This window comes from Chenopodium album, chromosome 20 (genome assembly GCF_948465745.1).
Source record: "Chenopodium album chromosome 20, dcCheAlbu1.1, whole genome shotgun sequence".
Lineage (NCBI taxonomy): Eukaryota > Viridiplantae > Streptophyta > Magnoliopsida > Caryophyllales > Amaranthaceae > Chenopodium > Chenopodium album.
The window spans coordinates 40651040-40772816 of NC_137853.1; the positions used below are offsets into that span (position 1 = coordinate 40651040).

A 121777-nucleotide genomic window follows, 5' to 3' on the forward strand; every position below is an offset into this window, starting at 1 on the left:
GTGCTTAATCCAATACATGGGTGGTCTAAAGGTAGCAAGCAGTTGAAGGAGGTTTCTTTTATTCTTACTGATTTAGCCATTGTTTCCTGACAGTCTCAGAATGTCAGATATGAGTTAGATGGAAGATTTTTTTGTTAAAAGACAGTGCATTCAAACTTAGAAAGGAAATTGAAGAAGTTGACACATAATTAATGGATTCTGTCATAATATATTGGAAAATCTCTATACAAATCGCTGAATCAGGCTAAGAGATCATACACTTACACTACACATTTACAAAATGCAACATGGCTGAAGCCTCAATCGATTCATCCAATTGCTTTTCTATTGGATTAACTTACAAAAACCTAATAAAGCTCATTTACTTTTTCATGCTGTCAGATCATGGAAGCCTTCTAATCTCATTTTGCTTCGAACAGCTTGGTACGTATTGATTCATGACATGAAGATTTGTTGAGGCTGCAAAGACCACAGAAAATGAACATCAGTAAACACTAGTAAGGACAGTTATTATAAGGTGTGTATTCATTTTGTAATGCCAACCAGCATCATAGAAAAGGCCTTGAAGGAAATATACCGTAGGAGAGTATCCCCACTGAGGCTCAGCTGCTCAGATATGTATTCTGGTGCAACTTCTTGTAGCAACTTAAGTTGTTCTTCAACCTCGGCTGTTTGAAAGTAAAACATTTACAGTGAGAACAGCAGCAATAAATGAGTGACCAGTTATAAATTGACCAAAGTAGAAGCAAATCCTTACTTCTATCAACTACGTCCAAATGGCCAGCAATTAATTTGTAAATAAGCTCCTCCTTTGTGACAACAGATCGGTTGATAGACTTGAATAAGAGGAGAATCATGTCAAAGAGCTTAGGTACACCCGCCATCAACTGTTGCCGCCTCTTTGCTTGTAAGAGGACTGGGTTGTTCTCTTCTAAGATTTTCTGTTCTTTCTCTAACAACTGCAAATTGGAGTTCTTCTCAGTTAAAACCTCCTTCAGATATGCAACACAAACAAATTTCACAAAGCTAAAGCTCCACTTACCGACTGTAAAAGGCCTTCTGGAAGTATTTCCAGGACATCATCCTTGGAAAGATTGGAGCCTTGTGCAGGAGCAATACTCTCATCAATATCAACACTGCTCTCATCAAAGTTCAAGGACCTACGCTTAGCTGATTTGTTGGGCAAATCACTAGTCTCATGATCTGGGGTCATGAGAGTACGTTTTGGAGGGCGTATTGAAGGTGTGGCTGCCATCAGCCTTGCAGGAGTTGAAGCAAGCTCAGCAGGTGTTGAAGCAAACTTCATAGGTATTGAAGCATGTTTGGCAGGTGTTGAAGCAGCATCAAAAGGTGCTGCATCAGCTTTAACTAAAGTGTTGGAATCCCCATCATTAACCTCAGCAGATGAGGCTTCCTTGATTTCGGTTTCAGACAAGCTGGATGATGGCTTATCTGCCATGGATTCCAGAACAGGAGTGCCTAGAGGCCTAGATGAAAACCGCCTCTTAAATGAGGGACCGGTAAGTGATGCAGCCAATGGCGCAGGAGCTTTAATCATGTTTTGCTCAGGTTCCTGCTTTGGCTGATGGAATAGATGTGGTAATTCTCCCTCAGGAACATCATCCTCATCCTGATAGCAAACAAACGCAATTCAAAAGTCAGTAAGTACATCAATTCATGATCCAGCAGAACAGCAGTCTCCAATTAAAAAAAGCAAATTATACCTCATGATGGGCTTTGTAGTAGTCAAACATTCGTGATCGAAAGATATCTTTCAATTGCGAAAATCCACTACCACCTTTTGCTTTCTTGTCAGTTTCCAAAGCAACCACCTCTAGAGACAAAAGAAGATCCTCCATCATACATTTTGTTTCATCATCTTGAACACGGATTTTCTTCGCCACAATAACCTCTGGCATTATGTGCTTCAATTGGGCCAAATGATGTAGTGTGAACCTCCTATGACAAATAAGAAAGGTCCAATGCAATTTCAGATACATGAATTGAAGTACATCAAATTGGCCATGTTAAAAAAATAAAAAGAAAGCTCGTGCCAAATACTTCTAAAGCAATTACCTGTCTGTCAATGACTCGATACTCTTAGCAAGCTTAGTAAGGGTTGGTTGCTGTCTTCTCAACCGGAGTAGCCGAATTGAACCAACCATTGAATTGAAAAACTCGCAGAGCATCTCATACCTGTCATTAAATCAGTATAGGATTAGTACAGCACTAAGTAATCAACACAAACAATCTTCATTATCTTGTACTAACACTCATTAGCATTATAACTTAATTAAGATACTATCACAGTATCACCTCAATCAACCCCAATTTACTATAAAAATGCTGACAATGCAGATTAGCATAGACTTTTACAAATTCCAAATACCAATTCCAAAATATCAGAAGAATGAACTACAATTCACTAATTCAGCTTTCAATTTGCCGCGAAATCAGCCGATTTCAGATTCATACATATTAGGCATACAAGATGTCAAGCCACAATGAATACCTAATTAACATCAAGCTAAACCTCATAGATTACTTTCAATTACTCCAGCATTATACAAACACCTCAAAAATGCAATTTACTTTAAAAGTTCAAACCCTAATTTTTTTTTCCCAGATTTATAGCAGCATTCACGAATACACGAAACTTCAATCAACCTCAACGATTCACATAAATTAAAGTCAACTACACCAACATTTCCACGATTCAGGGTAATAAACAACCAGAAATCAAAGAAAATCACACCACATTAACACAATTAATGCACAATTTTATAAACCCTAGTTTCCGCAAATTCGAAATGCCAGATTCAAAGGATCTCAAATCAACATCAAAAACATCTAGAAAATCAAAACATTCCACAAAAAACACACATCAAATTCCACCAAAAACAAAAAACAAACAAAAATCAAAATAAAAAAAACTCAAATCAATCAAAAAAATAGCTCAAAAAATTAATCAATTTAAATTTCCATACTTTTGTGGCAAAGATGCAGGAGATTTCTGGGATCCCTTAGATTTCTGACCAACCCCACTTCCGACCACCTTCTCCGGCACCACCTTACCAAGATCCGACCCAACATTGTTAGATTTCTGCAGCTGTAGAGCGGTTCTTCGAACCTCGGAAACCGATAGCGCGAACTTCTGATTACGGATCCGAGTAACCGGCTTGGGGTTAGCTCGTTCCGGGGTAGCGATAGCGGGACCGGAAGCTTCCGGGGTAACGATACTCTTCTTGTTTGGAGTAGCAAGCAATGGCTTTTTTGCCTTGAAGGGGATCATCAATGGCTGCTCAGAGGACTCCATTGATGAAGTGAGAAGCAAGAAATTGGAGAAATTTGAGAGATTTGAGGAGAGAGAAAGAGGATGAATGAGAATGAGTGGGAAAAAATGGAGGGAGATTTGGGGGTATAAGAGGGAGAAGAGAGGAGTAGGGTTTTATGGCGGGAAGATGTTTTACCGCCAATGTAAGCTTATTTTCGCGGGGAGTTTTGTGGGCTTTTTTTATGGGCTTTTGTTGTGTGCCCTAGCCCATGTAGTTGTGGGTGGAAATTTGTATAAGACATGAAATTTTAAGAGTTGATGTTTTTGGGCTTTGGATAGTTTGATTGTGTGATGAACTTATGGATGGATAGCCAAAATGTAATGTTGTAAAGTTGGTTGTATTTGATTTTGTTTGTTGATTGAAACTTGGAAGAAAGGAGTCCAAAATTCCATATAATAAAAGCCAATATTTTAGGGTCTGTTCTAATATAATTATTTCAGTTCAGTTCAGCTCTACTAAGTTCAGTGCAGTTCAGCTGATTTCAGTCAATGAGAACAGGCCGTTATTTACAAATATAATGAAAAATGTTCTTATACAAGTGTAAATTCGTGATTTGTATGATAATGTGACCCGGTTTGAATTTAGCCTGATTGAGAGATTAAGGTGCAATTGTCAATTTGCCAAAATAAATTTTGCAGTGTATAAAGTAAATTGATGCGGTATGGTATATGATTCAACCATATATGTTTTTTTTTTTAAAAAAAAAAAAAAATTAGTTATATAATACTAGCTCCAGAGTGGGATGATATGCTCTAAACTCAAATGTTGCACTCAAAGGAGCTTCAAGGCTTGCAGGTGGCGGAGTTATAACCCCAGACCACTTAGGTAGGTTAATGTTACATTTTTTGGATAAGTTTGATAGGTATAAAGCATTTAAAGCCATATTCATGGCTATGATATGAGGCCTATAATTGGCCTAAGATATTTGCATTAGTACATGTATGGTCCAATTGGAAAATCTAGCATCTATGCAAGCTTTTACGAGTGGATGTGTATAGAAGTGATGAATGTGCTTACTTTACTCATTATTGTCATGGATTGATCGGCAACGAGGTTTGAAAGGTCAAAACTAGCCTATGTTTTCTAACAAGAGAGTTGAATGATAGATGACTTGCAAATACAAGTGTAACACAACTGTTTAGGGTAAAAATACCCCAGGTACGTGGCCCAATCTCATAGTGACACGTGGCCCAATAAGAAGGCGACACGTGGCCCTATGAGAGTGTGACACGTGTCCACCTGACAGGGTGACACATGTCAGCTATCTTTAAATACGCAATACATCAGAAAGAGAAAAAGGCCCTGATTACATTAGGCCCAAATCCCGAGAAACCCTTGAAAGCCGTAAAACGGCGCTCCCTATGACACGTGGCGACCCCTGATTGCGCAGCCAATCACGTCACGACATTCTAGGGTACAAACCCTAGAGGGGCACATGTTTTCACCCCTATAAATACCCCAATCATTTATGATGGGAGGGGGGATGGTGACATAACATTAAAAAAGAGCATTAAAGAGCTCCAACTTCTCTCTACTTTCTCTCTCTAGCTTTTCCGATTATCGATCTCTAACTTGATCGTCGGAGGCGAATATTCCGATAAAACGAAATATTCGTTGTTTTGCAGGTGTTCGAGTCTCGTTGCCAGCAGAGCGTGACCAGTATCCGAGGAGATCACAAAAAACCCTGAAACATTTGGCGCCGTCTGTGGGGATACTCGTCCGTTATGGCAATAGATGGTCAGACACCTAATTCTGGTCCTCGTCCAGGCGAGGACGGATATGTAGAAGACATACGTACTACCATACATTCAAGCAATCCTTTGACTGCCTCATTTGAAGAGGCCGAACAACCTCCTGTTACCCCAGCTACCCTAATGGCCGAGCTAACTAAGCTCCGCAAAGAGTTGGCCGCTAACCAGCCAAAGGGGGGAAGAGGTACTTCCAAGAAAACACACAACAAGACCAATGCAACTGATGCTGGTAATACCCCATTTCGTCGTCCGCATGGAAGGTCTCCCCGAGTCCCAGGGACCAACCTCTCTAGCCTATTGGCGAAAACACAGTCGGCTGGGGGGAGGGGCAGACAGCCGAAAAGAGTTGAGACTGAGCCGTCACAGCGTTTCAAAGACGCAAGGGATTACATTCGGCACAGGCAAAGGGAGAGGGCCGCATATTCTGACACGGCCTCTACCCCAACCATGCCGGATGAAGACTCCAACCAATCTATCTCTCAATACACCAACACGACCGTCTCCAGCAGAAGTCAAGCCGCTCATACCATTACTCCCAGACCAATTCAGCCATCACAATATCAGCCCCCCCAAGTACTCAATGGGTTGATACAGCCAATTCCCCAAGTCTTTGGGCAATATGTGCCGTATGGCCAGGGGTTCGGGCAGGCTCCCTACCTGGCTGGAACGTCCGCGCAGCCTCAGCCCATCGATTGGCAGATGCGTTTGATGAATTTGGGAGATAAGCCGCCTCCGTTTTCGCAAGACATACTAACGTCCCCTCAACCAGCAAAAGTGAAGAGTGTATTAGTTGGTGCCTATGATGGTACGGGCAACCCAGAGGAACATATTACCTCGTACAGGAATTTGATGTACTTGCAAAGTGTAGATGATGCTACATGGTGCAGATGCTTCCCGGCCACTCTTAAGGGGGTGGCCCAAGATTGGTTTAACAGCCTTCCGGCCGGATGCATAAATTGCTTTACTACCCTCAGTTTGTTGTTTGTGGGAAATTTCTCATACAACATCCCACCAAGAAAGACAAGTCTCAACTTGGCAACAATTGTCCAAGGAAAGAATGAAGGACTACGCTCGTACGTCCAAAGGTTTAACCAAGAAAAAGCCCAAATTCATAATCTTCCGGATGAAATGGCTTACTCAGAATTTCTCCGGGGATTAAGGCATAATGGTTTTAAGTTTGATTTGGTAAGGAAATAGATTCGGTCATACGCAGGTGTATTGCGGGAAGCCGAAGCCTATATTGAGGCCGCGGACTTTTGTTCGCTCACCAAATCAGAACAGCCGGCCAAGGGGGCTGAGAAGAAGCAATCTTCTCAGCAAGACTCGGCCGGCCGAAAGAGAGCAGGAAACAAAAGAAAAGAAATCTGGGTGGCTGATGACAAGCAACCCAAGTCAAAGAAAAGCAAGACGTACGAGCCTCAGTATGAGTTCAACAAGGATGGCTACTCCATTTTGATGGAGATAAAAGACAAGTTTGAGTTTGAGAAGCCTCAGCCTTTGAGAGGCTCGGCCCAGTACAGAAACAAGAACAAGTATTGTCATTACCACAAGGATGTAGGTCATGACACGAACGATTGTATCAATCTGAAGAGGCTATTGGATAAGTTGGCCGACAAGGGTCTGCTGAAACCCTATGTGACCAAGTCCAAATTCACCTTCAAACGGACAGACAACACGTCCGAGAAAAAGCAACAAAGCGATAAGAAAAATGACAAGGAAGATGATGGGAATAGCACTGATTCAGGTTTTGTGGCCGTCATATCAGGAGGCTTTGCTTCAGGCGGCCCTACCGTGAAAGGAATCAAGCAGGATGCTCGAAATTTGTCAAATGTGATGCAAACGGACGCCGTTAAGGCCGAGCCATTTCCTGAAGTGATCATAAGTGAGGCTGACCGTGGAGAGGTCAGGGCTTTGCACAATGATCCCATGGTCTTTGTCATGAAGATAGCAAATTTGAAGGTGGGACGAATATTGATTGATACGGGAAGTTCGGCCGATATCATCAGCCTGTCTGCCCTAAGGAATTTAAGCTTCCCAGAAGATGCTCTCCAGGATATCACTCACCCCTTGGTAGGATTTGGGGGGAATGTCATTCATCCGGTCGGACGGATTAATCTTCCAATTCGTTTCGGGCAGAAGGGAGAGGGGAGAGACATGGTCGTCCGCTTCCTTGTTGTTAAAGAGTTGACCGGCTACAACGTTATCCTTGGCCGCCCCACTCTGAATGCAGCCAAGGCGGTCATAGTGCCTCACTTAATGTTGTTGAAGTTTGAAAGGTCGGACGGAAAAATTGGAACAATTCAAGGAAGTCAGAGAATGGCTAAGGAATGTAATCAGCTGGCCGTGAAGCCAACAGCGCGCGGCCCAAAACTGTCCGAGCCAAAGGAAGAAGGAACCTCACTCCCAGCATACCAGGTCGACCAGAAGCGTAAGACGGTCAGGACAGAAGAAGCCTAGCAATTAATAACTGTCGGCCGGCCAGATGAGTTGAGGCCCCAGCCGGCCGGCAGCCACCAGGCTATAGTGCTTGACTCCAACCACCTAGAGCGGACAGTTAGTGTTGGCACTATAGATTTGGGATTGCTTGGGGATGAGTTAGTTCAGCTGTTAAGAGAATTTAAAGATGTGTTTGCATTTGAAGTTGGTGAAATGCCAGGGATAAGTCCTAACCTGGCCGTGCACAAGTTGGTCGTGAATCCTTTGATAAAACCTGTCTGCCAAAAGAAGAGGAATCACGGAGAAGAGAGGAATCAGGCGGCCGCAGCAGAGGTGAAAAAGCTGCTGGACACCGGTTTCATTCGGCAATGCTTCTACCCAGATTGGGTGGCCAATGTAGTTCTTGTGAAAAAGCCGAATGGGACTTGGAGAATGTGTGTGGACTACACGGACTTGAACAAGGCGTGTCCTAAGGATAGCTTCCCTTTGCCTAAGATTGACCGTTTGGTTGACTCTACGGCCGGACACGCCCTAATGTGTTTTATGGACGCATACTCCGAATTCCACCAAATTCCTTTGTGGGAAGAAGATCAAGAAAAGACAGCGTATGTGTCCGAGTAGGGGTTGTACTGTTACAAAGTCATGCCATTCGGCCTCAAGAACGCCTCTGCTACCTTTCAGAGGCTTGTTAACACAGTCTTTAGAGACCAAATCGGCCGGAACATGGAGGCGTACATTGATGACATGATTGTCAAGTCAAAAGAGCCGGCCGACCATCTCAAGGATCTACGAGAAACGTTCGCCAAACTCAGGCGGCATAAGATGATGTTGAATCCAAAGAAGTGTGTATTTGGTGTTGAGTCCGGCAAATTTCTCGGATTTTTGGTTGATCAACGTGGAATTGAGGCCAACCCTGAAAAAATTCAAGCCGTCCTTGACATGAAGTCCCCAAGAACAATTAAGGAGGTCCAAAGACTGACTGGCTGTTTAGCAGCCCTTGGAAGATTTTTGTCAAGGTCAGGGGATAAGTGCCGTTACTTTTTTCAAACCATTAAGAAGAAAGCCATGTTCGAGTGAACAGAGGAGGCCGAGGAAGCATTCGTACAGTTGAAAAGTCACTTGCATACATTGCCTCGCCTCGTCAGTCCGCTCAAGAATGAGAAGCTATATATCTATCTTGCCATCTCTGAACATTCTCTAAGTGCCGTCCTTCTTGCTGAGAGGGACGGCCATCAGGTCCCGGTGTATTTTATCAGCCATGTACTTCACAATGCTGAGCTTAAGTACCCCCCAATTGAAAAATTTGGCCTGGCCTTGTACATGGCATCAAAGAAGCTGCGGCCGTACTTTTTGGCACATTCAATTGTGGTCTATACAGACCAACCCTTGAAGAAGCCGTTCTCAACGTTAGAAGCAAGTGGCCGCATGCTCAAGTGGGCCTTGGAACTCAGGGGCTTTGACCTTGTATTTGAGCCAAGGAAGGCAATCAAGGGGCAAGCTTTTGCGGACTTTTTGGCTGAAATGACACGGCCTGATCTTCAGCCGGCCGGAGACCAAGTCTGGAAGTGTTTGTGGATGGTAGTGCAACAGCGACCGGGTGTGGTGCTGGTGTTATATGTGAATCTCCTGAAGGAGACAAGTATGAGTACGCATTGAGATTTCAGTTCCAAGCGTCAAACAATGAAGCTGAGTACGAAGCATTGTTGGCCGGCCTAAGGATGTGTAAAGCGGCCGGGGCAACCAAAGTTAAAGTATGCTCGGACTCCCGGCTAATAGTTCACCAAGTCAATGGTGGCTTCGAAGCCAGGGAGCCGGCCATGATGAAGTACATGCAGCTAGTAAAGGATGAGGCCGAAGGCCTAGAACATTTCTCTCTCAAACAAGTTCCTCGTTCAGAAAATCATCAAGCGGACGCGCTCTCCAAATTGGCTTCCTCGGCATCATGTGATACTCCAAGATCAGTGTTTTGGGAAGTAAAGGAGAAAAGGAGTATTGATGCCGAGCCCGTTCAGATGATAGATAGAAGTTCAACTTGGATGGACGGAATTATTTCCTACCTAAGGGATGGGATACTTCCGGACGATCCAAAAGAGAGTTGGCTAATGAAGAGGAGGGCGGCCTGGTTCGAGATGAAGGATGGGGAGCTATTCAAAAAAGCCTTTGTGAAGCCTTACCTTAAGTGTATAACCCCTGAAAGAGGGCATGATGTGTTGGAGGATGAGCCTTAGCTGAAAAAGCGACACATTTGGGTTATTACTGGCCGAGCTTGAATGCGGACGCCATGCAAATGGTGAAAAAATGTGACAAGTGCCAGAGGTTTTCAACCCTTATTCATCGTCCAGCAAATAGTCTATCAGCCATCAGTAGTTCGCTTCCTTTTGCTAAATGGGGCATGGACATTTTGGGGCCGTATACTCCTGCATTCGGCCAGAGACGATATGTACTAGTGGCAGTAGACTACTTTACTAAATGGGTTGAAGCTGAGGCCGTCCGGGGCATCAAATGGACGGATGTGTCAGCCTTCATTTGGAAGAGCATAATCACTCGGTATGGCGTACCTCAGTCAATGGTGTTCGACAATGGACCTCAGTTTGAGACGCGCCAACTCAAGGAATGGTTGGGGGACCAGGGCATAACTCATTGTTTTGCCTCAGTCGGCCGACCACAAGCCAATGGCCAAGTTGACGCCTATAACAAGCTGATTTCAAATGGGATCAAGCGCAAGCTTGAAAAGGCGGGCGGCCTATAGGCAGATGAGTTGGTTAATGTGCTATGGTCCATACGGACAACAGCTAAGAGTTCTACAGGGGAGACTCCATTCTTTTTGGTCTATGGAGCTGAGGCTGTACTCCCAATTGAAATGTACGAGCTCACTTTGCGGGTAATGCTCTATGATGAATCGGCCAATTGGGAGGCCATGAAGACCGCTCTAGACTTTCTTCCAGAAGCTAGGGGCAATGCGGCGCTTAGACATGAAATTTATCGCTTAAGGATGACAAGGGCATATAACCGCCGATTGTCTAAGCGGCCGCTCAAAATGGGGGATCTAGTGTTGAGAAAAATGGAAGCTGTTGGCCGTGCCAATGAGGACGGCAAGTTGACCCCTAACTGGGAGGGGCCGTACCGAATCAGGGAAGAAGTCCGAGACGGCACATATCGCCTTGAGGCAATTGATGGCCGTCAGATCTCACGGACATGGAACACTGACAATCTGAAGAAATATCATGTTTGAGTTTTTATTTCTCTAAGTACTTAGCCAAAAAGCTGTGTATACAGCTAGGTCTACTGACCGAGCCTTGCAATTAAAGCCATACGGCCACAACAATGTACTTTTGACAAAATTAATGAAAAGTCAGGCATTGTTGAACTATTTGCTGTTCTACTTATATTTATTTGCATATTATGATTTGTGATTAAAGGCCGAACGAAATGATTTACTAAGTTGCTTCTGATATAGCAACACGGCTTATCAATCTTTCTGAGTGGTCGAAGTAAAAAGGGAGCAAGATTGCTCCCAATATAGCAATTCGGCCACACACACACACACAAAAAAAAAAAAAAAAAAAAAAACTGATTTAATTCAGAGAACAATGCGTCCGCACCAATTCAAGGCGGACGGTTGAGGTAAGGTATTCTGAACTTGTTTAAAAAGCAAGTGTCCTTTACAAATAGGGCAAGGGTATACCTAGGCGTTTAGCCCAGCCGAGTCAGGAATCTCTAAGTTGAGATAATACTTGGGATTTCTAGGGTACGTCCGAGCGATAGATTCAACGGACTACTCGTACAAAGATAGCTGAACGACCAATTAAATTGATTCGGTGCTTCACCTAGTCCAAGGGCAATCATTACTATGATTTGATTAACTTGCTAGTCGTCATACCCTTTAAGGCATAAAAACTATCAAGTTAATCAAACATCTTAGAGTATGGACTAGGAGAACACCGAATAAAGGGGCATACCCCTAGGAGCGTACGAAAAAGCATAATATTGAGATGTACGAAGAACATTCAAAAAGCACAACATTGCAAAAAATTGCTAAGTATGAAACAGAATTAAAAGAACCGCTCAACGGGCGGATAAAATTTCCATTAAACTGATCGCACAAAAGGCGGCCAAAATGTTTACAAAACCGCTCAAATAGGCGGCCTCAAAATAAAAAAAAAAGTATAGAATAAGCTAAGTAAAGCTGAAAAAGAAGAAAAAGCTAGGTAGCTGAGTAGACGGTTGCTGGAGGACCTGAGCTCTACTTAGCCGTATCATCCTTGGCAGGCTCCTCCGCAACTTTGGCGTCTTCGGCCGGAGTGGCATCACCGTCCGCCCCCTCCTCCTCATCCTCTCCCTCCCCCTCGTCCTCTCCGGACTCGGGAGAAGTAACTACCAGCTCTGGAGGAGGCTGGCCGGCCTTCTTCGCCTCTTCCCTGAGGCAGACATAGTTCAGCCGCTTCTTAAAGCGTTCTTCATAGTATGCGGCCTCACCATCATCCACCATCAGCTCGAAGGCATCGAAGAAGTATGCCCTAAGCCTGTCTTTGGCATTCTATTCAATGCAGACGATTTCCTCCGCGCTGGGCGGCCGAGGAGCTTTTAGCTGCTCAGCATAGTCTGAAACGGACTTCCTTAAGGCCTCAACCTCGGCCTTCAGCGCGTCCGCCTCGTCCAAAGCAGACTTAAGGTTGGCTTGGGCCAACTTCAGCTCACTCTTCAAGGTCTCAGACGCCTCGAAGCCCAGCCTCCATTTCTCTTTCTCCAGGACGGCCTCGTCCCTCTCAACCCGCATGGCCTCCCTGGCCAAGGACTCCTCTTCGAGTGCCTTGCCCAGTTTGACCAGGTCTTCAGTTTGCCGCGCCGCCTTGTCGGCCAGCGCGGTTATTTGGGTCTCAAAATGCACCCTTTGGACGGCGGCTGTCCCCGTCACAGCATCCTCGGCCTTCCTGATTTCGAGCCGAGCCTTCTTCAGCCGGTCGTTCTCTTTATCCTTCCATTTAAGGAAGGCGTTCAGGCGGAGGAAGAGCTGCGGACAGAAGAAGGAAACTTAGTCAAATATAGAAAAATTTGCTAAGTGTTAGAAAGAAAAAGTATAAAGAAAAGGAGACGTACCTCAGCAGAACAGTTGAGCATAGGGCCGAGGAAGCCCTCATTGATTCCCCGCAGCTTATCATGCTGCGCTTGGGGAACCGCGCGAACCATGGCCTCGCGCATGGCCTTCCCGTCCGCGCTAGTCAGTGACTGGCCGGGCAGCCTCATTTGCAACTCCTCTGAGATGTCTGCGGACGACCGAATAAGAAGAGTTAGCTAAAATTTACAAGTAAATCAAATGGTACAAGAACAAGGAAGAAAGGCGAACCAGTGGAGAAGCTTGGAGGAGAGAGATTGATGGGAGGGGGCGGCAAAGAGGCGTCCCCCTCGTTGTCTAAACGGCCAGCAGTGTCACTGGCCGACTGACTGGCATTTAGCCAATCAGATTTTTTAACTAACTCGACAGGCGGAGTCGAGAAGGAGCCGGTCATTTTTTCTGGGGATGACTTACCCCCATCGTCTAGTGGGACGGACGAATCGTGGACCTGATCAGCAATAGGTTCCACAGGCTTGGAGACCCCGCTTTGTGTCAGCCGGGGCTGTTCTCCTTGAGACTGCGTTGTAGCAGTCTACGACTTTGCCTTGGCCGCGGTTGTAGGCGTTCTGGTTGCAACTGTCTTCCTCCTTTTAGATGCGTTCGCATCAGGAGTGGACGAAGCCGGCTGCTTCCTCCTTGCCCTCGGAGTAGAAGAAGACTATAAAAACACAAGCAAAGTTAGAAAAATTACACAAGGCAGAGAGCATGTCAGTGTCCGTGTGAAATGGGGAAGGAGCTCCCTTCCAACATGTATGAGCGGACGAAATGCGTCCGTGCAAACTGAAGGAATTATGTCTTCGATAAGTGCAATTACTAGATATATCAAGGATCACTATTATGGAGATAATAAGTTCATTCTATTGGGGCATCATCCTCTGTTGCTAGACTATGAGAGATGATCTTTGGGCTAGTCAAATGGTCCAAAGCCCTTTAGAATGGATCCTATATTGGTCACACACAAGGGTATTGGGTTAAGCAAGTAAGAGGCCCATTAATGGGCCTCATGAGCAATTAACTAATCATGAATTGGATTGGGCTAGCATAGTTAGATTGGAATTAGGTTTTGGGCTTTTGACATGGGCTCTTATTTAGAGATGAGATCTATAAATAAGATCCATGCCTAGGGGTTTGTAAGAAGTAGTCATAATTCACACACTGTGAATTTTGACATCAATGCAACCAATCCCAAAACCCTAATCCTCTCTCCAACTCACGGCCCTCATCCTCCCCTCACGTCCGTACGGCCGGCCACCCCTTGGTGGCGCGTGTGGTGGTTATCGTGGTGGTTCTTGGTTAGTATGTCTCTCCTCTCCGTTGAAGGTTGATTGAAGCGTTCAGTCACGACTAACTAGCATTAGTGGAGGTCTTAATCTGTGCCCGTGGACCAAGTAGAGGAATCACGCTTGGGGTTCTTTATCTCCCTTTTGTTCTTGCTCGATCGCACGTGGAATCACGCTTCAAAGGTACAATTATTTGTGCTTTATGTGTTATGCATTAGATCCTTGGATTAGGTACTGTATGAATATGATTCATGTTATTTCCGCTGCGTAGTACCTATAAAACCCTACAGTGGTATCAGTTAGGCTATTGCATTTACGCATATTGCCAATAATTCTTTGATAATCCACAATTTTAATTCAATTAGGAGTGAGAATAATTTAATTATGGGTCAATTATTGTATTAAATGTCATTTAACTCTTGGAATTGATTAAATGTGATTTAATAATGCTCAAAATAGCCATGAAGAGATCCGAATTTTGCCCTAGTTTATTCGAATTTTTTCGAACCCTAACCCTAATTTTTCGAAAAGTTCGAAACCCTAACCCTAAACTTATGAATTTTGTGTTTTGGTTTTGATTTAATTCGTTTACTATGTGATTAATGATTTTAATCTATTTGGATTCATGATAAATTATGAATTTTCATTGATCAATGATTTGATTTAAAAGTTAAATTAAATTGGGGATTATTTTCATGAAGAACCCTAGTTTTTAAAATTAGATTGTGAATTTAATTTTAATTGGATAAATTAGCATAAAAGTTATGTTTTAATTTATCATGGACCACATGAATTTTATTTAGCAAAAGTTGATAATTAAAATTGATACACAAAAAAAAAAAAGGAATTTTAGCAGCGGCAACCGCGGCTGGGTTGCGCAGCCACGGCGGCTGCCGCTGCAGGTGGTTCGGAGGGAGGGGTGGGGTGGGCAGCAGGTCGGGTCAGCAACAGCAGCACCGTGCAAGGGTTGCGCGGCACTGCTGCTGCTGTTGTGCACCGCTGTAGTGCAGCGTACACCTCACGGTGTACGGCCACCGTGGCCGGCTTTGGCTGGCCACACCATGGTGGCTGGTGCATATTTTCAAAAAAAAAAAAAAATGTGTTTTAAAAAAAATTATTTCAAGATAATTATGAATTATTTTGGGATAAAATCAGTTTTATTTTGGATAAGTTAAAATATTTTGAAAATATGATCTTTTATTTTAAAAGATAAAATTGGTTTTATTTGGATAAAATCTTTTATTTTAGGATAAAATCAAATATTCAAAAGTTGTTATATTTGATATTATCCATATTTAAGCTGTTAAATTGGTAATTATCCTAAATTAAAGTGGTTAATTATGGATAAGATTTGTTAGGATATTCTGAGCATATTCCAAAAGGATAATAATTGATTTAAATAATGTGATTATCCCATAATTATTTTTGGATATAATTGATTTAAAACATTGTGATTGGCTAGTAATTAGGATAGAATTTCCTAACTTTGTTAGGATAATCTTTGAGGATAAATATGATTTATCTTTTAAGATTAAAATAAGATTTGATTCTATCTCATGACTAATTTAGAATATATGATATTTTATTGATGATCATGAATAATATATGATATTATCTAATTACATAAATTAAAATATGAGATATTTAGGTGCCATGTTTCCTTAATTGTGAACATTCGATGTTGTAGTTTAGGAAAGCATGATGAGTGATTTATTATGTGGCAATTTTATAATATATGATGTTGTTTATTGCTATATAATGACTAGTATGGCCCAGTAGATTGCTAAATACGATCTGCGCATCGTGATGTATTTTTGTAATCTTAGTACGGTCTACGTACCGATAAAGTATTTTGTAATTTTATTTTATTTTATTTAAGTAGTAGATAGAATAGAGTAGAATTACAGGTTGCAGTTAATCCAAGAAGCCCATGAAGTGAAGGCCCAAAGGAGCAAGGTGGATGCGATCCGTGAAGATTCAAGTGGGAGCATTTACTTTATTAGTTTTCTTAGGATTAGGGGCCATGCTATGTCTTATTTATGCATTCAGTATTTTATGCATGTGTAGATTTTATTGATGTTTTGTGATAATGCGCTAGAGTTCACTATTTTATCACAACATAATAAATCTAGATCCCAGTAATATTGATGCAGCTTTTCCAATTAAAAACCCGACGAAAACCTTGATCGTTTGTGATGGGTCGGCCTCAGCAGAGCATCATAATATATCTTGGGGAAGTGGGGGTAGATCACGTTCTACACTTTTAATTGGTTATATTCAACAAGGTTACCTAAAGATCAGTTTAGAACCTTGAAGCTAAGGGTAATAATTAAACATGTGATGGTTAATTATTCAACCAAGAGTTACAAGAGTTGTAATCAGTAAAGAGTTTACTCACCTTGAAAATGTAATGGTTGATGGCAGGGCCTCAGTCCGGTTAATTATTGCACGAATAAAGGATCTTGGAATCACTTAATTCAAGTTGGGATCACTTAAATTGAATAGAGTGTTTTAAAGTTACCAATTTAATTCGCTTTTGGCACTTTAAATTTAATAAACATAATTGAATTTTGCGTTTACTTATAAGTAACATGTCGTTCTAATTTTATTATTATATATAATCTCCTCGATTGAAAATAAAGTTGAGAAACGTTCTCAAAAAAAGTTTAAAAGATAATCCATAAACCTATATTCTAATTTTTCTAAGATTGTTCTAAAAAGACAAGTTTTAGAAATCCATGTTACATGTCTAAGGTTGGTTTTATTCAAAATGTTTGAGTAAAATGCCAGCACATCTTCATTTTGAAAAGTATTTCAAGGGATATAATGAGATGAGAGGTACAAACCCTCCAAAAGACAAGTATAAAAGTCCAATAAAATCTCTTATCTTCAATATGATTGAATATAAGAAAGTGATTGGAAATCTCTATGATCAAAAGTTGATCAAATAACAGTATTCTTCATCTACTTTATATAGAGTTTAATACTTGATTAAACTCAAATATAAATAATGATACAATAGACTTAGCAGAATCATGAAAAGTGCTTAAACAAGTTAATTAAAGTATCATTTTGAACCTAAGAGAAATGTTCTAAGTGGCTCAAACGGGAAAGGTTTAGGAATATATGAGGATTGCATTAAGAAGTTATAGGCCAAGAAATGCAAACAAGTTGCTACTTCTCAAACCTAGAACTACTTACATGTTAAAAGTTGTTATGAACAGCAAATGTTTCAAATTAAATGGACCAATTCCAATTGATTAGAAACTACCTCATATAGTTGGAAGGTAAAATAATGGAAATGTTCCAATTTAAGAATTATATTATAGAAATTGATTTAGCATATTGCTACTTCTTGGACATATGATGTCTTGTTTAGATCACTCATTGCACAATGTGATTGAACTAAAGGAAGAAGTTATAGCTAAAGGAGGAATAAATCTACAAGTTTAGAAGCAAATGTTGCTACTTCACAAGTAGAATCTACAAGTCTGGAAGCAAAAGTTGCAACTTTACAAGTAGAACCAGTATTTCACCACTAATAATTGGCTAGAATTAAATAAATGTTATTCATTCTTGCCATTATCAAAACACCATTCAATGTTAGTAATGACTAAGCATCGAAGATTCAAAAACGTGGAATAAATGTTATTCTATGCTTCTTTGAGTCATAATGTGTTTTGAATTGCTAAATAGGTTTAAAGTTCTATATGATAGAAATAGTTAAACCATTTCTATATATATAAGTTGTCTCTAATATGTCAATTAATTCGAATGAAAATGAAAATTGCATGCGGAAGATCCAAAGGGATGGACTTTCAATATCATTGGATTATGAATCCATTGATATATGTAATTATCATTCTAATTTGAAATTATGACTAAGTCACCATTTAGAGAAATGATGATGCGAACTCAAGGTTGAATACATATCGATGCAAGAAAACCAAAGGTTCAAAGGCTAGAGACAGGCAATGAATCTTCATTTGTGATATGATCACTACTTGTGCTTAGTTGAAACATAAGGGCGAAAATTTTGAAATGTTCAAAATGTTCAGTATGAAGTTCAGTATCAACTTGACAAGATAATGATTACACTACAATATGATTGTAATTGTGAAAATTTAAGTCAAGACATGTACTTGGCAACACATTCGAGATATTGCGATATGATCGTAATAATGAGAATTTAAGCCAAGACATTGATAAACATCCAAGAGTTGTGAAAACGTTTTACAACAAATTCCAAAAGCAAACCTTGTGAAGTGTTTATGGAGGAAACTATCAATCTATATGAGATATATTTTGATAATGGATGTAAATTACCTATCTTCCAACCATTGTTCAAGGGATATACTTTTAAGATAAGCTACAAAACTAAACAAACTACATACGTCAAATTAAATGTAGCAAAGGCTTCATATGTGATATGGATAAGAAAAGTTCTTATTAAGTCTTTCTACAAAACAAGGAATAAAACATGTATTAAACCGTTTGATGCACGTTCAATTCCTATATAGAGCACGGGGTACTACTACACAAACCATACTTAGCACAAAATGTTTGTTGCTCAAGTAGGTGCCCTTATGGAAATTGTTCCAAAAGGTCAAGTGGGAGTAGTGTAAATCTCGAAAGAGTTCGAGAAAAGCAACAAAAAAACATGGTTTAAAACCATGGTTGGTTCACCCTATGCTAAATATGCCTCCTCAAAAGGCAAGTGGGAGTATAAGACTCTCGAAAAGTTCGAGAGCCTTGAAAGAGTTCAAGAAAAGTGATTTCGAAAATCTCGAAGAAATTTGAGAAGTTATCGAATAACAGCAACAATATGAGCATGATTCACCTCATGTTACAAATGACAACGCGTGGTCTCATTAAGTGTAATGGGATTAATAACCATGTGTCGAAGGTAGTACATTCCAAGTGCACATCCTCTATTGTCGTTTCTCATTGAAAACTAAACAAAGTTGTTGTATGAGTTTCAATTGTTGCATAAAAACCCACAATGATGACTAGCATATGTAAAACTTAGTCAAAGAAATATGATTTCATATTGACTAAGAGTTCTAAAATATTTATTTTGGAACATGATGATTATGCAAGTAATAAAGATGATTTGACAAGTTATGACTCCAAGTGGTTTAAAAACCATGAATCTGAAATGGATCCTAAGTCTGTAAGCAAGTGTATGACAATTGAGTAATTTGCCTAAATTGGGTGAAACCCAATATAAGCAAAGCAAACAAGAAAGAAAAATGTTTTCTAACTAAAGCAAAGACTTGTTAAAGGATTCAACTAATTCATAGTATGACTATGATTACGATGAAACCTTTACATGTTGCAAAGATCTATTAAAGATATTTAGTGATTTCTACCTTATAAGATTTGGTAGATGGATTTCAAAACACTTTCTTGAAATTGTTCATGAAATAAGATTTGTATATGATACAATCAAAAGTTTGGAGATCCAATAATCCTAGGGATGCATAGAAGATCCATAATAGATTGTAGTTAGCATCAGAGAGTTAATGTTCTTAATTTTGGGAGTTAATCAAATCGTTTGATGTTCTCGTAAAATGAAGAAAAGATCTTGTATGTACAAGGTGTTTAGTGGGAGCTATGAAGTCTTCTTGGTCTAGTACAGAATGCAATTATTGAAGGATCAAGTAATGGTTAATGCATTTTGTATGAAAATCTTGAAGAAGAAGATGAGTACATTTGGGATTCAAGATCTATATACATAGGTCTCGAAGGATGTTTGAGTTTTGGTTAAGAAGCTTATATTGATAAGATTCTTATAAGGTTCAACATTATATTGAAAAGAGTTTCAATCCCATGTGACATGGCACGTTGCTTAATGATTCAATACCTTGAGAAAGGTTGATGAAATTAAGACTTTGAGTGATGATCCTTATGCAATTCGCAAAGGATGCATCATGCACATGCCATGGACTATACTCGTCTATTTGATTCAGCTGTTTTAAAGAACAAGTGATGATAGATTTCAATCGAAATCCAATGTAACGTTGGAATACAAATTAGAAATTCCAAAGTTCCTTGCGAAAGGGCGAAGGAAAATTATTAGTGTATGGAGATGAAAATGATTATAAGATTTAGAAATTGCAAAATTCATGTTTATGAGAATGTCTCATGAACTCTACTTACTGAACCCCTTCCATGACCAAGGTATGAGAGTCATACTAAGGTTTTTGGATTGAAGCAAGTTATGTAATTTTAGTTATGTATGTTTTGAGAAAGCATATTACAAAAGTAAATACATTAGCTTGCAGAATTATGTTTATCAATTGAAACAAAGTTTCAATCTTATTTAATCGTGGTTTCAAGATTAAATAAAATGTCCAAAATAATTATGAATTGATGGGCTCACTAGGTTGATGACCTTTTGAATGAAACCCCACAGGTGAACTAAATTCATATATTATTTAAGTTCCTAGTTCGGAATCATTAAACTGTACATAAATGATTTCCAATAATGGACTAGCATGTTAAGATTGATTGGATAGCGCAGTTTCATGGGCTATAGGAGCGTAGTGATGCTCGGTCAATCACATGGATATGCATGAATGATGCATGATCGAACTATAGACCTACTTTGAAGTTCAAGTATAGAGCTTCCGGATATATTAGTGGATTCCTTTGACATGAGTGGAACATTGATCTCATTCAATGATTGTTTTAACTGTGGTACATTCAAACGTCTGGCCGTAACTGGAGATTATAAAGGATGTTTCCCGGTTACTTCATGAGTTAAGTGGGAGCTTTGGTTGCCATAAGATTGGATTGAGTCTACCTATTTAATTAGGAATGTGTCTTGGCCCCTTGAAGAGGGAGAATTCAGAAAATGCATGGCCGTGCTCAAATGGATTACATTGTAACCATTTGTTTTGTAATTCTAACTCAGATTTCAAGAAAGATTTGCAGATTAATATGATCACGACATGAGATGCAATCATATTATCAAATCGACACACATTGACTTAAGGAATTTGAATATTGCGCACTTGTCTCAGACAAGTGGGAGATTGAAGGAATTATGTCTTCGATAAGTGCAATTACTAGATATATCAAGGATCACTATTATGGAGATAATAAGTTCATTCTATTGGGGCGTCATCCTCTGTTGCTAGACTATGAGAGATGATCTTTGGGCTAGTCAAATGGTCCAAAGCCCTTTAGAATGGATCCTATATTGGTCACACACAAGGGTATTGGGTTAAGCAAGTAAGAGGCCCATTAATGGGCCTCATGAGCAATTAACTAATCATGAATTGGATTGGGCTAGCATAGTTAGATTGGAATTAGGTTTTGGGCTTTTGACATGGGCTCTTATTTAGAGATGAGATCTATAAATAAGATCCATGCCTAGGGGTTTGTAAGAAGTAGTCATAATTCACACACTGTGAATTTTGACATCAATGCAACCAATCCCAAAACCCTAATCCTCTCTCCAACTCACGACCCTCATCCTCCCCTCACGTCCGTACGGCCGACCACCCCTTGGTGGCGCGTGTGGTGGTTATCGTGGTGGTTCTTGGTTAGTATGTCTCTCCTCTCCGTTGAAGGTTGATTGAAGCGTTCAGTCACGACTAACTAGCATTAGTGGAGGTCTTAATCTGTGCCCGTGGACCAAGTAGAGGAATCACGCTTGGGGTTCTTTATCTCCCTTTTGTTCTTGCTCGATCGCACGTGGAATCACGCTTCAAAGGTACAATTATTTGTGCTTTATGTGTTATGCATTAGATCCTTGGATTAGGTACTGTATAAATGTGATTCATGTTATTTCCGCTGCGTAGTACCTATAAAACCCTACACAAACTCGGGAAGCAGGCTCCTCCCAATATAGCAGAACGGATAATGAGGAAAGAAAAACTCAAAAAATAAACTAAGTGTTTACCTCCTTGAGTTGCTCGTACATCTTGAAACGAGCCTTGTATCGAGCAAGGTCCACCTCGGACATCTCCACCTCTCCTTTCTGAGCTGGGTCAAGCATAGCGTACGCCTCCGCTGCAGAGAGAAAAAAGCAAAGTGTTAGGATATTTTTCTAAAAAACTCTACGTGCGTACAAAAAGTTTATATATCTAAGTGTCCACCTTGGGGCATGTTCTGGTACAGGCCGTACGCAGACATGAAGGTAGTGTCCCTAAGCCAATTGGCAAGAGGAACCCAATGGCGAGGGACACGTTCGGTTTTGTTACCCCGCTTGACTCGGTTGACCATGAAATATTCAAGTTGGTGCTCATGGCTTGGATGGATGGGCGGCTTGTCAGGTTTATGGTCCCCGCGTCCGAGCTGAATGGGATCCGGACGACACTTGTTCATGCGGAGGTTGAACTCCGCATCTTGGGTTTTGATGCGGTAGAATCGGTGCTTCCAGTCCCTCCATTTGCTGACACGGTCGACCACAACCATGTAATCCCTGGTCTCGCTCAAGACGAGCCAACCATCCGTATCCTTCTCCAGCCGAGTAAGTGAGTGCATCTCACAGAAGACCGCAAAGTCTGGCGTGAAACCCTTGCAGATGCACGTCACCAAATACCCAAAAATATTTAACCAACTGTTTGGCGTCAGTTGGAAAAGGCCAATGTCATATTCGTCCAGAACTGTCCGGACGAATGGATGAAGAGGGAAGCGAAGGCCTACATCCAAAGCGGCCCTGTAAACGCAAAACGCCCGTTTGCGCGGCTTCTCCTCATCCTAGGTAGCCACAGCAATGGCTTTCCTGGGGACTTGTATTTCGAATCCCCCCCCCCCCAAATGGAGGGACTCCTTGTACTCCTCAAAGTCCTTCTTCAAGAACTTCAGGGCCGTCTCTCCAACTGTACAGGCGTACGGGTCCTTGAAGTTGTCAATGTTGGCGACGTTTTCTTCGGCCGCCGCCTCACCTTCGGCCGTCTCACCCACGACCTCTTTCTCAACCTCTTCTTCTTCCACTTGGTGAGAAGGGGCACTCCCAAACTCTGAAGACAGCACTCTGTCCAAGTTTGCTGCCTCGGCCGAGCTTCGGCCTCTTGAGCTATGTACGCCCATGGAAGAAGGAACGCCCTCCTCAACTAATGGACGCTTGCCTTTGTCTTTGGCAGCGTCCGCCTGATTTCCCGAAGGAGGGGCGTTGCGAATAGGCAGGTCGGACGGTTCCCTAATTGAGATTCCCGTCATGGGTCTGTCCGCCCCGCCCAGTTGAAGTAGAGGAAGAGGGGACGGACGAACCAGCAGCGTCCGCCCCAAGATCGATAGGATGGTCTTTGCAGGCTACCAGTTCGGCCCCATCCATGACTGAACTGGCAAATTGAGGGAACCTAAGTTCCGGAGCAGGAGTGGACGAGGCGCCTTCAGCTTGTAGGCGTTCCTCGAAGGAAGAAGTGACCTCCACGGCCAAGTGATGAGAGCTAGTAGAGGCGGTCGTTGTTTGGGTGGTGGAGGTAGTCTCCACCTCCATGGTACTTGGGTTTTTAGGGTCATAAGGGACCCTAGGGTGAACCAGACTGCCGTCTGGATTCCTAGCCGCATGAAGATCGCGCGTACGCATTGTTCTTGCCATTTCCTGAGGGGACAGAGAAGAATAAGTGGGGGTGAGTATGTACGCACCAGACATAGACTCACTCCAAGGAGGAGACAACTCTTCTCCGTCCACTCTAGACTCCTCAGTCCTAGGCGAACGGCCGACCTCATGAGGAGAGTCGGACGAAGCCGAGTATGGATCCAGAATTGAAATAAAAGAAAAAATACAAGAAAAGAAAGAAGTGTAGACGGCCTACCTTTGTACGTTCTGAAAACTTCGAAAGTGTTCTTGGTGTTGTTGAAGATTGACCGGAAAACTCAAAAAATGCCCGGACAACTCAAACTCACGGCGGCGCTCTCGAAGATTAGAAGGAAAATCACTTTCTCTCACTAAACTGCTCTGACTTCTCTCTAGAATTCACAATTGGGTAAAGTGTGAAAATGAGAATTCACTTCCCATATTTATAGAATGAACTCATGGGGGAAAAATGGTAAAACCACCTTTCCCGCCTAAACATTCAAATGGTAATTTTTTGAGGAAATTACTCGAAGAGAGAGACAGAATGACGTTACGGTTCTGTTAACTTGTGAAAAAATCAGACGGACAATTGACGGCACGTCAAAGTGAGTTGAAGTGAGTTAAGTCACAAATTCAAGAGATTTACACCTTCAACACTTGGTCTCCAGAACTTAGAAATATCTAAGAGGAAAATGCGTCCGCCCAGTTCCCAGACGTTTAGTCCAAAGGGGAAAGTTCAGACGTACGCAGCATAATGAAATAACCATAGAGTACGCCTGAAATCAAGGAAGCCCAATCCATTTCAAAAATATGTGGACGCTCTGAGTAGTTAGGAGATAAGCTCCTCCTAGAGTATCAGAACGTCCAGACGAAAATATGAGGACGTCTAGTCCCACTGCTGAGGCCGCTCTGGGTCGCTAGGAGATAAGCTCCTCCCAGAGTACGAGAGCGTCCAGACTAAAAAGCAAGGATGTACATTTTAAATGCTGTGGGCGCCCTGGGTAGTTAGGAGATAAGCTCCTCCCAGAGTATGAAGACGTCCAGTCCAAAGTATGTGGACGTCCAAATGAACCAGGAGAGAAGCTCCTCCCAGAGTATGAGGACGTCCAGTCCAAAGTATGTGGACGTCCAAATGAACCAGGGGTTAAGCCTCTCTCAGAGTACGAGAATGTCCAGTACAAAGTATGGACGTCCAAATGAGCAAGAAGACAAGCTCACCCCAGACTACGAGGACGTCCAGAACAAAATATACGGACGTCCAGGTAGAAAAGAGAGCTTTGAGTCCAACGTATATGGACGTCCAGGGCAGATGGGAGGTAAACCCAACCCAGAGTACCAGGACGTCCAGAATGCAAGATCAGAGGAGGCGGCCAGTAAGTGTACGAGCCACCCCCTCTGAGGGGCAAATGTTTAGGGTAAAAATACCCCAGGTACGTGGCCCAATCTCATAGTGACACGTGGCCCAATAAGAAGGCGACACGTGACCCTATGAGAGTGTGACACGTGTCCACCTGACAGGGTGACACATGTCAGCTATCTTTAAATACACAATACATCAGAAAGAGAAAAAGGCCCTGATTACATTGGGCCCAAATCCCGAGAAACCCTTGAAAGCCGTAAAACGGCGCTCCCTATGACACGTGGCGACCCCTGATTGCGCAGCCAATCACGTCACGACATTCTAGGGTACAAACCCTAGAGGGGCACATGTTCTCACCCCTATAAATACCCCAATCATTTATGATGGGAGGGGGGATGGTGACATAACATTAAAAAAGAGCATTAAAGAGCTCCAACTTCTCTCTACTTTCTCTCTCTAGCTTTTCCGATTATCGATCTCTAACTTGATCGTCGGAGGCGAATATTCCGATAAAACGGAATATTCGTTGTTTTGCAGGTGTTCGAGTCTCGTTGCCAGCAGAGCGTGACCAGTATCCGAGGAGATCACAAAAAACCCTGAAACAACCATCATTTTGATTCAAGATACCTATCCTTAAACTGATACAATTAAGCTGCTACTCTAGCATGATCACTTTACAACAATGCTTTTAAACAAATTGCGCAATCATATTTACTAAAGGAAATCAATGAAAGTAGGTGCATTTTACAATCATATTTACCACTACTCGTCTTGATATTATTAAAGTTGATTACTGCTCCGTTGCTGTTATCTATGGTGGTGGTGGTGGTGGTTATTGATTAGAGAGAAAACGAGAGTGAATAAAGAGTGAGGGTTTTGTTGGGGGAGGGGGGTAATTGTTTTTTTTTTGATAAAAAGGGTAAGTTTGTAATTTTAATTTTTTATTATTATTATTATTTTTTTTTACGGACGTTTGTTAGATATTCGAGGGCGACGTTTAGCTTTCACATTCTCAACTATGAGTCAAAAAATTACAATTCTAACAAAATCTAACATCATCTAAAATTCCTAATCACCTTCAAAATAATATTCCAAACAAGACTTTTCTTAAAAAAAAAATAAAAAATATTCCAAATAAGACTTTAAATCCTAATCCGACTTAAACTCGAAATACTTTAAAATCTCAAACACATCCATGTTACAAAACTTGGTGGGGGTAAAAATAAAAAACTCCAATAACACAGTGAATGCGAAAAGCTCTGTAAAACCCCATCCAAGTCTTCCAAATCGGCAAAATACAACAACGTTTTCCTTTCTTCTGGGCAAAGAACTCTGTAACTAGTATATTTATGAAATTAAATAATTAAGGAGAAAGATAAGAAATTACTCAATTTTTTCTTCCAATTATTAAAATACTTTTTTCTGTTTTCTCAATTTCTTCTTCTCAAACCCCCGAAATTCCCTATTACTTCCACGCAATCCAAACTTCTTTCTCTCTCATCTCTTTCTCACCGTTTGCGGAAAATTCCCCTTTTTCGAGGTTTAATCGGGTGATTTTTGCTGCCCTTTTGGTGTTCGTGTATCAATTGATCATAATAATTTGTGGGTTTTCAGGTAATTTTGTTTTTTGGTTTTTTTTATTTTTTTTTTATGTTTAACAGGAAATTAAAGTTGGGTTTTGTTTAATTTTGAATTTTGGGGGTGGGATTTCCAGATTATGGTTAATTACTGAATTGAAGTATTGTTTGATTACCCTTTAATTGGTAAAGTATTCGTTGGGTGTTGAATTGACTGAATTTTTAGCTGTACTTGGAATTGTATGATAGTTAATGTTGTTAATTTAATCAAATTATTGCTAATTGAGATAAAGTTAAATTTTATTGCATTTTTGTAACCCTTAATTTTAATCATTTGGTTCATCTTCGTTAATTGGACGTGCTATGGAAGTTAAGCCAATTTGTACTAATTTGAATGTGTGTTAATATATGTTTTGCTATGAAAATACTGAATTATGATACCACATTTTGATTTATTTTGACTTATGAGATGGAGGATGAAAGTTCTTACAACTTTGATGACTTTGAACATATTGGATTTATATGGGTTATTCAGCAAATGCACAGATTATGTTCACCCTAGTGGTTTCATGAAGACTTCAAAACTACAAAATTTGAAAATTTCATGGATTCTTGATAATTGTGCTCATATTAGTTATATTTCGTTATGGGATGCTTCTAGGAGTTCTGGCACCGAACACTTATAATGTCACTACATTGCTTATCTGTCAATGCTGATAATTTAGATTTATAGCTCATATAGCTCATAACTTGTTAGGGAATCACGGTGGTTCTCTTTGCCTGAAATTTTCCAACTTTATGGTTCCAGACTTCCAGCCCTCTTATACACTATAGTTACTTGTTTTCGATTAATGGTGTAGTTAACTCAGTGGGGATACATAGTGCATCTAATTTTAGCTCTTGTGGGTTTTGTTGTTGTTTTTATTGAGTGTGTTATTGTTGTATCAATCTCAGGACCTTCATTTGATTGTTAACTCAGCAGGCATACATAGTGCATCAATCTCAGGACCATCAGCATCTAATTTTAGCTCTTGTGGGTTTGAGCGGGGAATGGACTTACCGTATACAACTACTGCTGTTGCTTGCAAATAATGTCCAATTGGCAAGGGGGTAGAAATGCTTTGAGCATATTTAAGTGGAAAAAATCTGGTGATCCTTCACTATCCATTGGCCTACTCAATGATATTCCTCCTGAGATTGAACTGTCCGAATATGGAAGGGTGCCGAGTCCTGGTAGTGAAAGCCCTTCTGGGCTACTTAACGGGGAGAGCCTGAAAGTGGAACCTATTGCTGATTTGGACCTGTTCTTTGAAAGGCTGTATAGCTACTATTGTGAAAAAGGGCTTTGGTGCATCATTGTGAAGTGGATAGTTGAACTCTTGAGTCTAGCTTTTACGATATGCTTTTCAGGATTTTTCTTACTTTTCGTTGACTGGAATGGTCTCCGCAATGCTAAATGTGGAATCGATGCTGTTGAATCTGGAACTAAGCCCTGTGACCTTGCAATAGAAGCTCTCCATGCGCATCCATTAACCCCACTTACACTTCCCAAGGCAATTATTCTTGGGTATCTGGGTATATTTTCCATATATTGGGTCTTCTGTTTTCTAAGGTTTTTTGCTCAGCTTAAGGAGACTCTTAGGATACGTCACTTTTATTACAACTGGTAAGCTTATATAAGCACAACTTTGTATTTGCTATATTCCCCATCCTCTCTTTGGTCTTTCTCGCCCTTTTTTTCTATTGTGGTAGGGGTATGATGGTGATATGGTGTTGCCTCTTGATTCGGGAATACACTAATTTAAGAATGACGTTCTTTGCAGTCTCCATGTTACAGATGATGAGTTGAAGACCATGCCATGGCCTTCTATTCTTGAGAAAGTGGTTCGTGTTCAGAATTCACAGAAGCTATGTGTTGTGAAGGATCTGTCAGCTCATGAAATTGTAATGCGATTGATGCGAAAGGAAAATTACTTGATTGGCATGATCAACAAAGGGATTCTTGCTTTCCCTATATCTAAGTGGATCCCTGGTGCTGGTCCAGTTGTCAAGTCTGGCCCTAATAGGGGCCGTCAACGCCTCATATTGACTAAGACACTTGAGTGGACCTTGAATTGGTCCATATTGCAGAGCATGTTTGACAGGTAATTATTGCCTGACTGTAGTACTTCCTTTGTCCTTTTTTACTTGCAACATTTCAATAGTGTAAATTATTCACATATACTCAACTTTAATTACGTTTCGTGATTTATACTATATTAAAAAAACAGTCATATGGGTTTTGTTAGATTCGTTTCAATATCTACTTTAATAATTTAATTTTTATAAACGCATAATTAAAGATAATTAAATGGTTGAAGATACATTGGCAAATGTGAAAACAAGATAGTAAAAGCCGATGAATTGTTTTTATTTTTATCTTCAAATATAGAACATTGAGTGGAATCCTTGGCTGTTATGTCCGTTCCTCTTCCACATCTTGTACACTTCATTTCATGAGAATTTCACGAGAATTTTCTTTTTTTCTTGCTGTAGAAGGTCACTATTCTTTCACAGGTCAATATTTTGCATGAAAGTCCTATCCAATCATGTTTCACTTCTTTGTTTTGGGATGTCTTTCTTTCATGTGCTAAAAGCTGTACAAAATGGCTAACTTTGTTATTAATCTTTAATGGAAACAAGTTTCCTTTAACTGTGGTTAGTTCAGACCTGAAAGGTATGGCTGCCTTCATTTGACCCTTGTATTATGTGCTAAGTGTTGCTAGTTAGTTTTGTTGTTATAGTTTTTCATCATCTCCTTATTCAAGTAAGGCAATAAGCTTTGATGTTTGTATTAATCAGTTTGTAATGGATTCACAATAAGCTGAGCTCTTGTTTTATATTGAATATTTTGACTATGTTGATTGTATCTTTGTTCGTTGGTATGATAAAGCAGTTTGTTTTTGTGAACTATATATCTGTAACGAGACCATGATTTAACTTCTCTGGCATTTCTCTTCATATGGATAGTATGTTTCCCTTCTATTAATGTTTCTGTACAATAGAAGCTTTGGAATTTGATGTTGTGTTCATTTTGTGTCTGATAATCTCTTTTATGCCTGCAGAAAATTCTGTATCAGGGAGGAGTTTGTCTCAAATCCTGGTGCTTTGAGGAAAAGACTTGTAGTAGTTGGACTGGCAATGCTTCTCCTTTCTCCATTTTTAGTAATATTCATGCTGGTTTATCTCTTCTTGAGGCACGCTGAACAATTCTATAACCACCCAACAACAGCATCATCTCGAAGATGGTCAAATTTGTCAAAGTGGATGTTTAGGGAATTTAATGAGGCAAGTATTTCTTCACTTTGTGTTTTATTTTGTTTTTCCTGTCGCATGGTGTCGCTGTATCATTTTGGTATCTAAGTTTGATCATGTTACTATTTTTGGACATACTCTCCCTGCCCTATGTTGATCGCTAATTTAGGAAAAGGTTGATTACAAGGGAACCTCTTTTCTTATATTTTTCCTACTTTCATACTGTATAGGTTAATGAAATATACTAATTTATTGACCTGCGATAATAGAAACTTGGCAAGTGTTTGGGGAGTTTTCAAATAGGTTAATGTGACAACTACTATACATAACTCCAAAAAAAAAAAAAGCAAAAAGCAAGGAGAGCATTTTGATTTTTGAAGCAATCCAGAAAAAAATTTAGAAATCCATGCAATTCATAGTTCCATATGTAATAGCTGATATTTACTACCTGTATTACATTGTACTTGTAAATTTATTACGTAGTATTTTCTTTATTTCCTTTCAGTTTTTCGTTAATTTGAATCTGTCCAGGAACATGTAAATGTTTGAACATACTCCATTGTACAGTAATTTGATATGTCAATCAAATTATGGTTGGATCTATACTCTATACTTATCTAAGATATATACTGGTTGGGATTATTAGCTATAATGTGGTTACAGATTGCTGATTGTGCAGCACATGGATTGTGCTATGCTCTACCCGATGCATGTCGCCTCAGCTCCTAGGCACACTTTATTATACACTTGCGGGGAGGAAAATCCCTTTACAAATTTTCACTTTCATTTCCTCTAGGAATTTGACATGAAAGTGAAATAAAAGTTAGTAAATCAAATTTCCTTTCTCTTCCCTTAATGTCTGTTTAAGAACCAAACATTGGATAATAAAATCACTTTTCTTTCCCTTCTCTTCCTTTTTTTTTTTTTTTTTTTTTTTTTCTCCTTTCCCTTCATTTCTCTTTGTTTGCTTTACTAATATTGAAATAGAAGAGAGGGGGGGGGGGGGGGGGGGGGTTGGGGGGGGGGGGTGTTCTAAGGCTAAGGGCGACCTTCATTTCTCTTTATTTGCTTTACTAATACTATGGGTCCCAAAACGTTTTGTGGTCGGCTAACATTAATCGTCATAAGAAACCATCTCATTTAGAAAAAGAGATGTGAAAAGATAATCAGTTGAAAGAGTTTGGAAAAAGGGTGTGTAAAGTGAGAAAAAGAAAGAGCATCCAAGTAAAAATTTAGAGAGTGAGCACCATGAATAAAATTCAAGAAAGTTATGAAGGAGTGGTAAAAACATGGGAGTAAAATAATAAAGGTTTCAGAAAACTCTAGCAAGGGAAATCAATAAAGCTCATGAAACACGGATTGGGTAATATAATAGAACTATAGAAGTAAATAATAAGATAAAATAAACAAAAGTATGTATACAATCATGATATATCGTTGACGTGAATTTCCCCCCTCCACACCGCCCTATCCAATACCATATTTTCTTCAATCCCCAAAGCACTTATATCACTCTCAATCATCCTCTTTCAAGTTTTCTTAGGTCTTCCCCTACCCCTTGTGATCCCAACACTTTGCAACCATTCGAGCCTCCTCACTAGAGCCTCACTTGGTCTCCTTTTTACATGGCCAAACCACCTTAAGCGATTTCCCCTCATCTTGTACTCAATCGATGAAACCCCTTCTTTCTTCCTAATTATCTCATTCCTGAACCGATCCTACATTTTAGTTGGCATGAAGTTGGGATCTATGACAAATAATGTGTCTGTACAACATTATTGAATGTTTTCACATTATAACACTTTTAGCTTTAGCTTCTAATTCATTTGCCATTGGGCTATATATAGCTACAATGTACATCCTATAATGTAAAACTCAAGAACAAAATTGCAGAAAATGCAGTACTGAATTCTGGTATAGCATAGTCATTGGGATGCAATTTTAGCTTTTGATCTGTTGACATAGATTTTGCCAACAGCAGTCTTCGGGCCTTTGGTGTCCTGAGCCTTATTTTTATCTCCATGTTCTCTCCGTAGTCCGTACCTACAGGGAAGATTTGATCTATGGTTTTGTGGCCCAAAATAGTGGTCCTGTTGAAGTTTTTTTTTTTTTTTTTTTTCCAGGAAGTGGCAGTCCAACTGTGTTGGCGGTTGGTTGGGCCATAATGGCAATATGTAATCTAGCTTGCAGAAATATTCGTGCAAGGATTGTTGCGTACTAGGGTGACGTAAATATATCCTAGTTGGCTTAATTCGAATGAGTTCGTGCCTCAAAATTTTTTTCAGTTTAGGTTGACATAATCATTAAGGTTAGAATATAGGCGGGGTATTGGAAGTGATATGTGCTTTCAAAAATGAGGGGAAAATGGTAATGTTAGTAGACTCAAAAAAGCTGAAGAGACTATGAGCCTGTGATAATGTACAAAAGTTTGATATATTCATGCCTGCTACTCTCAAGAGTTCAAGTGTCGTAGTGTCGTAGTGCCGCGTGAGGACGTAACATTCAGCATATTGCTTTTCAGTTGCGTCTAATATATGCCGTTTGTCATGGCTGGCTCATTGGTAGCAATAGGAGTATTGAGATTATACCTGTAGGAGCTCTTGTGAGTTTAGTTTGAAAATAGAAATAATGAACTTTTCTGTCTGTAGTGTCTGTATGCACTAGGCAGTGTTAATCTAACTAGAAGGATTAATGGTTAAGAGCTTATATCAACTTGCAGTTGCTACATGCAACTATGCTAGTGACATGGAGGCTGCTTGCTTGGTGGTTTTACGGTTGAGTGACTCAAGGACGGCAAATCATCCGCTTAAGAGTTTTTAAGCATTTCTGGTCATTTAGAAATCTGTGATTAAGTAGTGAAATCCCAAGGAACCGTACTTATGATAAACTTATCTGTGTGAAAAACGAACACCCTTTGTGTAGCAGTTGAATGATTGAGATTTGAGAACCTGTTCTTGAACTTATTGCTGTTCATCATGTATGAATTAGCCATTAACTATATCTTTCATTTTGTTTTAAGGAATGGGTTAGGCTGGGGTTGTTCTTATCGTGTTAACATATTCGGAGATTAAATCTAAATTATTTAGGTATAGAAAAGGTGAATTAGATAGTTGATTGACTCCAATGCCTTAGCTGCTTTGAGGTGATTTAGAAACTAATGAGTATAGTGAAATTTAAAATAATGTTTTATCGAACACCTGAAATGTTCTGCATAATGTTAAGATGATGTACCCATAAAATTTTCTGTACCCCTATTCCTTGATGTTGCCATTGACTTTTTATCCCCCCTGCATTGTAGGTGGAACACTTCTTTAGACACCGCATAAACAGCAGTGTCTTACATGCTTCAGATTACTTGAAACAATTTCCATCTCCCATAATTTCAGTTGTTGCTAAATTCATCTCATTCATATCTGGAGGCTTTGCCGCAGTGCTGATCATTATTGCTTTGCTGGATGAATCTTTGCTGGAGGGCCATGTAATTTCTTCTTCTTTTTTTGGACCTTTTGATTCACCACAGAAAATGGACCGTATGTATGTTGATACAGTGGCTAACAATCTATTATAATGCCTTTTTGTTGTAATTCTTGAAGATTTTTGGCCGTAATTTGTTTTGGTATGTTGCTGTATTTGGAGCAATTACGCATATCAGCCGGGATGCTGTGACAGATGAGCTTCTAGTTCTTGACCCCGAGGGCACGATGTCCTTGGTGGTTCAGCACACTCATCACATGCCAAAGAGATGGCGTGGTAAAGAAAATACAGAGGTGGTCAGGATGGAGTTTGAAACTTTATTTCAGGTAATATCATAAGCTGGAAACCTGATGCTGTTTAAGTTTAATCTTTGGCTGGCTAACTAATTAGCATGGGGTTACAAATGCTTATTAAATTATGTATTTTTGCAGTATACAGCAATGACATGGCTGGAGGAGATGGCCTCTATATTTCTAACTCCTTATTTGCTCATAAATGTTGTGCCAAAGGTTATTAATTTTTCATTTCAATTAAATCACTCGTTTCTTACTTAGTTTGAATGACTTTAAGCTTATGCTGTGTCTTTATTGCAGAAAGTGGATGACATTCTGCAGTTCATCTCTGAATTTACGGTATACATTGATGGAGTTGGTGATGTTTGCAGGTTTGTGTATCAACAACTTATGTTTTGTTTGACCTTTTGTGAAATGCTACCTCCTGTTTTACCCAGTGTATCTCATTCTTCTTGCAGCTTTAGTGCCTTTGATTTTCAAAAGCATGGCAATGGCAATTATGCTTCTCCATATAATTCAGTTCCTACCCAGAGGAGTTCCCAAGGAAAGATGGAAAAATCTTTTCTGAGGCATGAGTTTTCTCAACTTGCACTCATTTTCATGCTATTTTTGTTGTTGTTGTTGTTAACCTATTAAAGTTGTCTTTTCTGTCTACAGCTTTCAAACCAGCTATCCCTATTGGCAATCAGATGCTCAAGGGATGCAGTTTCTAACCACTCTCAGAGCATTCCGGAATGAAAAGTTGAGAAGGCCTAATCCTGGATATGGGCATTCACCACCCAGAAGATGGCAACAGAGTCCAAGTTTGATAGATAACTCCAGAAACAGCTACTTCAGAAGAGAATCGCCCTACAACAGTCCTGCACCGGGTTATCATTTGGGCTCTCTGTGGCTTATCGAAACTGACCCTAAAACTCACCCTTATCTTCTCGATTGGTTTTATGTGTCTGGGGCTCGTCATGTTATTGGTACTAATGACGTCGCATCAGTTTCTATGGACATTGATAATGATCAAAGCAAAGAATTCTGGAAGCCATCCTTAAACATTGAAGCCAATCATGGAGAAAGTTGGCCTAATTTCTTTGAGAATCGGTCAAAGAGCCATCTAGAAGCTTCTACGTCATCTCCAGTCTTTCCAGAGGAGGAAAGTGTTCTGCGGCATCACGACTCAAGCACCATGCTGCCATCTGCTAGGAGCCACTGGTGGGACCGTGGTGGGCCTAGCAGTGCAGAGCATGAACAAGCAAGCTTTCTTGAGCCTCCTGAGTTTCGGCACCATGGCGGGTCCCAACAAGGCAGCTTTCTTGAGCCTCCGCTGTTCAGATACAATGGCGGGCCCCAACAAGCCAGCTTTCTCGAGCCTCCCGAATTTAATCGTCACAATGCCAGTGATTACTATGGAAGTCATTCAGAGAGGAGCATAGATGAGCACGAACAACCATTGGATTGGGGCAACTACCACCAGTTGTCTCGAACAACTGATCCTGTTGAATTTGGTACTAGTGGTGGCGATTTTAAGCTCCATTTTGATGATGTCTATAAACCTTCAGAACCTCCTACCATAAATATAGAGTCTAGAGACTTAGCCCCTGATACATATCAAGTGAACTAATTCTTGATCCCCTACAAGGAATCGTTGTTTTTTTTATTTTTCATTTCTTGGGTCTTTTTGGTACATAATCTTAGGGCTATTTTCTCCTTTTTGTTTGGTACAAGGAGAACAGAAGATCGAAATTCTTTGTTGTACATAATTCATGTCTTAGAAAAAAAAAAATGGTTGCATTTAGAATTGACCTTGCCTCTCTTTCTAGAATTGTACAAAGAAAAACTTGCATTCTAGGTTGCTCAAAATCCTTATCTTGTTTGTAAGAATGCAATTGCTGGTAGCTAATTAATAAATTAAGAGGTATTTTGGTCATATTGGTTCAACTACATACCTTGTACATTCAGTCATTCATGATGTTATTCACTTGCTCTTTTATAGTAATTGAAAATTCACAAAGTCTTATATGTGGCTAGTCATACCGTGTGACAGGGGTTACTTCGTTATTGTAATAGTGACTACTTGGTCAGTGATATAAGGTTACTCGGTTAGTGTAATAGGGTTATTCGGTTAGTGTAATAGGGGTTACTATTACTACTTACTAGACACACACAAGGCGGGCTGATTCCTGACCAGTTGGATTGTTTTGGTAACCTGTTTTTCTAGGTTAGTTGCCACGTGTCGCTATTCAATAGGTTTATTTCATTTTTTGTAAAAAAAAAAAAAAAAAAAAAACACAACCCCAGCCCCGTCCCACATATGGCCTGAACGAGCAATTGACCACCCCTTGCGCCGCCCCGGAAATGAATTGATCAACTACAGTTGTTCGGTGCTCATTCTAGCGATTTCCGTCAGCAATGTCGGAAGTGATTATTATTTTGATGCTAGGGTTTTGATCGGAATCCCATTCATTGAGGTTATTTGCTGTAACTACACTTTGTTCTTTGCTTATGATTGATTTCTTTGATTTTTATCATGCTCGATCAATTTATGTCTGTGTTTCCAAATTGCCTTTCAAGTTAGCAATTAGGTTTATGATAATGCGAATTGTTTTGCGGATGATTGTACTGAGTTAGTCATTTCAATTTAGTTGCTGCCTCTGTTCAATTTAGGGTTTGTATTTTTTTTATTTTTTTTCAGTATTTTAAGCTGTCTTTTTTGGTGGTGAGTGTTTATTTGTGTGGTTGGGGTGAGTGGTGGTTTGTGTGAGGTGGGGGTAGGGAATCGGGGTGGAGCTGGGGGTGTGGGGATTCGGGCAGCAAGGGGTGGGGATGAAGTTTTTGAGGTTGGGTGGTTCAAGTGGCAGGGGGTGGAGGTGGTGCTATGGTGGTGGTCTGGTAGGCTGGTGGCCATGGTGAGAGGAGAGACTCTTAGAAAAAAAAAAAAAAAAAAAAAGACTGGTTTAACCGGTTATAGGTCAAATGGACAATTAAACGAAGATTAGGGTGAAAGGTTAGATTGTTTTGGAATATCACCAGGTGGGATAGTTAAGGGAAGATAGAGTTAGGCCCTGTGTAAAATTAATTTCAGTTCAGTAAAAATAAGTTCAGTTCAGTAAAATTCAGTTTTTTTAAAGAAGAATTATAATACAAAATCAGTACAGCAAAAATAGTTTTAGTTCAGTAAATATAATTTTGTTTTAGTAAAAATAATTTCATCTCAGAAAAATAAGGTGAAGAGAACAGTTCTGATTTATAGAACTGAAACAGGCCTTTAGAGTGAGATTATTAATTTTCATTTTTCCTATCGTTAATTGTTAATTGTAAACGTTGTATGACTTTAATTAATAAAATTTAGTGTTATTTAGGACTTCTTTAAAAATAAAAAAATCTGCACATGAAGAAATAAGAGTAGTCAAATATCTGGTCTTGAATTTCATAAATTTGGTCATTACTCATGAGTCCACTCCGGTCTTGGACTATACAGACTTACCCACCAGGAGGTTTACTAAAACAAACCTGACTGACATTACTTTCCAAAACAATAAACAAGTATTGGCATGCATTTGGCAATGCAAGCTCATTTCCCTCGTCATTTCTTTTTCATCCATTGAAGAAAATCTGAAAATGAGAAGAGCTTGCTTCACAATCCTGTCTCTCCCTAAGCTTAAACCCATCACACCAACAACAACAACACTCATTTCTCGAGCTTATGCTTTTCTATCTAATCCGTCTGGGATAGATTGCGTGAACCAAGCTGCTTATCTTGAAGAACAAGGTGAGGAAATTGAAAAGATCCAATCTTTTGCTATTCAAGGTTTAAATTATCTGCAAAAATGCCCCTATCCTTATAGTTCTAATTGTACTCATTCTTCTATTAAAGCTTTAAGAATATTGGGTTCTACTAATAATAGATTATACAAGTATTATGATGCTTTAACCTATCTTAATAGGGTTGATAACACTTTGAACAAGTACAAGAAATTCAGGGCTGAATCTTTAGTTTGTTATGACCGACCCTTAAGTGATGATATTATAGATGAGATCCTTTATGATGTTCAAGTTGAATTGGTTAAAGCTAAGATTGGTACTGATATGGGTAGTAAAAAGAATGTTTTTGAGGATTTGAAAAGGTTAGTGGAGTTGAAGGAGTATAGAGTGAGTGCTAGATTGGAAAGCGTTGGTAATACATATCATGCAATCGCGGTGTGTTATTATTGGATGTTTAGTAATGAGGAAGATTGTTTTACTAGACACTTTGGCTTGCAATATTGTGAGAAAGCATTAGAGATTTGGTTGTGCCTCAAACAATCCAACAAGGTTTCCAAAACGAGGCGCCTTCTATGGTTATTTCATTCATGGACTATGGAATTTATTAAGATATCAAAGCCCTTTGACGAGACCATTACTATACCGGTCAAGTTTGTTAAACCATTTGGTAAATATGAGGAGGAAGAAAAGCAATGTCAGTTAATCGAGGAACAAGAGGAGGGAGAAAAGCAGGATTGGACAATTGAGAAACTTGAGAAGGAAGTAAATTGGCGGTTTAAGGGAACAAACTGTAAACCTTTTACTTTTGATAAATATTATCTTGAGGAATTATGTGATAATGAAGAGAGGTGGGAAGGTCTTTTAATAGAAGAAATGGATGAACTTGTTATGTTTTATAGGGACTTGGCAGGAGTGTGTGTTGAGAATTCCAACTTAAAGGAAGCGTTGTCATATCGTTTGAAAGCATTGGAGACGTCCACCAAGGTCGATAAATTTAGGGATATCGAGGTAGAGGCTGCTCTTGATAAGCGGCTTCTTTCTGTTATGTATGCTGTAAGTGAGGAGGATGAGAAGGCACTTTCCTACAAGGAGTCCGCTTGGAAAGTTCTTAGGAGCATAGAAAATAGCTCTCATTTCGTTCATGCTGAATATAATGCTGTTAATATGCTGATCACTCTAGGGTGTGATAAGGATGCTTACAACATGGCAAGGGACATTTTTTACAGTCATCCGGCTGAACTGGCTCTTGCTTTTGAAAAGCTGGATAATGGCTCGGATAAAATGCTCTTTGGATTTGGTAGGTCTTCATTCGCTATTAACAAAATAAGAATGAAAGACGAACTTAAGGCAAGAGAAATAGAAGATGAAATTAAGGCAAGAGGAATAGATGATGTGATTATGGCCTTATGGGTGTCATATACATTATGCAGGCCAAAGCTGGCAGAGACGATTATCACGTAAAGATGTATCTAGATGAAGCTTCTTGTTTTCTCAAAAAATCTGAAAAGTTGAAGCCATTTAAAGTTTCTGCAGGATACACAGAGATATCTATGTTATATAAGAAAACAGATATGTTAAGAAGAGAAACTGCAATCTCCTTGTTGAAGAGAGCCCACGTTTTGCTTCAGAAAATGCCTGAAAAACAGCAGTATTCTGAAGGAATTGTCTCTGCTAGGATTGGCTGGTTACACTTATTGGCAGGTGAGGCTACACAGGCTATTCCATACTTGGACAATGCCTCTGTAAATCTGAAAGACATTGTTGGCCCCTATCATTACGAAGTTGGTTTTGTCTATAACAACTTGGGGGTGGCTTATTTGGAATTGGGAAAACCGCAATCAGCAGCACTGATGTTTTTTGTTGCAAAGGGTATCATGGATGTTTCACTTGGCCCTAATCATGCTGAATCACTCGAGCCAATTCAAAACCTATCAAAGGCATATGTTGCCATGGCCATGGGAAGGTACAATTATTTTTTGCAATATGATGAATATGGTCCAACTGAATACTGCTTGCCATTTTATGGTTTCTTGTCTCCTTACTTTGCCAACTTTATGTGCTTATTGTGGTCAAAATGTAATTTCAATTGCAATATCTACCGCTGCTTAATCTAAGACATTGACGTATGTTACTTATCCTGAGTCTTAGTTGCATATTAGGAACCAAAAATGACTTGCATATTTGATGAATCAATAATCACATCAGCAGTGAGCGTAGAATCAAGTGACCACATGTTCAGTCAATGTGCAATATTGCTCATCTTTTTACCTTTTTGGCCCAAATATGGTGTAGAAGTGTTCTGTTTTTCCCAATTTTCAGGATATTGATTCATGGCTAACCCTTTATGTTTTCCAATTTTTTTTTCCTGTTCTTCGAATTGTTATTGAGAGAGTTCTTTGTTTCATTTTCACCCCACCCCCAGTGTAAATCATTTTGTTTTGTAGAGCTTTTATAAAATCTCGCTAGTCATTGCTGAAAGATTGACAAGGATTAGAATACTCCGTATTAGATGATCCATGACTCGGTGAGATGCACAGGACTTATAGATGCTAGGAAATTTTGTATACTATAAACATTTACATAAAAAAAGATTTATGGCATGTGGTGTAGAATGTTTCTCAACCATGTCCAAAGAGAAAGTGAGCAGATGCAAGTGGTGTAGCATGTTCTGAATTTGCTGATTTTAAGTGTAGTAGTGGTGTTCTACTGTTCTGATTTGAATTCTGGAAAATTTTTTCCCCCCTTTTGAATTTCATAGACTGTTTTTTGAATTGCAGTTGTCTCCCTGCAACTGAACTCCGTTCAAAAGTAATGCAAAGCGCAAAAAATGAGCTTAGAGAAGCACACAGAATTCTGAAGCAGCTAAAGACTGAAGCAGGCTCCTCATCCACAGAACTTCCAGTAAAAGCCTTGCCCTTGCCTCACAATAGCAATCCTAGCGCCACCTTACAACTGAATCCCTGCTATAATTTTCCTATATGCCCTGCCCCTTCTCAGGTAGAAGTCAGAAAAATACGTGTTTCATTTCCTGGGAACTGGGTCGCCTGATTCTATTTTTTCTTATGTACGGTGTATAAGTGTGTGGAACACTTGACATCTATCTGTGGGCTGTGTATGTACTCACAAATGTAAGTATTGAGGGAAGGCCTGATTATGCGTTTGTGCTCACAGATGAGTTTCTGTCATTTTAACAAATTGGCAAACAAATTTACTTGAAACGTGTATGTGAAAACTCGTGTTTTAAATTAAGTAGTATTTTTCATCATTGTCTCTATACCTTTGAAATGTCTGAGGCGTGGATACATACATGCCCATGTATAAAAATTAATCCTAGACTCCTAGTGCTCATTGTCACACAAACAAATTTTGGCATTTAGTCTTTGATAAGACATTGCTCGGCAATGAGTTCCTAAAGGAGCAAAGTGGTCTGCAGCATCATGACTCCAGCACCATGCTGCCTTCAGGTGGGACTGTGATAGGCCTCGCAGTGCTCTTTTTGTTTGGTGCAACGAGAACAGAAAATCAAAATTCTTTGCTGTACATAATTCATGGCTTAAAAAAAAGGTTGTATATAGAATGAAACTTAAAATTTGCATGTTTAGGCTGTACAATATCTGGATCTTGTTTATGCATATGTATTTGCTGCTAGCAAAGAATATAAGAGGTAGATTGGTCATATTGCTTCATAAACATTGAACGTTCATGGTTCAAGTATAGAAAGTCATCAATCCAATCTAATATTATGTTAATTAATGGTGATAGCATATTTGCATTGTGAGTGAATTTTAATTTGTCAAAGGTCTTTCATTAATCGAGTTAAGATTATACACCTTGATTGATGATCAATACGAGTAGTTAGGTGTGCCCACATATTCGACAATCACCCTAGAATACTCGATGTACCCAAGGCCTAGAGCTTGGAAAACTATCACTTAAGACCACATATGCACCATTATTCTTCGACTTAGGCTTTGTTTGGTTCAGTATTAGTAAAGGAAAGAAAGGGAAAGGAAGGGAAGGGAAAAGAAAGGAAGAGAAGGGAAAGGAAAGAAACTATAGCACCCAATGTTTGGTTTGATATTAGTAAAAGAAGGGAATTGAGAAGAATATATTGTTTGGTATGACATTAGTAAAGGAAAGGAAGAGAAGGGAAAACTAATTTTGAGTTTAATAGATTTAATTTCTTTCTTTCCTCCCAAATTCCTCCAATTTCGAGAGGAAAGGAAAGGAAAGATTTTGTGAAGGGAGCTTTCCTTCCATTTCCCTTCATTTTCTATTATATCCCATATAATTTTTCAAACCAAACATAGGAATCTGTATTTTTCCTTTCCTTTCTTTTCTTTTCCTCCCAATTCCTCCCAACCAAAAAGGGCCTTACCTCCCAACTTATAATTCTTTGGTTGAAGAAAAAATTAATTCTGGGTATGTTTCTTACATAGTATTAGTACAATAATTCACCATTGGTATTGTATTATATGGAGTGGAATTAACAATCTAATGGAATGAAATAATATTAACGATCAGAATTCATTCTCATTTAAGTTTTGTTCTCATTTAAATGAGTGTTTCTCTTATAATATTTCATATACAATACTTAGTATATATATAAGTGGTTACTAAACCTTAGACACGGATCTTGTTCTCTAATCAAGTAATCAGTTCAAGTCTCGGTCCGGTTTTGAACAGTGCCCAGGCGCACACTCGCATAGCCTACTACACACCGCAACACACCACTACCTAATACGTAGTACGAAGTATATTCTTCAATAGAGGGTTTTAGAAGGGGTTTAAGCTAGGGAAGAGCATTCTTAATTGTGCAAGTTTTTCTCTGTGTTCTTCTATTCTTCAATCAATTATTGAAGCTACTCTCCAAAATGAGAAGAGCATCAATCAAACTCCTCTCTTTGTCAAAACCCAGATCAATTTCTCGCAATTTAACCACCCAAATCTGTTCAACCCTAGTTTCAACTGATCAATCATCATGTACCCATTTGAACTCTTGCTCCAATTCCAAGGGTTTACTCTTTTTCACCCCAAAAACCCACCAATTCCAGAAAACCCCATCTCAAAATTTCAATACCCAAGTTGAAATTCACTCTAAATTGCCTTCTAGGCAGAGGAAAATCAAAGAAAGATCGCAAATTGAGAATGATTTCGAGGCGGCGAAGACGGCTGAGGATATGCTTGAGGCTTTCAAACAAATGGAGGCGAATTTTGATGAGAAGGATCTTGGTTTAGCTTGCTTGAAAATTGGTCTTAAACTTGACCAAGAAGGTGAGGATCCTGAAAAAGTTTTACCTTATGCTATTAGAGCTTTGGCTGTTTTTGATAATGAAAATCAAATTTCTTTACCTATTGCTATGACTTTACAGCTTTTGGGTTCTACTAGTTATTGCTTGAATAAGTTTAGTGATGCTCTAGGGTATCTTAATAGGGCTAATAAGATCTTGGGTAGGTTAGAGGAAGAGGGTAGTTTTCGAGCCGAGGATTTGAAACCTATTTTACATGCTGTTCAGCTTGAATTGGCTAATACTAAGACTGCTATGGGTAGGAGAGAGGAGGCATTGGGGAATTTGAGGCATTCAGTGGAGATTAAGGAGTTTTTGTTGGGTAAAGATAGGAAAGAAGTTGGTAATGCTTATAGGGACTTGGCGGAAGCGTGTGTTGCGATTTTGAACTTTAAGGAAGGCTTGCCTTATTGTATGAAAGCGTTGGAGTTACACATAAGATTGTTGGGAGATAATTCGGTAGAGGTTGCTCATGATAGGCGGCTTCTTGGGGTAATTTACACTGGGATGGAGGAGCATGAGAAGGCATTAGAGCAGAATCAGTTATCTCAGAAAGTTCTGAAGAATTGGGGTCGAAGCTCTGACTTGCTTCGTGCTGAGATCGATGCTGCTAATATGCATATTGCTCTTGGGAGGTTTGAGGCAGCTATAAACACGTTGAAGGGGGTTGTTCAGCAGACAGAAAAGGATAGTGAGAATCGGGCTCTTATTTTTATTACAATGGCCAAAGCGTTGGTCAGTCAAGAGAAGTTTGCTGATGCAAAGAGGTGTCTAGAGATTGCTTCCGGTATACTAGACAAAAAGGAAAAGTTGAAACCCTTAGAAGTATCTGAGGCTTATATGGAGATATCTATGCAATATGAGACAATGAATGAATTTGAAACTGCAATATCCTTGTTGAAGAGAGCACATGCTTTGCTTGAAAAGCTGCCTCAAGAACAGCATTCTGAAGGAAGTGTGTCTGCTAGGATTGGTTGGTTACTCTTATTGACAGGTAAGGTTACACAGGCTATTCCTTATTTGGAGAGTGCTGCTGAAACTTTGAAAGAAAGCTTTGGCCCCAAGCATTTCGGAGTTGGATATATCTATAACAACTTAGGGGCAGCTTATTTGGAGCTGGAAAGACCACAGTCAGCAGCACAGATGTTTGCTGTTGCAAAGGACATCATGGATATCGCGCTTGGTCCTCATCATGTTGACTCTATTGAGGCATGTCAAAACCTCTCAAAAGCATATGCTTCCATGGAAAGGTACATGAATATTTGTAGTTTATAAGTTTACTATATCTAAGTGAACATCAAATTTATCTTTGGAATTGTTTAGAACTGCCATCGTTCAACATCTTTGTGTATTGTTGCCATTTTGCTCTCTCTCCTTTGCAAAGGGTTTTGAGTTCTAATTTGAGGCATTTTATGCAATCCTGGCACTTCATAGCTCTTAGTTACATATTAGGCACCTAAAATGCTAGTTAATATTAAAATTATCAGTTACGTTAGGAATGAATAATGAGTCTAAAGTCAAGTAGCAAGGGAATGTGCCAAAACATGGCATATTATTGTTCCAATATCTTACTAGTTTCATGATATAGGCATATTGCTTCATGGATTCCTTTTTCTTGTTCTTCAAAATGTTTCTCAGATTAATCTATTATGTCTTTAGAGTAACCTAATCCACTTACACTCCTTGTCACTTACTAGTCACTCGTAAAAGGACAAGAATTGGTGGTATGTATCGGACTTTTAAATTTGAATAATGTAACTAGGAGCTTTTGCAAATGGTGTACCATGCTCCTATACCTCTTCACAGTTGAAAGTGAACCTTATCTCAAGTTAATATGATTTTACTAGAAAGTAGAGCTGATAAAAAGGGGGTTGTTCTAATTCACGAAGTATTTTGGCTCCAAACTGTGACCAACTGACACCTGAATGCATGTTTAGATCATTTGGCCTTTTACCCTCGCCAATTTGGGTCAAAGTTAGAAAATATATGGCCTTTGAAAATTGTCTAGGCAGTCCTTTTCTACCTGCGTTTCTGAACCATGCTCAGCTTTACTTGATTTAGTCTTTAAAGAATTCTCTCTTGTCATGAACTCATGATGTGCTGCAAAAGTGCAAAACTGTAGTGCTAATTCTTAATGTAGGTGTCTTGTGGTGCATACTTTGAAACTGTACATCTTGAGGACAGCTGTGCTCAACGAGTGGAATGCTACAGAACTACAAATGGGTGTACATAATTGTCAAATGCTGTTGCTTAATTACTCACCTTTGTTAGGCATTAAGTAGTTTATTTGTACTGGTTTATTTGAAATTATTCAGGTTCCCGACCTGTCAACAGATGAAACTTCTTCGTATTTGAAAATTTCTCCCTTTCATATATTGCATTTGTTGAATTGCAGTTATGCCCTTGCAATAGAATTCCAGCAAAAAGCAGTTGATGGTTGGGGGGGTCACGGGAAAAATGCAGAAGATGAGCTTAGGGAAGCATGCAGGATTCTGGAGCAGCTGAAGATCAAAGCACTAGGTGGCTTCTCATCCAAAGTGCTCCCAACAAAGGCCTTGCCCTTGCCTCAGAATAGCAATCCTACCAGGATAGAAAGAAGATGAGGACAGAAAGAAGACAACCATGCTCTTGTGGAAGGTACATTCAGCAGTTGTTTCTGGGGAGTGCACTTCTTGCCATAATTTTTATGTGCTGTTTTTGTTTTTATTTTTAAATATTAGGTTAGATGGGCGCGCGCGTGGGAGGGGGGGGGGGGGGGGGAAGGGGTGCTTTCTGGTTGGTGCTGGTGGTAGGTTTTGAAATTCGGAAGATATGCTAGATATGTTTGCTTGCTTTGCTCCCGTTTATATTTTGCTTTTGGTTTTCTATGAGTTCTTATGGTTATATTCTTTGGAAAGTGTACATGTTTGCATCTTAGCTTTTGTTAGAGCATTAGGTGTGATTTTCAACTGCAATGTTGTAATGAAATAGTTATAAGGGAAGGAAGAAGGTATAGAACAAGAAACAGAGGAGCCTGAGAAGGGAGATTTCGAATTCAGAGGAAAGAGTGAAAGAAAGGATCGAGAAGTAATAGGATTTAGAGAAGAGAAATGTGGGACCTAATTAATTTAAACTTGGTTCATTGCCATCCTATAGTTGAAAATGAGGAATGAAAAATACCCTAACATTGAATTCAGAGATAATAATGTAATAAGGTAGTAAAAAACTAGAGATAAACAATGGACTATCAATTAACGGTGCACAATGAGCAAGGGAAGCATATAGTTCGGATATGGGTCAATGTCAATCTGATGATATAAGCAGATTAGAGAAAACAAGTGAATGGGAAGAATATTCCTATAAATTTAAATGATGGGAAAAAAAGGTAAGAGGAAGATGGAGGGGGGGTGGGGAGAGAAATGAGGTATCGAAGTATGGAGTGATGCATAAAAGACTGAGAAAAATTGAATATGAGGAGAGTTATGTATAAGAGAGTGAGGAATAATAATTATGAATATGAGAGTTCTTTGGCAAAATGAGACGACCAAATCACCCATCGTTGTATTATAAAAAACGAATGTGCTAAAATGTCAAATTTGGAGAGCAAAGTGAATGGAGGAGTGAGAAATAATATCATTTAGGGAAGATAAGTGTTCGACTTAATTAAGTTAAACTTGGTTCAATATCATCCTATAGTTGAAAATGAGGAATGAAATGAGCGTAAATTGAATTCAAAGGGGATAGACTGATAGTGAAATGAGATAGCTAATAACTAGAGAGAGTAGAGACAACCAATTGACCATTTGACCGTCAACCTACAGTAGACCGGTGTGAAGCAATTCGTATATGGATCAATCAATTTTTTAACTACCTACGATTGAAATACAGACAACTAAAAAGAATATTCCTAAAACATGGAAAGTCGAAAATCATAATCACGAGCCATTTAATACTCTAATCTCCATGCATATTGTTAGCTAGTTGATGCATGTGTAGTCTAACATTTTTTTTTTTTTGAAGTTAATGTGTAGTCTAACATAGGTTCAAGGAATACATTTATCTTTTGACTTTACATTTTAGAAAATTACTACTGCTTGTTTACTCATCATGTACATTCAATACCTATACTTCTATTTTGTTTGGTGTTAAATATCGTACTTAAAAATCTTCTCACATTCCGTGTATGTTTATTAGGTTGTGAATATTTTTCAGTCAGTCATTTACCGTAATCGTTGTTAACAAATATTCAAGTTTTTATTGTTCCGGTGTACTTTTATAGCCTATTTCTTTTTTAAATATTGTCATTTGTTGTCTATACATATTGATAATGTCTGATTTTAATCACGTCTCATGGGTTAAGTACAGCTTCAATTTTGAAACTTTGAAAGATGCAAGTGTTTTCATATTGTTTGGTACTTTACAAAGTTATTGGGTATAATTTATACTCGTTGTTTAACTAATTTTCAATGTCGTTTAATAATGTTATACTCATGTTAATCTATAAAGTCACGTACATCGTTAATACTCATGTTAATACTCATGTTGATGATATTGTGTGGTACCACACGCGATCGTAATATTTTTCAAGTCTAATGTTCTGCACAAGAATATTGCATCAATTTCTGTAGTAAATGGGTTAATTACTAATGTTGTGCTATCATGTAGGGGTGGAGGCGGTTTGCGAAGTTAAAGAGGAACTACGAATGTGTTAGCAAAAGCTTTTGAGGGGTTTGAATATCAACGAGTAAGATGCGACTTTGAAGGTTGTGATCTTTAATTGATCGGCTTTAGGTCTGTTTTAAGGGATACATTAGTGTTTCCTCTTGGAGCTTGGCACAAAAGAATTGTTGCAAACCTGTATCAAATTAAGCATGAAAATACATTTAATGGAAAAAGAGATAAGTTTACAAATAATCCCTTTGCATTTTTTAGATACGAAGTATATCATTAAGGTATTACTTGTATTTGCTTCCTTCCCTTTGCATTTTTTAGATATACCATTCAGGTATTACTTGTATCTGCTTCCTTCTAAGTTCTCATTGTTTTGTACTCCTTATTGCTAATAAAGGCAAGAATGACAATAAAGGTTTGGTTTGAGTTTAAAGGCAAATTGGATGGTTCCACCCACCCAATTAAACTCTCAGATGGTATTAGAGACCATGGTAAATATCTTGGCAATTTTTATTTTCGGGCGAAAAAAGGTCAAAAATTACAAAATTAAAGGCTATATAATCAACAGTTTTTGAGGAAATTTTGAAGTTTTATGGCCCGGTGGCGAAAAGTGTAAGACCTTAAAGCTGTCAAACACTGACCGACCCGAGGACCCGACATTAATAGACAATAATTTGAACAATGGGTTGAATTATAGCCTTCAATTTTGCCACTTTTCGCCACCGGGTCCCAAAACCTCAAAATTTCCTTAAAGCGTGGATTATAGCCTTTAATTTTGTAAATTTTTGACCCTTTTTCGCCCAGAAATAATAATTGCCAAGATGTTTACCATGGTCCCTATTACCTTCCAAGAGTCAATTAGGTCGATGAAACCATCCAATACGCCCTTAAACGGTCATTTTACTCGTTCACAACTTGAAGTGATTTCATAAAATTAAGCCTACCACGGCGTTTATGACAACATATAATGATCATATGTGGTTTCAAATGGATATATGACCCCGAGATGTATCCCTTAGGGTCTCTAGACTTTTCGCCACCGGGCTCCGAAACCTCAAAATTTCCACAAAAAGCGTGGATTATAGCCTTCAGTTTTGTAATTTTTTGACCTTCTTTCGCCCGAAACTAAAAATTTCCAAGATGTTTACCACGGTACCTAATAGCCTTCGGGAGTTCAATTGGATCGGTGTAACCATCCAATATGCCCTCAAAAGACCATTGTATCCGTTCACAACTTGCAGCGATTTCGTAAACTCATGCCTACCATAGACATTTATGACAACATATAATGATCAAATGTGGTTTCAAACGGAATAGTATGACCCCGAGATGTATCCCTAAGGGTCTCAAAGCTTTTCGCCACCAGACCCCGAAAACTCAATGTTTCGTCAAAACGCGTGGATTATAGCTTTCAATTTTGTAATTTTTTAACCTTCTTTCGTCCATAACTAAAAATTTCCAAGATGTTTACCATAGTACCTAATACCCTCCGGGAGTACAATTGGGTCGGTGGAACCATCCAATATACCCTTAAACGGTAATTTACCCGTTCACAACTTGTAGTGATCGATTTCGTAAACTCAAGCCTACCACGGATGTTTATGACAACATATAATGATCATAAATGGTTTCAAATGGCATTATAGAACCCCGAGATATATCCCTTAGGGATTCAAGGCTTTTCACCACCGGACCCTGAAACCTCAAAATTCCTCAAAAAGCGTGGATTATAACTTTTAATATTCTAATTTTTTTTGACTTTTTTCGCTCGGAAATAAAAACTGCCGAAATGTTTACCATGGTCTCTAATATCCTCCGGGAGTCAAATTGGGTCGGTGGAACCATCCAATATGCCCTTAAACGATCATTTTACCCGTTCAAAACTTGCAGTGATTTCGTAAACTCAAGCCTTTATTACAACATATAATGATCATATATGGTTTCAAATGGCATTATATAACCCAAAGATGTATCCCTTAAGGTCTCAAGGCTTTTCGCCACCGTGCCCCGAATCCTCAAAATTTTCTCAAAAAGCGTGGATTATTCTTCAATTTTGTAATTTTTTGACCTTTTTCCGCCCGGAAATAAAAATTGCCGAGATGTTTACCATGGTCCCTAATATCCTCCGGAAGTAAAATTGGGTCGGTGGAACCATCCAATATGCCCTTAAAAGATCATTTTACCCGTTCACAACTTGCAGTGATTTCGTAAATTCAAGCCTACCACAGACATTTATGACAACATATAATGATCAAATGTGGTTTCAAAAAGAATTATATGACCCCGATGAGATGTATCCCTTAGGGTCTCAAGGCTTTTTGCCACCGGGCCACGAAACCTCAAAATTTTCCCAAAAAGCATGGATTATAGCCTTTAATTTTGTATTTTTTTTTACCTTCTCTTGCGCGGAACTAAAAATTTCCAAGATGTTTACCATGGTACCTAATCTCCTCCGGGAGTACAATTGGGTCGGTGAAACCATCCAATATACCCTTAAACGATCATTTTACCCGTTTCACAACTTGTAGTGATTTCGTAAACTCAAGACTACCACGGACATTTATGACAATATATAATGAACATATATGGTTTCAAACGGCATTATATGACCCCTAAATGTATCCCTTAGGGGCTCAAGGCTTTTCGCCACCGGGCCACGAAACTTCAAAATTTCCTCAAAAAGCGTGGATTGTAGCCTTCAATTTTGTAATTTTTTTGACCTTTTTTTGTCCGAAAATAAAAATTTCCGAGTTTTTACCATGGTCCCTAGTTCGGAAGTCAAATTGGGTCGGTGGAACCATCCAATATGCCCTTAAAAGATCATTGTACCCGTTCACAACTTGCAGTGATTCGTAAACTCAAGCCTACCACAGACATTTATGACAACATATAATGATCATATGTGGTTTCGAACGGAATTGTATGACCCCGAGATGCATCCCTTATTCCCTTAGGGTTTCATGGCTTTTCGCCACTGAGCCCCGAAACCTCATAATTTCTTTAAAACACGTGGATTATGGCCTTCTTTTTTGTAATTTTATAACCTTCTTTCGCCTGGAACTAAAGATTTCCAAGATGTTTACCATGGTACCTAATCTCCTCCGGGAGTACAATTGGGTCGGTGGAATCTTACAATATACCCTTAAACGATCATTTTACCCGTTCACAACTTGTTGTGATTTCGTAAACTCAAGCCTACCACGGACGTTTATGACAACATATAATGATCATATATGGATTCAAACGACATTATATGACCCCTAGATGTACCCCTTAGAGTCTCAAGACTTTTGCCACTGGGCCTTGAAATCTCAAAATTTCCTCAAAAAAGTTGATTGTAGCCTTCAATTTTGTATTTTTTTGACCTTCTTTCGCTGGGAATTTAAAATTTCCAAGATGTTTACCATGGTACCTAATACACTCTGGGAGTACAATGGGGTCGGTGGAACCATCCAATATACCTTCAAACGATCATTTTACCTGTTCACAACTTGTAGTGATTTCGTAATCTCAAGCCTACCATGGACGTTTATGACAATATATAATGATCATAAATGTTTTCAAATGGCATTATCGAACCCCGAGATATATCCCTTAGGGTCTTAAGGCTTTTCACCACCGGGCCCCAAATCCTCAAAATTCCTCAAAAAGCGTGGTATAGCCTTTAATTTTGTAATTTTTTGACCTTTATTCACCCGGAAATAAAAACTGCCAAGATGTTTACCATGGTCCCTAATATCCTCCAGGAGTCAAATTGGGTCAGTAGAACCATCCAATATGCCCTTAAACGGTCATTTTACCCGTTCACAACTTGAAGTGATTTCGTAAACTCAAGCCAACCACGGACGTTTATGACCACATATAATGATCATATATGGATTCAAACGGCATTATATGACCCAAAGATGTATCCTGAAGAGTTTCAAGGCTGTTCGCCATTGTGCCCCGAAACCTCAAAATTTCCTCAAAAAGAGTGGATTATAGCCTTCAATTTTGTAATTTTTTAACCTTTTTTCGCCCAAAAATAAAAATTGTCGAAATGTTTACCATGGCCTCTAATATCCTTCGGAAGTCAAATTAGTTTAGTGGAACCATCCAATATGCCCTTAAACGGTGATTTTATCCGTTCACAATTTGTAGTGATTTCGTAAACTCAGGCCTACCACGGATGTTTATGACAACATATAATGGTCATATATGGATTCAAATAGCTTTATATGACCCTGAGATGTATCCCTTAGGGTTTCAAGGCTTTTCGCCACTGTGCCCCGAAACCTCAAAATTCCTCAAAAAGCGTGGATTATAGCCTTCAATTTTATAATTTTTTGACCTTTTTTTGCAAGAAATTAAAATTGCCGAAATTTTTACCATGGTCCCTAATATCCCACGCGAGTCAAATTGGGTCGGTGGAACCATCCAAAATGCCCTTAAACGGTCACTTTACCCGTTCACAACTTGAAGTTATTTCGTAAACTCAAGCCTACAACGGACGTTTATGACAACATATAATGATCATATATGCTTTCAAACGACATTATATGACCCCAAGATGTATCCCTTATGGTCTTAACGCTTATCGCCACCGTGCCCCGAAACCTCAAAATTTCCTGAAAAAGCGTGGATTATAGCCTTCAATTTTGTAATTTCTCGACCTTTTTACGCCCGGAAATAAAAATTGATGAGATGTTTACCATGGTCCCTAATATTCTCCGGGAGTCAAATTGGGTCGGTGGAACCATCCAATATGCCCTTAAACGGTTATTTTACCCGTTCATAACTTGTAGTGATTTCGTAAACTCAAGCCTACCGCAGACGTTCATGACAGCATATAATGATCATATATGGATTCAAACAGCATTATATGACCAAAAGATGTATCCTTTAGACTTTCAAGGCTTTTCGCCACTATACCCCGAAACCTCAAAGTTTCCTCAAAAAGAGTGGATTATAGCCTTCAATTTTGTAATTTTTTGACCTTCTTTTTGCTTGGAAATAAAAATTGTCGAGATGCTTACCTTGGTCCCTAATATCCTTTAAGATTCAGATTGGGGCAGTGGAACCATTCAATATGCCCTTAAACGGTCATTTTACCCGTTCACAACTTGTAGTGATTTCGTAAACTCAAGCCTACCACGGACGTTTATGACAATATATAATGGTCATAAATGGTTTCAAATGGCATTATCGAACCCCGAGATATATCCCTTAGGGTCTCAAGGCTTTTCACCATCGGGCCCCAAATCCTCAAAATTCCTCAAAAAGCGTGGAGTATAGCCTTTAATTTTGTAATTTTTTGACCTTTATTCACCCAGAAATAAAAACTGCCAAGATGTTTACCATGGTTCCTAATATCCTCTGGGAGTCAAATTGGGTCGGTAGAACCATCCAATATGCCCTTAAACGGTTATTTTACCCGTTCACAACTTGGAGTGATTTCGTAAACTCAAGCCTACCACGGACGTTTATGACCACATATAATGATCATATATGGATTCAAACGGCATTATATGACCCAAAGATGTATCCTTAAGAGTTTCAAGGTTGTTCGCCATTGTGTCAAAAAGAGTGGATTATAACCTTCAATTTTGTAATTTTTTAACCTTTTTTCGCCCAAAAATAAAAATTTGTCGAAATGTTTACCATGGTCCCTAATATCCTTCGGGAGTCAAATTGGTTTGGTGGAACCATCCAATATGCCCTAAACGGTCATTTTATCCGTTCACAATTTGAGTGATTTCGTAAACTCAGGCCTACCACGGACGTTTATGACAATATGTTATGGTCATATATGGATTCAAATGGCTTTATATAACCCTAAGATGTATCCCTTAGGATTTCAAGGCTTTTCGCCACCGTGCCCCGAAACCTCAAAATTCCTCAAAAAGCGTGGATTATAGCCTTCAATTTTATAATTTTTTGACCTTTTTTTGCCCGAAATTAAAATTGCCGAAATTTTTACCATGGTGCCTAATATCCCACGCGAGTCAAATTGGGTCGGTGGAACCATCCAATATGCCATTAAACGGTCACTTTACCCGTTCACAACTTGAAGTTATTTCGTAAACTCAAGCCTACAACGGACGTTTATGACAACATATAATGATCTTATATGCTTTCAAACGACATTATATGACCCCAAGATGTATCCCTTAGGGTCTCAACGCTTTTCGCCACCGTGCCCCGAAACCTCAAAATTTCCTCAAAAAGCGTGGATTATAGCCTTCAATTTTGTAATTTCTTGACCTTTTTACGCCCGGAAATAAAAATTGCTGAGATATTTACCATGGTCCCTAATATTCTCCGAGAGTCAAATTGGGTCGGTGGAACCATCCAATATGCCCTTAAACGGTTATTTTACCCGTTCACAACTTGTAGTGATTTCGTAAACTCAAGCCTACCGCAGACGTTCATGATAGCATATAATGATCATATATGGATTCAAACGGCATTAAATAACCCCGAGATGCATGCCTTAGGGTTTCAAGGCTTTTCGCCACCGGGGGCCCCGAAACCTCAAAATTCCTCAAAAAGCTTGGATTATAGCCTTCAATTTTGTAATATTTTGACCTTCTTTCTCCCGGAAATAAAAATTGCCGAGATGTTTACCATGGTCTCTAATATCCATTGAAAGTCAAATTGGGTCAGTGGAACCATCCAATATGCCCTTAAACGGTCATTTTACCCGTTCACAACTTGTAGTGATTTCGTAAACTCAAGCCTACCACGGACGTTTATGACAGCATATAATGCTCATCATATACGATGGTTTCAAACGGCATTATATGACCCTAAAATGTATCCCTTAGGGTTTCAAGGCTTTTCGCCACCGGGCCCCAAAACCTCAAAATTTACTCAAAAGCTGGATTAGCCTTCGATTTTATAATTTTTTTGACCTTTTTCCGCCCGATAATAAAAATTGTCGAGATTTTTATGGTAGACCCTAATATTCCCCCGGGAGTCCAATTGAGTCGATGGAACCGTCCAATATGCCCTTAATCGGTCATTTTACCCGTTCACAACTTGAAGTGATTTCGTAAACTCAAGCCTACCACGGACGTTTATGACAACATATGATGATCATACATGGTTTCAATCGACATTATATGACCCCGAGATGTACCTTTGAAGTCTCAAGGTTTTTTGCCACCGGGCCCCGAAACCTTAGAATTTCATCAAAAAGCGTGGATTATAGCCTTCAACTTAATTTGTAATAATTTTTTGACCTTTTTGGCCTGAAAATAAAAATTGCCGAGATGTTTAGTATGGTCCATAATACCCTCTGGGAGTCCAATTGGGTCGGTGGAACCATCCAATATGACTCAAGCCTACCACAGACGTTTATGTCAAAATATAATAATCATATATGGTTTCAAACGTCATTATATTACACCGAGATATATCCTCTAGGGTTTCAACACTTTTCGCCACCGGCCCCAAAACCTCAAAATTTTCTTTAGAAGCGTGGATACAACCTTTGATTTTGTAATTTTTTGACCTTTTTTCGTTCGGAAATAAAAATTGCCGAGATGTTTACCATTGTCCCTAATACCCTCCGAGAGTAAAATTGGGTCGGTGGAACCATCTAATATGTCCTGAAATAGTCATTTTACCCATTTGCAACTTGCACCGATTTCGTTATCGCAAACCCACCACAGACTTATATGACAACATAAAATGATCATATATGGTTTCAAACAGTATTATATGAGATGTATGCCTTAGGGTCTCAAGGTGTTTCGCTACAGAGCCCAAAACCCTAAAATTTCATCAAAAAGCTTGGATTGTAGCCTTCAATTTTTGTCATTTTTGACCTTTTTTCACTCGAAAATAAAAATTGCCGAGATGTTTTCCATGTTTCCTTATATCCTGCGGGAGTCAAATTGGGTTGGTGAAACCATCCAATATGCCCTTAAACGGTCATTTTACCCGTTCACAACTTGTAGTGATTTCGTATACTCAAGCCTACCACGGACGTTTATGACAACATATAATGATGGTCATATATGGTTTCAAATGGCATTATATGATGACCCCGAGATATATCCCCTAGAGTCTCAAAAATTATTGCCACCGGGCTCCGAAACCTCAAAATTTTCTTAAAAAGTGTGGATTATAGTTAGAGTTGTCAAAAACTGACCCGACTCGAGAACTCGACCTTAACGGACAAAGATCTGAACCGAGCCTGTACTCGAAAAATGGGGTGAAACTAGTGACTTGTAACCTGATCTTAACCGAAAACCCATTTGATTCAATATTTTTTGACCTGAACTCGAACATACCCCGACCTGATAGTAATTGTCAACCGATTTAATCTGACCCGAAAATAATCTGAACCTGAACTAGTACTCGACTCAATTAAAACATGGACCTGAGTCATGGAAGGTTTAATTAAATTTTATATATCTTTTATTTAGCTTATATACTGGTATAATTCTGTAAATCTTCAATCCGATTTAATAAAATCTTTTGTTCAGCTTATATAACTTTTGTTCTCTATTACCCATATATATATATATGGGTTTAATAAAATCTTGATGATGCTTGATCAAATTATGGAAGGCGTAATTATATAGTTCAACTTGGCCACATCAATATTTATTAGAATTGAACTTGAACCAGAACCCGACTCAACACTAACCCGAACCCGAATTTACCATCTTGTTAACCCATCCAAACCCGACTCAACACAACCCGAACCTGAAATTGAACCCGATTTGATTTTAACTCAAATTGAACCCGACCTATATCCGAAAAGGTGAACGAACCATTATAACTTGAAATGAAATTTACCCGGCCTGAATCTGAACCTGATATGAAGCTAGATTGACTTGACATAACCTGATCCTGATTTAACCTGAGACCTAATTTGACTAGACCCAAACTCGACTTGAATACCCGAATTGACAGCTCTACTAATGACCACTAAGTCAAGCTAACCCCCTCATCCTTCCGCAATATATAACCACATAAGTAGGTGCTAATTGCTTAACACTTCATATTTTGCCATGAGCTATGTTTGATGCTTAGTACTTGTTATTACCACTTTAAAATTCATATCAATATATTTTGACAACAATTGACAAAAACAAATTAATTCATATCAATATATTAATAATAATGTTATCCTGCTGTAAATTGCAGTTTTCATATAATTCTAGTCTTAAGGTTTAATCATAAAACCAAAGTCTTCAAGTATAGCATGTCTCAGCTCTCCCCGTCATGACCTGTGTAAACCTTAAAGAAATCTTTATACTTAAATGCCTTAAAGAGAGGAGGATTGATTTCTGCTTGAACAAGCTCCTTAGCTGGCTCAACTATGCATTCATATGATGGATTGATGAAGAAAGCAGCACTTGTTCGCGCCTCAGTGGCGTTGCTCACTCTGTGCACCGCAGCTTTCAGCCCCCCATTGCTTACAACCTACACCGAATTATACAACGAATGATCTATAAATAATATGCTACTAATATTTAAACAGAAAGCTCGTGCATATCAACCCATATTTATTTCATCCTATATCTATAATTTAAATTTTATGTTTCAATTCTAAGATTAGATTAGTTAATATAAAGATCTCACGCAAAATCAAAGGTTTTAATAAAGAAATACAAGTGATATGTGAAGAACATATTAAGCTTATCTTCACTATGTTGTGTGCATAACAATTATATAAGGGTGTATATAATTAGTTGTACCTCGAGTTGATTGCCAACGAAGATAACAAATGCATCAGGAACAGTATCAACACTCATCCACTGGCCATTCTTGAAAAGTTCAAGGCCGGGAACGTGAAGAGGCACAGCTTGAAGAATGGTTATAAGGTTGGGATCCGAATGCTTAGTTAATCCAAGAGTTAAACTTGGATTAGAGCATGGTGGGTAGTGATTAACATTCAAGATATTATCAGCACTTAGCTCACTTGCAAAGTACCCTTTTTCTAGCCCAATTCCCTCTGATATGCACTCTAAAATCCTTGCACCTAGATCCTTCAATTCTGTAACATATGCTCCTACAATCTCCCTGAAAACATTTAAGCACTCATGTAAATTCATTAATAATTCTCTCGTTGTCAAAATTCATCAACTTGCTAGCATAAAAATATGCTTTGTATTATGATAAATTATAATGTAAAAATGATATTTATTTACTTGTAATTCGTAACTTAAGATATTGATAGAGATAGCAATGGATCTTGGATCCGATCCGAATTCGATAGATCAAGATCCGTTTTACATGATCTGGATCTCTAATTTTTGGACCCGGTGGATCTGGATTTGCATCCGGATCCGTTTTGATGGACAAGATCCGAATCTGGATCCTATTTTTGAGATCCAGATCCGATTCGTGGATCCCTTTTTTTATTTTTATATATTAATATGATTTTATTCAAGATTTATATATTAATTAATTTGAAAAGTCTTATATAAATATATACCTATTAGTTTTTCAAGTATTACATACTGTGAAACAAAAAAAATACATGCGGACTCGGATCCGATTCCGTGGATCCGTTGGATCCAATGGATTAGGATCTGGATCCTGTATTTTTAGATCCGCGGATCCGGATCTGGATCTATGTCCTTAAAACAAATATGGATTTGAATCCAATTAATAGGATTTGGTCCAGATCCGGTCCGTTGCCATCTTTAGATATTGATGATAAAATATTGTTTTTGAAATTAAAAACTTTAGAAAGGAAAGAGTGCCAACTGTTAAAAAAATAAATAAATAAATAAATAAATAAATAAATAAATAATAATAATAATAATAATAAATGAAAAGGTTGAATACCTGTAATTTTCAGGATTTTGAGGCCAAAACTTGATGCATTCCTCCAAAGGACTACAATGGTGCTTCAAAACATCCCTCCAATAGTGAAACTTTTCGGAGTTAAAGTTGTAGCTGCTTGAGTATATTCTGCAAAACTGATTTAAGTCCTCTTCCATGTTTATTTTTGATTTTTCTTCTGGTGACAACTCAAACACTTCTTTGAACACCTTCAATGCTTCATCAATTAATTCTTTTGAAACCCCATGGTTTATCACCTAAACCCAAAAAATAAAGGCAATCAAAATTAATTCTTTTTGCTTCTTATTATAATTAACCCACAAATGAAAAATAACTTTAGTATTGATAATTGACATCAAAGTATGAACCTGGAATAAACCAAACTCTTGGATAGCCTTCATAATATGCTTTGATGCATTCTCTTCTTGAAGATCAATGATGGGAACATCAGCTTTCCCAGAAATAGCTACAAGATAAAATAAAAAAAATACAAGTTACATAAAACTAACACTTATACATGCATGTACAACGGGGGTATGAGTTTATCCAAAAAATTATATATCCCGAATCACATAAAAGTCAATTTAATAGAGAGTGATTTGATAGATTGACTTTTATGTACATATTGTAATATGGGGTGACTAAACAAGTTGCAGACTATATTTTCATAGTTTACAGAATAACAAAACCTAAGTTAAATATTTGTACTAAAGCAAGAAACTTACGTGGTCTTCTTTCAGGTGGAAACACATATTTTTCCACAGTTTTTCCATTTGCAGTAATGCAGTCTGAGAGAAGGTTTGCCATTAGTAATATGTGGGTGAAATTTATAAAAATTGTTTGTGCAGTGGTGCAACTCTTAGATAACACACATTTATATATAACATGCATGTAAGATGTTAAGGAGTATGCAAGTCTATCCAATATCTTTTTTTTTTTTTTTTACACAAATGTCTATCCATTATCAAAGATGATTTTTTTTCCATATTGCATACTTACAAAATCAATATCTATAAGGATTTCGTTCACACTTGTATTTGATATATTGTGATATGAATCCTTATGGATATGGATTTATTTCTTATACAAATACAATTATATACAATCCTTGTTGATACATATATATGACTTCTTAAGGTTTTTCCTCCTTTAGACTTATTTTCATGCAAGCTCAGTTCAGTTTATTTCAGGGCCTGTTCACATTTACTTAATTTCAGTTCAGTTCAGTTCAGCTCAGCTCCAATCAGTTCAGTTCAGTTCAGTTCCAATCAGTTCAGTTCAGTTCAGTTCAGCTCTTAATTTCCCTCTCACATAAAATATTCATTTCAGCTCAATTCAGTTCAGTTCAGTTCAGTAAATATGAACAGGCCCTCAGTTTAGCTCAATTCAGCTTAAAAAAATGAACCATAAATCAAAACGATAAAATGAAATATTTATTTAGGGATAAGATTTTGCGGTGAATTGAAATGATGGAGAGAGTCATTATTATTCCACTTCCTCAATTCTATAGATATTGCAACATTTGGACGTTTACATATCATCCATAATTATTAACTTATTGAGGATCATAGAGTGGAGAAATGGTTTATCCCTCCAACACCCCTAGGAGTGACTTGAGTTCGATTCTTACCCCACCCCTCCTGTGATAGGATGGGTACCCTCCGTATCTTATCGTGTAAAAAAAAATGCTACTGAATTTTACTGAATTGGACTTATTTTTACTTAATATTGAAAGTTAATATCAAGGTATATACTTAATATTATGTTGCTAATATTTTTAGCAATCAAGTGATATCTTTGACTTATGCATATGTTGCATGTAGAATATTTTTTATTATTGTGTAAATCAAATCCTATTCTTATGCACATATATTATCCTTTAAATAAGGGTATTATCTTCCCCTTCTTTATATACATATATCCTCTTGAATAAAATCCCACTTTCTTGTGTATCTTATATATTGAGAAGTGTTGAAAAAGGAATATGTAAATTCTTCTATATTTTTTTTTTTAATTTTCAAAATATGCTTTTTTATGGTGTTTAAAGAGCCTCAAGGGCAGGGGTGAGAATCGATCCAAGAATCTCCTGAAACCGGAAGGAATTTTCTAACCAATTGAGCTATCCTTCACTCTCATAGTATATAAACATTGATATTAATAGAAACTAAGGAAGAGGAAGATAATACCCATATGAAGAGGCCAAGTTATTATGTACATTAATTAGAATGGGATTTGATTAACAATAATGGAAAACATTCTACAAGCAAGATGTGCATATATATAAGTAAAAGATATCATATGATTGAGGAATATATTAGCAAAAATGCAAAATAATATCAAAATTTTACAGCGGTCATTTAAAAAATGACTACCATATTATTTTAATGATATATAATATGATCAGTTTATTTTTCACGTTATAAAATGGGCACAATTAGTCTTATACTATCTACAATGTAAATATAAATTTGTCCTCAAAATAAAAATATAAAACATAAATTTTGAAAATTTAAATACAACATAAAATAAATATTTTATGAGAAGCTATAAAATAAGAATAAAAATTATATAAATGAAACTAAAATTTTGATAAATAAAAAAAATGTTTACATGGAATAAATATGTCAATTAATAAAGTACCATTAATAAAATAATATAATTTGTTTACTTGTAAAATTATGTCAATTATAAACTATATAACCATTAAAATATTATGATAGTCATATTTTAAATGACTACCATAAAATTTTCATAAAAAATTATATAAAAAATTTGTTTTAATTTTTTTTTTTTTTTTTTTTTTTAAAAGAACCCTCAAAAGGGAACTTAGATTAATGAATCATTGTTTGCAACATTTAAAATGCGAGCCGGGAAATTATTATTCCACACTCTTCGACCAAATTCCCAAGGTTGGAAATGAGCCAATTTATGTGTTACTTTATTCCCGCTCCTTTTAACAGAAGACCAAACTACATCAATAAAACTAGAGCATAAATCTAAAATATCATCAACAATAAGATGGAAAGAGCTGGATCCTTTCGACCTTCCACGCAGCGCTTCAATAGGAGGGCACCATTGCGTTGCATGACTGCTGCCAGCCCCTGCATTGCTCGCCCTTAATTTTAAAACGCACGTCTAGAAAACCACACAAAATAAAATAGACCTTATTATGGAACGCTAAGTGTTTAAGACATTAATTCTTACACTAATGATTTGATTGAATTTTTATACGACCTCTTTTTTATTTTTAATTCTGATGCAAGCTTGATTAATTCTTTTAGGAGGGAATTGAAATTTATGAAGGAAAAAACTAATTTAAAAACAGTACTCCATATAAAATATAATGTTTATTTAATATAAACGACAATATTAGTAAAAAAGAAATTAAGTCAATTAATTTATTTTTAAAAAGTTGTACTACACCTACAACATATATTTGAATCTAATTGTTAGGCCGGGATGTTAACAAGGTGAATATTACAATGTTAAAATTAAAATTGGCCAAAATTGTGTAGGGGTTACTCGTAAATATTTCTAGTCTATTAAATTAATTTAGGAACAGAGAAGTAATGTATATGTCAACTAATTATAATAATGTTAGCCCTTTATACTTGAATAATAAGCAATACCTAAGTATTTGACTTTAAAGTTGAAAAAAAAGGATGACCAAGCTAAGCTAGGATACGGTGTAGTTGGTGGGGACTTAATTCATATATATGCCTTGTGACTTTGAGGATTCCCTTACCTTCCTTCTTTATAATTCTTAAAGCATTAACCTACGTAGCTAAGTTAGGGCTTGTTTACATTTACTGAATTGAGTTAAACTGAACTGATTGGAGCAGAACTGACTGAACTGAACTGAAATTAAGTAAATGTGAATAGACCCTTAGTTTCACATGTGATAAGTGTTGCTTTAATAGGGTCTTTTATCTTACCAAGCAAGAAAAAAGTACGTACTACCCAAAAACTCCATTAATTTTGACAATACTGATTGATGATAATCATAACAATGTACTTATTTGTTGACCCTTATGAGGTTTTGATGATGATACTAAGAATTGAGCAAACTTCCTTTTAATAAGGATTTTCTAGTGTTGTGATGTTGGCAGGTTCAGTAAGCGTAGAGGGCTGAAGTAGGAACTGGAACAAAGGAACTTTAGAAGATCCATGAGGACAAGTAAAGAACAGAAGAAGAGTTCCAGTAATGGAACTTCCCGAAGTTTCTCAACAGGAACTTCAAACGGGTTGTAACGACCTGGTTCTGGTGTAATGCTGGGGCAAGCCTCAACAATCAAGGATCAACACAAAGATCAAGATATCAACCGAAGAAGATGGACTTCATAACTTATAGTTGTGTAAAAGATAAGTTTGTTTTCGTAGGATGATGTAAATATATAAATGATAGATATGCATGGAACTTATTAGAAATCAGATGAAGCTTGGCAAACTAATTAATTCGTAAAAGATAATTATAAGTTTTATGAAAAAGTACTTAATTGATTTTATCTTATAAAATCTGGTTTCACTTGGTTTTATCTTTTTCATAAAATTCTATCTTTTAACAAAAACGAATTTGATAAAATTTGGTTTTCATAAAAACGAAATTGAATCTGTTTGATTTTGATTTTAAAGAAGATAAGATCAGATTTCTGTTTGATCTATCTTATTTGCGAAAACCCTATTTTGAGAAGCTGAGAAACTCCTATAAATATAGAAGTGTTTCAACTTAGCAAAATGAGAGTTTTAAGCGTGAAAACCACTTAGTGCTTAAGAGTAAGTTTGCCAAAGGTTTAAGCTTTATCATTTTGATTTCGGGTTTCATGTGTAGCTTTCCATTTATGTGTTAGAGTGTGTCTTTGAGTTGTAATTGGTTTTGGGGTGAGATTATGGATTCTCTTAAATTCACACAAGTATATGAGTTTGAATTCTCTAAAATTCGAGTGGTAGCTGTGAGTGCACAGTGAGTGAAAGGTACCTGAGAAGTGTCTTGGGTCACCTAGGAAGTGTCCTGGGTAAGGGGAGAAAAAGGGTCCTGAGAAGTGTCTTAGGTCTGGTAGGAAGTGTCCTGTCATAGAGTCAAGTGTCCGTGGTGGAACTTGCAGAGCAAAGGTCTGTGTAATAGGTTGTACTAGGAGAGTTGCCTATTATAGTGGAATTTGTTTATAAGTCCCAATAGGGCCGAGGTTTTACTTCCAGTTAGGCACTAGATGGTTTCCTCGTAAAACTTGTTGTGCGCTTTAAGTTTTCTTTACGTTTTAATTGGTTATTTCCGCTTAAATTCCGCGATTGGAACCTACTACTATTCACCCCTCCTCTCGTAGTAGTTCATCTAAACTAAAATTATTAAGAACTTAACATTAATTTATAACGTTTCCCTCAAAAAAGTAAAAAACACACATTAATTTATAATGTATCTTAATAACAATTTGTATGTAGTACTAAATACTCCACAATTAACTTCGATGATTTGTCTGTATATAACTCTACTTTAACTTATTTTGTGCGACAAAAACAATTAAAGTAGGTACGAACAACATTTTGTGACGAAGGTGGTACAATTTTAGCATGGATGATTATATATTAAATCTTAAAATTATAAGTTTCGAGTATAGCATCTCTATCCCCATCATGGCCAGTGTGGATGTCAAAATAATCCTTGTATCGAAATGCTTTATAAAGTGGACCACACTCTTCTGCTTCAGAAAGAGCTTTAGCTGGCTTAACAATGCACTCCATCGATGGACTAACGAAGAACACTGCCGTTGTTCTCGCGTTGTTTGAGTTTGTCACGACTCGATGCACCACCCCTTTCATCTTCCCATTGCTAAAAACCTACCTCAAGGTGCACATCATTTGATAATCACTCTTTCATGCTATTTACGTATAATTTACAAATTTACAAGGTGTTTGGTACGAGGAAGCGTAGAACAATTTAATACTACCTTCGATTTTTTTTAGTTGCAACTTTGTAATATTTTATATCTCTCAATTAATACCCCAAAGTTGCAACTAAAAAAATCGGAGGTAGTAATTGTATCATTTGGAACTATATTCATTACCTCAAGTTGATTGCCCACAAAGATAAGAAATGCATTAGGAGCTGTCTCAAAACCAAACCATTGTCCATCCTTAAAGAGTTGGAGCCCCGGAACATCGGCGGGTGCTTGAACTATATTTATAAGGGTCGGGTCTTTGTGCTTGGGTAGCCCTATGGTCAAGCTTGGATCAGGGCATATCGGGTAGTGATTTATAGTCAAAATGTTGTCTTCTGTTAGTTCATTTGCAAAAAAATCTTTTTCTAACCCAAGTCCTTGGGATATATTCTCTAAGATCTTCATTCCCATACCCTTCAAGGCAACAACATATGCTCCAACTATCTCCCTGAAAATTGAAGCATGAAAGTTAAATATATATACGACTCAAGTTATATACAATTGAAGGTACTAATGTTTGCCAAAAGTTGCAAGGGAAGGTATTAACGTTTCAAAAGTTACAGATAGAATACTCAACTGAAAATTAACCTTCTACAACATGTTACCCAAAGTAAAAAAAAAAAAAGGAAAATTAAATTTCTGACATAAAGTCAGAAGGTACTAATAATTGCTCCATTTTTCCACTCAAAAAAACCTTATAATCTTCTCCCAAAACCTTCAACACTCAATCATGGGTTCCCCACAATTCTAAAATACCCCCATCAAATCAAAATCATCAATAAAATAAGCTCAAACCAATTCATCAGTGGTGAATTCATTAATAATAGACTTATTCTTTCAACGCTCATTAGATGATTTAATCAAAGGAATTCGACTTCATTCCCCAAAATCATCAACACCCCTTTCATCTTTCCTCTCAAAAGCCATTGAAGAAATTCGTCGCGAAATCAAATCAACAGACCCACAAATAATCCGTTGCACTTCTCAAATTAACTTATCTTCATTTAATTTATGGGTTTGAAATTTATTGGGATGCTTTTCATGTAGTAGAAGTAATCAGTTACCCTCAATTCAATCTCAAAATAATTGGGTATTTAGCTGCTTGTGCTACTTTTAATGAATCTACTGAATTTCTTCTTCTTGTTACCAATCAATTCAGGAATGTTAGAATTTGAATTAAATAAATAAATTGTTGCTTCTAAATTTTTTTTTATTTGCTGCTTCTAAATTGAAGGTTTTCTAAGGAGAGAGAAAATAGAGAACATGAAGGATTTTTGTTGCAGTAATGGAGGAGAGAGAAAGTTGAGAGTTGGTGAATGGTGATGAAGGAAATGAAGCTTTTTTCTTTTTAAAAAAGGAATATAAAAGGGGGAAACCGGTTGGAGCAAGTTACCACTTGGAGTTTTTACCTGGTATAATAAGTTGAGTGCTCTAAATGCAACTTCTCAAACTTTAATACCTTTTGTGCAACTTTTGCCAAACTTTAGTACCTTCAATTGTATATAACTCTATACGACTCATAAAAGTTGTATGTATTAAGACCAAATAAAGGATTATGTACTTTGTATTCAATTGGTAGACTTCAGTAGTATTAAGGTGTATGTACTTTTACTTTTAAAAGAAGCCAATATATCTATTTTCACTTGGAGATGCCCCCGTTCCTCATACTGAGAAACAAAATTTGTTTCTCACATGACATTTTTCGTAAATAAACCAACAACTTTATTTAATTGTAGAGCCCATAATAATAAAAAAAAGTTGTTGATTTATTCACGAAATTGCCTCCATGAGAAACAAATTTCGTTTCTCAATATGAGAAACACGGAATTTCCCATTTTCACTTGAGCTTACACATTATTAAACAAATGGTGTAGACACAAGCACACATGCCCATATAAGTCTCATCTCATCAGTTCATACTTTTTTTTTTTTTGAAAAGATCAGTTCATACTTATTATGTGTTAAAATTAATGTTTAGTGAGTGATCTGATTGATTACCTATAATTTTTGGGATTTTGAGGCCAAAATTTGATGCATTCCTCCAAAGGGTTGCAATTGTGCCTCAAAACATCCCTCCAAAAGTGAAACTTCTCAATATCATAGTTGTAGCTGCTCGAATAAATTCTGCATATTTTTTTCAAATCCTCTTTCATGTTTATTTTCGATCTCTCCTCTGGAGGTAAATCAAATACTTCCTTGAACATGTTCATTGCATCATTCATTAACTCGCTAGAAATTCCATGGTTTATCCCCTATTTTGAGAAAAGAAAATTAAAAGAGTAAATAAATTATCCTCAGGATCAAATTATTAATTAAAAATTAATATATAATAAGATGTAGCTATACAATTGTCACATAATTAATGTCGTGATGTATACACCTGAAATAATCCCAAATCTTGGCTTGCTTTCATAATGTGCTGGATTGAATTCTTTTCATCATTTAGATCAATTATTGGAATTTCTATTTTACCAACATGACCTGAAAATAATATAGAAGGATTCTCACATGTAAGTTTCTGCATGCATATGTTTATAACGCTATGTTTAGCTCACCTATTTAACTCATTACTTACCTTGTATTTCATGTCAGAGCAGAAAAAATACTTTAGATTAAATCAAATTAGAAAAAAAATTTATTTATCTTTAACTCTGTAATGTAAAATAATTATATAAATTAATTTACATATATGTAAAACATACATTTATACAATATAAAGCAGATGTGTAACCAATGAATGGTCATACATTATAGAGATAATTACATATATATATATATATATGTGTATATATATATATATATATATGTATATATATATATATATGTATATATATATATATGTATATATATATATATATATATATATATATATATATATATGTATATATATATATGTATATATATATGTATATATACACGTATATGTATGTATATATATGTATATATATAAATATGTATGTATATATACACGTATATGTATGTATATATATGTATATATATAAATATGTATGTATATATATATGTATGTATATATGTATATATATATATGTATATATATGTATATATATATATATATATTGAGATCCAATGAGAATGATCTTATAATGAGAAGGATGAAATGTGCATTTATTTTGAACTAAATGTGAATATATTTTCTACAAAATATGCATATTTGATTTTGAACCTGACACTTTTTTTGCAATTTCTGGAAAAACGAGAACTTATGCACATTGTGTGAAAAATATATGCACATTCAATTTCGGTCAAACTTTTTTTTGCACATTTTATTAAAAAAAAATATGCACATTCAGTAAAAAAATTATGCACATAAAATCGTTTTCATCCTTCTTATTTTAAGAAACTTCTCATTATATATATATATATATATATATATATATATATATATATATATATATGTATATATGTATATATATATATGTATGTATATATATATATATATATGTATGTATATAAATGGGAGTTTTTTCCCGTGCTTTTAGAAAGTAACGTAGATTTAATTTTCTTAGCGTCATGTAGGATTATAAATTTTAGTTGTAGTCAATTAAATAAGAGATTATTAATTTCTTTTAGAATTACATAATTTTAATACCACATAAGAAAAATTGGCGAATAAGATTTTTAAGTTTAAATAAATTAAATATAAAATATTATCTTTTGATATAAGACATTTTTAACTAAATATATAGCAAATTTTAGCACATAAAAAAAAATTGTTTTAAAAAATTCAAACAAATCGTGCAACGCATGGGTTTAGTCTAGTTGAGTATACATAGTATATAATAATATTGCTACTTATTTTTGTTTTCTTTAGAATCAATTAAGAAAATAAATATAGCTTAAATATATATCATAGTTATTTTCCTTGATTGAATTAATTATTTTGGTAGATTAACTTTTATTTTTTTTCTATTTTATTTATATGGTCAATAATTCAAACAAATCAAGTGAATATAATACACCTGTAGCAACTTATGTAAACCAATTCAAGCAGGCTTATACAAAGTTATTCACAGCAAATTATATGAACTTAAATTAATTTGAATTTATCAAAAAAAAAATTTATATGCATTTATTCGATCGTATTTGATCAAAATTAATTCACAACAAAATATATGAACTTTAATTAATTTGAATTTATCAAAATTTATTTTTATATGCATTTATCCAATCGTATTTGATCAAAATTAATTCACAACAAAGTTAAAAATTACACATCTTGTATCACTCTTTTAATTAAAGAACCGTCTAATCGCTATATACGAGTTTTTCATTTTTTTTTTTATGAGAGTTATCTCTAATTGGCTTGACTATCAATTTTGAAATTATGTATAACAAAAGCTAAAATACATGAAACATAAATAAATTATGAAGATTATAAGAAAACTTAAACAACTAAAAACAAAAAAAAAAAAACAAAAAACTAACCCGTTCTTTTTTCAGGCGGAAGCACATACTTTTGAGGAATTTCTCTATTTGCAATAATAACACCAGTTGAGAGGAGGTTTGCCATAATAAGTATAGCTGCAATTTATGATGAGGAAATGAATTAGCCATTTTGCCCCCCTCTTTATAGTACAACTATAGGTGCAACTTTTTTGCTAAGAAATCATTGTTTTTATAGAATTTTCAAAATATTTGTAAATTAAAGATATTGTACAATCTTGAATGATTATTGCCAAATAAAAGCATGTATTTAATGGGACTATTATCTTGATTGATTATATCCATAAAGGAATATCTTGATTTTCACCAAAAAAAACAAATTAAAGGAATATCTTGAATCTTGATTGATTTAGTTTTAAATACTACTTTGGGCTTGGGCCCAAACAATGCCAGGTGTTATTAAAGTTTCTAGAATTTGATTTTTTAAAAGTAATCATGATTCAATGCATTTATAAATAACCTTAGGTGTTACATGACATTATCCTCATTTTAATTATTCATTTTTTGTGATTAAAATATGTATTTAGATTAAAAATTGAAGTTTTAGCCTCTAACCTAAGCTATTAGCATATTACATGTAATTATTTCAAAATTATAAAAAGCTATGCACATATCGCATGCATTGACACTGCCTTATGATCAAGTAACCCCAACACTAACGAAGTAATCCCAGTAATACTGACCTAGTAACCGATATAATAACACTAACAAAATAAATCTCAGGCCGGCCACAATATGGTCAGCCACATATATGAATTTATGATATTAAAATACTTGAACTCAAATTAGATTAAGTTTTATGGCAAGTTGAAATTTAAAATGTAAGGTCGGAAAACTCAAGTTTGCATCTAGTTTTAAATTTGAGAATGATCAACCCAAGTTTGGCCTCTTACTCATTTAGTCATTTAATCAAGTAGTAGCACCCCAATTTGCATCCATGAGTTGGCCAATTCCCTAATTTAAACTTTAATTAATTTTTTAAAATTATATTTATGAATTATTAGTAAAACTTAATCTGCTCTAATTGTCCTTTATTGGCTTTATGCCTTTATATGAACCGCTTAGTCATACAACTCTACGCATTATCCACTCAAATTAGCATACCCTGAATGGTATACTCTTGTATTTAGTAAAAATGAAACATAAAAAATCCATGTTATAAAAGTCGTCCTTGCCTCTTCATTTATTAAGATTTAAATTTAATTAAAAATAGATTAAGATTTTTTTATTTTTTTTTTTTAAAAAAGTAACATAAAAATTATAGCATGTTTTGTGTACGGATGGCCACACCATGTACATAGTCACTTACGGAGTATATAATAACAAAGTAACTCATATAACACTGACTGAGTAACCCTTGTAATCCTGGTCAAGTAGCCTCTAAAATACTGACCAAGTAACCCCTATAACATTGACGAAATAATCCTTATAACACTGAGAAATAACCTCAGTAAAACTGATCGAGTAATCCCTATTATACAACGAAGTAACATATAAAAATTTGTGAAAAATTATAGACTGTAAACTGATCAAATTAGGCAGCAAATTGAAAATCACAAAATATACGAAAAGATTGTCGTATACTGAAAAAAATATTTATTAAAATGGCATCAGATTGCAAATGATTGTAGAAATATGACTGATTCTTATTATTTAATGTTATTTTACCATCATATCTTTCGGATTTCATTTAAATTCTATCAATCAATACTATATACTAAAAGACACACCAACAATGACACGTGTCATTTCCTGGTGTGTCCCTTATATTTTTATTTTTATTTTTTTTTTTTGAAAAAAAAGTTATATAAGGAAAAAATCTTTCTACATATAAGTAATAATTACATATGAAATATACAACAGTATGTAGAAGATTTGATTTAGCTTTCCAAAAAAAAATATTGACAACTAATAAGTTAAGCAACTAAATTAAAAATAATATTCTTAACATACAAGTAATTTGTGACATGTGAATGTGGACAATTTATTTAAGGAATGAAAGACATACAGAGTATTATAAATTATATATTTATATACGTTTATTACAAAAAAAAATATATATATATATTAGTTTCTTAATTTTTTAACCATGTAATAGAAGCTACGGGCTTAAATAATAAAATGTGAATATTAAATCAACAAATAATATTTTTTATCATTTTTTGATTTTGTCATGTTTTTAAAATCAATTATTGAAAAGTACCGTGCATGGCACGAGAACTAACCTAGTAATACTCCATAATTGTGTTTTGTAAAGTTTTAAACTAGCAAGAAGTCTATACTTGCACTTGCACTTGCACTTGCACTTGCACTTGCACAATGCATGCGTAAATTAAATGCAGTCAAGTACACCATTTGACAAAATTTACGAAGTCTAAAATATTGGAATTTTTTTTCCCTCAAAAAAAAAAAAAAAAAAAAAAAAAAATTGGAATTTGCAATTTGCTAGTGTAATCCATAATCGTGCTAATATCAATTTTTTTTTTCCCTATGTATCTTGTAATTATCCTTGGCATTTTCAGAAGATAAGATCGAAATCAATCTCTATTCTATAATTAGCAATTATAAATCCTTATAATTGATTTATAGTATGCATTGCGTGCTTGTTTTGTCTGCCCTATTTTAGAGTATTCTCTTAAGATAAAACTTATGCATGGTTCAAAAAGTGAATAATTTTCAAAATTGCATATATATTCTCTATTATTAGCAATCTAACTTCTTCTTAGGGCTTGTTTATTTCAGCTTAGGGTCTGTTCACATTTACTTAATTTCAGTCAGTTCAGTTCAGTTCAGTTCAGCTCCAATCAATTCAGTTTAGTTCCTAATTTCCATTTTAATTTCAGCTCAGCACAATTCAGTTCAGTTCAGTTCAGTTTAGTTCAGCTCAGTTCAGTGTAGTAAATGTGAACAGACCCTTAATTTCTTTTCTCATAAAATATTCATTTAAGCTCTATTCAGTTGTTCAGTTCAGTTTAGCTCAGTTTAGTTCAGTAAATATTCATTTAAATAATAATATTCACTTAATTTGTTATTTATATTATCAAATATTCATTTAATTTTGAATGGGAAGGATATACAGAAAATTCCAATATATGAAGTTACACACAAATCGCGTGCAACTTTTAAAAAAAAAAAAAAAAAAATATAGATGTACAATAATTATTATTGTACATTTGTTGTAGAGTTGCCCTAAAATGATCATAAGTTACCCCAATATGAATAAAAGTTATTTGGTGTAAATTAAAGTTATTTATGTATTGATAAAGTTATTTTCTTTAAATGATTAAATATAAAATCTTCGTGAGTGACAATGATAGTTATTCTAATACATTATTAACCTTTTTAAATTTATCTAGTTGCCTATTTACAAATTTACCTCAAATAAGGTTAATTTTTTTTTCCAAATTAGCTTAAAGTTACCCTAAATTGTTCGATGTACATATATATTATTGTAATCTGAGTGTACACAAAAAATTTCTTAATATTATAATTAACCTTTTCATGCATCTATATATACTCTACTCCATAGATTCGATTCCTTACAAATAATATTAGCACCTCTCTCCTTTTCTTTAGTGAGGTAAAGTGCAAATTACAATGGAGAAAAGGATGGTTTCAAACTTGTCTAATTTGCCTGAAAGTTACATAATTCCTCCAGAAAAAAGACCTGGAAATAATTCTTATCCTATATGCAATATTCCAGTTATCGATCTATCCAAAGCAAAAGGTGTTGATCGACCAAAAATTATCAATCAAATCATTCAGGCTTCTAAAGAGTTTGGTTTCTTCCAGGTTAAATTATTTTCCCTTTTATCTAATTTTACATTATTCCATAACAATTTTAAGAAAATAAACACATTTGTTTGTACATTATTTGTTATTACTTTTGTGTCTTTTGATTAATGATTAATAGTAGGGTTTGGTCTTGGCCCGTGTTTGTCACAATGCAAACAATATAAAAAGGAAACATTAATGTCTTCAAAAAAATAAAGGAAACATTAATTATTGATAAATATTTTTGGTCCGGATGAATCATAAGGGCATTACAAAATTAACTAATATAAACTAAACTTAATTGTGAAATAGGTGATCAACCATGGAGTTGCAATAGAAGTAATGGAAGACGCAATGAAAGTGTTTAAGGAGTTCTTCGAGTTGCCCTTCGAAAAGAAATCTCACTTATATACTCATGATGAAAATGTGAAGTGCAAGCTTTATACAAGTAGTTATAATTATGAAAATGAAGAAATTCACTATTGGAGGGATTGCTTGATACATGATTGTGCTCCTTTGAAGGAAAGCTTTGATCTTTGGCCTCGAAACCCTCCTAGATACAGGTAATTTTACTTGGGCCATTTTAAAGTCGTGGCGAATAAAGGTACTTTCCTATTATCAAATGCATGGGTGCTTAATTAATCAATTATATTTTATACGAATAACAATAATGTATATTATTTATAGATAATTGTTTTGTATAATGTAGAAATGGACACATAGATTAATAAAATTACTTGCACAAAAAGATACTTGTATTCAATTAAGCTAAGCTTATAGTGACAATATAATCTAGGACGATCACTGCATGTGTGTGTTCTGTTCACTTAATTTTTAATTTAATTTTTTTCCAAAAACTAATTTTACGAAGTGAAACCGATTTATAATGCAGGGAGATGGTACGGGAGTATTTGAGTCAAGTGGGAGAGCTAGGATCAAGAATTCTAGACCTAATAAGTGAAGGATTAGGGCTTGAATCTGATTTTTTTGCTCGTGGTTATAACGAGGACTTCTTCCTTACCGTGAACCATTATCCACCATGCCCTGATCCAAGTTTGACATTAGGGTTACCAAAGCATTGTGATCCAAATGTAATAACTTTGCTTCTTCAAGATATTGTTCCTGGCCTTCAAGTTTGTGTTGACAACGAATGGCAACTCGTTCAGCCTCGTCCAAATGCTTTTGTGGTTAACATGGGCCACCAAATGCAGGTATCTTTAATTTAATTGGCAATTCTCAACTTTCGCGTTTTGAATTCACAACATGCTATGACTTCTTTTGATTTTAAATAACTTTATTCATGAGTAGGGGTGTCAAAAACTTACCCGACCCGAAAGGTTTACTTGAAACCGAACTGTTTTCGAACTGGTAGGACCCGGATATTTTTTATCCGAATCCGATCTAGAGTCGACTCGACGTTATCTCGAAACCGACTCCACCTGATAATTTATGATCCAAACTCAATTTGGAATCGACTCATATTTAAACTGAAACCAATAAGACCCGATAATATAAGGTTTGAATTCGATCTAGCCTGAAATGAAATCTACCTGAAACCATTTAGACCCGAATAAATACCACTTTTTACCCGACCTTTAATTATCCGATTTGAAACTTCCCATGACCCAATTAAAATCGACCCGAAATCACTCATAATTCAATTAAACCCAACTTGTTTCTAAACATAACTTTTTGTTCTATCTTGAAATCAAATTCTTTACCACTGGTACATTCGTGGTAGAGAATGTTTGATGGCTCAACCTTGGAATCATATCCTTACATTTGAGTTACGTTGTTTGATGAAGTTTTTCTAGAGTCAACATTCAAGTTGTGAATTGTAGAATTTGTAGAGAGAACAAAGAAGAGAGTCATAGAAAGGAATGATAATTGATACTCCGTATGAATGAGATACCACAAAAGTAAAGCAAAGCAATAAGAATATGTTTGAATCGAGTCAACATTATAGGAACGGCACATTGATCGATATAATAGTGAATTAATCCATGATTTTAGTACTCTAAAGTCAAAAAATCCCATATTATCATTATATACCTAAATAATGTAGCTAATTAGATAAGTGGATGCAACAATATCATTTATTCGAGTACCACAATTCACATGGAAGCAATCCACTTGCAAAGTTGACTCGTATATGATCCGGGGTGATTATTGTATACAATATGCTCGATCTTAACATGTCATATTAATGAAGTAATTCAGCAAAGAGTGTTGTACTACCTTCGTTTCATATTATTTGCAACAATTTAATATAAAGTAATGAGTTAACCCATTATTTTTGTATCGAAGCAATCACATTCAAATTTTAACCGGAATTGAATTGATTTGAACCAAGATCTAATCGAATTGGAAATGACCCGATCCAAAGTCAAATAAATTCACTTTGACCCAAATAAACCCAATAAAATCCGGATCCGACTTCATCTTAACACGATATGACTCGATTTGAATTTGACTCGACCCAATTCGATTTGTATCCGACCATACTTGAACTCAACTTTAACCCGAATCTGATGAAGCTCAACCCGATTTGATTTGGTTTGTAAGATTAAAATGACCCATCATTACCCGACCCAAACATCCCGACCCGTCGTGGGTCAACCTAAACTCCATCTGGGTACCCGATTTGACACCTCTATTCATGAGTCATGACCTTATAAATATCAGTTTTGTTACATCTAAGTATTGGTAACTTGTACTTTGTTGCATTTTTAATTAACTCGTCTAACTCTAACCACATATATGCAAAAATATTAATTAATCCCATTCTCTATCTACTTAATTACTTGTTTAAATTGGCCTTTTACATTCTTCATTCATATCTTAATATGTATAGTCCTATAGATGTACATGGACGACTTTGTACCCCTTATCCTCCCTTTTTCCCCTTAATAGACCAGTAACATGACATAGATCACTATAAATTTCAAGCTTCTATATATGTATATTTCCTTGAATTTTTTTTTTTGACGGACAACATTAGTGCATTCATACATAATTACTTGGCAAAATTATGAACATATAAATTGTGACGTTTATTTTATATGCAGGTTATAAGTAATGGGAAGCTAAAAGGTGCAGAACATAGAGTTGTGACAAATTCAGAAAAGTCTAGGACAACTGCATCATACTTCGTTGTGCCATCAAAGGATTGCATCCTTGAACCTGCTAAAGCTCTTACTCAAAATGATCCACCACTCTATAAGCAATTTCGATACGCTGAATTTATGGAGACTTACAAAGCCCTTAGTCCTCAAGAACCTGAAAATCTTTTGGAGCCTTACAAGATTAAAAAAGAGGTGATTTAGATCGAATTATCGAGGATTAAAGGAAGTTAAGTAAACAATAATAAGGTTTTAGTACATAGAAGTTAAATGAATAATTATTGAGTTATAGACTCTAAGACTCATTATAATGGAAGCAATCAAGCAAACATTCTTCTCGGATATGAAATAGTATATGTATTGTAAAGTATTAAATGGGTGCATGGAAGTTCTAGATATATATGATATAGTGCTCGTTTGGTTGAACTTGAGAAGTTATAAACTAGATATTTTGCTTACATGTAGTTGTATTTCTTAGGAATCCGAATTGCACAATGTTACAAACATAGGAAGTTTTACTTATCTAGGTTAACTTTCAACATTTGCGGTAAATGAAAATTCATAGGTAATGCAACTTACTAATCCGTATGATTTTTTTTAATTATTTTCTTTCCTACTAAATAATCTCATTTCTTCTACTAATTAGAAATTTTCACTTGTGTTTGTTTTTTTTATTGATCTTCATAAAGATTCATATATAAAAGTGATGCCAAATTTCTTGGCTTATACTCCCTCCGTCCCCCATTGATGGTCACTTTTGCTAAAAAATCACGGGAATTAAGGAGAAATAAAGAAGGTACATTGAAAAAGTAAATTTACATTGGGTATGCAAAAAAGTAGAGAGATAAAGTAATTAAAGTACATGAGTAAGTAAAATTTACATGGAAAAGTTAATTTGCACAAATATTTTTGCAAATGTTAGAGAATTTTGGTAAAAAAATAATATTAATGGTACTTGAAAAAAGCAAATGTGACTAACATTTTGAGTCACCAAAAATGACAAAAGTGACCATCAATAGGGGACGGAGGGAGTATATATATATATATATATATATATATTAAAGTTAACAATTCCATTAAAGTTTGGGTATTGTGAATTTTTTTGTTGACAATTGTATTGATTTAAGGAATGAAATAAAATATTTTACATCCTAAACAATAGCAAAAACTTTATAGTAAATTTTTTCACTCACAATAACGCACTAGTCAACCACATATAATGTGACATTTGCTGATACTTTGCCGGAAATATTGCCGTATGACATGGAAGAAAAATATTTGTAAATGATACATGAAAAAAAAATAAAAAAATATTTGCTTATAAATCACTAGAACAACTCAGGACATTTAATAGAGCACATGCTTCTGAATTTTGTGCATTAACTATATGTAGTATACGTAGCTTTTTTATTTTTTATTTATTTATTTTTTTTTTCTTTTTTCTTTTTCACGATAGTATATACGTAGTAGTATTGTATAACTAAGGGTCTGTTCACATTTACTGAGCTGAACTGAACTGAACTGAGCTGAAATGAATATTTTATGTGAGAGGGAAATTAAGAGCTGAACTGAAATGAACTGATTGGAGCTGAACTAAACTGAACTGATTGGAGCTGAACTAAACTGAACTGAACTGAAATTAAGTAAATATGAACAGGCCCTAAACAAACTTAGAAAAAAAAAAAAAGAAGATACGGAGTAATATTGATCAAGATATCACCATGATGTGTGAATCTTTTTATTTAATGGAGTACGTATAATTGTGAACGATTTTTTTCCTACCACTCTCCTCGTTACATAAATTTTTGCTATCACAATTATGACAATTGTATTATAGGTGGTCAGCCTTGATTCAAAAATAAATACTCAAATGACTTTACAAAATTTCCGCAGGTGATTTAGAACGCCCTTAAACACAACTTCTAATGCTCAAATTCGATCACATTTCACCAGTACTAGACTAATGTTCAATAGTGGTACATATTTTGAATCTATCATCGCTACATGTATACACAAAAAATAGAATAAAGTAATATTTAAAAAAAAACGATTGAATGAATAGAATCATAACAATAAGTTAAGTACAAGATTGAAAAAATTCATGGATCATAATCGATCACATTCAATAGGAAGAATCGAAGAACTTCTAGATCCTCGACCATGTCCATATGAGAAGAAAGACGACCTCCTAACCCTTCCATTGTTACCAACATTATTGTTACACTCTTCATAATTTGTAATACAAACCTCATTATTGTAAATATTGTTATAATTATCATATAATTGTCTTTGATTCTGCCTTACAATCTCTTGAACTTGCAAGATTAACCCGCGATCTGCAACTGAATCCATAGAAAACGACCTCCTAATTGGTTGTTGCACCGCGAATTGCTCATCTTTATGCCTTGAATTAATGCATTCATCTCCCATGATAGACAAGTTGTGCAACTTCCTAGCTAACTTGTTATTATGTTCTGTTTTCCTCTGTATTTGTGTATCAACAGCTCCTTCATTACCTTCATCACCAACTTCGATGACTAAAAAGTCTTGATCATCTCCATTGAAGTTAACCATGCTTAAGTTTCCACTAAACAAAGGCGAAAGCACTTCTTGAGGTGACGAGCTTGGTGCAATGATGTGATCTAGAGGGTACTTAGTCCTGCCCGAAATGCTTGACCTACAAAGAGGGCAACTTGCATTGTTCAAGAGCCAAACATCGATGCAATCCAAGTGAAAAGTGTGGTTACACCTAGGAAGAACTCTAAGCATTTCTTTCTCTTCGAATTCATTTAAACAAACCGCGCAACCTCTAAAGCTCTTGCTATTTCCTAGGGCTAAACCGCGGTCATTGGAGATATGTGACTTGTATTGGATTGCGGGGATGTTGTTGATGAGAAACTCATCTAGTCCCCGATGATGGAACCCATCCATCATCGGGGAGAAGGATATGATTGAGCCTTGATCGTTTCGTGGGGTTCTCGAAATTGAGAACCTTCTTAAGGGATCAAGGTTTTGCCAATTTAAGCAACACTTGATCACAAAGATGTAGTAGCTTATTAGTAGAATGGCAACTGCCATAATGGCTAATAATGCAACTGCTATTGGGAAGTCTGAATTTGAAGAAGTGTGGTTTATTATAGGTGGTTGTTGTTGGTGTTGTTGTTGCCATTGAGAGGTAATTGTGTTGTTTTCTTGTTGGGTTTTTAGGTGTTTGGTCAATGAATCCATAACTTTGAGATTTGAATTTGGGGGAAAAATAAAGTAAGTTTGGGGTTTTAAGAAGTTAGTGCTTTGAATGAGATCTCTTTGTTGAGAATCTTGAGATCTCCAATAGGGGAAACACAAACATAAAAATACATAAATAAATTGATTTAGTATGTGTTGTAATTTGTTGTTTTTTTAGAGGTATGGAGTAAGGTGGGACCAAAATGTGAAACCTTTACCAAGAAAATTAAGAACCTTATTTTTGTGTTTTAATAAGGTATAACTATAGTTTCATGTTAAATGGTACAAAGTCAATGATACATGGGATGACTTTATTAAATAAATAAAAAAGAAAATATTGGCCTTATTATAACATAAAAGATAATACATGTCAATTATTTTTTTAATCACATACGACGTAGGACCTGTTCTCATTGACTGAACTGAACTTATAAGAGCTGAACTGAACTGAACTGAAATGAATATTTTATAAGAGAAGGAAAATAGGAGCTGAACTGAACTTATTAGAGCTGAACTGAACTGAATTGAAATTAATCGTATGAGAACGAACCCGTAGTATATTACTACCTCCGTTTCAATTTATTTGCTATTTTGAAGTATTAATATGTTGTTAATTTTTTAATGTTAATAGGCTGTTAATTTTATTTTTTTTGGCATTTCACCCGATTCACCTTTCAGGATAATCCGGATTCGGGGATTAATTCTGGGTGTTTAAGTTCCAATTCCCTCCCAATTATTATTCCGAAAGATCGAACACGGATCCTCCCTAATAAGTGTAGTCTCAATTACCACTGTACCAACAACCAATTGGTCAATACGTTGTTAATGGGTTGTTAATGGGATTATGGGAAAGTGAGTACTTGTGTATAATAGGGAGTAATAATTTTATATTAAGATTCAATTTGAGGTCGGTGTTTAGGGGTGTTTAGTGACACGGTTAATCTCAAAAGTGGGGACATGAATTGGTCCCCACCGTGTGTGTGGTAGCCTTGTGGGAGTACAATGTGGAGAGTTGACCATTTTTCTAGAAAATTGAATTGAAGTATGGTAGATGGTTCATCTACGTACGTTCTCCATGCCACTTTGTTTATTCAATTTATGTAAACTATACTATACTGGATACTTCTATTTATTTTAATTTTTATTTACATGATTGTGAAGGTTAAAAGATTCGACTTGATTTGAAATCAAGTAAACACTTATTATTACCAATAATCTACCACTTAGAATAGCCAAATAATGAAAGAAGTTAATTTGATCAAGTAAACGCCCAATTTACTAAATAGAAGTTCAACTAGGTAATTCCCAGTCCTAATTGAACCATGTTAACTGATTATATTCCGTAGGACATAGCACCATGTTAATTTAATTACTTTGCATTTTTTTTACAAGATAATACATTACAGTAAATAAAAAACAAAGTCAATGTAATCAACGGTTAAGATTAGGTATTTATGAGACTTATAGGGAAGTCTCTCCACCAAACATTTGACTCTAAAAGTAAAATGGTTTTTGAGGTTCACCATTGAAAATTTCGTAATTGTTTGACATAATCATGTTGTATTGTGAATATCACCCTAATCAATCACGGAGTGTCAATTTTTTAATCTACTTTAATTGACTTTTTTAACAATCAAATCACCCTAAATAAATGATTCTTAAATATGAATTAAAAAAAAGGGATATAATGCATCATATCAGCAAATAGCAACAATATCAAGAGTCTATTATGTGAATTAAATTTTTGCATGAACTCATGCAATAAATTAGGGAATGGTGCATTTGGTGCTCCTTCTTGCTAACTATTTGTGTATCATAAATAACTTGATTTGATGTATAATCTATATTTAAATAGTTTTCTCTCTATCTTATAACATAATGCATAATTCTATATTATGGACCACATTAGTTAAGACGTTACTTATTAACATCCCTTTCTTCCAAGTTGCATCATCATCATCATCAACAGCCGATTAATTAAGCACTGAAAGAGAAATTTTAAAATAATATTTCTTTCTTATTAAAGTCAAAATCCTCCCCACCTTTGCATATAATGTACTTCACGTCATCTTAATAAAACAGTAGGAATATTATAATATATGTTAAATGCACGCATGTACTACATCTAATTGCACACGATGTGTGCTTTACATTTCAAAGACATGTACAACAATTCATATTACTTTATTAGAATTAAACGTATTACATTTTAACTTTTTAAGAGAGTGCATATAAAAGCAAGATAAGGGCGTTTTAGCTCGGATCATTAGTATTTTAGGTAATAGACACCAAATTAAATACCTCTAGAGTTGGCTAAATAATAATACAGATCAAATGAAAAAAAAAATAAAGGTATAAACATGCTACTTTTAGATAGAATACAATGTAACCGAAATAAATACTTCGTATCATATATTATTATTCAATATTCTATTATTCTAGTTGACATTTTTGTATATTATATGATAAATAAGAAAATAAGCCTTGACAAATTAAACATCATTAAATAGCATGAGTTAGGCAGTTAAGTTATCTTCAATATTATTGAGACGACATTACATTAATTAATTCAAATCCTTTTATAATTAGCAACAAAAAAAAAAAAAAAAAAAAAAAAAAAAGAATATTTTTATAAGTTGACCTTTTCAATTTTCATACATTGTATGTTCTTCTTCATATATAAATATACTAATACTATGATTATAAACTTCAAACTGAATAAAACATATTGCAACATACAATTTTCTAGTTAGTGAGTTGAAGGGGTTTAATGGAGAAAAAGATAGTTTCAAGCTGGTTTAATGGAAAATCGTTGCCAAAAAATTATATAATTCCTCCAGAAAAAAGACCAGGAGAAATTTCTTATCCTGCATGCGAAATTCCGGTGATTGATCTCTTCAAAGCTAATGGAAATGATCGAGAAGTTGTTGTCGAGCAAATTATCAAGGCTTGCAAAAAGTTTGGTTTTTTTCAGGTTCTTATTCAACTTCCTTCTTGTTATTACTAATCATTTAATAAATTTTCAAAATGATTGATTTCATTAAAACTTGATAAGTTTGAGTATTATTGTTTTAATTAACTCGTAATTGATTAGGGTGTAACATATTCACAGTACAAACGACACTGTAAAGTAGATAATTTCTTTAGTTAGTTGAATTGATTTAAGAAAGAACACTCTTTGATAGGTAAAGAAGTATGTATTTTTACATTATACTCCGTTAACCATAAACCTAAAGAGGTGGAAGAATATTCTGCATATACTGTCTATCAATAATTATTATCATATATAAGTATATGTTAATATATTCGGAAAAAGAATTGTACAAGTATTATTGGTCCTATGTAATGAACTTATTTTTAAGACTTTTTATTTTAGTATTGGCAATGCAAAGAAAAGAAATTTTTTGTAAACTAGTGGATGAATCTTGCTTATATAATAATGTGACAAATAGTGTTAATTATATGAAATTTTATAATTGAGAAACAGGTGATCAACCATGGAGTGTCAAAGGAAGTAATGGAAGATGCTATGAAGGTGTTTAGGGAGTTTTTTGAGTTGCCTTTTGAGGAGAAATCACATTTATATTCTGAGGAAAGTAATGTGAAATGCAGACTTTATACAAGCAGTTTTGACTATGCAAATGAAGAAATTCACTATTGGAGAGACTGCTTGAAACATAATTGTGCTCCTTTGGAAGATTGCATTGATTCTTGGCCCCAAAACCCTCCTAAATACAGGTAATTATACTTGTTTGTTCCTTTGATTTCTCATTATTAAGGGCATGGAAAACCGTGAAAAAGTTGTATGGGACTGGTATTTGCATTCACACTAGATTTTAATACTTATAAAAATAAGACGACAAGTAAGGTATCTCATATTCATTTTAGTTTAAATGTATAATAACATTTTTTCTTGTTTACGTATTCACTAGTGTATTTGTTCATGAAATTTAGGGAGGTGGTCGCAAGATATTCTACACAAGTGCGCGAGCTAGGGTTGAGACTTCTAGACCTAATATGTGAAGGTTTAGAGCTTGAGCCTGGATTTTTTGGAAATGGTTATGATGAGAATTCTTTTGTGTCAGTGAACCATTATCCACCATGTCCTGATCCAAGATTAACTTTAGGGTTACCAAAGCATTGTGATCCAAATGTGATAACACTTCTTCTTCAAGACACTATTCCTGGCCTTCAAGTTTGTGTTGACAACAAATGGCTCCTTGTTAAGCCTTGTCCAAATGCATTTGTGGTTAACATGGGCTACCAAATGCAGGTAAAAAATCTTTCACCCGAATTTCATTTATATTAGCTTATGTATCTTTATTAGCTGGCTAGCTACAAAGTTATCTTATCTGAGCTTATATATTATACTTAGTTTGAGTTTATAGTCTTTATTTTATCACATCAATTTATTATCTTATTTGGACAAAAACTAATTATATATCCTAAAATAGTATCAATTTGTGTGATTGATTTTAATTTCCTTATCTTACTAAACATGAGTAAATAACAATGGATACAGTCATAGAGACTCATAGACATTAAGAAAATGTTATCCTTCATGGAAAGATTGGAAAAATAAAATAAACATTTATAACACTAATCGACCCGTGACAAACATAAATTGATACACATATGTAGGCGTTAGGTCATCTAGTGAAATGTTGTGTCTTATTATTCATTATGTTGAGAGGTTAGAAGCTTAAAACAATATGAGATCCAAATGTTCAATACTAATATATGGTATTCAATTTATTTGTGGCAGATTATTACTAATGGAAAGCTGAAAAGTGCTGAGCATAGAGTGGTGACAAATACACAGAAAGCAAGAACAACTGCAGCATACTTCATTTTACCATCAAAGAATTGCATCATTCAACCTGCTAAAGCTCTTGTTAAAATGGGTGATCCACCACTTTATAAGAAATTTCAATATGCTGAGTTTATTGAGACTTTTAAAGCTCATAGTACTTGGGAACCTGCTAAAGTTTTGGAGCTTTTCGAAAATGATCAGTAAATAAATCGGGATTATTTAGCATGGAGTATATAATGTAGAGATGAATTGCAAATAATGGCAAGTAATTATGAGTATTTGCTCATTAGAAGAGCAAACATATATACGGAGTATGTAATTTAGACCTTTCAATCGGTTATATAAATAATACTTTCTCCGTTTCAAAATACATGCACTGTTCTGACGATTGTTTAGTCGAGTATATAATATTACTACCTTCGTGTGACCGTGTCAAGGTATGGATTCTCCTACTCTTCTGAGTCTTCTCCCTACACCTAAAGGTCTTTCTTGTTAACCAGATCTGGTGTACTTCGTTACATTTTCTTGGGTTGCACTCGTTTATAAAAATTTTGGAAAGAACTATATTGGACTTCAATTTGATCTCACAAACTAATTTACAGAATTTAAGGCCCAATTATAGACCTCAGTTAGGCCCATGATATATGGCTTAGGACATGCGTATTTTGCAAAAGCCCAAAACTGACAGGCCTCAAATCAAATTAAATTCAGATTCATTTAATTCATTTTTTTTAATTTTTATGTATATGGACCACAAACTCAGCACGTGATTTCAAACTTTTCAATAGTCAAAAGTCTAGTACTACTCAGTTTTTTTTTTTTTTTTTTTTGAAGAAAGTCAAAAGTCTACTATATTGATCTTAACATATTAACAGCATTAATTACCTGTATATTTCCCTACCTTATAAAAAGTAGAAACTTACTCTTATGAATAGTGTAATGCCAATTATACCCTTTAAAATGTGCATTTACATATATACCCTCATTAATATGTACAAGTTTTTTTAATGAATAGTATTTGGACATTATACCCTCTGAAATATTTAATTACGTACTTATTTGTTTTCATGCATTAATGTTAGTTGTCTTGGATATTTATACTTATAAACATAGTTGTGTACATATTTTTTTGTCACTCTTATGAATAGTGTAATGCCAATTATACCCTTTAAAATGTGCATTTACATATATACCCTTATTAATATGTACAAGTTTTTTTAATGAATAGTATTTGGACAATTATACCCTCTAAAATATTTAATTACGTACTTATTTGCTTTCATGCATTAATGTTAGTTGTCTTGGATATTTATACTCATAAACATAGTTGTGTACATATTTTTTTGTCACTAATTTTGCCAATAACTAAATTTGTGATTTTAAGATAAAGCTAAAAGAGTAACTAGATATGACTAGCTATGCGCGCGCATCGCGCGCGTTAGCTACCCTAGTTAATCTAAATTTACATTTTCAAACAATGATGAACAAGAAGAAACCTAATGATATATCTTGATAGAAATTCGAGTTTAGGCCTTCAATAAATCAATAGTACTACTTCTTACACGTTTACCAACTAAAAGTAGAAAAAAAAAATTATACAAGTGGCTTGCATCTAAGAAAATCTAATATCCTCAATTTTAAATTTCGAAATCACTATGTACTATCGACTGATTAGGGTTGAATTGAAATGAACAAAAATTAAGCCGAATGAAACAGGCCCCAACATCGTATGAATTATATACACATAATACACTAATACATGTACGTATCTTGCGGACTTGCGGTGCATAAACAAAACCCTCACCAGTCACCATACAAGCTAGAAAAGACAAAAGTCCCACGAAATAAAGGCTTAAAAATAGAAATAGGATTGAATAAAATAAACTCCATTATAGTACAGCTGTATATGGATATGGGCATTAATATAAAATAATAGAAACTTATTATTGTAATTTATCCATTACAAATATAATACTTGCTTGTATGCCATTATTACCACTCAAGAAGTCATTATTTAGTAAGCCTATATTTTCAGAGTTATCTCCTTTCTTCATCATATCAAAGACTTTCAAACAAGAAATTCCAGGTAACTACATATTCATTTATTTCAATTTTACAAAATTGGTTAATTTCATTTCTTTCTTGATATAGGATTTGATCAATATTTCTTCTAGACAAAGGATCTTTTTTTTTTTTTTTTTTTTTTTTTTTTGATTTTTGACAAAGGATCTTATTTGGTATGTTTGATATCTTTGATTTATTACTTATCTTATTAAGTACTACTACATGCTATTACTTTCTAGATTTAGAGATCATTTTGTTTAGCACAGTCACGAAAGTTATACTGAATTAGCAAGTTTTTAATATTGATTATCACCAATAGGAGTAAGATACAAACGTGTATGAGTAATGGTTATCAATTTAAATGATATACTAGATGTAGTTTAATTAAGTTTACATTAGTACGCGACCTTGTTTTAATCTATATATAATATAAGGATCTACTCATCTACGGAATTTAGTCATCAATCCAATAAGCACTTATAATCTAAGAGTGACTTGTTACTACGTGTGATTTTGGTCATATTGTCCCCTTTGTGATTTAATGACTATATTGTAAATGTTTCTAAAATTGTAGGTTCAACTATAATTTGTTATAAGACACTACAAGAAGCTCACTCTCTAAGATTCAAAAGCTAACAAACTAAATGATGGAGAATTTTGTTTCTAGCTGGTCAGATGGCACAACGTTGCCTGAAAGTTATGTGTTTCCACCGGGCAAAAGGCCGGGAAAACAAGTTGTTCCGACGTCTAAGAATGTTCCGGTCATTGATCTAGGCAAAGCCGAGGGAGAGAATCGTAAAGAAACAATTCAAAAGATCATAGAGGCTAGCAAAGAGTTCGGATTTTTTCAGGTTTGTAATACAAGCCTTATTTAATTTCTTTGTTAAGGTCGTTTGTTATTTGAATTAGATGTGATCATGGGTCAGAACTAAATTTGTAACCAAACACATATTTATATTGGGGTGAGTGTGTGTAACTTGGTACCTATATGTTATGCAGGTGATTAATCATGGAGTGCCGAGAAAAGTGATTGATGAGACGAGAGAAATTTTTAAGGAATTTTTTGAGCTTCCAAAGGAGGAAATATTGAAATTTTATTTATCGAATATTAGTAAGAAATGCATAGTTTACACGAGCAATATTGATTATGATAAAGAAGATATTCACAATTGGCGTGATTCTGTAAGGTTTTTGTGTACTCCTTTAGAAGAATGCATCAAATCTTGGCCCGAAAAACCTACTAGATGCAGGTAATGGACTTAACACCTACATATGTACAAGTTCTTGAATCATAGAAATTAAATTATAAGTTCAAACCTAGATTTACTTTAATTTCTTATTATGCGACACGTGAATGAATGTGCATGGACCACGGTAATAATTAAATTGGTAATATATCTATCATACCTACCCGGTATGATTCAATAGTGCGCTGTGAATCTTGTGATGATAAATTCTTCAAATCAGATTCACACAACTATATATTTATGTGTGCGGCTATAAGTGATAAACTATATGTAAAATAATTTCAGGGAGGTTGTTGGGGAGTATGCACGCGAAGTTAGGAAGCTAGGATCAGGATTATTGGAGCTCATAAGCGAAGGACTAGGGCTCGAACCGGGGTACCTCGCTAACGAATTGAGTGAGAATCATGTTATGGCCGTTCACCATTATCCACCATGCCCTGATCCTAGCTTAACCATGGGAACCAGGAAACATAGTGATCCTGGCCTTATTACTTTCGTTGATCAAGGGAATGTCCCAGGACTTCAAGTATTAAAGGATGGCAAATGGATTGGTGTTGAAGCAATTCCTCAAGCATTTGTTGTCAATATTGGATTCCAATTACAGGTAATTTTTAATGTCTTTGGTTAAATAATATTCACGAGTGATTTCAACTTGTGTTAATGTGTACGTCTTCTTTAATTTTTATTACCGTCTATATAAAAAGTAATGAGAGTAGACGTGGTATGTAGGCTAGAGCCGAAACTTGTAAGTTGTAACTATTATTAAACATATTTTAATTTTCTCTGTACAGTGTCCCACTTTATAGCTCGGCCAAATCAATTAACCTATTCCAATGACCAACATTAGTCACTACACACTAGTGAAACATATGCCTAAAAAATTCACCATATTAACCAAGACATTCACATGAGAATATAAAATAATTGCATAAAATTACACATAAATTCATTATTGTTGCACGATGGATTAATAAAACTCTGATTAGCAGCATTATATTCTCCTTTTAACTTAAAATCAAACAAGTATAATTTGACTTATTCATCATATTAATGTTAGCGCAATCAAGGACATAAATTTAGTTTACATGTTCCACAAATCTGTTCAATGTGCTAGACGCCTAGACCATGTAACATCTTATAGATAGACGACGTAACATCCTACCAATATACTAAGAATGTAGAATTCCTAGGAATTATTGTTGGATTTTAGATTATTTAGTGAAGATATTAAAATGATCTAGTTCATATGCAATTTGTTGCAGATTGTTAGCAATGGAAAGCTGCGTAGCGTGGAGCATTGAGTAGTAACAAACAAGGATGAAGATTGATTTACAGTAGCATCATTCATCGAGCCAATACGAAAGTGCATTGTAGAACCTGCTAAAGCTCTTGTTGATGCAAAAAATCCTCAACTTTATGAGGGCGTTCAATATGCAGACTTCATTCAAATGTTCAGAACATCTTATTTGGAAAAAAAGGAAGATGTTAATTAAGTAACCTTATACATCGTATGTTTAGTACTTTGTTGTAATAATAAGATCAATTTACCCGTAGCTTATTAGACGAACAAACATATGGAGTATGTAATTACTCCGTTTAATAAATAACAATACATGTTCTGTGATAGAGTATAAAACATATTCCTGGGCCTCAACCATCAGCTTAAGCTTTTGGTTGAGTTGGTCCTTTAACATGGTATCAAGAGCCAACGTGACACAAAGGTCACGAGTTCGAATCTCATCCACCCCTCCTTCAAAGTGGAATTAATTTGTACTAACATTCCGTTTTGATCATTGTTAAGTCAATTATATAAATATTGGCCTTTGACACCCATGATCAACAATTCAACATATATGTACTCTGTCCTTGGGGTTTCACTTGTTTATCAGAATTCAGGAAAGAACAAAATTGGACTTCAATTAAATCTTCAAAATAAATTAAGTGGCACTTTATTTTCTTACAAACACGATGTTTTTTTTATGTGGATGACCACATTGTAATTTGTGTGACCGGGGTAGTGTTTTTTTTTTTCTTTGGATGACCACACTGTGTGACCTGGGTTACTTATTTAGGGGTTCTCAGTTGATCAACGATTACTTATTATGGGGTTCCTCAATCTGTTTGCACGTTTTTCTGTGTGAGGATAACCCCTAACCAGCCGACCAATCTCTAATCAATTAACCCTTGACCAAACAAATAACCCCTACATAAATAATCCTGGCCGCATGGTGGTGCGGCCTTTTCATTTATTTATAGATTTTCATCAATTATATTGCATACCCTAAAATCATAAAGCAAAATTAAAAAACAAATGTCAATAATTAGATCAAAAAAAGAAAAAATCTTTGACCGATTGTTCCCCTTCTCCTTCGTTCGAGATCCGCTTTCTCTCTCCTCGTTCATCGGCGACCGTAGATGGCAGGCCGGCAGTACCAGCAGCACTGTTTGGCTGTTTAAGGTATCTCAATTTTGTTTAATTACTAGAGTTTGATTATATTAGTCATTGATTTCTTGCTTAATTAATCCATATTCGATTGGATTATCCTAATAATTAGGGATTAATAATGTATTCAGTTTGTCTTCTAATTATATTTTGTTGTTAATGATAGTAGTATCCAATTTGAGATCTGAAGTTTTGAAAATTCAAGTGTTGGGCACTACCATTGGAGTTGACTGTGATTCAGTGAAGCAGGAAGACTAAGGTTAGTTTATCTTCCTTCAATTTACCTGATTTTTTTTTGTTATTGGATTCAAATTTATTGAATTATGAATCGAATTTGATTTTGGATTATGTAATGTTTGGATGAATTATTTGATTATTATTTGAAAGGATTCTAAGTCTATTGTTTGGATATTGCTACACTATAACGTTGGAGTGACTGATATACTATGATTTTTCGAGTTTCGGGTTGATTTGGAATCCATGTGCAGTTTTTAGGTGAAAGATTTATTGATTTACATTTTATTTAACATCCATGAGATTTATCACCTTAATTGTTACTACTTCTTATGTGATAGTAGTAGAATGAAACTGTATATATGATTGACATTGAAAGTTTTCGACTTTGAATACGTGTGTTGGCTGGTGGTGGTGGAGGTACTAAGATCGTATCGATGTGGGATGTTGTTGATTTTTAAGGGAATTGGGTTGTTTTAATTGCTTGCAAAATGATGTTCTTGGGATTGTATTGCAACACATTTAATTAAAGTCAATTTTAAGTGGAATGGGGCTTGATAGGGGGTTTAATGCTTCTTGGGTGTTTAATCCATTCAAATAGATTAATTTGAGGTGAGTATGAAGTCAAATTTGGTGATATAACATCAGATTGAATTAAAGAAAAGATGGTCGTAGATTGATTTTTTTTCTTTTTTTTAATTTAGCTGGTGAATATATGTTTGCAAAATGTGTTCTTGGGATATTATTTCAACAACAAATTTAATCGAATTTTTGAACTTTTATCAATACCTCTTCTTACTCAACAAAAGCACAAATAGCCATCAAACTGACTAAGGTGGAACTGAGTTTTAAAGCCCCATCAATGGAGAGGCTAAGTCAATTTGATGTCTTTAACTATCCGTAAGACCTCATGAAAAGGGAAAAAATTGATTGATATTCATCTAGATATTAAGGATATAGGGTATAGTGTGGAGAGAATATATTCAATGAAGATCTTATGAACCTAGTTAGCATGACTTTCCACAAAGACCGTCTGGAAAATAAAGGGCGTTGATTTTCAAAACTTGATACTTGACTGGCACAATTGTCATTTGTCATGACATATTGGAGAGCTTTTTTAGGAGATTTTGTTTGAAATGTTATAATGTGGGTGATGTACTCCGTAGTACTTTATGACTTTGTCTAACTCCTATCTGATATTCCATGAACTAAAAAAGTTAATACAGAGTAGTTGTTTTCATGTTAAGTTATTCATGTTACAATGATTTATTGCAGACGAATCATTTTTTTACAAATTACAGCTCTTGAAATATTGGTATGATGGATCACAAAGAAAACCAAGACTCACTAACGAGTAACTTGGGTAATATTGCACGGAGATGCTTGTTTGGTGTCCTTTCAATGGGACCAATCCCTGATCATATTGCTTTCATTATGGATGGAAACCGAAGATATTCTAGGAGATTGAAATTAGAGGAAGGAGCAGGACATAACTTAGGCTTTACTACTCTAATGTCCATGCTTAAGTACTGTTATGAGCTGGAAGTGAAATATATAACTGTATATGCCTTCAGTATCGATAATTTTAAAAGACGTCCTGAGGAAGTGAAGTTTTTGATGGAGCTTATACAGGAGAAGATTGAAAGCTTGTTAAAAGTAGATAGCATTGTTAACCAATATGGAGTTAGAGTTCATTTTATCGGGGACTTGAGGCTACTAGATGACTCGGTAAGGTTGGCTGCTGAGAAGGCTATGGCAGCCACTGCTGGAAATTCCAAAGCCGTGCTCTCAATTTGCATTGCTTACACTTCTACCAATGAGATTATGAATGCTGTTCAACAATCTTGTGAAGAGAAATGGGATGAACTTAGAATACTAGATTCATGTGGTGCAGCATATGGGTTAACCAATTATACTGGCAATGGGCACACGACAAAGAAAAACTCAATAAGTTTGATGGATGTTGAGAAGCATATGTATATGAAAGTTGCTCCTAATCCTGATATTGTGGTTCGGACTTCTGGAGAAAAACGCTTGAGCAATTTTCTTATCTGGCAGAGTGCACACTCCATTCTGTATAGCCCCTCTGCGCTTTGGCCTGAGATTGGTCTTTGGCATTTAGTTTGGGCTGTCCTTAATTTCCAAAGAAATCAAGCTTGTTCGGGAAAGTAAAAAACGCGACATCACTGATGATAAGAAGTAAGACTATTGCAGGAGCTGGAATCTATGAAGATAAGTGAAGGGTGTAGTTGACATCTTAATATGATTATAATGATTAGCAAGATAATTTATGTGAATTTGATGAAGAAAATTATAAACGTCAATATTGTAGTGTTGTTTACAGAGTAGTTTACATGTTACAAACTTACAACCAATCACTCCATAAATTGCTCTCTTCATTTCAAACGAACTCGAAGTTCAAATCATGTCCAATTTGGTCCAAATTTGTTACAAAGCTAACCTATTTTGGGCCAACTGTTTTTTTAAAGCAAATCATAGCAAAGGTAGAAGCTGCTCCGTGTTAAGCTAACACTTCGTAACATTTTTGGCCCATTTTGAATATTTAAAATTCTATATTTGATTATTTTCATATATTGTATATACTATAGAATAATATAAATTATAAATAAATAAAATAGTATATATTATATTGTATTAAATCTTTAAACTATGAATTTAAAATTAGAATTGTACTCCATTAAATTGAGTTCTAGTTCAGTTCAAAAGAAAACTAGAGTTAGAATCTATAGTCTAAAATCTTTGGATTTTAATTTTATTTTTTTGGTGAAAATCTTTTCATTTTAATTCATATCAATAAATTTGGATTGAATTAGATTGAACTTGCATAATTATCTAGTATGTGATCATCTAATAACATTATCACTGTAATTTATTTGTATTTAATCATTTTTGAGGAAATTCTTGTTTGACTAAACCTTTATAACCAAGCAATGTCATTAACTTGGTGGAGTGGTATTAGAATTATGCTACAATTTACCTACCCACTAGAGATCGAAGATTAAAATATACGGTACTACGTATCAATTTTATCTCTAATAATAAGTTTATTGTTTAATGAGTACATTGTTCGTTTTTCCCCAATATACTTTTGAATAATATCTATAGCCTAAGATAGGTCAAGAAATTAATGAAATGGAATAGATTAGAATTTGCTAATGAAATGACGATTTGTAGTCCATTGAAAGTATATGACAAAATTCACGTACTCCCTCCGTTGCTAAATTACATTCCTATTTCTAGCATTTATTCCTCACATAATAGAGAGAAACAGGAATGTAATTTAGGGACGGAGGGAATACCATCTTTTACAAATTATTACTCGTAGTATTAAGCATTATCATTACTTCAACTTAAAGGCATGTATATACGATATAGACCATAGTGATATACTCCCCTCAATGTTGATGAATGATACTCTAGATAGGTGTGTGCTTGTCAATATAATGCTAGTTTTGACTAATGTGTGATATTCAGTTCTCTTCCTTATGCTCTATAAATTCGATGTCCCACTTGCCATGATTCTTATTTACTATGGAGTGAAACATTATTGTCGAGTAGAAACGGGTACCTATAAGAATCTGATTCGTAAAATGTAATAAGAAAGACTCGATTGGATTGTGTTATTTATTTATTAAAAAAATAAGAAAAATTAAATATTATTAGGATGTCATTTTACGAGGGAAATTCCTAATGTAACGGATTGTGTTACGGGTAAAACCAATTATACACAAATACACGCAAGTTAATTTTTAGATTTTTTTTATAAAAAATAAAATAAAATAAAAAAAAAAAAAAAACTCCTTTTTAAGTATTGGTGTCCAATAGGGTGAGAAAGTTAGAAAATTAGCAATCTCTATTTTGAGGCTATTTATACTGTTACGAGGTTAGTTCCTCCTCCTCGTGGTCGTTATAGTACTTCGAACATCATCCACAACATCATTGACTTTCTTAATGACTTTTTCAATTTGTCAACAAAAATTATTGTTTCCAAAGGTTTACTTTTCACCATTGGACCGCTTGACTTTTATGGCTTAATCAAATATCAAAATTAATAACACCATTTGGTCCTTTGACGCATGTCATACCTAATACGAGTAGTAAAGAAAATTACTTTTGAAAGGTGAAAATTTATTTAGGTCACTAGAAAACACTTGGTGTTTTTTTTTTTTTTTTTTTTTTTTTGTGTATTTAGAGAGCCACAAGGGCGGATGATGAGAATCGATCCCAAGATCTTTTGGAACCGGGAGGGAAGCTGTAACCACTTGAGCTATCCTTCACTCTCAGAAAACACTTGGTGTAAATTGTATGTTAATTTTATTTCGGATTAGATAAAATTTAATTTGTGTTTTTCTATTACTACATCAACAATGGAGTATTGGATCATGTATCAACGGAAAGCATATAATATATAGGTCATTATATTGAAATCATTTTTTTAGGAGTGAGAGTATAATAGATATTTAATTTGACATAAAATGATATTAATCAAATTGTGTTTTTTTTTCCTCTCTTCTCTTGTTCTCTACTTACAAATTAAAGGTTATAGCTTTCTTTGGATCGTCACTATATATTTTATTTTGGTAAGTCCTTAACTAGAATTGTAGAGTAGTTGATATTCTCTAAGAATGATGTCTCCATATGTGGGAGTTTTCTTCATCTATGATACGAATTACAATACTTAATTATTATTGTTAGATTTATAATATTGAGATCGAAATTAATCTAGATTCTAAATGGATTACTCGTGAAATCTTGTACGGAGCATTACGTACATTAATTGTTTAATCCAACTCGGGGAAAAAAATAACAGCATAGTTTGAAAGACTCCACTTTAAAAGAATGATGCAAAGTCATGTAAAATGCCATGGCATTTGGCTCATTGTACATTACCAAAATACTAACTTTTATCTTGTCAAAAAAAAATTTACTCACTTTTATACTCTTTACTAATGGAGGCTAAAGATACATGGTCAAAGTTATAAGTTGAAAATTTGAAATATATAAAAGTTCTAATAAAACAACAATAAGACAAAGAAAGTAATAATTAGGTGTGTATACAACTACACAATGCTTTATTATGTTCGGAGTTTGAAATATCTTAATTAGATGATAATGAAATAAATGTCTCATAACTTACATAGGACTCAAAATTTAAAAATTAACTTAATTGAATCATACTCAACTTAAATGATAATTTAAAAGGTTTTTTCACCACAAACTCATCTTTTAAAGTTATATATGTAATATAAAGTACAAAACTTCATGAGTCGAGAAAAAGTGTAAATCTAGTAATCTATGTTCATATAAGTTAAAACTATAGTCAATCAAATTATATGAAATTATTGTTAAATAATGTATATATGAAGTATTTAGATGAACAAGGACCTTTAAAGATATACGATTGCATAACTTAAAGATGCACCTCTCACTTTAATTTACTTTGTGCCATCATTTTCATAATTTTCAAAGTTTGATAAGACTACAAGTTTTGGAAATTATAGGCCAAGTATGATGAAGTATTAGGCTGAATTGACAATTCAACACTCACTTCTCTCTCGCATGCATATATGCTTCATTCATCGCAACCTAAGATTTTCTATAAGTTGACTCATCATTTGAATTTTATGCCATAACAAATAAAAGGCATGTTGGCTAAATTTTCAGCTGCGTACAATCTCAAATTATAGATATATAATTTTAAATTCATTAAAAGGACTTTGATACCCTTTTTTTATCGAGGTAAACAAACGAAAGTCACTAACTTTTACTAAAAGCCAAGTTAAATTCGACAGCAATCACATCCTTAATAGCTGATATACATCTTTTTATTCTTATTATAGTTATGTGACCTATAAACATAAAATATGTCATAACTTGTACTAATTTTATTATTTTACATTAAAAAATACGACCAGTGCACCTTACATTATATTGTGTTCGTATGAACACCTTTTTTTCAAAGAATATGAAACTATGAAGTACATATATCAATATAAAGATTCTAAAGAAGTAATGAGTCAAGTAGTCAACCAATCCATTTTGCTACAAGTCTATAACGAAGAAAACGTTAAGGAAGATGACCTAAGATTTTATGAGAGAGTCTTCTGGCAGTACAATAACTTATATGGATATCTAATATTTGGGACATTAATTGAACAAATTACAGTCAAGAACTTGTAGCCAGGGAAACTGAATACTCTGTATTTGTTATAAAAAAAACTGTATTGATATTTGATACACCTATTTTTATTTGAAATAAGCACGTACTACACTTAACAATATGAGGAATATTTCAAATTAATTTTCATCTTCTTTGTAATTGTTATTACATGTAGAATAAAAAAGATCGTATATGCTTTATGTTCATGATTTGAATCAACTACATAATTGAGTCTTAGGCTCCTATTTAGCACTTGAAGAGTTGAAGGAGATGTGAAGTGTTGATTGACATACGAATTTATGGGACTTCATATTAGATTTTGTACGTATGTATATACATTTACGGAGTGTATATATTATTACAAGCATATGTCCTATATGAATAGATAAAGATAAAATTTACTCCATACTTAATTAGTATGAATGAAGTGTGAGTGTGTGACTACGCTAGTACGATCAATAGTAATTCAATAGTGTTTATTACGAAGTATGAGTCATATATATGATGATATAGGCATATAGCATGTATGATGGTACGGTGCACTTAAGTTGTGCTTTAGAAATTACTCAAGTAACATATACTCCGTATAACAAAAGTAAACAACTTTGAGCTATAGGGCAAAATACTATATATGTACAGTCGTACTTCAGTAGTCCTTATATTATTTGCTTACTTGAACACACCAATTAACTACAACTAAGCTAAGAAATTAATGAATTAACACGTACTATGGGCGGCTCCATAATACGTACTACGTAGTACATTTTAAGGCCCAAAGACTAATATGAGATGAAGTTTTTTTCTACTTCATATCATTTTCATACAACTAGCTTAGCTAGGAATGGAAGAATATAGCCTTTGAAATGAATTTGGAAATTATTATGGCGAAGTTGGACTCATCATCGTTTTGCATTGTTGCTATTATTATTTTTACCCGGCTTCTTACCATGCATTGCACAAATTTGTATGTTCCCAATTTTACAATTTCATTATTATAGAGTATGTATCGAGTGAGAATATAAATTAAACACGGCAGAGTAATATATATATGAAGGTTGTTGGTGCTCAATTTATTACATTCAAGTCGATTTAATATAGTTGTCTCGTTATTGATTCAGATTACATCGTCTGTCAACGTGACTTATATTTATATCGATTTGAGCAATCAAAGAAGAATAACCAACTAATTAAAACATGTGAGCATATATATGTACATATTAGAAGCTTGAAAAGTATACATGTACGTATATGTATATGCTTTAGGTCAAATACGGAGTAACAATCTAAGAGCCTATAGTAGAATTCGTTTAGTTATGAAATCATCATATATATGCATGGTTGAGACAACCAAATGAGAGCAAAGAGTTCGTTTGCATTCGTTATTTTGTCCTAGAAATTAAAGAAAGTAGATTATTAAAAAGTAGTGATATACTGCATTAACTTGACGTAGATCGATTATTTATGATGGATACCCCACAAAAAAAAAAAAAAAAAAAAAAAAAAAAAAAAAAAGGAGGATAATAAAAAAACATGCTAATTTAAGTAGGAAAAATCTACTACTTATTGATTAAATCTCCCTACTAGATCATGTTGTGCATCAAGAAGCTCCTCTAACACATTATTATCCACGTACTCAAACTCAATAACTTGCTTTTGATCCTCTTGCTCTCTAGAAAACGTCGAAGAAGAAGAGCTTCCTCTACCAAAAACACTACTAGAACTACTACTATCATTAGAATGATTGTGTTGTTCATTAGGGAAATTGAGTATTGCAAGGTGACCTCTCAAGGCAAAAGCCGCCCTATCGTAAGCACGAGCCGCCTCCTCGGCCGTGTCAAACGTGCCAAGCCACAAACGAGCACCATTTCTCTTAGGATCACGTATCTCTGCCGCGAACTTCCCCCATGGCCGCCTTCGAACACCTCTATACTTAGAAGCGGTATTACCTTTGTTGTTATTGTCACCTTCCATTTTTTTTGAATTGTACAAGTACGTTTTTTCAAATTTATGTAGATGTTGTGTGCATATATATATATATGAACTAAGGATGCATGAAGAGTTATTATTGAAGACTATGTATTATGTACGAGGCCAAATACATATATTTATATAGTTGAATAATTTGGTGGCAAATAATAATTTATGCTAGTGAGTGGTGGCGGGCTTGAAAGCGATTAATGAAAAATTTGACGGTCCAAAGTGACGGGTTGAAGATGTCTAAATTACGTTCAACACCTTGATTTATGTGCCTTTTATTAAAATACTTATAAAATGTTTTCAATTAGGAGGAACATGAACCATGGACCATTGGACCCCATATATGGGAGTTTAGTGTTATAAAATTTCATGCTTTTTTTGTTGCTATAATTATATAAATCTATGTGTCAAAAAAAAATAATTATGTAAATCAATAATTATAAAGTATATATATTACGTGTACACCATATACAATTAATAACCTGTGACGTGTGCTATACGAGGATTTTGGTTGTATTTATCTTATTTCCCAAACAAATGATATAATAGATAGATTTTAGGGTCAGTTCTCTTCAATTTAAGCTCAGTTCAGTTTAGTTCACTTCAGTTCAGTTCGGTTTCTAATTTAATATCCTCCTCTTATAAAATATTCAATTTAGTTCAACTCCAATCAGTTCAGTTCAGTTCAGTAAATCAAACGAGGCCCTTATATTAGGATTTTTCAGCCTATCTACGACTTACAAGTTACAATCAAATTACCTTAAAATTTGATACAATTGTATGAGGAATTAGGGTGGTGAATCTGATGATGCCCTTAGCCTAATCAACCTCCACATCTTAGCATAGGGATCTAATTAGCTAAAACTAAGTCGAGAACTAAATTTTATTTAAAAATAATACGAAATACTCAAGTACTCCCTATGTTAGTTCCATTCCATGAGTTTTTTAACACATTTTTTATTTATTTTATTAAAAAATAAATGATTTTGAAAAATATGACTAAATATCACATGCATGCATGTATCAAGTGTTAAGTCATTAAGTCAATGTTAGAAATGAGAATATTTATGTTGGGAGTAGTAAGTAAATATATCTATTACTAATTAATTAATTATTAATGGTTATTGATTGATCGACTTAGGGTGTGTATTCTGTTTATCAAATTTTCACTTATCTGAACTTATCTTATCATATCTGAACTTTTTTTTTAAGTAACTTATATGAACTTTCGTGAACTTATCTAAATTTATTAGACATTATTTAAACTTATTTTAGTTGTAATTTGTACTTGGGTGTCTCTTAAAAGAACTTGTTTTCTCAATTGAACTTACCAGAACTTAATTGAACTAGTTTTTTTTACACAAATTCTTATATGTGGATAACAGGGGTTACTTCGTTAGTGTTATAGTGGTAATTGCCCGATCAGTTTTCAGACGGTTGCTTCGTTAGGGTTACTCGGTTAGTATTACAGGGGTTACTCGGTAAGTATTATAAGGATTACTTTATTTTTTTACAAGCGGTCAAACAATGTGGCCAGCCACACACAAAACGTGTTGGATGATGTAATATCTTGTATGTACAATTTGTTGGAAGGTTTTTCTTTTCTTTTCTTTTTTTTTTCCCGACAAAGTTGGAAGGTTTTTCACGAGTGGAAAATGTCTTTTTTTTTTAAGTATGTTTGCCACCATTGTAAAAGCTATGGCTATATTGTATATATTCCTTAATTAATATGCTGATTCAATCTTTTATTGATTTTATTTTTATTAGTCTTTTATTCTATAGTAATCATTTGAAATATGACTACCATATTATTATATAGTTTTAATATGATCGGTTTATTTTTTTTCACATTATAAAATAGACATAACTAGTCTCCTAATATCTAGGATGCAAGTATAATTTTTAAAAAGTTAAATCCAACCTAAAATAATTATATTTCGAGAAATTACAAAAATAAAATGATTTAATTTATTATTTGAAAATATATGTCAATTATGAACTATATAATTATGAACATTATAGTAGTCATATTTCAAACGACTACTATTGAATTTTCATATTTTTTTTTCTTTTGAAAGAAGAATTTTCATAATCTTTTTTATGCTTACAAATTTACAATTTAGAGTGAACAACATATATAAATTAATGTATATAGGTACGTGTAATGTCAGTTGCTATAAGTATTAATAAACTAGTTGCGTTGGCAGTTAACTGAGGGTATATTCTATTCAGCTTAATTATTTTTAGTTCAGTTTGGTTTAGTTCAGTTCAGTTCAGTTCTTAATTTCCTTCTCTCATAAAATATTCAGTTCAGTTCATTAGTTCAGTTCCAATAAGTTCAGTTCAGTTCAGTCAATCAGAAGTCAGAACAGGCCCTGAGGCATTTGACTATGCATTTGCTTCAGCTGGCTTTGAAGATATGGTCGCCTTATCCAAGTGGAACGAGATGCGTTAGCTTATCTTATGATTTCTTATGCACATACGTTATTATATGAATATGATTTTTTTTTTTTTTTATATATTAGTATTAACCCTTTAGAAAATGCAAGTATATATCCTAATATCTTGCCTTAATTTTCATAAAAAAAAAATGTGTTGCTTGAATTGCTTCTATATATTTTGTATTGTGTTTATAATTTTTATTACTACTTTCTCTGTTTTTTTTAACTTGACCTGTTTCTTATATCACGTTTGTCAATGCAAAACTTTAGCGATCAATAACTTTAATTTTTCATAAGTAAAAATTATAAAAGTTGTATAATATATATGATAGTACTTATTTAGACGAATCCAAAAAGATCTCTATTTTTCCTTACATATCATTCATAAAAGACGATCAAAGAAAGGGTAGTGAATAGAGTAAAAGTCAAAGCGGGTTAAATAAAAAAGAACGAAGAAAACATATTACAATAAATGCATGTCAATTAGCTTAATTAATTAAGTATACTCGTATATACTGAGTAATATATATTTGGTGTTATTGATGAGTGGTGGTGGGCTTGACAGTATATAATGATACATTTGATGGTCCAAAGTGACGGGTTGAAGTTGTGAAAATTACGTTCAACACCTTTTGTTGCTATATACATATATAACATGTGACGTGTACGGTGTACTACATGAGGACTTTTTCTATATACCCGTAAATGAATAAAATGATAGTATAATTTACAAATACTCTGGATGTAAGAAGAATAATGTAAAATCACTTATTCTTTATGACTTTTTATTATTCAATTTACAAATTATAATAAGTTAATGCAGCTAATAACATAGGTTCGACTTAGTTTTTCAAAGGTGAAGAATGAAGATGCACTTTTCTTTTTGATAATTCTAAAATAGTGATCTAACCAGTTAATTAAAATTATTAACTTATATAAATGATATAATTGACAGAAATATGCATGCACTACAATAGTTATATACACCCAAACAAAAAAAAAAAAAAAAAAAAAAAAAAAAAAACATTGTATATTTTATTATGTAAGAGGTATATAACACTTAAACTTTATTGCATTAGATAACTGACCATATATTATTTATTCTCTTAATGATGCATAAAAAAAGTATGCAAAGTGTCATTGATTTAGTCTCAATATAAATTTTCAACAAATCAATTTACTTTAGTCTCAAAGTGTCATTGACATGTGTCAATTAAGTTCTAGGTTCAACGGCCTTTGTTTTAATATAGTTGTAACTAAATGCAACTTTATACATCTATTAGACAATGTAAAAAAAAAAAAAAAAAATCATAATTTTGTCCTTTATAATTTTTTTTTATTGAATTTGGATGAGAATAATTGCATTATTACATATAAATTAGTTTTTCTTAATATAAAAGACAACAAAGATTTGAAACAGAATTTTAATTTAATATATACAATACATACGAAGTATATAAAGAGGGATAATGTCGAGGGAAAAAAATATATATACTACCTCCGCTACATATTATTTGCAACGATTAGACATTTTTCCTCTCTACTTTATGTCAAATCGTTGCAAATAATATGTAACGGTGGTATTATAACAAATTAACAGTGGATCGGATTATATAATTTGTAAAAAAAATTGATGGAAAATTTCATACAAAATATATGTTTATAAGGAAGATATAAATTAATACTTTATTTGATTTATATATAAAATATATTATCGAGTTGCTCACGAGCTTATCGAGTCGAGCTAGAACTTGCTTAACTCGTGCTCGTTAATATCTCGAGTCGAGTCAAATTCGAGTCAAATTCGATTGCAACCCATAATTTGTTCAAATAAATCATTTTTAATTTGGTAGGTACATACCTCTCATATTTTGTGTGTTATGGTCCTTTATTTTGGGAGATGGATCAAAAACAAGACTTTATACATACATTTTACCGGATCTTTAAGGGGTATTTGGAAAAAAATTTTGACCAATTATTAGTTCAAGCCCCCTTTTAATTCTTAAGGACTTGAACTAATAACAGCTGCTGATACGTCAAATTGTGGTAGAAAATTTTCCCGCCAAAAATTGTGGTAGTATTTTTTTTAATCAAAATTTTTTCTACATTATATAAAAACAGATGTCATAATTGAGATACAATTTTTTTCCAGTGTATGTAATAGATTCCACCATACATTGTTTTTATCAATTTTTTTTTTTTTTTCACTTTATTGTAAGTTATAATCTTTATGTATCTAATTTGTCCTTTAATTGGTATACTCTAAGATTCGGCCACAAGCTTTGAGGATGTTCATGATAAACTTTATGAATACTTTCCTGATGTCATACCTAAGGCATGGTACCACCTCTGTTACATATTATTTGCAGCGATTTGACATAAAATAGAGAGGGAAAATATATAATTGTTGCAAATAATATGTAACGGAGGTAATATATTGGTATAAGATCTATTGGGTCTTACACTCTTACTGTCAAACCCTTGTAAAAACCGAAGTGAGATACTTGGTGAACTAAAAGGTCAGCCAGGAAATCTTGACTATAGCAAGGTAATACTTCCTGTCTTCCTTGTCCAGTTGTCCTTCTAAGTTCTAATATCACAAATTTACAATAGTTGGACTATTAGATTTATCTCCAATGTATATTATCATTACATCCCTGTATCTATAGTTTTCTAATCAGTCTTACTTCAGAAGTTCAGATAGTCAAAAATAATGCATACACATAAACTTCAGACACCAGCTTAACATGAAACTCTTAGCAGCAACTCCCATGGTTTCACAATTCACATGCTCCAACAGCCAGCTTGCTATGCTAACCGGGGGTAGCGGCTACGGAGCTGATATCTTCCCTTGGTCTTTATCCCCGAGTCCCTGACAGGTAGAAAAAATCAAGTTCACGGACAAACAACATATGCCAGTGTTAGCAATACTAGCTGAGAAATGAAATGCACAATAGCATGCAGAGATTTTCTGTAGAAGAGTGCAAAAGTCCATTTCAAGGCATATCATGCTTCATACAAAGTGTTTTTTTTTTTTTTTTTTTAACTATATCTGGTACTCTAACTGCCCAATTAAAGAGAACTCAAAGAGATTAATACTCTGACATAGCTTTTGCTCATCCCCCAGCAAACTTACCTTGCCAAACAATTCCACAGAACATGCAGAGCCGACACTTCAAGCATGATGTAAAGATTTCTATCCCTACAACCCAATTTCTCACATGTTCTTCAGTCAATTTAACAGGGGAATGGATCATACACAGGCTTCATATGTGACGCGACAACTATGCCTTCTAATTGCAGTAGATGAGGACATAGAAATTGACTAGTTATAAAATTTCTAAAACCAACTTTAGCAATGACTTTTTTTTACATGAATCATACCAGCCCAAGACCCTAAGTCACATAATGGACAGAACAAGCATTGCAGCCAATCCCCAGATTATTTTAGGCCAAGTACTGAAACTGCTAATCCCACTTTAAAAGAAGAATTGTACTACGTAGTATATTTTCTACCAATTTTCTCTTATGTTCATTGTCTATTTGTTTTGGACAACAATTTCCCTACAAACACTATGTCCTACAGTAGTCTTGGAGCCTAACAGAACTAAAGACAGCCAATATAAATCTACTTAATCTACCAATTCAGAGCAAGGTTGATATCATTAATTCCAACACAATATATGAAAGTACTCCATAGAAGGTAACAGAAAATATAGTACTCATATCGCATTAACAAAAGCTAGGAGGGGGGAGTGTAGTGATGGATGTAGAGAAACTCACATCAAGTAAGCATCAATTAAATTGACACATAAGTCCTGAAACGTATAAGTCAGGCATGTCCCCATAGTAACAGCCAAGAAGGGCTCAATTTTGTCATCAGAATCAGAATCAGTATCAATATTCGTATTGAAATGCAACATCTTGATACTCAAGCAAGATGACAGACGACCACATTCATCCATGGATTTTTGGCACCATATGATGGCAAAGAGATTTTTGGATAAGGATAGAAACACTAAAGGATGGGCAGTGTAGTCCCACAAAACATGGCTTACATATTCACTATCAAAGCCAGAGTAGACTGTAGTACAATGCTTGCCATCCAACAAATTGTAGGCACATAAGCGCCCACCCCGGCTGATCCAGTAGAGAACAGCATTGGACTCAGAGATTAGAACATCAGTCCCACGCCTAACACCAAAGCTGGTGAGTTTTCTAGCAAGATCAAGACAATTGTTGTAAGGTTGCCAATACCATGTGAGTGTGTCAAAAAAGTACACTGTTTTGGAATAGTATCCCAACACTAAAAGCCTCCCATACTTGGGCATGGGTAAAACTATGAGTTCATCGTCGGGCAACCTACCAAAGGGAGGCTTTGGAAGAGGCACCCAATATCCGATGCTAGGATCATACACCTCACCAAAACAAGCTTCCTCATCGGAAAAATCATAACTGCCGAAAACATAAAGCTTACCATCCATGGTAAGCAGTTTGGGGAGGTAGCGAGGAGTATTAAGGGGACTTTTAGTGATCTCACACTGAAGGTGAGGCTTGGTGAAATCAAAAGAGTGAAGGCGGTGAGATGAATTATGAATGTTATTGTTTTTAGGAGGGCGGGTATAAGAGGGTTTGCCACCAGAAACAGGCTCAATGATGGGTGGAGGTTTGTGATTACGACGTAAGGCATCACCGATGATCTTATGTATGGCAGTGTCGTCGATTGCAGTTCTGTCACCACCAACGGCGTAAATTACAGGTCCAATAGAAGCACAGCAGGGCAAGTGGTTGAAATTTCTATCAATTGTAGGGGATGGAATGGGTTTTGGGATATCAAAAGGGCCATTGAAATTGGGATCAATGTCACATTCTATGTTAGCACAAGACAATGATGAATAATGTTGTTGCTTAAGCTTTTCAAGCAAACTGCTGGAGATGTTAACCTTAAACCACTTAAAATTGCCATATCTAATATCTCCATAACTCAAACGAACCAAGATAAGAGTATCCTTATTAGCACCTTCCAATATGGATGTGGGTGTTAACCTCCTCCTCTTAATCCCCTTCCCTGTCTCCGCCTCCGCCTCCGCCTCCGCCTCCGCCACATTCATCCCATCAACCTCCATCCTCTTTGCACCTAAAATAATTATGAGGAATTATAAATTTTAAACCAATGTTATACTACTGTATTACTATTTCCTACACTTGAATATAAATTCAATAATTGGTCTTATTATAGATTAAAAAATCACTAAATCAAAGAGAAAATCCAAGTTTATCTCCATTTATAGAGGGCCAAAAGTGTAAGTTTTGGTAAAAAATAGGCAAAATTCACTTGCATTGTGACAGACGAAACTTGTTTACCACGGAAATTAACTAGAGCGGCCTCCAAATCAACTAATTGATTAAATTTAATTAAAAAGCAATTTTTCTCTTTCGAAAGAAAAGCATTGCAGCAGATTAGGAGTTTGCAAGATAAAAAAATTCAAAAACTATCATCAAATTATAAAAGACAAGAAGGTTCATCAATTAATCAAAGTGCAATTTAGCAATTTTTCAGCAATTCTAAAACTATCATCAAATTAGATGCAATTAAAATTGAACAAAAGCAAATTGCTGGGAAAATTCACGAAAAAAATCAAATTCACAATGAGATATACATGTAATTCAGTAAGATTCAACATGTATAAATCGGAAATTGATACGTATATGGTGTAAATTAACATACAAATTCATCAAAAGATTCTCAGTACCACGACAAAAGTGTAGAAATCAATGACAAAAATCGTATTAAAACTCAACTAAATCAAGAAAATTACGAAATTAAATGGACAAAAATCAACCTAATCAAAATTGAGAAAAAAACAAAAACAAAAAACAACGAACCTGATCAATACGAAAGGGAGGAGCGAGAGTGCGAGACTAGTGACGACTGACTAGCCAGGGATTGTATTTTTCTCGTAGCAAGTTTTGGGCCCTTTTGACACGGTTAAACTTTAAAGAGTTAAAACGATAGCCATTTACCTCGAACCCTTATGCTATATTACGTAGTATTTTTATATACTGAGGGTCTGTTCTCTTCAATTTATTTCAGTTTAGTTCAGTTTCTAATTTCCTCCTCTTTTAAAATATTCCGTTCAATAAATCAAAACAGGCCATAAGTATTATATAATAGGATATTTTTTAGCCTATTATAAGTTAAGTTTAAATCTCATACTCTGAATGATTTAAATATGTAAACAAGTCATAGATAATTGGAGTATCATTACCTTCCTATTATGAGTGGGATTTGATTTGATTTTACTTTGATGGATTTTTTCCATAAATTGTCATTATCTTAATAGATACAATACGATTAATGGGAGTTATTACAACCAATTATAGATTAGTGATAATAGATTAGTAATATTGTAACTATCCGTATTTTATTATAAAGAAAAAAAGTTAAAATAAGATGAACTTTTAATGATGAGAAAATACTTATCTGAGTTTGATAAAAATATTTAGTACTTCGTATAAAAATTATCGCTTTAATAAACACAATCACGTATGAAGGCCAAGGGCAGAGCCAAAGGGGGGGCTGGTAGAGGCCCGGCCCCCCTGGCCCAATCGCCAACCCCTTTGTTTTAAAACTTGGCCCACTTAAATAAATAGTATAAAATGTTAATTTCTGCATAATTCTAGAGATGTTAAGTTATTAGCTCAACTGGTTATACGCGTAGACTTATCGATACTAGACCCAAGATCAAATCTCATAAGCCTCAATTGCCTTTTTTGTTAAAAAAAAAAAAACCCATTTTTGCTTCTTTTATAGTTTTGCCTATTATTTTTATTTCAACCTTACTTTTATAATTTTCCCTATAATTTTAATTGCCTAATTTACATAGCTTAAGTAGTTATATTTTTTTTATTAACTACGAAGTACTAACTAGTAAAAATTACCGTCAATTTTTATTTTTATTTTTATTTTTTTTTTTTTTTTGAGGACTAGTCAAATTTAATTAATACCACTACATTAAAAAAAAAAAATTACAATAAGAAAAGCAGTACATACAATTACATTACTATTTTGCCTAATATGTAGTATAAGTCTTGGCCCCCTTAAATTTTATTTCCTGACTTCGCCTCTGATAACGCTATGGTGGCATTCATGGCACACGAGCTCCATCACAGTTCAACACAAACCAACCATAAGAAGGAGCATGCCAAGTGATATTAGCAGGAACTTTGTACCTTTTCTTCTTAGTATCACCATCAATTGCATCCCACAAAGCTCTTTTTGCCTCATCATATCTAATTTGGAGAAAAGCTCCAAAATCAAGAGGTATCTCATCCCTTCTATTATAAACATAGCAGTTTCTCCATCTCCAAATCCACCATATAGTGACTCCAAAATAAACTGGCCAAGACTCTTTACCTTCAATATTGTCATCCTTTGCATTTTCCATAATCCACTCTCTGATATTACCTTGGTAGAATCTATGGCTAATCGAATCATCTACTGTCTTCCTCCACACCAATTTTGCAACAGGACAGTCTCTGATTATGTGTAGAGTACTCTCTTCTGCAGCACCACAAATATAGCATCTTGGATGGTCTGTCATCTTTCTCTTGAATAAATTCAAGTTACCCAGCACACGGTCATGAACAGCTACCCACATAAAGGCTCGAATCCTCTGTTGAACTGGAGCATTCCACACAACATCCCAGCAGTCATCATCCAAAACATCAGTATGATGTTTCATAATACTTATAGCTGATTTTATGGAAAAATTTCCTTTATCTCCATCTTTCCAGTATACAAGATCTCCTATTGAAGGATCATCACGAACCTCATAGTTCTGAATTTTTTTTAACACAGTTTGATCAAGATAAGGGGCTATTATATTCCACCTCCAACCCTGTCCTGTTTCCCACATTTCCCCAACTGTGGCTGCTGAAAGTTCTTCTGGAATAGGCTGAATTGCTAAGTTGCTCAGAGGTTCATTAGTAGCCCACTTATGGTCCCAAAATAGAGTTCTTTCTCCATTCCCAATTGCCATCTTCACACCCTCCCCCAAGACCTTTGCATTCTACGTTATACCACTCCATACATTTGACATCCCAACCTTGGGTTCAAACATATCAAGGTCACATCGCCCCTTGCAATATTTAGCTCGAAGGACCCTTGATCAAAGTGCATTAGGCTCAGAGAGAATTCGCCAACCTAGCTTAGTTAAGAACGTAGCATTGGCCTGTTTTGCAGAGAAAATCCCAATTCCACCTTTCTCTTTTGGACGTTGCAAGACTTCCCAAGATAAGAGGTGCACTCCACGTTTGTCTTCATTCCCACCCCATATGAACCTTCTTGTTTTTCTATCAATGTCTTCACATATTGATCTCGGAATTTTGGCTGACTGCATTGAATAACAAGCCATGGTTGAAAGGGTCGACTTTGCAAGTGTGATTCTCCCCGCAAGGGAGAGATATTTTGTCTTCCAACCCGAGAGCTTTCTATCTATTTTTTCGCACAAATGGCTGAAAGTGTCTTTGGTAACACGACTTGTGAGGGTCGGCATGCCAAGATACATACCCAAATCCAGAGTTGCCTCCATTTGAAGAGCAGCACTTATTTCATTCTGAGCATTGTTATCCATATTTGCCGAAAAATAAACTCTTGATTTCGAGAGACTTACTTTCTGGCCAGAGGCTCGACAGAATCTCTCCAAGCAGCTTCGAATAATATCAGCTTGTTCCACGCTTGCTTCCGCAAAAAGAATTATATCATCCGCGAAAAATAAATTGGAAAGCAACGGGCCATCACGACTTGCTCTAATTGGCTTCCACCATTTATTCACAATCGATTCTTCAATCACTTGATAAAATCTTTCCATGCACATCACGAATAAATATGGTGAAAGAGGGTCACCTTGACGGATGCCTCTACTTGGTTTGAAGCTCTTCGAAGGTTCACCATTCCATAGCACTTGGAGCGAGGTCGTAGTAATACACTCCATAATCAATTCGATCATGGTGATAGGTAGATTCATTTGCACCATTGTGTCCCTAATAAAAGACCAACGAAGCCTATCATACGCCTTTTCAAAATCGATTTTAATTGCCATATAACCTTTGGCTCCTTGCTTCCTTCTCATGGTATGAATGACCTCTTGAACAATCACGATATTGTCCGTTATTTGGCGCCCCGGCACAAAACTAGCTTGTGTATTGGAGATTAATAAAGGTAGCACCTCTTTGAGTCTATTCACAATGACTTTGGTGACAATTTTGTATGCTACATTGCACAACCCAATTGGACGAAATTGAGAAGCTAGTTCCGGATTCTCTATCTTTGGGATTAAAGCTATAAGGGTTTCATTGAGCCTTTCTGGAATACCCTTACCTTCCAATATCGGCATGATCGTGTTGAAAACTGTGTTGGCCACTATTTCCCAATTTTTTTGATAGAACAATGCTTGAAATCCATCCGGTCCCGGAGCCTTCAATGCACCCATTTCTTTAATTACCACTTCCACTTCCATCTTTGAATACGGTTTCACCAAATTACCCCATTCAAGAGCAGGAATTTCTGGGAAAATATCTTGCGGAACATCAAACCTAGTAGGCCCTTCTTCTTCAGTGAATAAATTAGCAAAATACTGGACGATATGATCCTGTATTTCCAGTTTATCCTTGAGCAAATCCCCATTGCTATTCTTAATGGTATCAATTTTATTTTTCCACCTTCTTATGACTGTGCTTAGATGAAAAAATGTGGTATTTCTATCACCATTTTTAATCCAATCTACACGAGATTTTTGATACCATAATAGCTCCTCTCGATCCAAAATTTCATCAAGCTCCCTTCGAAGTCTAGCTTCCAACTTAATGGGCCCTCGATCAGATCTCTCAGCAAGTTTCTTTTGGATTCCACCAATTCTAGCAAGAAGGGTTTTTTTTCTATTTGAACACATTCCCAAAAACATCTCTATTCCAGGTTTGTAGTTCCCCCGAAAGCTTCGACAAAGAATTCATTAAATTTCCCTGCTTGTCCCATCTCTCTTTGACAAAAGAATTGAAATTCTCATGCGTTAACCAAGCCGCTTGAAATCGAAATGGACGATGGAGGGATTGAAAAGGGACAAACCCATTAGGAGAAATAAAGAGAGGACAATGGTCCGAGTGAACTGCTGGCAAATGTTTTACTTGTGCTTGATCGAACCGCAAAGCCCATTCGTCATTGCATAGAGATCTATCGAGACGAGCACTCTGTCTCGTTTCTACACTTCGACCCCTAGACCAGGTATGAGCAGCACCTGTGAATTCCACTTCAATTAAGTCCAATTCCTCAATCCACTCATTGAAGAGCCTTGATCTTCTATCCGTCTCCCTACATGACTTATTTCGTTCTGAGGGGTATCTCGTGTCATTGAAATCACCTGCTAGTAACCAAGGTTTGTTATGTGTCCTCGCAAACGCACCCAATTATCCCATAATTCTTTTCTCCTAGTAGGGTCTGGGCTTGCGTAGATGGCTGTAAAATACCAAGGCATAGAACCCGTTCGACTGACTTCCAGAGAGATATACTGATTATGCTTGTTAATCGGTGTGAGAGTGACAACTTCAGGTCTCCAATAGATCCAAATTCCCCCACTGAATCCAACTGCATCAACTCTAGTATGGCCCGAGTAGGCTAAAATCTCAGCAATTTTGTTCGCTTGTTCTCCACCCATATGAGTCTCGACAAGCACCACTACATTAGGTTGGTTCGAACGAACCAAGTCTTTAAGGACAGATATGAAATTACGGTTTCCCGCACCCTGAACATTCCATACCAAGCAGGTTATTGGAAGAGTATCTGGAGCAAGATTAGGTATTGTATCTACCATGGAAACTGGTATTGAGGGAAGCGATGCAACATACGCTTGGCATAATAGCTTCAGCAAATGCTGTACTTCATTGGGAAGACCCACCATCATTACTAACTCCGGTGTGTTTGACACCGGTGGCATCCAAGACTCCAACCGTATTTCCAACACATGGATCAGGGGGTTCACCATTATCAAATATGGTTGGTCCATTGTATACCCCACACATAGTGTCTTGTCCGGGGGCACCATTAATTCTAATGGGGAAGGTGTTCGAAACATGGGTGTCAACTATCTCCTGGCTATCGAGGTCTTTTGATGGCTGAGTGGTTGCATTAATAGGCTTGTTCAGTGCATTCAAAGTGGCTTGTGAATTAGCTTGTGAACCAGACTTCGAAATTTCCTTCTCCTTACTAATCCCAACTGTCACCAAGGGGGTTTTAGGAATATTTGGATTAATTTCCGTTAGGGGAGTGATAGAATCTTGGGTCGATGTGATAACTTTCTCTTGATAAACTTTCAAAATCTTTTGCTTATTTTTAGCCTTATTGATATGTTGAGAATCTTTTTTCCCAAGATCTTTTTTGTGATTATCTCCTATCACAAAGTTCCTTTCCTTATTAAAGAGAAAATCCTGAGTATCACCTTCCAAGTCAACTACTTCCTTATTAGTCTCCTTATTTTGCTCAACTTCCATATCTTCATGATCATCAAGAATGGCAAATCGAGGTCCCCTCCCTTGATTAACGCCACTTCCCTTGTCCAAAGTTTTCTCCTTGTCAGCCAGTTGCAACTCACGCGCCGCCCTATTTGCTTCCAACCCAGCTCCTCCACCACCAGCTTTGTCACCAGCACCTCCACCTTTCGGCTGTCGAGGTGCATATTTTCTTGTTGGCTTCCTCACAAGCATCCAGGCTCCAAAATCTTCTTTTTCTTCTGGCTTTTCATTCATTTTAAACAGAGGATTGTCTTCAATTTGGACATTATTCGAATTATTCATCACTTCTGTCGACTTACAATCATCTTCAACATGGCCCAGCTTGCCACATTTGAAACATACCATACGAATACCCTCGTATTGCACTTTCTAGATCCTTCCCTTTAACCAGAATTTCGAAAGTAGAGGCTTCGAAACATCAATTTCCACACTTATACGTGTAAATTGTCCTCTTTCAGCTTGTGCAGTTGTCTTATCTACCCGTAGCACTTTTCCAACTTTCGATCCAATTTTATTCAAGAAACTAATATCAAAGTATTCCACCGGTAAATTTGGAATTCTCACCCAGGCAGTAAGGAGTTTGATTGGGGATTCATCAGGAACAAAATTGGGAACCCACTTGCAGATTGTTAAATAATTGTCATCCAACAACCATGGCCCTTGAGTAAGCACATAATTATAATCCGCCTCATTAGTGAATCTTGCAATATAGTAATTGCATCCAATGTCAGTTAATGTTAACTCCCCCCTGATATTCCATTTCTTCTTGAGACGCCTCATTAATCCCATATAACCCAACTTACCACTGAACATCTTAATTATTAAGGCTGTTTTCCATGGTTGTCTCAACCTTTTCTTTTCATCCTTGGTAAGTTTAATAACAGGGCACCTGCTATCATTAAGGATTTCCTCCGGGATTTCTTCATCATCAGAGACTTCATCTTCCTCCTCTTCGTCATGCGACAAAAAAGGCTGTTGAATCGAAGCTTCATTTCTCATAACATCCCTGAAAGAGATGTGTGTTCGAGGCTCCCCTTGGGACTGGTTCCCCTCCATAGCAGCATTTCTTATTGCGCCTAAACCATCCCCCTGGTTGCCTTGATCCACTTCCATATCCCTATTCCCATAAGAAGGATTGGAATTGAATATGTATTGCGTAATTTTTCGTTTAGGCTTTTTATTGGAACGATCTAATTGATCATGTTCTTCACTAGATTTTCCAGCGTTCCTTAGGGTTTCAATGGTTTTTTCCGTAGAGAGCATATTTTCCTTTCAGTGGGTTTTTTTTTCCCAATTGTTATATGTTATTTGAGTATAGTTGTATAATATATATGATAGTACTTATTTAGACGAATCCAAAAAAATCTCTATTTTTCCTTACATATCATTCATAAAAGACGATCAAAGAAAGGGTAGTGAATAGAGTAAAAGTCAAAGCGGGTTAAATAAAAAAGAACGAAGAAAACATATTACAATAAATGCATGTCAATTAGCTTAATTAATTAAGTATACTCGTATGTACTGAGTAATATATATTTGGTGTTATTGATGAGTGGTGGTGGGCTTGAAAGTATATAATGATACATTTGATGGTCCAAAGTGACGGGTTGAAGTTGTGAAAATTACGTTCAACACCTTTTGTTGCTATATACATATATAACATGTGACGTGTACGGTGTACTACATGAGGACTTTTTCTATATACCCGTAAATGAATAAAATGATAGTATAATTTACAAATACTCTGGATGTAAGAAGAATAATGTAAAATCACTTATTCTTTATGACTTTTTATTATTCAATTTACAAATTATAATAAGTTAATGCAGCTAATAACATAGGTTCGACTTAGTTTTTCAAAGGTGAAGAATGAAGATGCACTTTTCTTTTTGATAATTCTAAAATAGTGATCTAACCAGTTAATTAAAATTATTAACTTATATAAATGATATAATTGACAGAAATATGCATGCACTACAATAGTTATATACACCCAAACAAAAAAAAAAAAAAAAAAAAAAAAAAAAAAAAAAAAAAAAAAAAAAAAAAAAACATTGTATATTTTATTATGTAAGAGGTATATAACACTTAAACTTTATTGCATTAGATAACTGACCATATATTATTTATTCTCTTAATGATGCATAAAAAAAGTATGCAAAGTGTCATTGATTTAGTCTCAATATAAATTTTCAACAAATCAATTTACTTTAGTCTCAAAGTGTCATTGACATGTGTCAATTAAGTTCTAGGTTCAACGGCCTTTGTTTTAATATAGTTGTAACTAAATGCAACTTTATACATCTATTAGACAATGTAAAAAAAAAAAAAAATCATAATTTTGTCCTTTATAATTTTTTTTTTATTGAATTTGGATGAGAATAATTGCATTATTACATATAAATTAGTTTTTCTTAATATAAAAGACAACAAAGATTTGAAACAGAATTTTAATTTAATATATACAATACATACGAAGTATATAAAGAGGGATAATGTCGAGGGAAAAAAATATATATACTACCTCCGCTACATATTATTTGCAACGATTAGACATTTTTCCTCTCTACTTTATGTCAAATCGTTGCAAATAATATGTAACGGTGGTATTATAACAAATTAACAGTGGATCGGATTATATAATTTGTAAAAAAAATTGATGGAAAATTTCATACAAAATATATGTTTATAAGGAAGATATAAATTAATACTTTATTTGATTTATATATAAAATATATTATCGAGTTGCTCACGAGCTTATCGAGTCGAGCTAGAACTTGCTTAACTCGTGCTCGTTAATATCTCGAGTCGAGGCAAATTCGAGTCGAGTTTCGATTGCAACCCATAATTTGTTCAAATAAATCATTTTTAATTTGGTAGGTACATACCTCTCATATTTTGTGTGTTATGGTCCTTTATTTTGGGAGATGGATCAAAAACAAGACTTTATACATACATTTTACCGGATCTTTAAGGGGTATTTGGAAAAAAAATTTGACCAATTATTAGTCCAAGCCCCCTTTTAATTCTTAAGGACTTGAACTAATAACAGCTGCTGATACGTCAAATTGTGGTAGAAAATTTTCCCGCCAAAAATTGTGGTAGTATTTTTTTTAATCAAAATTTTTTCTACACTATATAAAAACAGATGTCATAATTGAGATACAATTTTTTTCCAGTGTATGTAATAGATTCCACCATACATTGTTTTTATCAATTTTTTTTTTTTTTTCACTTTATTGTAAGTTATAATCTTTATGTATCTAATTTGTCCTTTAATTGGTATACTCTAAGATTCGGCCACAAGCTTTGAGGATGTTCATGATAAACTTTATGAATACTTTCCTGATGTCATACCTAAGGCATGGTACTACCTCCGTTACATCATATTATTTGCAGCGATTTGACATAAAATAGAGAGGGAAAATATATAATTGTTGCAAATAATATGTAACGGAGGTAATATATTGGTATAAGATCTATTGGGTCTTACACTCTTACTGTCAAACCCTTGTAAAAACCGAAGTGAGATACTTGGTGAACTAAAAGGTCAGCCAGGAAATCTTGACTATAGCAAGGTAATACTTCCTGTCTTCCTTGTCCAGTTGTCCTTCTAAGTTCTAATATCACAAATTTACAATAGTTGGACTATTAGATTTATCTCCAATGTATATTATCATTACATCCCTGTATCTATAGTTTTCTAATCAGTCTTACTTCAGAAGTTCAGATAGTCAAAAATAATGCATACACATAAACTTCAGACACCAGCTTAACATGTAACTTTTAGCAGCAACTCCCATGGTTTCACATGCTCCAACAGCCAGCTTGCTATGCTAACCGGGGGTAGCGGCTACGGAGCTGATATCTTCCCTTGGTCTTTATCCCCGAGTCCCTGACAGGTAGAAAAAATCAAGTTCACGGACAAACAACATATGCCAGTGTTAGCAATACTAGCTGAGAAATGAAATGCACAATAGCATGCAGAGATTTTCTGTAGAAGAGTGCAAAAGTCCATTTCAAGGCATATCATGCTTCATACAAAGTGTTTTTTTTTTTTTTTTTACTATATATGGTACTCTAACTGCCCAATTAAAGAGAACTCAAAGAGATTAATACTCTGACATAGCTTTTGCTCATCCCCCAGCAAACTTACCTTGCCAAACAATTCCACAGAACATGCAGAGCCGACACTTCAAGCATGATGTAAAGATTTCTATCCCTACAACCCAATTTCTCACATGTTCTTCAGTCAATTTAACAGGGGGATGGATCATACACAGGCTTCATATGTGACGCGACAACTATGCCTTCTAATTGCAGTAGATGAGGACATAGAAATTGACTAGTTATAAAATTTCAAAAACCAACTTTAGCAATGACTTTTTTTTACATGAATCATACCAGCCCAAGACCCTAAGTCACATAATGGACAGAACAAGCATTGCAGCCAATCCCCATATTATTTTAGGCCAAGTACTGAAACTGCTAATCCCCATATTTCACAAATAATGCCCAAAGTTGCAAAAAACATGAAACGGAGGTAGTAGTATATTTTCTACCAATTTTCTCTTATGTTCATTGTCTATTTGTTTTGGACAACAATTTCCCTACAAACACTATATCCTACAGTAGTCTTGGAGCCTAACAGAACTAAAGACAGCCAATATAAATCTACTTAATCTACCAATTCAGAGCAAGGTTGATATCATTAATTCCAACACAATATATGAAAGTACTCCATAGAAGGTAACAGAAAATATAGTACTCATATCGCATTAACAAAAGCTAGGAGGGGGGAGTGTAGTGATGGATGTAGAGAAACTCACATCAAGTAAGCATCAATTAAATTGACACATAAGTCCTGAAACGTATAAGTCAGGCATGTCCCCATAGTAACAACCAAGAAGGGCTCAATTTTGTCATCAGAATCAGAATCAGTATCAATATTCGTATTGAAATGCAACATCTTGATACTCAAGCAAGATGACAGACGACCACATTCATCCATGGATTTTTGGCACCATATGATGGCAAAGAGATTTTTGGATAAGGATAGAAACACTAAAGGATGGGCAGTGTAGTCCCACAAAACATGGCTTACATATTCACTATCAAAGCCAGAGTAGACTGTAGTACAATGCTTGCCATCCAACAAATTGTAGGCACATAAGCGCCCACCCCGGCTGATCCAGTAGAGAACAGCATTGGACTCAGAGATTAGAACATCAGTCCCACGCCTAACACCAATGCTTGTGAGTTTTCTAGCAAGATCAAGACAATTGTTGTAAGGTTGCCAATACCATGTGAGTGTGTCAAAAAAGTACACTGTTTTGGAATAGTATCCCAACACTAAAAGCCTCCCATACTTGGGCATGGGTAAAACTATGAGTTCATCGTCGGGCAACCTACCAAAGGGAGGCTTTGGAAGTGGCACCCAATATCCGATGCTAGGATCATACACCTCACCAAAACAAGCTTCCTCATCGGAAAAATCATAACTGCCGAAAACATAAAGCTTACCATCCATGGTAACCAGTTTGGGGAGGTAGCGAGGAGTATTAAGGGGACTTTTAGTGATCTCACACTGAAGGTGAGGCTTGGTGAAATCAAAAGAGTGAAGGCGGTGAGATGAATTATAGATGTTATTGTTTTTAGGAGGGCGGGTACAAGAGGGTTTGCCACCAGAAACAGGCTCAATGATGGGTGGAGGTTTGTGATTACGACGTAAGGCATCACCGATGATCTTATGTATGGCAGTGTCGTCGATTGCAGTTCTGTCACCACCAACGGCGTAAATTACAGGTCCAATAGAAGCACAGCAGGGCAAGTGGTTAAAATTTCTATCAATTGTAGGGGATGGAATGGGTTTTGGGATATCAAAAGGGCCATTGAAATTGGGATCAATGTCACATTCTATGTTAGCACAAGACAATGATGAATAATGTTGTTGCTTAAGCTTTTCAAGCAAACTGCTGGAGATGTTAACCTTAAACCACTTAAAATTGCCATATCTAATACCTCCATAACACAAACGAAGCAAGATAAGAGTATCCTTATTAGCACCTTCCAATTTAGAAGTGTGTGTCAACCTTCTCCTCTTGATCCCCTTCCCTGTCTCCGCCTCCGCCTCCGCCACATTCATCCCATCAACCTCCATCCTCTTTGCACCTAAAATAATTATGAGGAATTATAAATTTTAAACCAATGTTATACTACTGTATTACTATTTCCTACACTTGAATATAAATTCAATAATTGGTCTTATTATAGATTAAAAAATCACTAAATCAAAGAGAAAATCCAAGTTTATCTCCATTTATAGAGGGCCAAAAGTGTAAGTTTTGGTAAAAAATAGGCAAAATTCACTTGCATTGTGACAGACGAAACTTGTTTACCACGGAAATTAACTAGAGCGGCCTCCAAATCAACTAATTGATTAAATTTAATTAAAAAGCAATTTTTCTCTTTCGAAAGAAAAGCATTGCAGCAGATTAGGAGTTTGCAAGATAAAAAAATTCAAAAACTATCATCAAATTATAAAAGACAAGAAGGTTCATCAATTAATCAAAGTGCAATTTAGCAATTTTTCAGCAATTCTAAAACTATCATCAAATTAGATGCAATTAAAATTGAACAAAAGCAAATTGCTGGGAAAATTCACGAAAAAAATCAAATTCACAATGAGATATACATGTAATTCAGTAAGATTCAACATGCATAAATCGGAAATTGATACGTATATGGTGTAAATTAACATATAAATTCATCAAAAGATTCTCAGTACCACAACAAAAGTGTAGAAATCAATGACAAAAATCGTATTAAAACTCAACTAAATCAAGAAAATTACGAAATTAAATGGACAAACATCAACCTAATCAAAATTGAGAAAAAAAACAAAAACAAAAAACAACGAACCTGATCAATACGAAAGAGAGGAGCGAGAGTGCGAGACTAGTGACGACTGACTAGCCAAGTAGCCAGGGATTGTATTTTTTTCGATACAAGTTTTGGGCCCTTTCGACACGGTTAAACTTTAAAGAGTTAAAACGCTAACCATTTACCTCAATATTTTTATATACTGAGGGTCTGTTCTCTTCAATTTATTTCAGTTTAGTTCAGTTTCTAATTTCCTCCTCTTTTAAAATATTCCGTTCAATAAATCAAAACAGGTCATAAGTATTATATAATAGGATATTTTTTAGCCTATTATAAGTTAAGTTTAAATCTCATACTCTGAATGATTTAAATATGTAAACAAGTCATAGATAATTGGAGTATCATTACCTTCCTATTATGAGTGGGATTTGATTTGATTTTACTTTGATGGATTTTTTCCATAAATTGTCATTATCTTAATAGATACAATACGATTAATGGGAGTTATTACAACCAATTATAGATTAGTGATAATAGATTAGTAATATTGTAACTATCCGTATTTTATTATAAAGAAAAAAAGTTAAAATAAGATGAACTTTTAATGATGAGAAAATACTTATCTGAGTTTGATAAAAATATTTAGTACTTCGTATAAAAATTATCGCTTTAATAAACACAATCACGTATGAAGGCCAAGGGCAGAGCCAAAGGGGGGGCTGGTAGAGGCCCGGCCCCCTGGCCCAATCGCCAACCCCTTTGTTTTAAAACTTGGCCCACTTAAATAAATAGTATAAAGTGTTAATTTCTGCATAATTCTAGAGATGTTAAGTTATTAGCTCAACTGGTTATACGCGTAGACTTATCGATACTAGACCCAAGATCAAATCTCATAAGCCTCAATTGCCTTTTTTGTTAAAAAAAAAAAATCCCATTTTTGCTTCTTTTATAGTTTTGCCTATTATTTTTATTTCAACCTTACTTTTATAATTTTCCCTATAATTTTAATTGCCTAATTTACATAGCTTAAGTAGTTATATTTTTTTTATTAACTACGAAGTACTAACTAGTAAAAATTACCGTCAATTTTTATTTTTATTTTTTTTTTTTTTTTTTTGAGGACTAGTCAAATTTAATTAATACCACTACATTAAAAAAAAAAAATTTACAATAAGAAAAGCAGTACATACAATTACATTACTATTTTGCCTAATATGTAGTATAAGTCTTGGCCCCCTTAAATTTTATTTCCTGGCTTCGCCTCTAATGAACGCTATGGTGGCATTCATGGCACACGTGTGGTAGTCATGGTCAATATTTGACTACCAAAGTTTGGCAATGGAACTATTATACTGTGGGTCATGCTCATGGCACGAGTGACTTATCGTACAAAAATTCAAACAGTCACGTGACCCATCGTTACTGTGGGTCATCTCATGGCACGAGTGACTAATTAAAATTTAAAGGCCAGATTGAATTATATTTGCCCTATTATCCATGCAATTGCACTTGTAATTTGTCTTACCTTGGTCCACACTCCACTCTTGATTCATTGCATTTGCCCATTATATTTCTCTTTCTAATGTTTTTTTGGTTGATTCAATTCTGCCCCTTCAAGCTTAGATGTTACTAGTACTTTCTTATTCTAATTATCTTAATCTTCTTGTTAATGTTATTATTTAATTATCCTAATTCTCTTAACTTCCTTGTTAATAATTTAATATAATATTATATGGCCCAGCCCATTGAACTTATTTTTATTTGTGTTTATACATATGCCTAATCTATAAAGGTATGTATTATGGTATATGTGAATATGTCTATAGGTCATTCATAGTTCGAAAAGAATTAGGGGGCGTTTGGTTCACAAAGTGGTATGGGGTTGGAATCAGGAATGGGGTTAAGGTGGTATCGGGTTGGAACTTGATACTTAATACCATGTGTTTGGTGTAATTCTGGAATGGAATATCTCACTATTCTCTCCTTTTATTTGATACCTAAGGGAATGGAATGAGCCAAACCCACCTCCCCCCCAAGGTTTCTAAACCCCATACCTCATGGGTTTGAGGTATGGGTTTGAAATTCATATTTTTGTCAACCAAACATATGGTATGGGTTTTAGTCATTCTAAACCCATACCTCATACTTATATTTCGTGAACCAAACGCTCCCTTAGTTTACAGATGTTAATTCATGTATGGCAATCCTAGGAATAAGAAAGGCGAAATGAAAAAGAGGAGATGCTCGAAAGGCTATTATATATATGAACTCAATGTCATTTGCTGGGTAACTGAGATCAATGTCAGACTCGACGACTATCTAGGGCCTGTTCTCATTGACTGAACTCAGCTGAATTGAACTGAACTGAACTCAGCTGAACTGAACTGAACTCAGCTGAACTAACTGAACTGAACTGAACTAAACTGAACTGAACTGAAATGAATATTTTATAAGAGAAGGAAATTAGGAGCTGAACTGAACTGAACTCAGCTGAACTGCACTGAACTGAACTGAACTAAACTAAACTGAACTGAATTGAAATGAATATTTTATAAGAGAAGGAAATTAGGAGCTGAACTGAACTGAACTCAGCTGAACTGAACTGAACTGAATTTCAACGTAAGAGAACAGGCCCCTAGTGTATTATATTTAGAATTACATAGATCAACATGTTACACTACACATGCTCGAGCATAAACATATACGTACTAATAAGAGATTAAGAATGAAGTTAGGGCCTGTTCTCATTGACTGAACTCGGCTGAACTGAACTGACTGAACTCAGCTGCACTGAACTGAACTGAATATTTTATAAGAGAAAGAAATTAGGAGCTGAACTGAACTGAACTGAATTGAGCTGAACTGAACTAAACTGAACTGAACTCAGCTGAACTGAACTGAACTGAACTGAATTTCAACGTAAGAGAACAGACCCTTAATTAGCCTAATCCAGATGACAATTAATAACAAAAATACATAGTAATCAAACTATGTAAGCAAAAAAAAATATAAATAAAATGGAAAAGTCTATTTCGTTCCAACTATATGTATGGATTCTTTAATTTTCAACAAGATGAATAGCAAAGCTAAAGCAGCATGAATAGCTATTGTCCATTGTCATGACATAGACTCATATGAAGTATTATATTCATGGGGCCAATCCATTGTTATCATTATTCCAAGTAGCATCGCACTTTCCTTTTCTCTTTTTTTCAAAAATAAAATATAAAAAATTATATTGAGGGGTGAATGCATGAACCTTTACCTTTCAACGTTAAATCATACTTCATATATAGCAAATTGGTTTGTTCTACCATCTAAACTAAGAGCAATAATGGTAGTAGTAGAATTAATTTGAGAATATTGTTATTAATTTAATATTAAAAATCAAATTAAGTTGGTGAATTAAAAGGAGGCCATTATATATATTGAGTATTGACCTTTCTATAATGATGAAATGATTTAGTAATAAACAAATGCAACTA

The 121777-nt window shown here is 35.3% G+C and overlaps 10 protein-coding genes and 4 pseudogenes across 15 annotated transcripts; 7 read left to right on the plus strand and 7 right to left on the minus strand.

Moving 5' to 3' along the window:
• Positions 1–233: 233 nt before the first annotated feature.
• Positions 234–3370, minus strand: LOC145598909 (CDT1-like protein a, chloroplastic). The gene is made up of 7 exons (XM_081655312.1): positions 2988–3370; positions 2077–2196; positions 1725–1959; positions 1043–1630; positions 758–959; positions 578–668; positions 234–459 (listed from the first exon to the last, which is right to left on the minus strand). Exons 1-7 carry the CDS (start codon positions 3314–3316, stop codon positions 402–404), a joined length of 1623 nt encoding a protein of 540 aa, XP_081511438.1. The 5' UTR covers positions 3317–3370; the 3' UTR covers positions 234–401.
• A 22647-nt stretch (positions 3371–26017) lies between these two features.
• Positions 26018–35103, plus strand: LOC145597809 (autophagy-related protein 9-like). Of its 3 annotated transcripts, none has more exons than XM_081654054.1 (10): positions 26018–26424; positions 27342–28053; positions 28211–28531; positions 29492–29714; positions 32980–33159; positions 33275–33481; positions 33587–33664; positions 33749–33819; positions 33907–34017; positions 34106–35103. In XM_081654054.1, the coding sequence occupies exons 2-10, from the start codon at positions 27479–27481 to the stop codon at positions 35058–35060; spliced, it is 2721 nt and encodes a 906-aa protein (XP_081510180.1). In that variant the 5' UTR covers positions 26018–26424; positions 27342–27478; the 3' UTR covers positions 35061–35103. The 3 variants fall into 3 exon arrangements, with proteins under 3 accessions (XP_081510180.1, XP_081510182.1, XP_081510181.1); XM_081654056.1 differs by having other exon boundaries at positions 27367–28053; XM_081654055.1 differs by having other exon boundaries at positions 27370–28053.
• A 1954-nt stretch (positions 35104–37057) lies between these two features.
• Positions 37058–40364, plus strand: LOC145597249 (uncharacterized). The gene is made up of 2 exons (XM_081653393.1): positions 37058–39164; positions 39979–40364. Exon 1 carries the CDS (start codon positions 37058–37060, stop codon positions 38660–38662), a length of 1605 nt encoding a protein of 534 aa, XP_081509519.1. The 3' UTR covers positions 38663–39164; positions 39979–40364.
• A 1638-nt stretch (positions 40365–42002) lies between these two features.
• Positions 42003–47448, plus strand: LOC145598433 (protein KINESIN LIGHT CHAIN-RELATED 2-like). The gene is made up of 3 exons (XM_081654783.1): positions 42003–43739; positions 44885–45126; positions 47134–47448. Exons 1-2 carry the CDS (start codon positions 42076–42078, stop codon positions 45090–45092), a joined length of 1872 nt encoding a protein of 623 aa, XP_081510909.1. The 5' UTR covers positions 42003–42075; the 3' UTR covers positions 45093–45126; positions 47134–47448.
• An 8895-nt stretch (positions 47449–56343) lies between these two features.
• Positions 56344–58734, minus strand: LOC145597250 (hyoscyamine 6-dioxygenase-like). Its single transcript, XM_081653394.1, has 5 exons — positions 58653–58734; positions 58296–58393; positions 57931–58184; positions 56835–57159; positions 56344–56559 (listed from the first exon to the last, which is right to left on the minus strand). The coding sequence occupies exons 1-5, from the start codon at positions 58732–58734 to the stop codon at positions 56344–56346; spliced, it is 975 nt and encodes a 324-aa protein (XP_081509520.1).
• Positions 58735–65854: 7120 nt separating this feature from the next.
• LOC145597251 (hyoscyamine 6-dioxygenase-like) lies at positions 65855–68391 on the minus strand. Its single transcript, XM_081653396.1, has 3 exons — positions 68307–68391; positions 66241–66341; positions 65855–66112 (listed from the first exon to the last, which is right to left on the minus strand). The coding sequence occupies exons 1-3, from the start codon at positions 68389–68391 to the stop codon at positions 65855–65857; spliced, it is 444 nt and encodes a 147-aa protein (XP_081509522.1).
• A 3494-nt stretch (positions 68392–71885) lies between these two features.
• Positions 71886–75424, plus strand: LOC145597252 (protein DOWNY MILDEW RESISTANCE 6-like). The gene is made up of 4 exons (XM_081653397.1): positions 71886–72116; positions 72411–72661; positions 72991–73309; positions 75167–75424. Exons 1-4 carry the CDS (start codon positions 71922–71924, stop codon positions 75422–75424), a joined length of 1023 nt encoding a protein of 340 aa, XP_081509523.1. The 5' UTR covers positions 71886–71921.
• Positions 75425–77303: 1879 nt separating this feature from the next.
• On the minus strand, positions 77304–78449 carry LOC145599511 (RING-H2 finger protein ATL16 pseudogene; annotated as a pseudogene).
• A 2766-nt stretch (positions 78450–81215) lies between these two features.
• LOC145597253 (protein DOWNY MILDEW RESISTANCE 6-like) lies at positions 81216–83462 on the plus strand. The gene is made up of 4 exons (XM_081653398.1): positions 81216–81419; positions 81933–82183; positions 82400–82718; positions 83211–83462. The coding sequence occupies exons 1-4, from the start codon at positions 81216–81218 to the stop codon at positions 83460–83462; spliced, it is 1026 nt and encodes a 341-aa protein (XP_081509524.1).
• Positions 83463–85177: 1715 nt separating this feature from the next.
• On the plus strand, positions 85178–88114 carry LOC145599468 (hyoscyamine 6-dioxygenase-like; annotated as a pseudogene). Its single transcript, XR_014103765.1, has 5 exons — positions 85178–85344; positions 85897–86173; positions 86322–86572; positions 86855–87173; positions 87832–88114. The product of XR_014103765.1 is annotated as a hyoscyamine 6-dioxygenase-like (transcript).
• Positions 88115–88867: 753 nt separating this feature from the next.
• Positions 88868–91587, plus strand: LOC145598746 (dehydrodolichyl diphosphate synthase CPT3 pseudogene; annotated as a pseudogene). Of its 2 annotated transcripts, none has more exons than XR_014103604.1 (3): positions 88868–89027; positions 89179–89271; positions 90522–91587. The product of XR_014103604.1 is annotated as a dehydrodolichyl diphosphate synthase CPT3 pseudogene, transcript variant X2 (transcript). The 2 variants fall into 2 exon arrangements; XR_014103603.1 differs by having other exon boundaries at positions 89182–89271.
• Positions 91588–96987: 5400 nt separating this feature from the next.
• On the minus strand, positions 96988–97398 carry LOC145597254 (ethylene-responsive transcription factor ERF098 pseudogene; annotated as a pseudogene).
• Positions 97399–102275: 4877 nt separating this feature from the next.
• Positions 102276–104973, minus strand: LOC145599017 (uncharacterized). Its single transcript, XM_081655428.1, has 2 exons — positions 103629–104973; positions 102276–102717 (listed from the first exon to the last, which is right to left on the minus strand). The coding sequence occupies exons 1-2, from the start codon at positions 104969–104971 to the stop codon at positions 102654–102656; spliced, it is 1407 nt and encodes a 468-aa protein (XP_081511554.1). The 5' UTR covers positions 104972–104973; the 3' UTR covers positions 102276–102653.
• Positions 104974–114948: 9975 nt separating this feature from the next.
• On the minus strand, positions 114949–117570 carry LOC145597255 (uncharacterized). Its single transcript, XM_081653399.1, has 2 exons — positions 116240–117570; positions 114949–115305 (listed from the first exon to the last, which is right to left on the minus strand). Exons 1-2 carry the CDS (start codon positions 117568–117570, stop codon positions 115242–115244), a joined length of 1395 nt encoding a protein of 464 aa, XP_081509525.1. The 3' UTR covers positions 114949–115241.
• Positions 117571–121777: the final 4207 nt, after the last annotated feature.

What these genes read in the sequence shown, in the direction of transcription:
- LOC145597251 (XM_081653396.1), bottom strand. Translation starts at nt 68,391, where the DNA reads ATGGCAAACCTCCTCTCAACTGGTGTTATTATTGCAAATAGAGAAATT. An exon ending in TCCGCCTGAAAAAAGAACGG is followed by an intron (nt 66,342 to 68,306) that starts GTTAGTTTTTTG and finishes TATTATTTTCAG; the next exon opens with GTCATGTTGGTAAAATAGAA. An exon ending in AAGATTTGGGATTATTTCAG is followed by an intron (nt 66,113 to 66,240) that starts GTGTATACATCA and finishes TTCTCAAAATAG; the next exon opens with GGGATAAACCATGGAATTTC.
- LOC145597809 (XM_081654054.1), top strand. Translation starts at nt 27,479, where the DNA reads ATGTCCAATTGGCAAGGGGGTAGAAATGCTTTGAGCATATTTAAGTGG. An exon ending in CGTCACTTTTATTACAACTG is followed by an intron (nt 28,054 to 28,210) that starts GTAAGCTTATAT and finishes CGTTCTTTGCAG; the next exon opens with TCTCCATGTTACAGATGATG. An exon ending in AGTTTGAAACTTTATTTCAG is followed by an intron (nt 33,482 to 33,586) that starts GTAATATCATAA and finishes GTATTTTTGCAG; the next exon opens with TATACAGCAATGACATGGCT.
- LOC145597250 (XM_081653394.1), bottom strand. Translation starts at nt 58,734, where the DNA reads ATGGCAAACCTTCTCTCAGACTGCATTACTGCAAATGGAAAAACTGTG. An exon ending in CAAAATCCTGAAAATTACAG is followed by an intron (nt 57,160 to 57,930) that starts GTATTCAACCTT and finishes AAATGTTTTCAG; the next exon opens with GGAGATTGTAGGAGCATATG. An exon ending in TCGTTGGCAATCAACTCGAG is followed by an intron (nt 56,560 to 56,834) that starts GTACAACTAATT and finishes AATTCGGTGTAG; the next exon opens with GTTGTAAGCAATGGGGGGCT.
- LOC145598909 (XM_081655312.1), bottom strand. Translation starts at nt 3,316, where the DNA reads ATGGAGTCCTCTGAGCAGCCATTGATGATCCCCTTCAAGGCAAAAAAG. An exon ending in CCTGCATCTTTGCCACAAAA is followed by an intron (nt 2,197 to 2,987) that starts GTATGGAAATTT and finishes ATTTAATGACAG; the next exon opens with GTATGAGATGCTCTGCGAGT. An exon ending in ACTACAAAGCCCATCATGAG is followed by an intron (nt 1,631 to 1,724) that starts GTATAATTTGCT and finishes GTTTGCTATCAG; the next exon opens with GATGAGGATGATGTTCCTGA.
- LOC145597249 (XM_081653393.1), top strand. Translation starts at nt 37,058, where the DNA reads ATGAGAAGAGCTTGCTTCACAATCCTGTCTCTCCCTAAGCTTAAACCC.
- LOC145598433 (XM_081654783.1), top strand. Translation starts at nt 42,076, where the DNA reads ATGAGAAGAGCATCAATCAAACTCCTCTCTTTGTCAAAACCCAGATCA. An exon ending in GCATATGCTTCCATGGAAAG is followed by an intron (nt 43,740 to 44,884) that starts GTACATGAATAT and finishes GTTGAATTGCAG; the next exon opens with TTATGCCCTTGCAATAGAAT.
- LOC145597255 (XM_081653399.1), bottom strand. Translation starts at nt 117,570, where the DNA reads ATGGAGGTTGATGGGATGAATGTGGCGGAGGCGGAGGCGGAGACAGGG. An exon ending in TTAATTGATGCTTACTTGAT is followed by an intron (nt 115,306 to 116,239) that starts GTGAGTTTCTCT and finishes TCTACCTGTCAG; the next exon opens with GGACTCGGGGATAAAGACCA.
- LOC145597253 (XM_081653398.1), top strand. Translation starts at nt 81,216, where the DNA reads ATGGAGAAAAAGATAGTTTCAAGCTGGTTTAATGGAAAATCGTTGCCA. An exon ending in CAAAACCCTCCTAAATACAG is followed by an intron (nt 82,184 to 82,399) that starts GTAATTATACTT and finishes CATGAAATTTAG; the next exon opens with GGAGGTGGTCGCAAGATATT. An exon ending in ACATGGGCTACCAAATGCAG is followed by an intron (nt 82,719 to 83,210) that starts GTAAAAAATCTT and finishes TATTTGTGGCAG; the next exon opens with ATTATTACTAATGGAAAGCT.
- LOC145597252 (XM_081653397.1), top strand. Translation starts at nt 71,922, where the DNA reads ATGGAGAAAAGGATGGTTTCAAACTTGTCTAATTTGCCTGAAAGTTAC. An exon ending in AAGAGTTTGGTTTCTTCCAG is followed by an intron (nt 72,117 to 72,410) that starts GTTAAATTATTT and finishes ATTGTGAAATAG; the next exon opens with GTGATCAACCATGGAGTTGC. An exon ending in ACATGGGCCACCAAATGCAG is followed by an intron (nt 73,310 to 75,166) that starts GTATCTTTAATT and finishes TTTTATATGCAG; the next exon opens with GTTATAAGTAATGGGAAGCT.
- LOC145599017 (XM_081655428.1), bottom strand. Translation starts at nt 104,971, where the DNA reads ATGGAGGTTGATGGGATGAATGTGGCGGAGGCGGAGGCGGAGGCGGAG. An exon ending in TTAATTGATGCTTACTTGAT is followed by an intron (nt 102,718 to 103,628) that starts GTGAGTTTCTCT and finishes TCTACCTGTCAG; the next exon opens with GGACTCGGGGATAAAGACCA.